Raw genomic sequence first — 144,179 nt, 5'->3', positions numbered from 1 at the left:
CATGACTAACCTGGTGGTTAAGGAAATGAGTCACACACTACATTAAAACACTGCAGGAACATGAACACACACAAACACCAGCCATCATATTTTACTGTCAGCTCTCTACTTTTCCTCTTATGGGTCTTGACCTACAGTACTTTCTTGTCCTTCAACGTATTTTCGTATTATCGGCAATAAAACTGATTCGGATTCTGACACCTGAAAATGCCTGAAGCTGACAGTGCACAGTGCAAACTGAAGTTGAAACTTGCTATTGTATGAATTCACACCCTCAGATTCACACGTTGACTCTTACTAGACTGTACTGTACAATACTGAACTACATTTTACTAAACTGCGCTATACTGCAAAAAGACTGCACAATATTGTATTACACAGTAACAGTGGCAGCTCCTGACAAATTTCTCAGGGGGGGCAACTATTGCAATGATGGCTAAGATGACCCATTCAATGAGCAAAATAATATTAAATAAAAGTCAGATAGCTAACTTTACAGTGTTACATTGTATTGTTTAATTTGGTTTCCTGTTCAACCAAAAGATGACAACACCAGACATGAATAGTACATAGTGTGCAGTATTTTTGTATAGCCATATCAAGTTAAATGTCTCGAATACAATAAATTAGGTTCCACAATAAAACACTTCCACTGTGGCATCAGCAGATACGCTGTCATCTACTAGTTTGCCCATGAAATCACTGTTAGCACAGTCTACAATTTATAGGCACCATGGATGCCATAGCAATAATCAAATTAAATTATACTATCATCAAAACTGTAATTAATCAAATCTATCTTTCCAGAACATATTCAGCAGTATTTGGCTGGCAATATGCAGTCAATACAACTATTTACAATTCAACTCAGCATTTAATAACACACTCACTCATCACTTGCACTGAAATTTTGCTCGCCTCTGTTTCAAGCAGGCAAAGTGATCAATTACCCTCCATCCATTGTCTATACCTGACTATCCCTTTTCGGGGTTGCGGGGGGGCTGGAGCCCATCCCAGCCGTCAATGGGCGAGAGGCGGGGTACACCCTGAACTGGTCGCCAGCCGATTACAGGGCAGTGATCAATTACCCTCTCATTGAAATCAGGCGTGTTCCTGACAAGTTCTCTCTCCATGGAAGCCAGGCAGATGTTACAGCTGCTGGCCATTCTCCCGAGTCCCGACACGTGTGCGCGCTGTGTGCATCGTCCGAGCACGCATCAGTGCGTATGACGAAATCGCGTTGGGGCAAGCCCTCCTGGAGCCCATAGAAATGAATTGTAGGGTCCAAAAATTAAAAAAAAAATCTCAACATGTAAGTCTATGAGAGCACATGGGGCGATTTTGAATCTGACTGAAATCGCCCCAAGGGGGCGGGGCTTCGGGTTGGAAAGTGATATTCAGGCTGCTGAATGGACAATAATATTAAGACTTAGACCGGCAAAATAAACTCTTTTCTCTCTCTTTTTCTTGTGTGGCTTAAGCCCACTATGGGCTAGCTGCCCCTGCACAGTACTATTCTGTACTATACTGTACAATTCTGCACTATGCTTTGGCACCACATCGTATCAGAAACCAGGAATCCGTCAGTTTCTGGAGCAGTTTGCATCATCATCATCATCGTTCACTGAAGTGCACATGAATGAACAAAGCCTCCATTCAGCCAAAACTCTGCGGCTCAGTTTGTCCTTTTGTGCTGTGAAACATCTGTAATATTGTGAGAGTTCACCTCTCAGCTGCCTGCAGATCTGTAAGGCTGAAGAAAAGCTCTTTATGCTTCAGAGGCGTCAGCAGCTGCATGCCGAAGATACCCAAACCCAAAATAAGCCGAATCCGACTGGCCAGCAGGAGCAGCAGCACCAAACAGAAACAGCTGTTTCTTCATGCATACCGTCAGCTGTAACAGCTCCTCTTCATCACAGAACACCTCGTCCTGACACTGCAGACAATACATGCCAATCAATAAACAATAAGCTGTCATCTGACATCACCTCTCACACACCATCAGGAGAAAACACACATGAGTAAATTCAGTCTGAACAATGAACCACTGCTGCACCATTTCCTGTTAATACTACAACATATATGTATTAATCAGTGCTGATCAGTTAATTTTCAATAAACACACAGACACAGACACACAGACACACACGCACACGCACTCAGACACACCGACACAGACATAAACACATAGACAAACACATAGACACACATGCACGCAGGCACGCACACACACACATGTTGTGTTTTTATCACTTGTGGGGACATTACATAGACTTACATTAATTTCCTGGAGCCTTACCCTAACCCTAACCATCCATCCATCCATCGTCTATACCCGACTATCCCTTTTGGGTTAGAACCGGTCGTCAGTCAATTGCAGGGCAACATATATAGACATACAACCAGTCACGCTCACACTCACACCTATGGGCAATTTAGAGTCACCAATCAACCTAATGAGCATGTTTTTGGTCTGTGGGAGGAAGCCGGAGAACCCGGAGAGAACCCACGCATGCATGGGAAGAACATGCGAACTTCACAGAGGAAGGCCCCGCCCGACCTGGGGATTGAACCGGTGACCTTCTTGCTGTCAGGCATGCGTATTACCTGGTGAGCTACCGTGCCGCCCTAACCATAACCACTATCTGCCTGTTCCTAACCCTGTACCTACCCTAACCTTACCTAACCCGTAACCCTGTCCTCAGTCTTCACCCTAAAATTTAATGATTTACATTAAGGGGACCTGCATTTTGTCCCCATAAGGCAGGTGAATCCCCACAATGTGACTGTGTAAACAGATTTTTGTCCCCACAACGTGATAAATACCGGGTAACACACACACACACACACACACACACACACACACACACACACACACACACACACTGACAGGTCGAGTGTGTCAGTGTTTCTCTGTTGAAGAATTTGTTCATTATTCTCTTCTGCTCTGTGATTGGATGGCAGTATCAGACAGTACACCCCCTGACTCTAATCTCACACAGACACAGACGCGCACACATGCGCGCACGCGCGTTCCTTTTCCTGTTCTTCGATTAAAGAGCAGCAGCCGAATCTGTATCTGCTGCACCTCTAATCAACAGCCTCCTCCTCACCTCTTCTTCTTCCTCGCCCTGCCCCCATCCTCCTCCTCCTCCTTTGTCTGTATGTATGTGTATGTATGTTCAGCAGCCTGTTTAACACACTTCTGGCAGTCTGAACCATAGACCAGTACTACAGAAACCAGTTTGACACCACAGCCTGAAAGATTCAGCCAAGACCTGAACTCTTGGAAGTGTGCTGAAAATCCAAACAAGTCCTTGAACTGAACATTATAACCAAATGATTGTCATTTCTTTCCAAAATGACCCATAAGACCATTTTCTGATCTTAAAGGACTCATATCTGTGGTCCAGATTTCATCCTCTGAGAAGCAGGAATGATCGGGACATTTAAAGACATCAATCAGCTGGGCTGAACAAACTCATGACGTTACCATGTTTCCAGTCAAACTCAGAGAGGAAACAAGCAATTTGTTTTCATCCAGCTGAACAGAACCAGGTCTCCACATATAGATATCTAATTTACAAGAGAAACTGAAAAATCTAAATAATGAGGAAATGCTAATGAATGAATCTGATAAGTAAAAAAAAAATGTAGATACTGAATATAGCAGTGAAATGTAAAAGCATATTTCAGAGAAAATTCATAAGTAAAATCATTAAAACCATCTTGGTTTATAAATATTTCACTTATTGAGACTGAACCAACATGTTTTTCTTCTTTAATTAAGAGCAGTTCCCTGCAGTGAGTCCACTTTGCTGCAGTATTAAGGCAGGTTGTCTGAAAAGATTAAGAACAAAGATCTGGATGCAGCTGACCCACATTTTGAAGCAAAATACCTGCCGGGAGGTGGACTCACTTCAGGAAAGTGGACTGTGGACTCACTACAGGAGGGGGACTCACTAAATGAGCTGGACTCACTGCAGGAGGTGCACTCACTACAGGTGGCATGGTTGCACAGTGGCAATACTGTTGCCTCACTGCTAGAAGGTCCCGGGTTCGATTCCCACCTGGGGCGCTGTGGGTGCTGAGGGCGTGTCCTCCACTATGCCTTCGGCGCCTGCTGCCCCTTATCTTGAGGAAAGGGGCCTGTCTGTGTGGAGTTTTCATGTTCTCCCTGTGTTCACCTGGGGGATCATCCGTAAAAAAAAAAAAAAAAAAAACCCTCTAAAAACATGCATGAAGATCATGACCTGACCAATGGTGATGAAAAAGGAACTGGGTCCCCGGGCACCATTTGGCTGGCATCCCACCGCTCCTGGTCTGCCACGGAGGAACAACTACCAGGATGGGTCAAAAGCAGAGAAGAATTTCACTAAGCATGGCGTGTGTGTGCATGTAATGTGGTGTGACACATAAAGGGATGTCTTTCTTCCTTTCTTTACAGGAAGGAGACTCACTACATGAGTTGGACTAACTGCAGGAGGTGGACTCAGTGTAAGAGGTGAACTCACTGCAAGAATTTGCAAGGTGCTGCCAAGTAACATGGCGCACCTGAGGCCACAGGTGCGCCATGCCCTCAACCCTCTGATCAGAATCAGAAACAGAAAAAGCTTTATTCCCAAGTATGATTTCACACATACCAGGAATTTGTTTTGGTGAAGTTGGTGGATGACAAATCTTCTAACAATAAGCTATAAAAAGTAAAGTAAATATATGTACACAGTCACACAGTTTTTTTCCGAATAAAAAGAGCAGCACAGCCGGCAGTAATACAGTAAAATAACAAGGAAATTGTTATTTGTTATTTCTTCAGCTGCTGTAGGAAGTACATCCTCTGCTCTGCTCTGAACTGATGTTCGGCTCCCACTTGAGGTCCTGGGAGATGATAGTTCCCAGGAAGCGGAAAGACTCCACGGTGTCAATAGCGGAGTCACAGAGGGTGATGGGGGCAGGTGAGGCTGAGTACTTCCTGTAGTCTACAACCATCTCCACTGTCTTTAGAGTGTTGAGCTCTAGGTTGTTCTGGTTGCACCAGGTCACCAGATGGTCAACCTCCCACCTGTAGGCAGACTCATCGCCAAACAGGATCCTGGCGTGGGTTCCTGCAGAGTCCAGGTGCTGGAGGATGAAGGGGAGGGCCAAATTGACTGGATCGTCTACAGACCTGTCTGCTCTGTAGGCAAACTGCAGGGGGTCCAAGAGAGGGTTGGTGATGTCCTTGAGGTGTGAGAGCACAAGGCGCTCAAAGGACTTCATGACCACAGAGGTCAGAGTGACAGGTCTGTAGTCATTAAGTCCTGTGGTCCTTGGCTTCTTGGGAACTGGGATGATGGTTGAAGACTTGAAGCAGGCTGGCACGTGACATGTCTCCAATGAGGTGTTGAAAATGTCTTTGATCTGTGTGATCAGCGCAGTGCTTCAAGACGGATAGGGAGACAGAATCTGGTCCAGCTGCTTTCCGGGGGTTCTGTCTCCTGAAGAGTTTGTTGACGTCCCTCTCATGGATGGAAAGAGTCATCACTGAGGTGGGTGGGGAGGGGGGGGGGGGGGGACCTTTAAGGTGGGCATTGGTGGAGGTGACTGGAGCTAGAGCTGTTGGGAGGTGTCGTGGGGGATGGTTGCTGGACTGTTCCTTTGTCTTTCAAAGCGGCAGTAGAACTAGTTCAGGTCGTTGGCTAAGCATCAGTCGTTGGTGGAGTGGGGGGCTTTAGGCTTGTAGTTGGTGATCTTCCTGAGCCCTTTCCAGGCAGACGCAGAGTCGTTAGCTGAGAAGTGGTGTTGGAGCTTCTCAGAATACAGTCGTTTAGCCTCTTTCACCGCCTTGCTAAACTTGTACTTCGCCTCTTTGAATCTGTCTTTGTCCACACTCCTGAAGGCCTCTTCCTTTGCCAACCTTAGCTGTCAGAGTTTGGCTGTGAACCAGGGTTTGTCAGTGTTGTAACTCACCCTGAAGTGTGATGGAACACAGCAGTCCTCACAGAAGCTGATGTAGGACGTCACAGCCTCTGTGTACTCATCCACACTGTTGGTAGCAGTCCTGAACACATCCCAGTCAGTAGAGTCCAAACACGCCTGGAGATCCTCCACACTCACTGGTCCACTTCCTTGATGTCCTCACTACAGGTTTGCAGTGCTTTAGTTTCTGTCTGTACGCAGAAATCAGGCAGTTTGCTTACCAGGAGAAAGTGGGAGTGGAGAACGCCATTGTCTACTTGCTACACCGATCCCTCTCTCACCTGGACAGGGGCAGCGGTCCAGTGAGGATTACATTTTTGGACTTACCCAGCGCCTTCAACACCATCCAGCCTCTGCTCCTCTGAGATAAACTGACAGAGATTGGAGTAGGCTCACACCTGGTTGTCTGGATTACAGACTATCTGACAGCCAGACCTTAGTATGTGAGACTGGGGGACTGCAGGTCTGACACCGTGGTCTGCAGCACAGGAGCACCGCAGGGGACCATGCTGTCTCCAGTCCTGTTCACCCTGTACACATCGGACTTCCAATACAACTGAGAGTCCTGCCACGTGCAAAAGTTCGCAGACGACACTGCTATCGTGGACTGTATCAGGAGTGGACAGGAGTACAGGACACTGATCCAGGACTTTGTCACATGGTGCAACTCCAACCACCTGCACCTCAACACCACCAAGACCAAGGAGATGGTGGTGGACTTCAGGAGGCCCAGGCCTCATTCGGAGCCTGTGACCATCAAAGGGGACTGTGTGGAGTTTGTACGGACCGACAAATACCTGGGAGTGCAGCTGGATGTTAAAATGGACTGTACTGCCAACACAGATGCTCTGTGCAGGAGAGGACAGAGCTGACTGTACTTCCTCAGAAGGCTGGTGTCCCTCTTCTACGCAGCAGTGTGCTGGGACGGCAGCATCAAAAAGAGGGATGCTACACGTCTGGACTAACTGGTGAGGAAGGCGGGCTCTGTTGTGGGCAGAGAGCTGGACAGCCGGACATCTGTGGCAGAGTGACGGGCGCTGAGCAGGCTCCTGTCATGGACAATCATGGACAATCCACTGCATCCGCTGCACACCGTCATCTCCAGGCAGAGGAGCAGCTTCAGTCACAGGCTGCTGTCACTGTCCTATCCACTGACAGACTGAGGAAGTCCATCCTCCCCCATGCCATCCATCCATCCATTGTCTTCCGCTTATCCGGGGCCGTGTTGCGGGGGGAGCAGTCTGAGCAGGGACGCCCAGACTTCCCTCTCCCTGGACACTTCCTCCAGCTCTTCCGGGGGGATCCTGAGGCGTTCCCAGGCCTGCCGAGTGACATAGTCACCCCAGCGTGTCCTGGGTCTTCCCCGGGGCCTCCTCCCGGTGGGACATGCCTGGAACACCTCCCTAGGGAGGCGTCCAGGGGGCAACCGATAGAGATGCCCGAGCCACCTCAGCTGACTCCTCTCGATGTGGAGGAGCAGCGACTCTACTCTGAGCTCCTCCCGGGTGACAGAGCTCCTCACCCTGTCTCTAAGGGAGGCCCCGCCACCATGCGGAGGAAACTCATTTCAGCCGCTTGTATCCGGGACCTCGTTCTTTCGGTCATGACCCAAAGTTCATGACCATAGGTGAGGGCAGGAACATAGATCTATCTATCTATCTATCTATCTATCTATCTATCTATCTATCTATCTATCTATCTATCTATCTATCTATCTATCTAAGTACATTTACTCAAGTACATCAGTGCAATTTTCAGATACTGTCACTTAACTTGAATATTTGCATTTCATGTAACTTTATACTTTATACCACATCTCAGAGGGCAATACTGTAGTTTTTATTTCACTATATTTGTCTGACAGTTACTTCATTAGTCATTAAAATTACACAGAAATGCATCAATAATTATAATCCAATAATATAATAAGTATTTTTACACTGTGGTATTAAACCCTGTCTCCAAAAAAGTTGGGACATTGTGTAAAGCATACATACAAACAGAATGTGAGGTTGAGCAGAAGATCAGAAGGTTGAGTACATGTTAGAGGGTCGGTGGATGAAGCTGAAACTTGACCATGCAAAGAAGAAACCGAATAGAGATCAGATCCACAAATGCCGTCACCTTCTCTGTTCTGAGCTCATTTAAGAGGGACTGAGGTGGAAAACTGTCCTGAGGTCTGATGAGTCAAAGTTTGAAGTTCTTTTTGGAAATCATGGACACGTCATCCTCTGGGCTGAGGGACCATCTGGCTCATTATTACTTCAAAAGCCAGCATCCGTGATGGTGTGGGGGGGGCATTAGTGCACATGGCATGGCTAACCTCCACATCTGTGAAGTCTCCATTAATGCTGAACCATACATTCAGGATTTGGAGCAACATGATGTCAAGAAGATGACGTCTTCTTCAGAGAAGCTTTCAACATTTCTGTTCTGTTGTCTTTGTGGTATTTTCAGTTAAATATGGGCTTTCTCTGTTTTGCAAATCATCACATCTGCTTCTGTTTGAATTTTACCCAACTTTTTTGGAAATGTGGTTGTACTACTTTCACTTGAGTTACATAACTGAGTACTTCACTGATACAGGAGTTCATGCATGCAGTATACAGTATATGTTTGTATGATTTTAACCTTTTAACTTTGAATAATAAGAATTGTCCAGACAAATTAAATTCAGTGAACATGACAGGGAACACATGAACAAAAGCGCAGTTTCTCTTTGAAAAGTGAGGAAAACATCACCTCCCAGTAGTCTTTGCATCCAGCAGACTCATGAGATCAGCCGTCAAAAGACTGAAAACGGCCGACATGATATGAAAAGAGACGAGCTGCGAGAGAAATAGGTGATGATTCATTATATCATTACTCTACCTCCTGTCAGCAACTGCCACATAAGTCCGCCAGCAGCTCCAGTCTGCAGCAGTCCTGCTGAGTTTTCAGGGCGTGTGATGTGTTTGAGGTCTGACCTCCAGCAGGAAGCAGACTGACCGGCCATCAGCTGGAGGAAGTTAATGAGCTGCGACATCAACACAAACACTGCAGTCAGACTCAGCAGGTGAAGGTGACACCTGATAGGGATGGGTTGTATCTCAGACATTTCAAAACCTTCAGTTTCCCCTTTAAACCTACGAGCACAGTATGCACTGTCATATATTCACACATTTAATATTAATGGCCTTACTGTATAGATCTCACCTACAGTGTTTGTCCATACTGTACATTAATGGTATATAGTTTGTAGGGTCGTGGTTAAGATTCTTATATTTTAGGGTTGAACTGGTGAACTTGAAGGTCACAACAGGATGGGACTCCACTAACCTGACAAAGTGGAAATAAGCAGACAGGAGGTGTCAGACAGCCAACACACACTCCTGTGATACAAAAGAACACTGAGCTCAACTGTTTATTGATATTATTATTATTATTATTATTATTATTATTATTATTATTATTATGCTGAAAATGAATTTAGATCCCTGGACAAATAACTCAAGTGTTCTGAGTTACTTTTCCCTTCAGTGTATTCACTGTATTCATATCATACCACCAGTTGTTGATTCTGTAGATAATGTCTTACTATTGGCATTACTTTAGTGTACACCTGTCGGGAATAAACTTCGACTTTTTTTTTATCACACAGATCAGTGAAGTGAAGAGTTGATGTCACAGGATGCCATCACCATGACTATCCAATCAATGAGTTAGCTGTCAGTCTGTGTTTGTTTCTGGTTTCTTTGTTTCTATAAAGTCAGTTTGAAGCAGGCGTGTGTTCGTCCTTCTTCCTGTTTGAGTCTCAGAAGCCTGAAGTTCACTGTGAATGTATATGAATGAATATTTAATTGACATTTAACTCAAAATATTTTCAACAATGCATCAGTTTCAGACTTCATCTTGAAACATACAGCAAAACTATGTTGATATGCAGTCATTACCAGCTGCTCAGTTCACGATCACCTTGTCAGACTAAATCAACGTGAATACACGTTAATGACATCAGCTGCGATGTGAGATCAGCTGCACTGACATTTAAATGATCACTGCCAAAAATACAAGCAACAAAAGGTTGTTTTATGTGTGTATGCCACATTCAAGTTCAAACATTACGTAAAATAGAACTTTCATAAATGAGCGAGGTGAAAACAGACATTCAGAAACATTTTTAGTGGACAGTGAAACTGCGAGTGAGCCTCACGTCTGCCAGATGATGAGCTCGTTGGCTGTGAGTCTTCGAGCTAAATATCTATGGTGTAACTGAACTTCCTTGTGACATTTCCTGGTGCGACCAGACTCTAAGGTGGTGAACACGTGTTCCATCAGCATCCTTCACCTGTTCATGTCGAGCTGCTCACGTGTTCACGTTCCTTCAGTCAGCAGGAGACAGCTGTTAGCTTGCAGCTAGCTGAGTCCAGAGGAGGAGCTCTCACTCTGCTGTTTATCTATGATCCTGACACAGAGAAGAGCAAAGTCTGCTGGGAGAACAGCTGATCTGACTCTCTGCTTTATACAGAAAATTTAAAGAGAAGAAGAAACTGATGTACAGAGGACTTCAATCAGCTGAAAACGACCCAATGAGCTGAGAGCAGAGCTGCTGCTGCTGTGTGCTACAGGAAAAGGTTTGATGATGGCTTTTAACCATCAGTTTCTCTCGACTGCAGGTTTATTTCTTCATCAGTGGAGAAATTTCTGCAGTTTATCTGTTGATAACACTTTAGATAAGAAAGAATGTCTTCATCATTCTTCATCCCGTCACATTAAAAAAGAACACTGCAAATACAAAACACAAACACAAAAACACAAGTACACCAATGACACACCAAGCAAATGAGGCATGCACAACATTAAGAAGCACACTGCACAAAACTATCAGAGTTTCCAGATGAAACTGATGGATATGATGCAGCCAAAAACACTGCAATCACAAATCATAACATTAAAACTTTAAGAAACATCCACGGCAGGTTTGAGGTGGCAGCAGGCTGAGTAAGGTCATCCACACATCTCCACAGCAGCTTCCAGCTCCTCCTGGAGGATCTTGAGATGTTCTCAAGCCAAATGACATGTATCATTTCTCCAGTGTGTCCTAGTCTCCAACCAGCCAAATGTTTCCGGAAAACCTGCTAAAGAAATTCATGATCACACGTTGATCATGAACTGGCTCCTTTCAACATGAAGGAGCTTGTCTTAGATATGAGTCCAGACACCCTGGAGAGGAAAGCATCTCATTCATTCAGTCACTTCTCAGAGACCAGAACAACAGCTGAGGACTGCAACAGAGATCCACTGCAGAATCCAGAGCTTCACCATCAGGATCAGTTCCCTCTGAAGCACAACAGTCTGAAACAGAGTCCACATCACCACCTGCTGATCTCACCTCCAAGTGACTGATCAGAAAACAGATCTGGGCTAAGGCCTCCTCCTCCTGAGCTGTCTGACAGTTTGCTAAAGCTTCCTTGAGGCCTCCTGGACCAACCAAGCCCAAAAGGACTTTAGCTCAGCAGCTTCCTTGCTGAAATTTCTGTAATTGCTGAATGTTTCATTTGCTTATGTTTTACTTTTGTGTCTTGTTTTCTCACAGTTCTCTCATTTGTCCATCAGAGAGAGGAGCAGTCATTTCAAACCAACAGCCACAGCGAATGTTAATGTGGAGAGAGAAACAGAAAACAGACGAAAGTGAAACAGACGTCAGAGAGTGGGAGTGACAGCAGGATAATCCTCCTCTGATCAAAGAGCCTCAAAACAGCAAATAAATGTTTGTGTTTGTGAAGCTTTTCACTTCATCAGAAAACATCCAGCAGCTCAAAGTCACACTGGATTTATTTCACACTGAAATACAGCGACAGCACAACAACAAGACCTGAGCGACAACGCTGGAGCCGAGTCAGAGAGAGGAAACAGAGTGTCGACGCTGCTGCAGGACTTCACTGCAGATGAGCTGAAAACATGAAAACACATGAAGAGCAAACTACAGCTCAGAGAATATAACAACATCACTCTGATAGAATAAACACATTTAAGGTTCGACTGGGACTCGAAGACTGTTGCTGTTCACAAACTGACAAACAGAAGTGTGTTTGACCAACCATCAGTTGATAAAAGGTTTGCTCCTCTCTGACTGGAAGACAGGCTTTATGTGCAGTACACAAGTATTTGTTGCAGCAGAGAGGATTTGCCTTGTTTGTTCTCCTTCGTCACGTGGATCTGTGTATTAGATTCTTTGTGATGCTATCAAACAAAAAAAACTTCAGATGTTTTTGAGGAAGTTTTTCAAGTGTCCTGCTGAGTCCAGCAGGTCAGACAGACTCCTGGAGAGAGTTCATGAGCAAACTGCTGTGACTGCGTACCATGACACAGCGGGTTCATACGGGAGGAAGCGTGATTTGGTTAAAACTCTGACAGACTATGGCCGAGGACGCTGACGGGCAGACGTGATTCGCAAATTGTGAGCCCAGTGTTCCTCTGCAGTTCTCTGGTTTACCACTGAAATGTATGAACTACTACAGGCTGGTTCTCTGCTACCAGACAAACGCTGAGTCCAACGCGGTCCAGTGCACAGCTCCGCCTTCATACCTGCAGTACAAACTGCACTGCAGTACAAACTGCACTGGTGCTTCTGAAGAAAATGTACTACTTCAGATGAACAACGAGACCAACAACACGGTCACCCAAGTGAATAAAAGAATATACTTAAGTGTACTTAAAGTATATCTAAATATTGCAAAATACATTTCCAGTACATTTTATGTAAAGGTATACTTTTAAGATAACTGCTCTCAAAAACTTTGCAGCATATTTTCAGTAAGTCACACTGTCGGTGACTTAAAATGTACTGATACAGATATACAAAAGTATAGTAATCTTATGCTGTCATGACATATTCAAACGCACATTTTCTGGAAATAATGTCTTTGCCAGGCAGAGTCGCAGACTCAGAGAACAGAAGCACATCCTTTCCAGGGCGAGCTCAACGTAAACTTGTTTCACACCTCTGTCACAAGACAACACAACAATTTTGAAAGCTCCGACATCCAGAATGTCAGTGACAGGAGAAACACGCAGGGACCAATAAATCCCAGGGATCAGACAATAAGAGGGCCAAATATTTCCTGGTCGCTGGTTGGTTCAATCCCTGCAGTCTACATGTGGAAGTATCCAACGGCAAGATACTGAACCGCAAAGTGCTCCTGAGAGTGTGTGTTCGGTGTGTGAATGTGTGTGTGATCGGTGTGTGAATGTGTGTGTGTGAATGTGTGTGTGAATGTGTGTGTGAATGTGTGTGTGTTCGGTGTGTGAATGTGTGTGTGTTCGGTGTGTGAATGTGTGTGTGAATGTGTGTGTGAATGTGTGTGTGATCGGTGTGTGAATGTGTGTGTGAATGTGTGTGTGATCGGTGTGTGAATGTGTGTGTGATCGGTGTGTGAATGTGTGTGTGAATGTGTGTGTGTGAATGTGTGTGTGAATGTGTGTGTGATCGGTGTGTGAATGTGTGTGTGAATGTGTGTGTGTTCGGTGTGTGAATGTGTGTGTGATCTGTGTGTGAATGTGTGTGTGAATGTGTGTGTGAATGTGTGTGTGATCGGTGTGTGAATGTGTGTGTGAATGTGTGTGTGATCGGTGTGTGAATGTGTGTGTGATCGGTGTGTGAATGTGTGTGTGAATGTGTGTGTGATCGGTGTGTGATCGGTGTGTGAATGTGTGTGTGAATGTGTGTGTGAATGTGTGTGTGATCGGTGTGTGAATGTGCGTGTGAATGTGTGTGTGATCGGTGTGTGAATGTGTGTGTGAATGTGTGTGTGATCGGTGTGTGATCGGTGTGTGAATGTGTGTGTGAATGTGTGTGTGAATGTGTGTGTGATCGGTGTGTGAATGTGTGTGTGAATGTGTGTGTGATCGGTGTGTGATCGGTGTGTGAATGTGTGTGTGAATGTGTGTGTGATCGGTGTGTGATCGGTGTGTGAATGTGTGTGTGAATGTGTGTGTGATCGGTGTGTGAATGTGTGTGTGAATGTGTGTGTGATCGGTGTGTGATCGGTGTGTGAATGTGTGTGTGAATGTGTGTGTGAATGTGTGTGTGAATGTGTGTGTGAATGTGTGTGTGAATAGGTGAATGCTAAGAAAAGTGCTCTCTAAATACAGTCCATTTACCTTTTACCGCATTGAAAATGCTCAAAAAGTAAATCACACTCCTGTCCCCGTGTAGACGTATTTGTAATTAGTGATACAGTGCTGAGCACTGAACACAGCAGGGGCGAAGCCCCTGCTGTGTTCAGTGCGAAGCACTGAACACTATTGTTCTTCTGCGTGTTTCTTCTTCTTATTATTAGGGCCACGGGGCATTCGCCCGGGCCCTATTGCCCCTACAGCTATGAAATAGCTGTAGGGCAATAGGGCTCGGGGCGAAGCCCCGAGCCCTATTGTTATTCTGCGGGTTTTTTCTTATTATTAGTGATACAGTGCTGAGCACTGAACACTATTGTTCTTCTGCGTGTTTCTTCTTCTTCTTATTATTAAACTTATTTTTCCTCTTCCGTACAAATTTCGATTCGCTACTAGTCCTAGAGTTTTGAGAGCACCCAGGCGAATTATATATCAAAACGTGCGGCTCGATCGGACTCGGTGTGCTATTATTTTTCTCTACAGAATACGCGTTTTTCGCGTCGTAAGACGCGAAAAACGCACGAAAAAATCCCATAAGAAATGAATGGGACGAGCCGAAAAATGCGAAAAAATCTCCCCCTTTTTCAAAGGGCTACTGCTCCGGCATACTTTCACCTAGAGACGCCGTTCCAACTTTAAAACGTAGACACAAGTCTCGTCTATAGGTGTATTAAGTCTCGTTTTGATAGGTCGTATAGTTTTCGAGCAGTCGCAGTTCAATGACCGTGAGCGTTTTGGGAGAAATTGTGAGTTTATAATGGGTGTGTATTGCACGGAATGTTCGCGCTAGAGTGGAGGGGATTAACTGCCAGAGTGGAGAGAAGCACTGAAAATTGTGTGAAACTTTTGTCTTTCCACGCCCCCCCAAAGCACAAATTTCGCTCTACAGGCGTGAAAATTTCCAGAGTTGTAGTGCCGCTTGCGCTGATTCTCACGATGTGCCTGGCTAAGCGACAGGACTTACGGTTTTTGAGTTGTGAGCCTCTGAGCGAGGAGAGCGCCTCTGACCTCGCCCATAAGGTCCAATACAAATGAAAAACGGGAGAGACAGAAACCAGCCGTTTTTTAACTCGCTCTAAAATCCGCATTTTTCAGCCCAGCGAAAAAAGAAAGTGATCAGAGTGTACAGCAAAGCCTTGTGGCTCTCACGGTGAAGAAATTTCAGCAATAGGAGTTTCGGTGTCGGCGTGAGAAGCGTTTGTTCGGAGGGTGCGCAGAGGCAAAATTCAGACGTTTCTCAGAGTCTCGCAGACCCGCAGGTGGCCTGATCTCAAGTTGCCGTGGCAACCTCTGAGCCTAATTGCCTCTCCCACACACACACATATGGAGCTTTAGCTGCAGCTGTGCAGCTCAGTCAAATGATCAGTTCTCCATTAAGCTCTATAGTGACATGCTAACCAGCCACAGCCAAGCTACCTACTGGTGAGTTGTATGTGTTAGTGATGTAATGAGTGATGTTGGCCTGTTAGCGTTAGCCACAATGCTAACATGCTAATGCTAACATGAGGTCCTATGAACTTGTTGGTGCCTGGAGGTATACCTGTTGATGTCGGGTTGGTGTGCTAACATGCTAATGTTAGCATGCTAATGCTAATATGCTAACTTAGGCTAAAATGATTGTTGAAGGCATTCTAATGATGGTTCAGAGGTTTTTAATGTGTTATTTGACATGCTAATTTAGCATGCTAATGCTAACATGCTAACATATGTTAAAATGATTGGTAAAGGCATTCTAAGGGTGTTTCAGACCTTTTCAATGTGTTTTTTGACATGCTAATGTCAGCTTAGCATTGTCGCCGATGCTGAAATGGGGTTTGACTTGTGATATCGGGTTGCTGTGCTAATATGATGGCACTAGGCATGCGCACGGCCCGGCGTTTGGCACACGGCCCGGCGTTTGCGCACTGTATCACTCTCCAAATTTCCCGCCGAGGGGAATTTGTCTAGTTATTCTTCCTCTTCCGTGTCAAATTTTAATTCGCTACTAGTCCTAGAGTTTTGGGAGCACCCGGGCGAATGATATATCAAAACGTGCGGCTCGATCGGGATCGCTGTGCTATTATTTTTCTCGGCAAAATACGCGTTTTTCGCGTCGTAAGACGCGAAAAACGCAAAAGTTCGTCCCCGCGGCAACCGCTGGATTTATAATGGGTGTGTATGGCGCGGAATGTTCGTGCTAGAGTGGAGGGGATTAACTGCCAGAGTGGAGAGAAGCTCTGAAAATTGCGTGAAACTTTCGTCTTTCCACGCTCCTCCAAAGCACAAATTTCACTCTACGCGCGTGAAACTTTCCAAGGTTGTAGTGCCGCTTGCGCTGATTCTCACGATGTCCTTGGCTAAGCGATAGGAATTACGGTTTTTGAGTTCTCAGCCTCTGAGCGAGGAGAGTACCTCTGACCTCGCCCATAAGGTCCAATACAAATGAAAAACAGGAGAAACAGAAACCAGCCATTTTTTAACTCGCTGTAAAATCCGCATTTTTGAGCCCAGCGAAAAAACAAAGTGATCAGCGTGTACAGCAAAGCCTTGTAGCTCTCATGGTGAAGAAATTTCGGCAATAGGAGTTTTGGTCTTCGTGTGAGAAGCGTTTGTTCGAGGGGTGCGCAGGGGCCAAATTCAGACGTTTCTCAGGCTCGTCTCATGCGTTTCCCATAAGAAATGAATGGGACGAGCCGAAAAATGCGAAAAAATCTCCCCCTTTTTCAACGGACTACTGCTCCGGCATATGTTGACCTAGAGACACCATTCGAACTTTCAAACGCAGACACAAGTTTCGTGTATTGGTGTATTAATTCTCGTTTTGATAGGTTGTATAGTTTTTGAGCAGTCGCAGTTAAATGACCGTGAGCGTTTTGGGAGAAATTGTGAGTTTATAATGGGTGTGTATTGCACGGAATGTTGTGCTAGAGTGGAGGGGATTAACTGCCAGAGTGGAGAGAGGCTCTGAAAAGTGTTTGCAATTTTTTCTTTCCACGCTTCTCCAAACCACAAATTTCGCTCTACGTGTGTGAAACTTTCCAGAGTTGTAGTGCCGCTTGCGCTGATTCTCACGATGTGCCTGACTAAATGATAGGACTTGCGGTTTTTGATTTATGAGCCTCTGAGCGAGGAGAGTACCTCTGACCTGGCCCATAAGGTCCAATACAAATCAAAAACAGGAGAGACAGAAGCAAGCCATTTTTTAACTCGCTGTAAAATCGCCATTTTTGACCCCAGTGAAAAAAGAAAGTGATCAGCGTGTTCAGCCAAGCCTTGTAGCTCTGATGGTGAAGAAATTTCGGCAATAGGAGTTTCGGTCTTCGTGTGAGAAGCGTTTGTTCGAGGGGTGCGCAGAGGCCAAATTCAGACGTTTCTCTGTCTGCCCCTCATTGACTCCAATCAAATGCACCTGTGTCTGCACCTGTGTCTGAGTGGGTGACATCATTGATCAGGCCACCTCAAGTTACAATGGCAACCACTGAGCCTCAGTACTTCTCTGAGCACCCCTCTCCCACACACACACATATGTAGCTTTAGCTGCAGCTATGGAGTGGCCTGACAATGAGCCACAGCCTAGCCTACTACTAGTGAGTTGTAAATGTTAGTGAGGTATTGGATGATGTTACCCTGTTAACATTAGCCACAATGCTAACATGCTAAAGCTAAAATGCTAACCTTGGCTAAAATGAATGTTCATTGTGTTCTAATGGTGGTTCAGAGGTTTTTAATGTGTTATTCGACATGCTAATGTTAGCATGCTAATGCTAATATGCTAACATTGGCTAAAATGATTCTTGAGGGCGTTCTAATGATGGTTCAGAGGTTTTTAATGTATTATTTGACATGCTAATGTTAGCCTAGCATGCTAATGCTAATATGCTAACTTAGGCTAAAATGACTCTTGACGGCGTTCTAATGATGGTTCAGATGTTTTTAACATGTTATTAGTGATACAGTGCTGAGCACTGAACACAGCAGGGGCGAAGCCCCTGCTGTGTTCAGTGCGAAGCACTGAACACTATTGTTCTTCTGCGTGTTTCTTCTTCTTCTTCTTATTATTAAACTTATTTTTCCTCTTCCGTACCTTTTTTCGGTTCGCTACTAGTCAAAAACGATAGCGAGCACCCAGGCAAATTATATATCAAAACGTGCGGCTCGATCGGGAATCGATGGCTATTATTTTTCTCTACAGAATACGCGTTTTTCGCGTCGTAAGACGCGAAAAACGCAAAACGTCGTCCCCACGGCAACCGCTGGATTTTCAATGGGTGTGTATTGCGCGGAATGTTCGCGCTAGAGTGGAGGGGATTAACTGCCAGAGTGGAGAGACGCTCTGAAAATTGTCTGAAACTTTCGTCTTTCCACGCTCCTCCAAGGCACAAATTTCGCTCTACGCGCGTGAAAATTTCCAGGGTTGTAGTGCCGCTTGCGCTGATTCTCACAATGTGCCTGGCTAAATGATAGAACTCACGGTTTTTGAGTTCTCAGCCTCTGAGCGAGGAGAGCGCCTCTGACCTCGCCCATAAGGTCCAATACAAATCAAAAACCAGAGAGACAGAAGTCAGACATTTTTTTAACTCGCTGTAAAATCCGCTTTTTTGAGCCCAGCGGAAAAAGAAAGTGATCATCTTGTAGAGCAAAGCCTTGTGGCTCTCACGGTGAAAAAATTTTGGCAATAGGAGTTTCGGTGTAGGCGTGAGAAGCGTTTGTTCGAGGGGTACGCAGAGGCCAAATTCAGATGTTTCTCAGGCTCGTCTCATGCGTTTCCCATAAGAAATGAATGGGACGAGCCGAAAAATGCAAAAAAATCTCCCCCTTTTTCAAAGGGCTACTGCTCCGGCATACTTTCACCTAGAGACGCCATTCCAACTTTAAAACGTAGACACAAATCTCGTCTATTGGTGTCTTAAATCTCGTTTTGATAGGTCATGTAGTTTTTGATCAGTCGCCGTTCAATGACCGTGACCGTTTTTGGGAAAAATTGTGACTTTATAATGAGTGTGTATTGCACGGAATGTTGTGTTAGAGTGGAGGGGTTTAACTGCCAGAGTGGAGAGAAGCTCTGAAAATTGCCTGAAACTTTCGTCTTTCAACGCTCCTCCAAAGCACAAATTTCGATCCACGTGCGTCAAAATTTCCAGAGTTGTAGTGCCGCTTGTGCTGATTCTCACGATGTGCCTGGCTAAGCGATAGGACTTACGGTTTTTGAGTTATGATCCTCTGAGCGAGGAGAGTACCTCTGACCTCGCCCATAAGGTCCAATACAAATCAAAAACAGGAGAAACAGAAACCAACCATGTTTTTAACTCGCTGTAAAATCCGCAATTTTGACCCCAGCGAAAAAACAAAGTGATCAGCGTGTACAGCAAAGCCTTGTGGCTCTGACGGTGAAAAAATTTTGGCAATAGGACTTTCGGTCTTCGTGTGAGAAGTGTTTGTTCGAGGGGTGCGCAGAGGCCAAATTCAGACATTTCTGTGTCTGCTCCTCATTGACTCCAATCAAATGCATGTGTGTCCGCACCTGTGTCTGAGTGGGTGACATCATTGATCAGGCCACCTCAAGTTGCTGTGGCAACCTCAGCACTCCTCTCCCACACACACATATGTAGCTTCAGCTGCAGCTGTGCAGCTCAGTCAAATGATCAGTTCTCCATTAAACTCTGTAGTGACATGCTAACCAGCCACAGCAAAGCTACCTACTGCTGAGTTGTATGTGTTAGTGATGTAATGAGTGATGTTGCCTTGTTAGCATTAGCCACAATGCTAACATGCTAATGCTAACATGAGGTCCTATGAACTTGTTGGTGCCTGGAGGTATACCTGTTGATGTCGGTTTGGTGTGCTAACATGCTAATGTTAGCATGCTAATGCTAATATGCTAACATACGTTAAAATGAATGTTCATTGCCTCCTAATCATGGTTCAGAGGTTTTTAATGTGTTATTTGACATGCTAATGTTAGCATGCTAATGCTAACATGCTAACATGCGTTAAAATGATGGGGAAAGGCATTCTAATGGTGTTTGAGACCTTCTAAATGTGTTTTCTGACATGCTAATGTTAGCTTCGCGATGTGTTTTTAGTACTGGACACTGACCTCTGTCAGCAACACGGCCCGGCGTTTGGCACACGGCCCGGCGTTTGCGCACTGTATCACTCTCCAAATTTCCCGCCGAGGGGAATTTGTCTAGTTTGACATGCTAATGTCAGCTTAGCATTAGCAGCTGTTCGCATGGTCCGGCGGCGGCCCCCGTGGCCCTTTCAAAATTTCCCAGGGGGAAATTGTCTAGTTATTTTTTTTCATCTTCCGTACTTTTTTCGGTTCGCTACTAGTCCTAGAGTTTTGAGAGCACCCAGGCGAATTATATATCAAAACGTGCGGCTCGATCGGGAATGGTGTGCTATTATTTTTCTCTACAGAATACGCGTTTTTCGCGTCGTAAGACGCGAAAAACGCACGAAAAAATCCCATAAGAAATGAATGGGACGAGCCGAAAAATGCGAAAAAATCTCCCCCTTTTTCAAAGGGTTACTGCTCGGGCATACTTTCACCTAGAGACGCCGTTCCAACTTTAAAACGTAGACACAGGTCTCGTGTATAGGTGTAGTAATTCTCGTTTTGATAGGTCGTATAGTTTTCGAGCAGTCGCAGTTCAATGACCGTGAGCGTTTTGGGAGAAATTCTGAGTTTATAATGGGTGTGTATTGCACGGAATGTTCACGCTAGAGTGGAGGGGATTAACTGCCAGAGTGGAGAGAAGCACTGAAAATTGTGTGAAACTTTTGTCTTTCCACGCTCCTCCAAAGCACAAATTTCGCTCTACGTGCGCGAAACTTTTCAAGGTTGTAGTGCCGCTTGCGCTGATTCTCACAATGTGCCTGGCTCAGCGATAGGACTTACGGTTTTTGAGTTGTGAGCCTCTGAGCGAGGAGAGCGCCTCTGACCTCGCCCATAAGGTCCAATACAAATGAAAAATGGGAGAGACAGAAACCAGCTGTTTTTTAACTCGCTCTAAAATCCGCATTTTTCAGCCCAGCGAAAAAAGAAAGTGATCAGAGTGTACAGCAAAGCCTTGTGGCTCTCACGGTGAAGAAATTTCGGCAATAGGAGTTTCGGTGTCGGCGTGAGAAGCGTTTGTTCGGAGGGTGCGCAGAGGCCAAATTCAGACGTTTCTCAGACTCTCGCAGACCCGCAGGTGGCCTGATCTCAAGTTGCCGTGGCAACCTCTGAGCCTAATTGCCTCTCCCACACACACACATATGTAGCTTGAGCTGCAGCTGTGCAGCTCAGTCAAATGATCAGTTCTCCATTAAGCTCTATAGTGACATGCTAACCAGCCACAGCCAAGCTACCTACTGGTGAGTTGTATGTGTTAGTGATGTAATGACTGATGTTGGCCTGTTAGCGTTAGCCACAATGCTAACATGCTAATGCTAACATGAGGTCCTATGAATTTGTTGGTGCCTGGAGGTATACCTGTTGATGTCGGGTTGTTGTGCTAACATGCTAATGTTAGCATGCTAATGCTAATATGCTAACATACGTTAAAATGAATGTTCATTGTGTCCTAATGGGGGTTCAGAGGTTTTTAATGTGATATTTGACATGCTAATGTTAGCATGCTAATGCTAACATGCTAACATATGTTAAAATGATTGGTAAAGGCATTCTAAGGGTGTTTCAGACCTTTTCAATGTGTTTTTTGACATGCTAATGTCAGCTTAGCATTGTCGCCGATGCTGAAATGGGGTCCTATGAACGGGTTTGACTTGTGATATCGGGTTGCTGTGCTAATATTATGGCACTAGGCATGCGCACGGCCCGGCGTTTGGCACACGGCCCGGCGTTTGCGCACTGTATCACTCTCCAAATTTCCCGCCGAGGGGAATTTGTCTAGTCTATTAATGTTGTTTATGTACACTAAAAGTACAACAGTACAACACAAAGTTTTATAGTTCTACTTTAAATGGAAGAAAAGCAAGAGGAAATATAAAACAACTAGTATATTTGGAGTATATCAGGTACACTTCAGTTCAATTCAGTTTTATTTGTATAGCACCAAATCACAACAGAAGCTGTCTCAGGACACTTTCCATGCAGAGCTGCTACAGGCCGAGAGACCCAACCATTCCCCCACAGTACACTTAGTATTCTATATTTTTTTGGATTTCAGTTTACTTTCTTTTCATTCAGGCAACAACAACTTAAGTTAACCAACGAGATGAGTCAGGCGGTTCAGGGCAGCGTCCAGGTGTGAAGTGAAGCAAAGTAAAACAGGCGTCCATCCGTCTTTGTCTGTTTGTTTGCTTCATTTGGATCATCGGCGAACAGTGAGTGAGGCGGTTTGATGAACTTTGACAATCGAATGTGGAAGCTTCACCTGTAAAACACATCTTCACGGTGGTTTCTTAGATTTCTACTGAAAATTTCTCAGAAAATCAAAGTATCATATTTTCTCAGCAGAGAAAGAGAAAAAGTTCAGGTGAAATCGGGAGGAAACAGGTGAGTCTGCTGTTATTCAGTCAGTGTGTGATTCACACAATAAAGCAGTGAGTCTAATCTGTCAGCTGCTCGAGATTTGACACATTTCTGATTTTTCTGATCTGCTGGAGACGTTTCCCACCGACGTCTGAGAGCCTGAAGGCAGCTCAGGGCTCAGTGTGTGTGTGTGTGTGTGTGCGTGTGTGTGTGTGTGTGTGTGTGTGTGTGTGAATGAGTGAGTCAGGGTGTGTGTGTGTGTGTGAATGAGTGAGTCAGGGTGTGTGTGTGTGTGTGTGTGTGTGTGTGTGCGTGTGTGTGTGTGTGTGTGTGTGTGAATGAGTGAGTCAGGGTGTGTGTGTGTGTGTGTGTGTGTGTGTGTGTGTGTGAATGAGTGAGTCAGGGTGTGTGTGTGTGTGTGTGTGTGTGTGTGTGTGTGTGTGTGTGTGTGTGTGTGTGTGTGTGAATGAGTGAGTCAGGGTGTGTGTGTGTGTGTGTGTGTGTGTGTGTGTGTGTGTGTGTGTGTGTGAATGAGTGAGTCAGGGTGTGTGTGTGTGTGTGTGTGTGTGTGTGTGTGTGTGTGTGTGTGTGTGAATGAGTGAGTCAGGGTGTGTGTGTGTGTGTGTGTTTGTGTACGTGTGTGTGTGTGTGTGTGTGTGTGTGTGTGTGTGTGTGTGTGTGTGTGTGTGTGAATGAGTGAGTCAGGGTGTGTGTGTGTGTGTGTGTGTGTGTGTGTGTGTGAATGAGTGAGTCAGGGTGTGTGTGTGTGTGTGTGTGTGTGTGTGTGTGTGCGTGTGTGTGTGTGTGCGTGTGTGTGTGTGTGTGTGTGTGTGTGTGTGTGTGTGTGTGTGTGAATGAGTGAGTCAGGGTGTGTGTGTGTGTGTGTGTGTGTGTGTGTGTGTGTGTGTGTGAGGGGATGTGAGGGGGTGTGAGGGGGTGTGTGAGTGAGTCAGGGTGTGTGTGTGTGTGTGTGTGTGTGAATGAGTGAGTCAGGGTGTGTGTGTGTGTGTGTGTGTGTGTGTGTGTGTGTGTGTGTGTGTGTGTGTGAATGAGTGAGTCAGGGTGTGTGTGTGTGAGAGTGTCTAATAAGGGGTCTCCAGCTGGTCTGGGATCAGCCTGATATGTTATCAGCAGTCTGTTCATCAGCCTACAGAGGCTGAAGCGTCAGCAGCTAATTATCAGCTCGTTAGTCTGGTAAACAGGGACTTTTAACAGGATTCTGGAATCAGTTTGACAGCTCATTTAGAAATTCATTAAAATGCGACTGTGTTACATCATCACAGGTTTCTCTTCTATGGATAAAAGGCCAAAGGTCAACTGCCAGAGTGCCTCCCTGGAGGAAATTCATACTTGTCACTGAGCAGATATCTTCCTAACTTTTTCTTGATAGTTTCCTCTGGTTTTCATTTCAACTTCAATTTTTAAGAAATGACCAATGAATGATAATTTATTGTATTTAAATGGAGCTGTAGCTGTTACAAGAATGAAAAAAAAAATAAAAATACAAATAGTTCTTTTCAGCAAAAGTTTTTTCAAAATTGGAGGCCACTGAGAATTCTGGATTCTGAGTGTTTGGAAGATGTGGATTCTCCAAACATTTTGATTGCTCATGGTAAGAGTCCTCCAACCTTCAATGTACACAACTGCTATATTTGAGTTTGTATCACATTGTTGGAAAGCACAGATTCTTGTCACTCAACTCTCTGGAGCACAAGCTGGGGGTTAAAACCCGACACCATTGGGCTCAGAACATGGTGTCCACAAGGACAGAAGGCCGGGACAAGGAGCAGGCCCAGGGAAGACCGATGGTTTGAAAGAGGAGAGAAAAGAACTACTCATGTCAAACTGGAAAGACCATCACTGAACAGAGGAGGTGGTCTAAGACACCACTTATCAGTCACCTACAAGGCAGTCCTGAGGCACCAGGACTCAGGACAATATTGAGTCCCATGCTGGGCAGGTGGGTCAATCAACCACCCAGTCTCACCCCTCAACACCTATTGAGCCATCAACACCAGGACTCACATGACCCTCTTGAGTCACATGATGCTGGGTGGGGCTATGATCCTGCAAGAACCGAAGAAGCCTTTCGAATGAGAGACGACATGTCTTCTAGAACCACAAGCAAGTCCAGTTGCGTTTGGAAGCACTCTGAAGTACCATGACCTGGATGAATGAGAATCTCTTGACATCTGATCACATTAACAAAGGGCCAGACGACCCAGTCTAGTAGAATACTTAGTCCAAACACGATAATAATCCAGATTATATTATTTTATCATTTCAAATGAGCTATCAGACATGCTACTATTCTGCGCTTACTCCTTATACCTCTGGTCAGCATGTATGCGCAGGAAACATGCTGGTCTCAAAATGGCCACTGCACCCTGGCCTTTTGATTGACACCCCCTTGACCAATCAGGATCTTCCATGTCATGCCCAGTCAATAGTAGCCAATAAGAGTCCATGTTGAAAAGCAGCGTCAGCATGTCGTCCCCTCTCTTCCCTCGATCCACTCACATTCTCTGAATGTCTTGGGCCCTTGGCTTTTTCCAGGTGGGGAGTTAACAATATTTATAATATCCTGGCCCTCGGCCTTGCAGTGGTTTGGGGTTTATTTTGGGGGTTTTGGCCAGCCTTAATGCTTGTGATGTGATTAGTTTCCCTGGCCTCAAGATAGTTAGCATTATCACACCTTCAGTTGTGCAGAGTAATTTGGTCATGCCTGTTTTGCAGCGGGTGCTGGCGCCCCCTCATTTAATTTCTTGCTGGATTTGGCTTTGCGGTGGACAAAGTCAGACCATGTCCTGGCTGGAGTGGAGGCTCTCAGTCTAACGCGGGTGCTGTCCCAGTAAGAAGTGTCATCAGGGACGGCTGGACGTTGTCATATTCTCTCTGTCCTGATCACAGGTTTCCAGTCAAAGACAAAGAGGTGTGTGCTGTTTGAAGATCACACTCACACAGCACTGACAAATAAGAACAATTATAAAAATACAATGGTAGCATTCAGTGCCTGTCATTGATAAGTATCCAGGATCCACCTTCCAAAACCTAGAACCTGTTGGCCGAGGTAATGTAGCAGTTTATTGTCCTATGAACCAGTGAGTCATTGAGTCCTTCAGTCGTCGATATTGACCCGCTCTGCAGTGATGAAGGTTTAGGAGCATTCTCTGAAGGCATAAGAAGAGGAGCTCTAATTTAATTGCCACTGGACTTCAGCTTCACGGCCTCAAACGGCTGCAGAGACCACCAAATGACAGTGTTCTACGCTGACAGCAGCTGTAACTTCCCAACATATCAGCAAGATGCTGCGTTCAAACAGTGCTGCTTTTGCCTCAAGTGGATGTACAGTCTGTACCGTGTACTACACCCTCCATCCTCACAGAGCTACCCCATCAACATATTGATGTATGGGAAGACATACAGTTGAAATCAGACACACAGTTTGATACAGTTACCGTTGCAGACTGATTCACCACAGCTGTGACTGACTGGTGTTACTGGTTTTACTGGTCACTGCAAGCATTCTGTGTCTGTTATACCAACACATTCTTATCCCGGGTCATCAAATACTGACGCCGCTGTGTCACGCTCCTCAGTGTCTCATACAGATGCATAAGATTGACCCTTTAGCATCTGTCGAGCCTTTCTAACGTGGTAAACACCGTGAAAAAACTTCTTGGTTAGGTTTGGGAAGAGATTGTTGGCTTCAGTCTCACACTGACCCCCACATCTCTCAGGATGTCATCAGTCTTTCTACTACATCGGATGGAGCAGTTGCTCTGAACATGTAGTATGGTCATGGCTGGGGGGTTGAAAGCCCAGTGCGTCTCATGTCAACACTAACAATGTACCCGACATTGTTGTCTGTTTTAAAAAAAATGTTGTTTTAAAAGCTCATTAGTGGACCAAGTGTGTTATTGGTCATTTGTTCTGACTTCACCTGAGATCAGTCAGGTGATGCTAAATGAGGCACCAGTCCTCCATTTATCTCCACTGGACCACGACTGTTCCTCTGATCCGATCTGCTCGGTCTGATTTCCACATGGATGCTTTGCAGCTCTGCTTCAGTGGATGTTGTTGTTTTTAGAGCCCCTTCATGGAAAATATGCTTTAGTGTCGCTCTCAGATTGCTTCTGTTAAAATATTTCAGTGGCCAAATGTCTTTGCAGCTGTGATACAAAATGTTATAATTCACACTTCTTTGGCTTGTCACTGGCTCCCACCAGCTCATTGGTCCCTGCAGGGCTCTGAGCTGAAGTATTTTTGGTTTTCACGTCTCAGTCAGGTGTTTGTGTTTAAATCTCAGAGGTGAAATAAAACCAGTCAGACCTGCTGAGGTCAAACAAAAAGAGACGAATGAGGCATGATGGGAAACTAATCTGCTACTGCTCGTCTTCAGAGGGATTAAAAGATTCAGTTATTTCACCGTCAGGCTGAATTTAAGTCTGACAACAGCAGCTAGAAACCTCTGATTCACAAATAATCATCATAAACATGATTATTCTCTACTGCTGCTGTAGATCGTCAGAATGATTATGGATCTGATTATCGGATGCCTTCGCTGTGATGTCACCAGCTGTCAAACTGGATCAACACACTCAGACTGTGTTTCATGTAACATTCAGCCCAAACAGTCACTGCACCCACTGTCCTTCACCGAGAGGAGAGAAGAGTACGAGCACATCACTCTTACTGCTGCTGATGATTTCAGACTGTAAGTAAATTTGATATTTTGGCTCTTTGTGTTATTGAGGTTGTTTGTTCTGACATCTCAGAGGTTTCAACAGCAGCTTCATCTCTGATCAATAAAACAGATTTGTGTTCAACTCGTCAGCGTGTCGTCGGGGTGATGGCTGAGCATGTTCCGATTTTAAATGAAGTTTGGCCACACTTTATAATACACACACTCACCATTAACTAGTTGCTCATTAGCATCCATATTATAGCCCACTCTCTCAGTATAGGAGTCAAAATGCTAATAATATGCAGGCTAATTAGCAAATACCTAATGATGAACATGTTTGCTTAAAGTAAGACCAAGTTCTGAGTTTCACATGCTTGAAAGGCTTCCAGTAATCCAGGTAATTGATCACTGATCTGATGCTTCTGTGGATCAAACAGGCTGCTGATCAGATCTTATTTCATCAGAGATGTGAATGTAGATGATTGAGGAGTGGCCGATTTGAACCATAACAACGATTTAGTTCACAAGAAACTGATTTTTCTCAAGAAATCCACTCAGTACCTGACAGATTCACACAAAACTTCATAAAGAATTCTTTATGTTTCAATCTCACTGCTGCTTGATTTAGAACTGAGGGGCAGAAAATCAGACGAGCAAACTTCATTGATATTCTCAAAGGTTTGATCAGCTGTTTTCTCAGTGAGTGACAGGCTGGATGTCTTCAGAATGACAACATAAACTCAGGTGTGGTAAAAACTTAACCGGCAGCCACAGCCAGTCACACCATCATATCCTGTCAGTGAGTTGATTTATTTTCTTATTTATAATCTTGTTAATTAATCATCTGGAGACCCCTTTAGATTTATCTGTGACTCTTTGGTGGGTCCTGACCCTCAGGTTGGGAACCATATAACATGAGGTTTGCAATGAAACACAGAAAACAGCAACCAGCCACACAACCTAGCAACCAAACCTCATATGTTCAAAGGGTTTGTGAGGCTGCTTCTGACACTGCAGTCAGTGTTGTAATGATTTAGTAGATGATGGTTCGCAGTTAAACACAGAAAACAGGAAGCACACAGCAACCAAACTCAAACTCAAATGAAAGGAGCTTAGATGTTTTGGCTGCTGCTGGAGGAGCAGAAAGAGAAACCGAGCTGGAATAAAAACCCGTTGTTGACCGACTCTGACCTGATGAGAGGAATCTGCTGTGTAAACATCAAACAGCGGCGAGTTTCCCGCTCTGAGTCTCCGAGTCTCTGAGCAGATGTTGGAGCTCCTTCAGAGAATCTCTGAAATCAACAACAACAAACAGCAGGAGGACGAGTGGAGTCGCTTCGAATACAGAAAGGCAGCAGAATCAGCCGCTCTGCCGCTTCAGCGCACAACAAAACAAACGCTTCGCTGCTCAAGTCTGTAGAGCTCTGAATGTGACGTCACAGTGAAAGCTCAGCTGGTCCGAAGGTGGCGTCTAATGGACAAACAGACGATGATGCACGGTGACCGAACAGCCAATCAGAACAGACAATTTCACTCACTGCCAAAGAAACGCAACATGTGTACCACTGCTGCTGCATCCTCCCTCCCTCCACCTGCTGCTGCATCCTCCCTCCCTCCACCTGCTGCTGCATCCTCCCTCCCTCCACCTGCTGCTCCATCCTCCCTCCCTCCACCTGCTGCTGCATCTCTCCACCTGCTGCTGCATCCTCCCTCCCTCCACCTGCTGCTCCATCCTCCCTCCCTCCACCTGCTGCTGCATCCTCCCTCCCTCCACCTGCTGCTGCATCCTCCCTCCCTCCACCTGCTGCTCCATCCTCCCTCCCTCCACCTGCTGCTGCATCCTCCCTCCCTCCACCTGCTGCTCCATCCTCCCTCCCTCCACCTGCTGCTGCATCCTCCCTCCCTCCACCTGCTGCTCCATCCTCCCTCCCTCCACCTGCTGCTGCATCCTCCCTCCCTCCACCTGCTGCTCCATCCTCCCTCCCTCCACCTGCTGCTGCAGCCACCATCCATACACCTGCTGCTCCATCCTCCCTCCCTCCACCTGCTGCTGCAGCCACCATCCATCCACCTGCTGCTGCATCCTCCCTCCCTCCACCTGCTGCGGCATCTCTCCACCTGCTGCTGCATCCTCCCTCCCTCCACCTGCTGCTCCATCCTCCCTCCCTCCACCTGCTGCTGCATCCTCCCTCCCTCCACCTGCTGCTGCATCCTCCCTCCCTCCACCTGCTGCTCCATCCTCCCTCCCTCCACCTGCTGCTGCATCCTCCCTCCCTCCACCTGCTGCTGCATCCTCCCTCCCTCCACCTGCTGCTGCATCCTCCCTCCCTCCACCTGCTGCTCCATCCTCCCTCCCTCCACCTGCTGCTGCATCTCTCCACCTGCTGCTGCATCCTCCCTCCCTCCACCTGCTGCTCCATCCTCCCTCCCTCCACCTGCTGCTGCATCCTCCCTCCCTCCACCTGCTGCTGCATCCTCCCTCCCTCCACCTGCTGCTCCATCCTCCCTCCCTCCACCTGCTGCTGCATCCTCCCTCCCTCCACCTGCTGCTCCATCCTCCCTCCCTCCACCTGCTGCTGCAGCCACCATCCATCCACCTGCTGCTGCAGCCACCATCCATCCACCTGCTGCTGCATCTCTCCACCTGCTGCTGCATCCTCCCTCCCTCCACCTGCTGCTCCATCCTCCCTCCCTCCACCTGCTGCGGCATCTCTCCACCTGCTGCTGCATCCTCCCTCCCTCCACCTGCTGCTGCATCCTCCATCCCTCCACCTGCTGCTGCATCCTCCCTCCCTCCACCTGCTGCTCCATCCTCCCTCCCTCCACCTGCTGCTGCATCCTCCCTCCCTCCACCTGCTGCTCCATCCTCCCTCCCTCCACCTGCTGCTGCAGCCACCATCCATCCACCTGCTGCTGCAGCCACCATCCATCCACCTGCTGCTGCATCTCTCCACCTGCTGCTGCATCCTCCCTCCCTCCACCTGCTGCTCCATCCTCCCTCCCTCCACCTGCTGCGGCATCTCTCCACCTGCTGCTGCATCCTCCCTCCCTCCACCTGCTGCTCCATCCTCCCTCCCTCCACCTGCTGCTGCAGCCACCATCCGTCCACCTGCTGCTGCATCTCTCCACCTGCTGCTGCATCCTCCCTCCCTCCACCTGCTGCGGCATCTCTCCACCTGCTGCTGCATCCTCCCTCCCTCCACCTGCTGCTGCAGCCACCATCCGTCCACCTGCTGCTGCATCTCTCCACCTGCTGCTGCATCCTACCTCCCTCCACCTGCTGCTGCATCCTCCCTCCCTCCACCTGCTGCTGCATCCTCCCTCCCTCCACCTGCTGCTCCATCCTCCCTCCCTCCACCTGCTGCTGCAGCCACCATCCATCCACCTGCTGCTGCGTCCTCCCTCCCTCCACCTGCTGATGCGTCCTCCCTCCCTCCACCTGCTGCTGCAGCCACCATCCCTCCACCTGCTGCTGCATCCTCCATCCCTCCACCTGCTGCTGCATCCTCCATCCCTCCACCTGCTGCTGCATCCTCCCTCCCTCTACCTGCTGCTGCATCTCTCCACCTGCTGATGCATCCTCCCTCCCTCCACCTGCTGCTGCATCCTCCCTCCCTCCACCTGCTGCTCCATCCTCCCTCCCTCCACCTGCTGCTGCAGCCACCATCCATCCACCTGCTGCTGCATCTCTCCACCTGCTGCTGCATCCTCCCTCCCTCCACCTGCTGCGGCATCTCTCCACCTGCTGCTGCATCCTCCCTCCCTCCACCTGCTGCTCCATCCTCCCTCCCTCCACCTGCTGCTGCAGCCACCATCCGTCCACCTGCTGCTGCATCTCTCCACCTGCTGCTGCATCCTCCCTCCCTCCACCTGCTGCGGCATCTCTCCACCTGCTGCTGCATCCTCCCTCCCTCCACCTGCTGCTGCATCTCTCCACCTGCTGATGCATCCTCCCTCCCTCCACCTGCTGCTGCATCCTCCCTCCCTCCACCTGCTGCTGCATCCTCCCTCCCTCCACCTGCTGCTGCAGCCACCATCCCTCCACCTACTGCTGCATCCTCCCTCCCTCCACCTGCTGCTCCACCCTTCTCCCTCCAACTGCTGATGCATCCTCCCTCCCTCCACCTGCTGCTGCATCCTCCCTCCCTCCACCTGCTGCTGCAGCCACCATCCCTCCACCTGCTGCTCCACCCTTCTCCCTCCACCTGCTGATGCATCCTCCCTCCCTCCACCTGCTGCTGCATCTCTCCACCTGCTGCTGCATCCCTCCACCTGCTGCTCCATCTCTCCACCTGCTGCTCCATCTCTCCACCTGCTGCGGCATCTCTCCACCTGCTGCTGCATCTCTCCACCTGCTGCTCCATCTCTCCACCTGTCACTCTAGCGCTCCAGTCGTCCATCATGTCACAAACACAGCACACGTATGTAAATTATAACATAGCTAACACGTTAAATGTGACGGTTAAAGTGACAAAACATTCACTTTATCAGATTTTCAAATAATGTGAATTTGTCTTTACAGGTTGTTTTTTAAGAGTAAGTATGAAATAAATATTAAATATAAATATACATTTAGTGTAAAAACACTGATATCAGCCCATAAATTCTCACACTTGTGCATACGGGGAAACCAGGAACTCTTGAGCACGAACCCAAACACAGACTAGAAAAAGCAGAGCTGGTGCAGCTCAAAAGACTTACAGGATGGACAGACCAGCATGGGTGAAACTAGGGGAGGCAAACAAATCCAACAGGAAGCAGAACACAAAAGGTCAAAGCAAGGCAGCGAAGGGACAGAGTGAGGGAAAACACAGAATTAAAAATGGAAGGCTAACAAGGGACAGATGAAACACATCAACAATAACAAAGCCAGGAAACACAGGAAGTAAAGCAAACGATGACACTCCTTCAGCATCAAACAGGAAACAGCCAAAAGCGTGACAGAAAACTGTTGCATATTGATTAACTGAATGATTTAAATAACAATTCAAAGAGCCAAAAACCCTGTTTCAGCTTGAACACTCAGCTGTTTGAAATGTTAGCTTAGCATTTGCTTAACGTTAGCTCAGTGTCATTGTAGCGCAGCTTCAGCAGAGATGAAGAGTGACAGAACAGAGGAGGTGAATGTAAACTAATTCATTCCTTAAATTACAAAAAGTACAAGTAGCAGAGGTAGTATTTCTATAATTTCTGTTCTAATAAATACTATAAAACACGCTGATGATGGCCATTGTAGTAAAGTGTCTACATGTAATTTACTCAAAGTGGATCTTGGTCAGAAGTTAATGTTCAAAAATCATCTCAATCAATTATCTGAAGAAAACATCATCATCGATTTGACAACAGATCTGTTTTTCTGTGATGAAGAAAGTCTTGGTGGTGTCTACAGTCCTGACCACATCCACCAGAGCTGAAGCTGAAGCCGAATGTGAGTTTCACCCACAGACATTTGATCTAGAAAGAACAGTTCTTCTGACAATATTCAAGGCAAGAAAATCAACTGCGCAGATCACGAATGTTGGCTGTTTTCGGAAACTTGATGACAAATCAAAGAGTTGAGAAGGTCCATTCACACTTCCGAGGGCGGCTAGCTAACCGGCCGGCCAGGGACCCTCACTGACCTGCTGACCCCCGTCATACAGACCACAGCCAACAAAAGCCAGACCCAGCACTGAAACCTTTATACCACTGTTATTAACGTACTGTCAGTCTGTTACATTTATTCAATGCATTGTATTGAAACTATGCGGCTGTTGTAACATTACGCTTCCAAAGCAACAGAAACTCCAAGAGGACGAACTCCAACACATGTTGGCCAGTAAAACAAGTTTCACTGTGGAAACTTTGATGTCAGACGATAACGGCCCATTCCCGCCAGAAAAACAGCCATATGTGGCCTGTGCAGGTAGATTATGAGCCATATTTACGTACAATGTGTACAACTTTTGATTAACATGAAAAGATATGCAAAAGAAATGTAAAAGGAAAACACACAAAAAAGTAAGCTTGGGAAAATATACAGAAATAAATAAATACATTTATAGTAAATAAATATGTGAATAAATACAAAGATAAATTCAGAAGCAAATCAAAATGTAAAAATGAATCGATGTCACGTTTTAGGAATTGATGCCTGCTCTTACTGAGTCTTTTCTGTTTTCCCTCATTTCTTATGGAGGCAGTTTCAGTCCTCCATAGTGAAGAACAACAAGAGGCTTCATAATAAATAAATAAACTTTCATGTGAAACCGATTGGTAAATGCGCGCTGTCACACTGAAACCTCTTAACCAACAAAACGCTTTAATCTTCATCAGACCTCATTTCTCCAAAGCGTCTTCACGAGCTTTAACCTCCATGTTTTCAACATGAACATCATGTTTCTGAGGTGACAAAATGCTCTCACTTGTTGGGAATCAGTAGAACTGGAGATACAAGGTTTCCAGCTCACAGTGACCTAATTGTTGAGTCTTAAATCTCTGACGGTTTTCCCTCTTTTTTCCTGCTGTGTCTGATGGTTTGTGGGAAATAATCTCACGTGTACCGAAGCGGACTCCAGACACCAGAAACATGACAGCAGAAACATAAAGAGTGAATCATGAAAGCTCTGAGGAGCCGCACGCGCTGCGGGTTTTAAGTCAAAACCACGAGCCGGAACCTCCAGACATCAAACAGGTCAAGGTCAAACACAAAACCACATGTCAGCCCCGGGAGCGCACGTGCCGCCCCCAGTCCAGGTGTGGTGCTGGGAGAGGTGCATGTCCTACCTGCGTGCGGAGCGGCTCCCCGTGTTCAAAGATGCTGAGGAACGGGATCTCCAGAAACGAAGCCATGAAATCCACCTGTAGCAGCTCGTCGCGGTTCTGCGGGAAGGCGAGCACGGCGGACACTCCCTGCACCACCACGCCCTGACACACGCACCGGAACAGGGACTCCGGGTCCGCGGCGGCCGGCTGCTGAGACACCAGCTCCAGGCTCAGATTGTAGGGCAGAAAGTTGTCCCGCTCCCGCTCTCGCTCCGGGTCCGGGTCCGGATCCGGGTCCCGGCTCATCTCAGCTGCAGCGCGGCTCAGCGCCGCCTGGACCTGCACGCGAGCCGCTTTCTGCGCCGGCAGAAGCGCACCGACGCGCACCGTGTGTCCGATCTGAGCCAGGAGGTGGCACGGCTGCGGGTGGAGGAGGCACGGCGGCACGAGGAAGAGCTGCAGAAGGAGGAAGACTTGGAGAGTCTGGAACCAGGAGGAGGAGGAGGTGAAAGCCATCCTGCCGCGCTCTCAGCATTGCTCTGCCGCTCCTCCAGTTTCCCCCCCTGCTCCGCCAAAACACCGAGAGGCTGCTGCTGCTGCTGCTGGAGACAGAAGACGGCTGCTCTTCCCGCTGTTTGGGGTAGACTGAGAGGGGGGAGGAGGAAACAGGAGGTGCACAGGAGATCCTGACAGAGGAGGAGGAGGTGGAAAGAGGAGAGGAGAAAATGGGTTTGGGGAGGGAGACTCTGTGTGTGTGTGGGGGGGGGGGGGGGGGGGGGGGGTGCTAGAGGATGGGGATGAAGAGGTGAAGAAGGAGACACAAAAATAAGGCGGTGGAAGAGGAGATGAAAAACAAATGAAGGTGAAGATGGAAAGAGACAAGGACAAAGGGATGGGGGGGGGGGATTAACATGACCAGGACCCCAGTAAACTCAAGTCCATGTGGGACCAGGACCTGGTCAAGAACAGGACTTTGAGCTGGAGACGGGTGTCCTGTGTGGAACTTACTGATGTGCTGTTGACAGCTTCTGTCTCATTTCGGTTCTATTTCGGAAACTAACTCGTTAAGTTTATGAAAAGATCACGTTTGGTTAACTCAACGTTAACGTTTTACAAATATCATTATGACACTGACGCCGCAATCTCTCCTCCTATGAGGACGACACTGAGTCAAAGTGTAAGGAGTTGTCATCCCAAACGGAGGAGATGAGAGGAAGCAGTGTCCAGGGTAACAGGGGAAGAGAAAGTGGTAGATAGGAGGACATGAAAGAGATGAGGAGGTGAGGGGGCATTAAAACAAGGAGGTGTAGAGAGGAAGAGGCAAGGGAGAAATAAGAAAACATGAAGGTCAAACTGGAGAGGAGGTGTGTTAGTGGAGGAGAAGAGGAGGTACAGTGCACCCCCACTGGGAGGAGGACAAAGTGAAAAAGAAGGGCAGAGCAAGAGGAGAGGAGGTGCGATGATGGACCAGAAGAAGAGCAAGAGGTCCAGAAAGGAGGAGATGAGGAAGGAGTATAATAAGTGAAGGTCAAGAGGAGATGAAAGAAGAAAGGAGTACAAATGAGGGAGGAGAAACTGAGGAGCAGAGGAGATGGAGAAGGAGTTATTTTCTTGAAAGGAGGGTGCAGAGGAGAGGAGATCAGGACAGGAGGAGGTGAGGGAAAGGGGATGAAAGAGGATAAGATGCAGAGGACAAAGGGTGGGGGTACATAAATGTAAGGAGGAGTAGACGAGGTGAGGAGAAGAAATAAGAAGGTGGACAGGAGTTGCTAGAGGAGTTAAAAGAGGAGGGGAGAGGGGGAGGGATATGAGAAGAATAATTCCCAGAGAGGAGGAGGTGAAACTAGTGGAAGAGGTAAGAGTGAAGAGGAGGTGTAGAACAGCAGAGGAGGAGCGTGGAGAGGATATGGAGGTCAAAGTGGAGAGGAGGTGTTAGAGGAGATGCAGAGAGGAGAAGGAGGAGAGGAGGCAATGGAAACAAGAAAAAAGGACAGCAGATCAGGAGAGGAGGAGGAGAGGTGGAAGTTTACAGGAGATGAAGAGGTGTGGCAGGAGATCCAACAAAGGTGAGGGAGGAGATAAAAAAAATGGAGGTGAGGGAGGAGATAAAAAAAATGGAGGTGAGGGAGGAGATAAAAAAAATGGAGGTGAGGGAGGAGATAAAAAAATGGAGGTGAGGGAGGAGATAAAAAAATGGAGGTGAGGGAGGAGATATAAAAAATGGAGGTGAGGGAGGAGATTCATGTGACGATCAATGAAACAACCTTTAAATGTTAGTAGTGAGTGTGTGTGGCCATGTGTCCCTCACACTGTGGGGACTCGCTGTCCTCATGGGGACAAAATGCAGGTTCCCAAGATGTCAATCATGCAATTTTTTAAGACTGGAGTTCAGGTTACGGATAAGGTTCAAGGTAGCTCTCCAGGAAATGAATTTAAGTTTATGTAATGTCCCCAAAAGTGATGGAAACATGACGTGTGTGTGTGTGTGTGTGTGTGTGTGTGTGTGTGTGTGTGTGTGTGTGTGTGTGTGTGTGTGTGTGTGTGTGTGTGTGTGTGTGTTGACGTGTTGTAAAGTGCTCTGATTGGTTGGCAGACCAGTAAAAATGAATGCAGATGATTGACTGTGTAATTAGTGTCAGTGATGTAATGAAGCGTGTAATTATCATCAGAGCTGAATGTGAATCAGTTGTACTCTGATCACAGTACAAATACTACAACTACCACAGTTTCAGTTCAGAGTACTTCTGATGTTCTGTACAACTCACTGCACTAAAACACAGAATTTTTATTTTTCATGTCAAAGACGTCAAAGACAATCGGTTCATCACAAAAACACAGAAATATCTCTGGAGTATCACTGTAGTATAAGTACCCCAAGTACACGATAGGAACATGATATTTGACTGCTGCAGAGGATTTTTGGGGAGAATCCAGCTCGTTTTTACTCGGTGAGCTTTTGATTCGTCATCCTGAGAACATCACAGCTGAGAGCTGGGCCACAGTTACATAACACACACACACATATAGACGTATGCACGCACACGCACGCACACACACACACACACACACACACACACACACACGCACACACACACATATAGACGTATGCACGCACACGCACGCACGCACACACACACACACACACACACACACACACACACACACGCACACACACACGCACACACACGCACGCACACACACACATATAGATGTATGCACGCACACACGCACACACACACACACACACACACATATAGATGTATGCACGCACACACGCACACACACACACATATAGATGTATGCACGCACACACGCACACACACACACACACACACACATATAGATGTATGCACGCACACACGCACACACACACACATATAGATGTATGCACGCACACACACACACACACACACACACACACACACACACACGCACACACACACGCACACACACGCACGCACACACACACATATAGATGTATGCACGCACACACGCACACACACACACACACACACACATATAGATGTATGCACGCACACACACACACACACACACATATAGATGTATGCACGCACACACGCACACACACACACATATAGATGTATGCACGCACACACGCACACACACACACACACACACACATATAGATGTATGCACGCACGCTCGCACACACACACACGCACGCACGCACACACGCACGCACGCACGCACACACACACACAGTAAATATTCCCATAAACACCAAATCTTCTCGAGCAGAAGTGGAACGCCACAAATCAACATTAATTAGAAAATAAAATCAGCTGTTTGATCCTCTGATGTGACGAGAGAAGAACAAGCACCTCAAATCAGCTGTCTCTCGCTCTCTCTCTCACGCGCGCACGCACACGCGCACGCACACGCGCACGCACGCACACACACACACACACACACACACACACACACACACACACACACACACACACACACACACACACACACACACACACACAGTCTATGAGATGCTGGTTATTGCATCCTCCTTATGTTTCATGTCAGACGGAGGACAGAGAGCCTTGAACGTGGTCGGGATCGTCGCTGCTGTCTGGAACAGCAGGAGCGTTCACAGTCTGGAGTGAAGCAGATCAGACTGATTACTGACTGGGATCTGGTCTACAGAAACCTCTGAGTCATTCCTGATTCCCAGCCTGAAATGAAAGGTGACACTTCACTGTGAGTCGATTTATCACTAATGACTGTAATCATGAGTTAACTGGTTCATTCACTGTGTATAACCAGTATGTAAACATGTGACCCTAACCTCATGCCCCTCCCTTAAACACACCGGTGGTCTTAAACAGCTGTTGGCACAGTCAAACACACGGCAGCAGAGACCGAACACCTGGTTTCTGTAATCTGTCAGTGTTGAGCCACAGTCAGTCTCGTCTCCTGTCATACAATCGTACAGCTCAAACGAGCTCTTTTTAATGCCCGATCAAACAAATCCTCCTCAATGATCCGATAACTGAAAAGAATTTGCACTTTACCTTTTTAGTTAAGAGTTGAACACCAACAATGCTTCAGTCTCAGAATGAGCTATTTGTGACCATCACTGTGCGTTTCTGATACCAAACTAATCGTAACAGACACTAAAAGAGAATTTCAGCTTCAAAGACGATTCCTTGATGACACGGCCGAAGCAAAGCTGTGACATCATGAGATCATTTGAGTCTCACAGCTGACGGCTCTGTAAACAACATGGTCCAACCTTTCAACAACACCACGTCCCACCACTTTAAACACTGTTGTTCCACCAAAGGTTAAAGAGGATGACTCTCAGAACGCCCTCACGGTTAAACAACAGTGTTAATGAGACGAAGACAATGTGTGGAGCAGCTGGAAGAAAATGGAGGAAAACTGGACTCGCAGTTCACTGTCATGTTAAGAAGCCACGACTGTCTGTAACAAAGCAACACGTCTGAATTGATCTCTTCAGCCATCTTCCCAATGCATTTAAAAGAGCTGCTGTAAAACCTTAACTGAAGAAACCAACCAGACAGTGATGAACTCACTGACTTCAGGCCGATATCCAACCTTCATTCATCAGAGAGATTCTGGAAACGATGGTTTCACTGCAAATGGTCTCTTTTCTTAGAGAAAATGACATTCTGGAGGAATTTCAGTCAGACTTTAGAACAAACAGCTCTGACTAAACTCTGATGAGAATAAGCTCTCAGTTCTCGTCCTGTTGGACTTCAGTTTGATACAGCTGATGGTCATATCTGAATCAATGATCTTGATCAGTTGTTGGTCTTTGACTGAGTGTTAAACTGCTTTCAAACAAACATCAAAGTTGGACGTCAGTCTTGGAGATCATGTGTCTGACAAACAAACAGACTCCATCACTGACTGTCTGTTCATCAATAAATCAATGGATGAGAAAGAATTTCTTCAAGTTCAATGAGACAAACGGAAATCCTTCTAGCCTGCCTGAAACAAAGAGAGAAATGCTGTTTGATGGATTAAATCTGAGCTTTCAGTCTTCAAATCTCACATCAACAAGGTGACCAAGCGTCATTTTCCCCTCAGGAACAGCTGAAGGATGACCGTTTCTAAACCAGCAGGTGCTGAAAAGCTGATTGTGTTGGTGATGTGTTGTCCGTGTCGACAGCGGCTGCAGCAGCTGAACTCACAGGAAAACTCCTGCGGTTAAACTCGATGTCGGCGGTGAACGCGCTCTGCTGCAGACTGTACAGACTGAAAACTGACGGGGTGCTGAAGCTGGCTAACATCCTCACGGACACGTTCAGGGCTGATGGTACTACGAGTTCATGTTCACAAACAACAATGTGAACACAGTGAACGAGGTTCAGGCTGTGTGTTTCTCAGTCCACAGAGACATGCAGAGCGGCGGCGTGTCGGTGACCCCGACTTCTGACTTGAAGGCGACTGAAGCCCAGAAGCATTTAATTTGTTGTCAGACACGAGTTTCACAGTCCAGCTGCTGATTCATTGAAGAGACAACGGAGAGCGAGACACCAGCACACACACGACAACACACACACAAGACAACACAACACACACACAAGACAACACAACACACACAGAGCAACATAAAGCATAAACACAGATAACAACAGACAGAAACACACACTACACAGGAACACAACACACACACAGGAACACACAAACACACACAAAGCAACACAAAATGCACACACACACACACACACACACACACACACACACACACACACACACACACACACACACACACACACACACACACACACACAGGCTTGTAGCGTGACGCTCAGCCGGGTGGAAACGAGCTCCTGAAGTAAATCCCTGACGAGCAGCTGGAATTAAAAAGATAATTAACATTCAGCACAGAGAACCAAAACACAGAAACAAGTGACGAGAAGACAAAGCAGAAGACAAAAAGGACAAGGCAGAGTCAGTCAACAGAGTCGGACTGTGTGATATCAGCAGGGACGTCATTCCAGAGAAAGTGGGCAAGACCCTGTGAGGGCAGAGTGCGCGACAATCAGACCAATATGAAGGGATGGGACCCTTTACCCTCCTGTCAGTCATCAGAAGTCCCTAAAAGTTTGATCTGACATGGATAGGAAGCCAATGAAGTGAAGCTAAAATTATGTAATAGGATCAAATTCAAATCTCCTCAACCATCATGAAAAGCTTCGAGCCTCAGTTTGCACACGGATCAATGGATAATGCCGCCACCCTCGCCCATCACCAGCCGCCTCCCACCTGGACCACAGGAACACGAGTGAGAGTGCAGTCCATGGACTCAGTGCGGCGCTCAGGACCAACCGCGCCCCCCCAGCTCGTCATCAAGGCCCTTTGTGACCGAATCCTGAACTTCCTGACGGGCAGACCCCAGGCAGCATCGCACCCTCCACCCTGACTCTGCTAGACATCCTGGTCACTCGTGACCGCCACCCGCAGCTCCAACACCATCATCAGAGACATCACGAGACAGCACAGAGGCGGGATCAGAGCCCAGACATCTCGTTTCCAGGACAACAACCAAACAAAGCTGATTGCGGACTACAGGAAGTGACAGGGAGACGTCCCAGCAGCATCAACGGAACTACAGTAGAGAGTCAGCAGCTTCAGGTTCCTTTGGTCCACATCAGCCAGAAACTGAGCCGGTCCCACCACACCGACACCATCACAAAGATAAGACAACAGCATAGTCTACACTTGATGTAAGTGATTCTCCTGCTGGTTAAGTAGGGGTATTGCAGTTTGGGATATGTGTCCAAGTCTATGTTGAAGTTTGCATTAGCTTTATCAACAATGTGATCAGAATGGTCAATTAATAAGACCAAGATGGCGCTGCGGACGGCCTCCACCTTACATCCACTGTCACTGTTACTGTGACTGCATGTCTGTCTGTCTGTCTGTCTGTCTGTCTGTCTGTCTGTCTGTCTGTCTGTCTGTCTGTCTGTCTGTCTCTCCCTCTCTTGCTCTTCCTCTCTCACCCAACCGGTGGAGGCAGATGTCCGTCCACCCTGATCCTGGTTCAGTCTGAGGTTTCTGCCTGTTAAAAGGAAGTTTTTCCTCGCCGCTGTCACCAAGTGCTGCTCATGGGGGAATTGTTGGGTCTCTGTAGATAAAAGAGCTCGGTCTGTATCAGCTCTGTATGGAAAGTGTCCTGAGACAACTTCTATTGAATTGAATATTCTGGATCACTGTTACACCACAGTCAGGGATGCTTATCACGCTGTCCCCTGTGCTGCACTTGGCCACTCTGATCACGTCATGGTCCACCTCATTCCTGCGTACAGGCAGAAACTAAAGCTCTGCAAATCTGTAGTGAGGACATCAAAGAAGTGGACCAGTGAGTGTGGAGGATCTCCAGGCGTGTTTGGACTCTACTGACTGGGATGTGTTCAGGACTGCCACCAACAGTCTGGATGAGTACACGGAGGCTGTGACGTCCTACATCAGCTTCTGTGAGGACTGCTGTGTCCCATCACACTTCAGGGTGAGTTACAACACTGACAAACCCTGGTTCACAGCCAAACTCTGACAGCTAAGGTTGGCAAAGAAGAGGCCTTCAGGAGTGTGGACAAAGACAGATTCAAAGAGGTGAAGTACAAGTTTAGCAAGGCGGTGAAAGAGGCTAAACGACTGTACTCTGAGAAGCTCCAACGCCACTTCTCAGCTAATGACTCTGCGTCTGTCTGGAAAGGGCTCAGGAAGATCACAAACTACAAGCCTAAAGCCCCCCAGTCCATCAACGATCGACGCCTAGCCAACGACGTGAATGAGTTCTACTGCTGCTTTGAAAGACAAAGGGACATTCCAGCAACCATCCCCCACGACACCTCCCAACAGCTCCAGCTCCAGTCACCTCCACCAATTCCCACCTTAAAGGACCCCCCCCCCCCCCACCCACCTCAGTGACGACTCTGACCATTCATGAGAGGGACGTCAACAAACAGAACCCCCGGAAAGCAGCTGGACCAGATTCTGTCTCCCCATCCGTCTTGAAGCACTGTGCTGATCAGCTGTCTCCAGTGTTCACAGACATTTTTAACACCTCATTGGAGACATGTCACGTGCCAGCCTGCTTCAAGTCTTCTACCATCATCCAAGTTCCCAAGAAGCCAAGGACCACAGGACATAATGACCAAACCCGTCGCCCTGACCTCTGTGGTCATGAAGTCCTTTGAGCGCCTTGTGCTCTCACACCTCAAAGACATCACTGAAGGATGTGCCTGAAGCTGGGGAAACACATCTCCGACTCAAAGACCATCAGCACCGGATCCCCTCAGGGCTGCGTTCTTTCTCCTCTGCTCTTCTCCTTGTACACCAACAGCTGCACCTCCAGTCATCAGTCTGTCAAGCTCCTGAAGTTTGCGGACGACACCACCCTCATCGGACTCATCTCTGATGGCGACGAGTCCACCTACAGGTGGGAGGTTGACCATCTGGCGACCTGGTGCAACCAGAACAACCTAGAGCTCAACGCTCTAAAGACAGTGGAGATGGTTGTGGACAACAGGAAGAACTCAGCATCACCTGCCTCCATCACCCTCTGTGACTCCACTGTTGACACTGTGGAGTCTTTCTGCTTCCTGGGAACTATCATCTCCCAGGACCTCAAGTGGGAGCCGAACATCAGCTCCCTCATCAAGAAAGCACAGCAGAGGATGTACTTCCTACGGCAGCTGAAGAAATTCAGTCTGCCAAAGACAATGATGGTGCACTTCTACACAGCCATCACTGAGTCCATCCTCACCTCCTCCATCACCATCTGGTATGCTGCTGCCACCACCAAGGACAAGGGCAGACTGCAGCGTGTCATTCGGTCTGCAGAGAAGGTGATCGGCTGCAATCTCCCATCTCTTGTACTCTTGTAAACCTCTGTACACCTCCAGGACGCTGAGGCGTGCAGGAAAGATTGTGGCTGACCCCTCCCACCCCGAACATAAACTCTTTGAGACACTCCCCTCTGGCAGGAGTCTCACCTGTCACATTGACATTGCCATAACTCTATGCATTACATTAACACTCTACTTGGACTTTCTGGAAAAACAAATTGTGTTAAGAAAAAAAAAAGACTTGTGTATATATATTTATATTGCTATATGTTTTACTACTTTAACAGCTTATTTTTTACTAGATGTGTCATGCACCAATTTCACCAAAGAAAATTCCTTGTATGTGTAAAACTGTACTTGGCAATAAAGCTTTTTCTGATTGTGATTCTGATTAATGGTGTGAGCACTCAGCAGGCCTACAGTCATTACTTTCAGAGTGTCATATTTAAGGCTGGTTATCACATAACTACATCTTGTAGTTTAAGGTCAGACTATTTTTTTTACTATCAGCCGCAATTCAGTCTGTCTACTCAACCTTGTTTACTGAAGTGGCAACATGCTTCTTATTTATGCATTCATTTATTATTCCACCAAGTAATACTTATTGCATGGCTTCGATCTTTGCCTTCATTTCGTCTTCCAGAAATCTTTCTTTTCTTTTGGTCAGTGGCTGTTCCTTAATAAACTCTCATTTGTGCTGGCATGGTATAAGAGGAAATTGCAAGGTGGGTGCTGTCAATTGAAGTTGATTTGAGATTTATAGCTCACAGGTGTAGAAGTTACAAATGTGAATTGAGCGAAAGCACAGCATTGGAAAAGATAATATGAACATTTTCATAGAAGAGGCTGTGGGTCGTTCAGACTGAACTACTTAGATGTGACTCTGAATGTAAGAAGACCTGTGACTGATGCCGTTTCATAAAAGCAGACCTGAAGTCACACTAATTTTTCACTGCTGATCTGAGAACACCTTTAACTCAACTAAAACACAAATAAATTCACTGAAACATTTTCTGTCTAATCTGTTGATTAAAGCTCCTCTGACGGCATTCTGGCATTTCAAGACCTTTCTGTATTTGATCTTCCTCTTCTTGTGGAGTCATCCTCACCTGACTGCAGGCAGATCTGCACTGACCCAACATGCCTCCTCCTCCTCCTCCTCCTCTTCATCTCTGGTTTCATGCTCCCGTGCAGTGGAGGCTTTGGGCAGAATTATAAAAACAGTCCAGTGACATTTCAGGAAAGGCATTGAATCTCTCATCTGTTCAGGATGCAGCACACTTTGAACTCACACTCACAAACTAAAACTACAAATACGATAATAAGAAATATTATTATAATGAGAAGAAGAAGGTCTTCAAACAATGAAAACAGACAGTTCAGTTCAGCCTAGTGTGGTTCAGGCTAAACTAAACTAACTCAGAGATGTTCAAGTCTGAGATCTACTTTAATATGACAGTGAAGAGTAAACACATGACATGGGACAACAATATTTCTATGGACTTCAAATAATGTTGTCATTCGAAGTCCTTCCAGAGTTACAGGTGAGATCCTGAGCAGTTCTGGCAGGTTTGTGTGTGATGAAGTGTGACAGAGCGAGACCTGACCTCATTATCTGTGACCTGCTGTACCAAACATGTTAGCTGCAGCACGGACAGTCTGAACAGTCATGAATGAACAGGTTCCATCTAGTTATCTGTCAACTGATATTATCTTTAAATTTCAGGCATCCGGTGAGGACCAATGTGTGACTATGCCTCAGATGAGTCATTTTATTAAACAGCATCAACACTGTTGGCAGAAATGCAGCGAAAGCAAATAAAAACATCAGATCCTTTTGGTCAGAGACAGCTGTTCTGTAATCTGTCCAAACATTTATCACCTCTGACATTAATATGATGCAAGATTAATATAACAACTGTGGACAGTTTGAAGCAGGTCGGAAGGGACTAGACTGGGCCAGGAAGAGGCTGAAAATCTCTATGAAGACCAGTTCCAGCTGCCCAGCGCTGGCTCCGAGAACATGTCGAGATGTTCCATCCAATCCTGCTGCCTTCCTGGTGTTCACCCTCCTGAAATTCCTCCTCACGTCATGCTCCGAGACAGGCTGCAGTCCTCTCCCTGGTGGAGGGTCCCACACCGGAGGCCATGTCTTGACGGCTGATGGTAGCGTTAGGCTCAAAGGCTGTATACATAGCGCTGAGCTGTTTGGCCAAAGAGACATCCACCGTCACACTAGAGGTGTCGTTTAGTTCGGCAGACCTCCTCCTGACGGGACTGATGTCATACTAATAACAGTAATACTAGACAGACCGAGAGATGTACTTTCCTAAGTCTTCCTCCGTTGAGGTCTACAGGTCAGAGGTTAAATGATCCTTTAAAAAAAAACAAAAAAACTTAATATTTAAGAATTGGATTTCTCAGAGGTGACTTTTGTCTTTAATGTGATTTATTTGGTCTTGGACTGAGCAGATTTTCTTTGAACCTTCACCCTCAAACTTGTCTTAAAAACTTTCAGATAACAAATTCTGACATTTGTTCCAGTTTAATCTGAGACATGAACATTCGAGCCCCGTAACTTTCGCTCATTCAGATTTTATCACTGAACAACATGAACAGACAAATCCTCGGCAGCTCACTATCTTTCCACTCTCTCATCAATAGCTTTACCCGGTCTGCCTGTTTCCATCTACGTAACATTAATCGTCTCCGCCCCTCCCTCACCCCTCACACCACTGCCATCCTGGTTCACAGCCTTGTCACCTCCCGCCTTGACTACTGTAATTCATTCCTTTTCGGTGTCCCTCACAAGTCCCTCCATAGACTTCAACTGGTTCAAAACTCTGCAGCCCACATTATTACCAGAACCCCCTCCTCGCATCACATTACCCCCATCCTGCAGCAGCTTCACTGGCTCCCGGTCAAATTTCGAATCACTTTCAAAATCCTGCTGTATACATTTAAGGCCATCCACAACCTCGCCCCCCCATATCTATCTGACCTCATCTCCATTGCCACCCCCTCTCGCTCCCTCAGATCTTCCTCCTCTCTCCAGCTCTCTGTCTCAGCACCACGGGGAGCAGAGCTTTCAGTCCCTCTTCACTGCCACCTGACATCAGAAACACCGATTCTCTCCCCATCTTCAAATCCAGACTCAAAACTCATCTGTTCCAGACTGCCTTTTAGCCTGTTTTTAACTTGATGCTCTTATTTGTTCTGTGTGTTTCGCTTGTGTTTTTACCCACTCTGTAAAGTGTCCTTGAGTGTTTTGAAAGGCGCTTCTAAATAAAATGTATTATTATTATTATTATTATTAAAAAGTCTGAGTCTGACCTTTGACCTCATCCTGGTTGGGTATAATGGAGGTCGAAGACTGAAAGCTGAGAAATCTTCTATTGACCAGATTCCTTCAGAATAAAAGCTGAGCCACGAACACTTCAGACGATACTTGACAGTGTTTGACCTCTCTGCCGACTGGTTTGGTCATCAGAGTAATCTGATAACCCAAACACAGGAGTCAGGTTCATGTCAGGTGTTCAGTAGGGGGCGCCAGAAGGTTAATATAAATAAATAACGGAAGCTGTGGTTATTTAGGGATAACCTGGCTCTTAGTTGAGGGCAGTTGGTGGCTTGTTGATGCAGGCTTGTGGGCAGATGGGGCAGTTCTGCTCAGTTACAGGTGAGTTACAGTTACTGATGGCAGCAAAGCGTCTGAGCCAGGCAGCATCATCAAACATAGCAGACGGCAAGTTCTACAAAAACAAAAGACTTTTATTTCCAACAACAATGATCAGTGTGTGACAGGCTAATGTTTGTGTATGTTTGTGTGGCTTTGTGTAACTGTGTGTGTGTTTCTCAGTGTGTAGCTGTGTGCATGTATGCTTATGTAGGTTTGGTGAGCAGCTGGCTGGAGAACTCGTACAGATCTTTGTTCACTTTCTTCAGAGTCTGAACTTCTTCTTCGAGCTCAGCAACTCGAACCTTTGTGTTCTCACCGTCACCAAATACCGACTGAAACATAAACACACAAACACAAAACAGATTATTGTACATATATGACAGAAATGACCACTCTATCAGACTGGTTAAACTGGTCCCAGTCGTTCTGCTGGTCCTCCTGTTTCTTCTCACCCTGAGCCCTTCAGCCTGTCATGTATTTTTAATGGCAGCACAGTAATGGACGGAGGATTTTCCTGCTGAGGTCAGTTATTATTCCTCATATTTCAGCTCTAGAACAGCATCAGTCACATATTACTCTTCATATTATATCAGTCATATTTCATTTTCTGGAGATACATTTGCAGTGTAAATCTAGCATTTTTTTTATTATTATTTCTATTATTCATTTATTACTCTTAAAATTCCGAAGTGACTCCCAATTAAAACAAATTTCAAGGACTGCCTTTTTGTAAAAATCAGACACATTCGGTCTCACAGCGATGCAGAAAAACATGTGCAGGCTGGATTACTGCAACGCTGCATTATCAGGGTGCCCAATAAGTTTCTGAGGACTAATCTAATCTAACACTGCGACACGTGTTTGGACAAAAACTAGGAAAATTTATCATATTTGTCCCACATTAGCAGCTCTGCACTGACTCCCTGAAAAATCCAGAACAGAATTTAAAATTTCACCTGTGAAGCCCTATATGGTATAAGATGGCTGTCAAAAGATGTGTCCATAATTTAATTAGTCGTATTTGTAAAGTTAATAATTTGTATGTCATAAAAGTTATTGGAGTCAGTCAGTTGGAGGAATCGCAGATCGATTACTTTCCCCTGCGACTTGACTGTGACCTCAGTGACGTCATTTCAGCACTTCTCGACTCGTACCCGTAAACTTGAATTCGTATGCACAGTGAAGACTTTGTGGTCGTAGAAACATCAGTTATATTCTCAAGACTTTGCACTCACAGCTTTTAGACTCATACTCATATAAAAACGATCCTAATCCGAACCCAATTTCACAGACTCGCGTATATGACAGCAGAATTTTGTGTAAAACAACTTTTATGACATACAAATTTTTAACTTTACAAATACGAATAATGAAATTATGGTCACATCTTTTGACAGCTATCTTATACCCACCCCTAAAGCAGGGGTGGCCACGTCTCCATGAAGCTTAAACTGGAGATGAAGAAGTCTCAGGTGAGTGCACCTTTGAGCAGAATGTCCAACAGGACAACACGAGAAAAGTGGGGAATAAATCTGCTGGAGTTTTTCCTCCTGATGTTCACGAGGCTCCAGGTAAACACACTGAGGCAGCATTTTGAAAGATCGTATGACTACGGACGTGATGGACACCATCCGTCAGCACCAGGATGCATTTCAAAGCTCAAAAGCGTCTCCTGATGGATCACTTCACTTTACAGATCAAACCGCAGTCAAAGGTGCAAAAAGAGAAGAAGGAAACAAAGGTGCAAAGATCCGATCAATAAATAAATGAATAGAAGCAGAATCGGATGATTCACAGCAGCAACACAGAGGGTAACGAACACCAAACGATGTGGAAGAACAACGTCTGCCTTCCAGCCTGAACTGAACACTGAAAGCTGCCATGTTGATACATGCAGGTGATTGTTCCCATTGGTCAGCAGGAACTTCATTACAGGTGGCACGATGTCTACAACATGGATGTATATGTCCTGCACTTAAAGTGCAAACAGCAGTTAAACCTCCACAGCGTCTGTACTGACTGATTGTAACGATCAGGTTTAGTCTTCCATGAGAAATAACGCCTCATTACAAATGACTGTGACGAGCGTCTGTTCATTCAGCAGAAGTCACAGCAGGATGGTGGACGCTACATGAAGCTGAGGGTCGTCAGCGGGTTTGACCACTTTCCAATCATTTGGAGAGTTTCGTCGACAGCTCGGCTAAAACTCCCAACGAGTGCCGAGCTCTCACTCCTGAGCCCGTCTTTGTCCCGGAAGATTTCCAAGTCTCGTGCAGTCACACGTCCAGCGTAAATCAGACATAATCACTACCCATCATGCAATGCACTCAGCGAGATGGTGATCAATCCTGCACTGCTGTCCGACCAGCTCAGACAAGCTTACGGGGTAACACCTGGTGGACTTCTGAAGCCCCGCCCTCCTCACCTTGTCAGTCACGGCATTCATCAAAGAGCTCAGCCTCTCAGCTTTCTGTAGGTATGTCTCCTCTTCCTCCTAAAAACACAGGGGGATCATTTCAAAATAAAAGTAATGGAAGGTCTTCAGTTCCTGATTCCAAAATAAACGAAAATTTTTGCTAATATGACTCAAAAATGAAAGAAAAAAAATTGTCTAATTATAACATAAAAGAATAATTTCCAATTTCAAAACACAAGAATGTTTTATTTTGGAGGGAGTATATTTTCCAAATAAAACAAAGTTAGTTAGTTGTTAGTTCTCCAACAGGGTTGGTTTGTCCTGTTTGTCCTGTCACAAACTTTGCATCTTTTATGTTAACATACGCTAACATCCACTACATCTGTGCAACAGCACGTATTTTTACTGTGCTCCAACGCTTCACCTGCGGACTCACCTGTGCATAGAGTCCGAGCCGAACACACACCTCTCCCGACTCTCCACTGTCGCCCTCGGAGGTGTGCAGGTGCCGGCTGAAGCGTGGCAGCGGGACGGCGGGCCGACTATCAGGCAGGAACATATTAGCCGGGGCTGCCATGATGAGGGCATTCGTCACTGGACCTGAACACACAGACAGGAAGTCAGAGGTTGAACACAACAGCAGATTTATTCAAGACCTTCACTTAACACCTTCCCTGTCGATGACAGCCTGGCACTGAAAAATGGCGGCACCCATGAGGAGGTACACGACTGGGCAAGTGGTTGGAATCGGATCGTGATGAGGCAGCAAACAGTTCTGGTGGGAAGAATCAGGGTGGTCACGCTGACATAGTCATAACTAACAAATGATATATAACTATAGATTAAACAGTGTAAAGTCAATCAATCATTCAATTAATCAATCAACTTTATTTATATAGCACATTTTAAAAAACCACAGGGGTAGCCAAAGTGCTGTACATTGGGACATAACAATAATTAGTTAAAAAGTTACAAGCACACGGCAAGTGCTTTTTTAGAGGATGCCAAACAGAGTGGAAATGAGTTCAAATGTATTAAAAGCCAAGGAATAAAAGTGTGTTTTTAAAAGAGATTCAAAAACAGGAAGCGATGAGGCCTGTCTAATGTTAAAAGGCAACTCGTTCCAGAGCTTGGGAGCAACAGCAGCAAACACTCTGTTTCCTCTGAGCTTCAGCCTTGTTTTGGGGACTGCCTGATCTTAGGGATCGGGGTGGACAGTAAGGCTGAAGTAGGTAAGAGAGATATGGTGGAGCAAGGTTGTTTAGACATTTAAAAGCAAATAACAAAAGCTTAAAATGAATTGTGTAGCGCACAGGGAGCCAGTGTAGGGACTCCAGGATGGGTGTGATGTGCGCATGCTTTAATGTCATCAAGAGTCTATGAATGGCTGGACTGAGTGGGCATTGTTTTGTGCCGGTGGAAAATAGATCTGGCAATCATCAGCATAAAAGTGAAATGAAATGCTGTGTTTCCTAAAAGCAGAACCAAAGGGGAGCAAATAAAGAGCAAATAAAAGAGGGTTGAGGATTGAGCCCTGAGGGACCCCATGGGAAAGATGAGCTTTTGAAGACAAAAAGTTGTCAATTTTTACACAGAAACTTCTGTCAGTTATGTAAGATCGAAACCAGTCGAGGGTGATACCCTTAATGTCCACACAGTGCTCGAGGTGAGAAATTAACATCTTGTGGTCAACAGAGTCAAATGCAGCAGACAAATCTAAAAGCACCAGGACGACAAATTTCCCAGTATCTGTTGATAAAAGTACATCATTTGACACTTCCAAGAGTGCTGATTCTGTGCTATGGAGAGCTTTGAACCCGTACTGGAACAGCTCAGTAATACCATTATCTTGTAGGTATAGCAGCAACTGGTTGTGGACAACCTTCTCTAAGATTTTGGAAATAAATGGAAGATTTGAGATAGGCCTGAAGTTTGAACAGACGGTGGGATCAAGGCCATTTTTTTAAGTAGAGGTCGTACTACTGCATGTTTAAAATTCCCTGGTACTGTACCAGAGGAGGGACTACTGTTTACAATCTCAAGAACACTTGGTCCAATGGCGTCCAGTACCTCTTTAAACAGACGAGGGGGAATGGCATCTGCAGGGGAACCAGAGGGCTTCATATGATTAACTGTGTCCTCTAAAATGGAGAGGGATACTTGCTCAAACTGAGCAAATACAGATGTGCATAGCAAGGGAATCGAGGGGTCATAAGAAGGCTGAGAAATGCAGGCTCTAGTTGACACAATTTTATCAGTGAAAAAGTGGAGAAATCGCTCACAAGTTTCAGTGGAAGCATCAAAACCAATAGACTTGGGAACCTCAAGGACAGTATTTATGGTTTTGAACAGAGCACTAGGGTTGTTACAATTTGAAGCAATTCTTTCTGAGAAGTATTTATTCTTCTCAGCTTTTACGGTCTTCTGGTAGCTCAGCAGGCTCTCCTTAAGAATACAGTAAGAAACATGTAACCAGTCCTTTTTCCACCTGCGCTCCGCTCTCCGATGCCAACTATCAAACAAATAGAAGCTTTAGAATTACCCTCTGAAAAACCAGAGGAGAACAGAGCTGGTGAGGATGAGTTAAACACAATTTAAACGGACACTGAGTGGGGATGTCAAATAAGACTGGCTTGTGGTCAGAAAAAACAGCCTGTCCAGATTAGAAACATGCAGACCGTTCGAGAGCACCGAGTCAAGTGTGTGCCCGAGTTCGCGGGTAGGACCAGACACAGAGTGCGCAAAATGAAAAGAGTCCAGTTCAAATAAACAAAGTTCAAAGCTTCTGAAGGACGATTGCAGGCAGATCTGCCGGCATTTAAAGCCACTTTTAAAAATAACTGCTATTCCTCCTCCTTTTCGACCCGATGACCACGGGGAATTGAGATAGCAGCAATCTGGTGGTAGGAGTTCATTAAGGGGGGGCGGACTCACCAGCGCTCAGCCAGTGATCTTGCGTTGACGAGGCCGAACCTGGCAGGGACCGGCACGTCCGAGGCATCAGCTGTTCAAGGAGCTCGACACAGGGTCCACAGATGACGAGGGTTCACCCCACGCCAGCGGAGACAGGGAGAGGAGGGGCCGTGGGGGCGGGATTTGTCATCCGAGCCGACGACAGGTACCAGCCAGGTGTCGGCTGGGTCCAGCAAACGCGGGTGGAAAAAGAGGCCAGGTACGGCTCCGTGTCCCCCCCGGGAAGCCACAGCAAATCATGCCAAAAGAGCCTTAAGCCTTAAACTTTACCAGCTCACTGCCGTGCTTACCCCGGCGGCGTCAGCGTTTACGACGAAGAAGTGGAGGGAGGGTGTGCCAAAGGTGAGTAGGTATCCCAGAGAAGGGAAGCGACTGAAACGTTGTATGACCGTCATGATCATGGTCGATTTTCGCCAAATCCTTGGCAGAGGGGCCAGCAGTGTTAGCAGTCATACACAAGCTGTGAGCTGACATTAGAGATAACAATCGACACAAATAGCATAAACATGAACAACATTGACAGCGAGAGACGGCAGGCCACACACACCGCCGCCATCTTGGTCTTTGATCATGACCAAGACCAAGGAGTCATTAAAATGAGCTCAAGTTTTAGCAGCTGCAACATTAAAGTGATGGACACATGAATGCTTAATAATTAGAATCCAATAATCCATCAATAAAACCAGAACCAATCATTCCCAATCAATTTGTGTTCACTGACAGCAGTTTCCTGAAGTGTCTCTGAGTTCATGTGTTCATCTCCTTCATCCTTCATGTGTTCACAAAGTGGTGAACTCGCTCCATCCTCTATGAACGACTGAGCCTTTCATACCCAATCATGATCCTCTCACCTGTTCCCAATGAGCCTGTTTACCTGTGGAACGCTCCAGACAGGTGTTTCTGGAGCGTTCCACATCTGTCCCAGTCTTTAGTTGTTCAGCTGTGGAGAATCACAGCTGCTCCCTCAACATTCAGTCTGATCACCAGAACTGCAATTCATGACCATTTTCATTTTTGATGTGCTCATTATTATAATATTATTATATCATTATAAGAGGTCCATCTCAACGTCTCAGAATCCAACATGTCTTAAAATGTCCAAAACCCAATAAGATTCAGTTTACTGTGATATAAAATGCTGAAAACAGAATATGACAGAAGAGGATGTGAGGGAGGTTTGATTGATAAATGATTAAAACAATCAATTATTTAGAGTGATCAGCTTTCTGTTGATGGAATGAGTCATTGCCCTGTTTCAGCTGTACAGTGACCTGAAGGTCTGACCCCATTAACACACATCAGGTGCAGATTGAAGAAATCTCTTCTGATGTTTCTGCTGAACAGTAAATCTCCTGTTTAACTTCCTGCAGCTGGACATAAACAGCCAGTAAACTGTCAGCTGACCTGTGACATCAGCTGAATGAGGATGAGGACAGAGCCTGAAGGCAGCGAAGAGCAGATCAAAGCGAGGAAGAATTTCTTCATTTGTAACCTAAAATAACCTCAAAGCTGCAGCAGAGAGTGAGAAGCGCTACGCTCAGTTCTGAGGGATTCGTCGCTCACAGGCCTCATTATTGGACATGAAATATTCACTTGATTCAAACGTTACAGTGAAAATATATTCTCTTTGTTTTCAGAGAAATTAATTCATGTTAATCAAACCACTTCATGACAGTCAGGTAAGAACATTCTGTCCTCTCATTGGTCAGATGTGCCTGAAAAGGAAGCACAGGAGGAAGCACCAAACATCCACAAGTGAGTGCAGTACTTCATATATTTTCTGATTTTACACTCTCACTATGCCAATTCATGAGTTCAGGAGGCGTTTTAGTGATTGAAGCCCTGAAGTAAAGATCCATGTGAGCCCCCTCTCCATTTTACTTCAGCCATCATAGCTAGTGAGCTAAAGAAACTACTGGCGGTGGCTCTTTTCAATTTTAAAGGCCAAAGAACTAACAAAGAGATCCAAATGAGAACTCGGCGATGAAGAGTCGGTCAGCTCGAGAAGCAGATCAATGATTATTCATCCACAGCCGATGTTTTAACTGACTGTTATTCCACAGCTGAGGGCCTTCGATCACACTGTACCATCGTTATGGACCCGGACACGCTCAGTGTTTCTGGTTTTATACGATCCTACTGTTAAACACAAGAACGCCTTCAGGCTGAAACTGCATGAAAAGTCAATTCCACAAGTGCAGCTTGGTGGTGTGAACATCATCACACCACCAAGCCCTGACGTCCAGACCAACAGACAGATGCTGCAGTCTCTGCTTCAGCAGATTACCAATTAGAAACTCTTCCGTAGCCTCACCAGAACCAATCAGAAAAGGGACAAAACTCAACTTAAAAACACAAAAGACTCAGCCCTTCTGTCCCATAGATAGATAGATAGATAGATAGATAGATAGATAGATAGATAGATAGATAGATAGATAGATAGATAGATAGATAGATAGATAGATAGATAGATAGATAGATAGATTTTAGATTAGCTAGTCCAGCCTCTTCACCTGAGATCACAAGTTGAATTATTATTATTATTATTATTATTATTATTATCTGTTTGCTGGAAAAAAATCTGCAGTTTTGGCAAACTTTCTCAACATTTTCCTTTTTCCTCTTCTCTCAAATCTATTTTGAAAAAACTTCACTTTGGTGCTAACCTGAATTTCTCCATCATTTGATCTGACACACATGCAGTAAGCGAAGGTCAAGGGTCAAGGTGGAATAGTTCGGTTTGGTTTCGACCTGCTTGGTAAAAGCAGCAATCAGAATCAGAATCAGAATTACTTTATTGATCCCCGAGGGGAAATTGTTTTTAGCAGTGCTTCATGCAAAACAGAATTATAGATTAGAATAAAAATTAGAAAGAAGGACGAGAAGGAATATGTATATAAAGGCAATATAAAAGAAACAGAATATTAATACTAAGGATATATGTAAATATATACAAATATACAGAAATATCCACTCAGTGAATGTACAACAATATAAAATGTACCGCAATACAATTGGATGTGCAAAATTGAGATGTAAAATATAAATTAGAATTACTATGTACTGAATGTTGAATGTGCAAAAACTGAAATGTGAGATCTACAACAGAGCAGACAGTGACAGTGAAGTCCCAGGGCCGTTCAGAGGGAGGAGGCGTACAGGTTGATGTCCACAGGCAGGAATGACTTCCTGTAGCGTTCAGTCCTGAGTTTTGGTGGTATGAGTCTCCCACTGAACGTCCTCCTGTGACTGACCAGCACATCATGAAGGGGGTGTGAGACGTTGTCCATGATAGTCCTTAGCTTCTTCAGCGTCCTCCTCTCTGACACCACCGTCAGAGAGTCACACTCCAAAAATTCACTCCTTCGAGCCGGGAGCAATGCTCGTTTCTACTCACTGAAGCTGTTTCTTTGTTTTGAAAGTTCACTTCTTGATATCATCAGTTTATATCAGAACAAGTCAAAGTCTCTTTGTGTCTTCATTTGTTCGAGTTTGGCAACTGTGAAGAAAATCTTGATTTGATAATCTGCTCTGAAGTCCATCTTGGGTCATACTTCAGTCTTCATGACCTCTCTTCCTGTCCTCCTCCTTTACTGTGTTCATGTTTCATGCTAAACTTCATGTTTTCAGCCTCAGCTTCTTGAGTCTGACAGGCAGACAGCCACCTGGATCACACACCACTTCCTCTGATTGACCACCACCAGGTGTTTCCTTTAAAACGGACACTTTACGTTTGTTGCTGTCGAGCTGCTCAGAGAAACATTTCTTCATGTTTTCCACTCTGGAGTTTGACAGCTTGAGTCATTTGTTCAAACAACTAAAATAACTAAATTGTCTGTCATGAAAGATCTGGAAGTTTCTTCACTGGAAAAATCCTGAATATAATCCAGGCAGTGATTACAAGCCGCTCAATACTGGTTTCCTTGAATCATTACCACCATCTTTCTGTACCATACCCAAAGCAAAATTTATCTTAGAGGTGTGAGATGACAAAGTTTTGTATTTCTTTACAGAAAATACCATCAATGAAACTGCATCTTCAAATATTGACACTCGTCCATCAGATGCTGCAGTCGTTAGCTTCCTGTGACTTCCATGTCATGAAATATGAATGATCCTGTGGGTTTTCAACGCTCAATTTCTGCATCCTAGACACTGACAGAAAGATCCATCTGTAAACTGATGATTCTTCATCTTCAGTCAGTGCTGTGGTTGGTATTCAGCTTGGAGGAGGAAGAGACGAGCTGAAGGCCGAGTGAAAAACTGACCATCAAACTTTCATCACACGTGTGACAGGAGACCAAACTGACACCAAAAAGGAAAGCCACAAAAAATTTAGAAATAGATTTTATTCAGTTTAATCTCCTCAGCCGCTACTGTAGTACTTCTACTCTTAAAGATTATCACTAGAGCTGAAAATAATTATTTTCACTAAACAAACTGTTGGTCTTCATCAGACCTGTCAGTGTGCCCTATCACCACACAGACATCCTGATCAGTGCAGTTTCACAAATCAAACCCACGATGAAGACCTAAAGTTTAACAGCACAGTTCTCTGTAGAAGCAGAATGACTGCTCAAACATCACGAACTGGACATGTCCTTCATTAAATTCTTCAAGTTCTGTTTAAGGTACAGTAAAATATTAATGCTGCTCTACTTCTGATTTGTCAGTTAAAATATTGAGGCAACCCAGAGTCTCTGCTTGACTTCATGTTCTCTAAAGAAAAATTCTGCAAGTTTGAGGACCAGTTTTCTTGTCAACCAGTTTGGGTCAGGAGGTCATCACTGATATCACTGTGACTACGGTGGCTGAGAGGGAGCTGATCCTGGAGGCGAAGCTCTGGATTCACCTGCAGATTTTTGTTCCAGTCCTCCTCTGTGGTCCTGGTCACTGGGTAGTGACCGACAGACTGAGATGATGGCAAAAATAGAAGGTTCAAAGGACAATAATGTTGTATTCTTTAGTATGCAGGTGATGCTGACAGTGGTGAGGCATTCTGGGAGAATTCCATACCATCATTCTACTGAGTATGCTTAAATAGCATTTGAGTTTGATGCCCAAATACGTAGTATGATCTAAATAGTGTGTGCAATACATATTATTTGCAGTGAATATTACAGTATGCTAACACTAGACAATACTCTGGCCTAAATATCCCACAATGCAATGTGGCACTGACAACAATAATGGTCAAACACATGATCACAATAAACTAAACTTAACCATCAAATTTCCCAAAAGCTGAAGGTTACATATAAAAAACCATTAAAGTAATGTTAGTTGTTTACATTTTCCAGCAATTTAAGGATTATTTGGTAACGAAGACGGCAGCGAGATCCAACAGTTGATCTGTGGCTCGGATTTCCTCTTATATATCTTCTTAATGGACATCAAGATGTATGACATGATTGTCATTATTATAATGATGAGGTAAGGGATTAGGGAAAGCTGGGTGAGGTGAGGTTAGTTGGCACGGGTTACTACGGTGATGCGTCAGCCCCACCTGTTATCAGGTGTACGGTGATGTCATTCATTCTTTTGCCACTCATGTAACAGTGATCAAACCTCCCGACTGAAAGATTTGTCGAAAGATTTCAACTTCAAAAAATCTCTTAAATTGTCAACAGAGAAATAATTGAGGTGTTTCACTGAGACAAACTGTTTTTTTTGTTTACTTAACTTCTTTATTGACTTTTTTTTTATAAATGCACAGTCAGCATTTTAAGAAAAATAGAACAAACCTGACAGTAACAAGCAAAATACACCGAATGAAAAATAAGAGAAAAAACTAAAACTAAAATAAATAAAAAAATAATAATACTACAATTAATATTAAATAACAATCATACAGTAATAATTAAGATGCACATTCTTGACAGTTATCTTCGTCACAGAACAAAGTCACATGACGTGTCCACTCCAACAGACAAGCTGCTTTTACTGCCGCGCGCCTGTGACAGACATGAACACATGGAACTGATCTCTGATCAGTGTGATCTGAGCGCCGTTGATGTTGTCCAACGTAAACGTATTCTTCCCTCTCCTTGTTGTTGTTTCTAAAATTTCAACATTTCTAACTTGAATTGTATCTAATACTGTCCCGATGAATCAACCTAATCGATTACGTCGATTACGTAAATACGTCGACGCGTACAACATACCGTCGATTACGCAATTTATGCAAACACGCTTTACGTTCAAATACCAAACGGCGGAGTCTCGACGTTATGACGTCTCGGATGGAGAAAAAAGCAGAAGTGATACCACTAAACAGCAAAAAAAAAAAAAAAAGAAAAGTCAAAAGTATGGACGTATTTAAAAGAGGGGACAAATTCCTCTCTTTTAAATACGTCCATTTCCACTTTTGACTTTTCTTTCTTTTTTCAGACCTGGTCGTCTGTAGCATTTGCAAAGCTGAGATGTCACCACAGCTATGAATGAGCACCTGAAGCGGCGACATCCAGGTGTGCTGGTGGAGAACGACAGAAAGCAAAAGGCTGGAGAATCCTAAGTCCAACTAACTAACCAACTAACCAACTAACCAACTCACTCACTCACTCACTCACTCACTCACTCACTCACTCACTCACTCACTCACTCACTCACTCACTCACTCACTCACTCACTCACTCACTCACTCACTCACTCACGTGAATTTACGCTGACGCGGTAGCATGAATGCGTTGGTTTTGAACGTTGACGGTAATGTGCGCTAACTTATGTTACCAGACGGTTGTTTCAGTTTAACCTAACAGTATTTCAGCCTGTGCGTTATGTGGCGGAGCTGACGCGTTTCACATTGTTGAGGTCCTTTTACTGCTCCCGCTGCTTTAGGTATCCAGAGGTAAACACGTCTTATCTCTTGCTGTTAGGACAGCCCTAATTGTTTCCACGAGAACATAATCAACCTGTTTCAATGCGTCTTTCGCTCACAGGCTTTAAGTCTTCACAAACACGAAAACAACATGACGTGTTGTGACGTTCAGGAGATTAGATGTGAATAAAAGTGGAGCAACCATTAAAAGCAGAAACCTGTTTAAACCAAACAAAGGAAGCTGCAGCAGCAGAAGCTTTGGTCTTCCTCCATTTCAATCTCTGTAGAAAAACATTTCCGTTCTTTCACCCGAAACAACTCCTGATTTCCAGCTTATCAGAAGGAAGCCACAAAGACAGAATGGGTCTCTGCTCTGCCTTCAATCAGCAAATCAACAGCCAAGCTGACGAGGTGACGCTCTGCCAGACCCATTTCACGCCAACAAGAGCTCCAAGGAGTCGATTTACTGATGCTCAGAGAGCAACAACCTTCAACCCTCACAGAAAACACTCAAATCTCTCCACAAAACAACCTGATTCTCACGTATTTTCTACTGGAGGAGGTTTTCCTGCCTGCAGCTTCGAGTCTTGGCGTGCTGTCACTCCAACTTCCTGTCTGGGGACCTTTCAAATTAATTTCCCTCAGATTAACTTGAGGATCAATTTAAGACGACAAGCCACTCGAGGACAGGAAGATGTTTGCAGTAATAACTAAAGGACCTGCGTCACGCTTGTTGATGAACGCACTTACAAAAGTGCGATAATTAAAACAGGAGGCTGCTCATTTGCATACTGAAGGAAACAGGTCCGATTAGTATGAAGCAGGTGGACAGAGCAGAATCAAACACATCACTCGAGGACACACCTTAATAGGTGTGTCCTTTCAGACACACATTGTCTCTTGACCTGTCCTTTCAAAGTGCTTTTTGGTCTTTGAGCTCCAACAGTGAGTAGTTAAACTCCTCGTGTCCTGCCAGAGATCTGCTGTGTACAGTCAGTGTGTTAATGTGATCTGATCAAAGATTGCTCTGACACTTGGTTCCATTTTGGACTGAGTTCACTGTTAGCAAAATTCCTGGCATCACCAAACTCTGAAGTAAACAAACAAACAAACAAAATCTCACATTAAACTGTTGTTTTATCTTTGTGAATGTTTTCAGGTCGCAGCAACAGACTGTGTCCGCTGCAGATAATAAACATTAATTCTTAGTGTTTTAGCTCCAACACTGAACAACCTCCGTGCTCCCCCAGAATCAGATCAGCTGAGTCAGTGTCATAATTTAAAAACCTTTTAAAGGCTCTCCGGTATCAACTAGCATCTTTATAACCTTCTTAGAATTCTTATCTCGTCTCATCCTCATTGCCCTGGTGGATGGTGTCACGGAAACACTCAAACACATCAACATATCAAATAATGCACAAACACACTGATGGTTGTAAGTTAACAATGTTGTTACTATTATAGCTACAATAAGGATGTGCACCTTCACAAAAACTAGGGTCAGGAAAGGTCAATCACAGGCAGCAGTCTCACAGTGTTTATAGTCTTATTCTAGACAAAGAAGTTTTTTCTGATTTGCTGACTTTCCAAAGTTACCCAACATTTGACCAACATGTAAGGAGCCATAAGCTATGCACTGACTGACCATAACTTCATTGGCTTATTAATTACTCCACCTCAAAATCTGGCTAATTACCACAACGTCATGTTCTGAACATGCAACGATTAAACTGTCTCATGTTCCTCAACACACGAACACGCACACAAAGGACACACAGGCTGACAAACCTGGTTCATTCTGCACAGAACAGTTTTTCATGTGGCCTCTTGTCCAGGTCACTGTCACACAGAAGATCGAGAATAAGACCTAAGTAGAGCGCTAACTAATGATCTGAATTTCACAATGGCAGCTGATTCTTCTCCACAGTCTCATGGTACATGGCTTCATGCATCTTACCTCCAATAATTTGTATGCTTCCAGTACCATGAGGAGAGAAATAACACCATAGCAAGATGGTCCCACCTCTGAACTCACCATAGCATTTCATGAATATATGCAGGACCATTTCTCCTCCAAACATGGGGTGTCACAAAGGTTTGATTTTTGTCTCGTCTGGTCAGACTACAGTCTCGCAATATTCTACAGGCTTCTCCAAATGTAGCCCTCTTTCAAAGAGTGTAAAAACAAGCCTGCCAACATGCGCTAATCCAGGTGATTCTAATCAGCAAAGATTGGAGAACTAATCAATCAATCAATCAATCAATCAATCAATCAATCAATCAATCAATCAATCAATCAGCTGGTGTAGTGCTTTTTCTTACTGTGTTCAATATCTTTTTCCTGTGTCATTCCACTCTATTGCACATACCTTTTTTATGGACTGGATATCATGACTTAGACTTAGACTTAGATGGTTTCTTTATTGATCCCAATTTGGGAAATTATTTTGTTGCAGTAGCAATTAAACATACAGCAAACACAGGATGTACACAACAATTATTTAGAAAAAGTAAGAAAAAATATAAACAGGAATAAAAATAAACATATAACTAAGTAAAACTAAACATAGTTATATAAGTATTATATATATAATACATATTATATAATACCATATAATAAAAATACAATATAACTAAGTATTTGAACAGTATATACAGCCAAAAAAACAAAAACAGCAAAAAAAAATTGTGCAAGTAGAAGATATATATGTAAAAGTAATATGTAAAAACTCAAGAGCCTGTGAGGTTGGCGGATGAACTGTGAGCTGCTGTTGTACAGTGTGATGCTCGTGGCAGGAATGATTTCCTCAGGCAGTCTGTTGGAGAAGGAGCTCCGCTGTCTGTCCTCGAGGAGGTGAAGAGGATGTTCAGGGTCTGTCCAGTGTCCTCCTGTCCACCACCTCCTCAAACGTGTCCAGTTTGCTTCCAATAACGGAGCCGGCCTTCCTGATCCCTTTGTTCAGTGTGTCGTGTCGCCGGCTCCGATGCTGCTGTCCAGCACACTGCAGCAAAGAAGAGTGAGCTGATCACAGACTGCCAGAAGATCTCCAGCATCTCGCCTCACGTCGATCTGAGCCTCCTCAGGAAACAGTCTGCTCATCCCCTTCTTGCAAACAGCGTTGGTGTCGGTTTTCCAGTTCAGTCTGTGGTGGAGGTGCACTCCAAGGTCTTTGTAATCCTCCACCGCTGCGACATCCTCTCCCAGAATGCACTGTGGTTGTGTGGTCGTCCTGTTCCTTCTGAAATCAATCAGCATCTCCTTGGTCTTGGCCACGTTAAGCAGCAGGTGATTTCTACCAGACCAATCCACGACATGGTCCACCACTGCTCGCCATGATTTCTTTATCTGTGCGGTTTTAGTGAGTTAATACCAATGTCTGATATCAATGTCATTTGAACAACTTGAGTGCAGATATGTTCAATTAAAAAGATATCGATGTGTTTCAGATATTTTTTTACCTCACTGTACATGTCTTAAGTGGACTTGAAGAAGGCTGAAGAGCGTGCCCCTACAGGAATCCTGCAGGGGTACCGTGGGAGTATGAGGTCCCAGGATCTTTGCAATGAGCCATCCAGTCCTTGTATTATCAGAGCTAGAGCTGCATCTTCAGTGTATGTTGGACTCCACCAAGGTTTCCCCTCGTGTTGTGATATTCATGGACAGGATCTAAAGGCACAGTGTTTGGGAGTGTTTGATTTGGGCCTCAGAACCTCTGAATTGTGTCTCTGCTTCATCAGACCACAACCCTCAGAAAGCACTGGTGTGTGTGAAGTGTGCAGCAGCTCCATGTCTGAGACGATGGTTCCCTGCAGGACAACGGTGGACTGCTCCCTTTGGGTTGGGGGTGAGACTGCCATGCCTGAACAGATGGTCCAGGATTTTGGGGTTTTGAGTTTTTACCTACCAAATCAAAGGTCTAAGGACAGAGGGTGTCATATGATATACGCACAGGTTTATTCTCAAACATTATATGCTTCTTTTTTTTTTCTTTCAATAAGTGTAACGTCTTCAAGCATCTCTCTAACATCTGACCTCTTACAGAGTCTCTCAGTCTGACCTCCAAACAGGTCTGGACTGCAGCTCTAATAAACTTCAATTAAGAAGTTAAGAGAGATTAAAAAACACTAGTACTGAAAGTACAACCAGAAATGTGTCACATCAATTAGGACTGATTTTCTGCTCTGAGTCATGTGATAAAAGCAGAGCCAGGACATTTCAGGACAAACTGACTGACAGTTGTTGTATAAACTTCTCTGTGTTTAGTGAAATGGCATCATCCACACATTAAAGACTGAGTTTCCAGAAGCTGCAAGGTCAAACTCTGCAGCTGTTCTGCTAAAGTGTCCTTGAGAAGGACTCTGACCCTCCACCTGCTGCCTTCTTAACAGTCTCAGAGGATGAAGGTGACAGACTCAAATGGAAATGTGACGAGACACAAACAGGGATGAAGGCTGAGGACATGCCTCCTCTGTTAACATCAGAACAGGTCAATGAAACGATGCTCTGGTTGCCATGATGACATTCCATGAATAATTCAGACCGACAGAGACGAGGTGATAAATGAGGATAGTCAGATATTGTCCCTGTGTGATGTCACAAAAAGCCTCAAGATACTTCCTGTTACTGTAACATATGACTCACTTAACATATAAGTTACTCCAGTTCAACTTCTATACTGGTTCAATGTATGAATGTTTATATGAATATAAACATTTTATTGGTGATTTTAACACATGACCATGTGGAAATCAAACCTAGTCAAAGAAAACATCCGTTTGGATTCTGTCATCAAACACATCAAGGTGTTTAATTTGAAAACCTGTTGTCTTCTCAGCCTGTGTGTGAAAAGAGCTTCAATTTGTGACACTCTGAAGAAAGTTTTAAAGATATATGTTTGCCTTACTCTTTATGGGTTGTCCAGGTTGGTTCTTAACGTGTCGTTTTCTCACTTCAAAATGTCCTCGCTGTTGTAAATCATAAATAAGACGTTTCAGTTGTGTAACTTCCACTCTGGATAAAACCACCGTCTTTTATGGAGGACAGAGGTTTGAACGGAAAAGTGAAAGTATATTTCTTGCTTGTTGTGGTAATAGAAACCAGCTAATTATCTCCTACTCAATTACAAATATTGATCAGCCGTTTGGCTCTGACTGCTGAAATTACACTAATGGCCTAAATCTGGTCCAACATGGACACATAAATCAGACAGAGAGTGTTAGAGGCTGAAGAGCTGCCAACACACTGCAGATACTCACAGGAAAAACACCCCGCAACCGCACACTGACTCAGGATTTACACTGAACATCTGGACTCCCCAGAAGAATACACCTGAGCAGGTCTAGAAGACAGCTGCAGAGGTCTGGGGACGTGTTTGAAAGACCTGGAGCATAGTTGCAGAAGTCCAGGGACGAGCTGCAGAAGCCTGGAGACTAGCTGCTGAGTTCTGGGGACAAACTGCAGAAGTCTGTGGCCTACATGCAGAGGTCTGGGGACTTGTAGAGGTCTGGGGACTTGTAGAGGTCTGGGGACTGATTTCAAAATCTGGGGACAAGTTGCAGAGATCTGGGGGCCTTGATGCTGTCCTGTATAATGCAGCATGTTGTGTTCAGGTGTCTTTTTATCCAAAATGCTGACCTATTAAATGCAGTTTAATGTTTTGTTCAGGTCCCCTTGGAGCTGTCAGCCTCTCACAGTCACTCAGGGTATGATGAATTGTTTTAATATCATTTTCTTACTACATTGGTCTCGGGAACTGACTCAAAGTGTACATCTGTCTTATATTGGTGAGGGTAACAACCCAGACGACGTGTTTTAGACCAGCTGGGTCATGGTTAACCTAGTTTAGCAGTGTTTCCTCGATGTACACTTTGAGTCAGTTCCCGAGACCAATGTAGTAAGAAAATGATATTAAAACTATTTGAAATTACGTACTTGACTTTGCTCCAAATCCCTCGCCGCCATCTTTCACGCATGCGCAGTTTGTAGAATCGATGTTATCTTCCACTCGATACGTAATGCCTGTGACCTCGTGACGTAGTTTTGACAGTTACGTCACGCTTGTCAGATTCGTATTCATTCTGAAGGAAGCGTACGTCCGTAAACTGCAATCCGTATTTGTCATTTTGGAAAGTTGTAACTTTACGAGTTGCATTCTCACACATAATTTATACACTGCATAATCTATGCATGATTTGACTTAAACAAGAGTTTACAAATTTTTTATTTATGCACAACTATAGACTAACACGCACACATTTTTAATACGTGCACGATTTTTATTTGTGCACGTACAAAACTTTTGACAGTAACCTTACCCCATATAAGTCCTCGTACTTATTTATCCATTTATATACACAACTGAAGAATTACAGAGGTGACAACTCTGGATGTAATCAGAAATTTGTCCAAACTATTTTTGATTCTGTGATTAATAACATCAAGACAATAATGTGTCCAAATGTCCATCTTTAAATTGATGAATATGAAACTGGAACCAGTTTAATTTTCTCGAAACAGATAAAAAAATCTGCAACATCCAATCCATAAAAAGCAATAAAGTGGAATGACAGGAGGAAACACTGAACATGGTAAGAAAAAGCACTAAACCAGCTGATTCTTTCAATTCTTCAACTGTGCTAATTAGAATCAGCTGGATTAGTGCCTGTTGCTAAGTTATTACTTCCACTCTCTGAAAAAGGGTTACCCACTTCTGAATGCACGTAAACAAATCATTTGTTACCAAGCTGTTACACCAAAACATCCCAAGAAATTCCCAAGACCTTTGCACCAACATTGTTCAACAACATAGCACCAACACTGGTTACTGATGGATTTCTGAACTCCTGAATGATCCTATGAGCATTACTGGGGTCAATATCCACAAGTCGATGGAACATCACATCAAGTGACCACAAAGAGGAGCTCCTCACAAGACTTCCAACTGGGCAGTCAGAAAGTTAGTCAGGATAGTAGCCCAAGAGCCAAGGACCAATGTAAAGGAGCTCCAGAAAGACCTGGAAGCAGAAGGTACAATCCTCCCAGAGAAAACAACAGTGCACTACACAACCAGTCTGGATGCACGATCACCTCAGAAAACTCAGAAAACCTGTTTGAAGTTTGCTACACAACATTTGGAGATTACTGGAAGAACGCAGTGTGACCGGATGAGACAAAGTTTGACGGCCATATGTGGAAGAGAAATAGCTCTTCATATGACTCTAAAAATGCCATAACTATGGTGAAGCTCAGAAATGGAACCTTCAAGGTATGACACTGCTGGTCTTACCATATATTTATATTATTGGATTATCTGCCCCGAGATCCAGATCCACTCCAAAATGTAATGGGCTCTTCCCATTAAATTCTATTGTAAACTTCTCCACGAAGTTCCATGAAAAGTGGGTCAATAATTTTTCTTTAACCCTGCTGACAAACAAACAAACAAACCAACAAACCAGACTGGCAGAGGTATTAATATAGTAAGCAAAAAAAAAGTAGAAACAAAGAAAAACATTTCCTATTTCAGATTCTTCTCAGTTTGCCTCCTTTAGCTTCGACCAGCTTTGCTCTCTGTGCTCGTTCTCTCAGCTGCTTTATGACATCGTCTCCTGGAACGATTCTCCATCAGTCTCGAAGGAGTTCGCATGTAAGCTGAACTCTGATTGGCTGCTTTTCCTTCACTCTGAGCTCCAGCTCATTTCAAACCTCAGCTGGGTTCAGGTCAGGTGACTGTGGAGAACAGGTCTCCACCGCTGTCCGTCTGGGACAAACGGTCCTCACAGAGTCTGGAGGCATGTTCTGGGTCACTGTCCTGTTGAAAAACACACTGTGGTCCAACAGAGCAGCTGGACTGACCTGTGGCTGCAGGATGCTGTGGTAACCAAGCTGGTTGAGTGTGCTCGGACCCCCCACGCCTTCACGTCTCCTCATCCTGCTGCTGCTTCACATCTGCAGATACCATCCATTTACCTTCTCTGTGCGACATTTAAAGTGTTTATTATTGAATATTATTTCATGAACTTCTTCCTTCATAATTGTTTTTGAGGTTTTTTTCATCTTCTTTCAATGGTCTGAATTTTAAAAGTTTATCGCTGAGATTCAAAGATTAATCTTGACCTTGGAAATAATTTCACCACAAGGGTCACTTACAATATAATCTGGAGCTTTAAGTCACTTTATATGAACTTCATCATCAGGTGAATATTTGGGACTTCTCTTACACAATGGTTTGAAAGTCGAGGTCCAAAAGTTTAACCTGATGAAAATGATGTGATGTGATCAAGAGCTCCAGAATAGTTACTTAATGGACCTTGTGGTCAGAACAGCAGTTATTGCTGTTTTTTTAATGATAAAGAATCACCTCGAATTAACAATACTCAATCATATTAATATTGTAGGTGGATAATTAAGTCTGTGCTGAGATGTTTAATCTTGTCATAATCAGGTTGTGATTTTAAAATAAGAGACATAAATATATTCTCTGGTTCTTCTGGTATTTTGCCAACATGCGGGCAGATGTGGAGCAGCTGAATCTGTTCTGCTGAGACAAATCGGTTTGAAGCACTGTCGTCACGGAGGATGAAGCTTTTTCTTTTAACAGTCTGGTTCTTTGTGAGCAGCGTCGGCGGCTGCAGGAAGAAAATCTGAAAACGTGACGGAGGCGGGGGACGACCGCGAGTCCCTCTGTCCAGCCAGAACAGGGATTATCGGCTCCTGACAGTCCGTTTGAAGTGATGAGCCCTTCAGCACAGAGAGGATTCGGTTAATTACAAAGTGCCAGTCTTGATCACGCTGGGGTGTTTCTTCTTCATGTTCCCGTCAGCTGCAGCACGATCACTTATTATGAATGAGATGGGAAAGTAAAAGCTCCTCTGGAGAAACGGAGGCCGGCGGGTCAGACACTTCATTAATAAACCAGCAGCGGCAGAGACGAGGAATTATTTCAACCACAGAGGTTAAATTCACCTTCACCTCCAGAGACTCTCTAAAACATGAAGACTGATCCCATTCAGTCTCATATGATTTATATTAGTTCAGCACTCCTTTAGTTGAGAGCTCCAGACAATAATGAACATGGTGTCATACAATACAGATGCGGCAATAAAGGGAAAAAACTCTCAGTACAAATACTTTAATGACCAGAGTCAGAATGAAACTTGTCAGACAGAGTCAGCAGGATAGTTACAGAACAAGTTCATTACATTGATTATTTCATTGGTTGGACTGATGAATTATTTGATTGAGGTTTGTAATTGACAACTTTTTAAACTTCTCAGTTTGAACATGTAACACAACAGCAGAACTTTAGCAACCACTCAGAAAAGAGACTCAACTGTTTTTTTTATTAGTCTAATTAGCAAGTTTAGTTTTTGCTTTTACTGTAAAGGGACTGAAGAGCTTTTATTATGAAGCAGGTGGGCGGCTTTTATTGTGGAAGAGTTTGGGTCTTTTATTGTAACGGGGCACAAAGGCTTTTGCTGTGATGAAGCCTCAGTGTTTTTATTATGAAAGTATTTAAAGTATTATGAGTGTGAGAGCTTATATCGTGAAGCAGCTGGGGGGCTTTCATTGTGTAGAAGTGTGAGGGCCGTTATTTTGAAGGAACATGTGGGCTTTATGCTGACATAGCAGGAGGGCTTTTATTGTGAAGGAGCTAGATGGCCTTCATTACAAAAGAGTATGAGGGCTTTTAATGTGTGCTAGCCAGAAAGCTTTAATTGTGAAAGAGCTGCATACTTTTGTGACTAGAGCTAAGATTTCTTGAGGTCACCTGGACAGGCTGAACAGTTCAGTCTGAGCCAAGACAGTTGAGTCCAGGACAGTCTAAACCCACACAACTTGGGTGATTTGGGTTTTGTCACTGATGATGCCATAACGAGGGGGTGGGGCTTACCTTTGTGGGCGAGGCAGCGAATGCTCTGTTTGCTTTGGATGTCCCAGAGTCGAACTGTCTCATCATGTGACCCAGAGAGGAGGAGAGTCCCGTCCATTGACACGGAGAGACACGTCACCAGGTTCCTGAGAGAGACATCAAACTGACTTCAGGTAAGTGTTTCCCTTGAGCTGGAGACAATGATAACAAAACTAGATGTTGGCTGGAAGGATGAGCAGCATATGCTGTGACAGCAGAGCTTCAATTCAACTGGATGGTGACACACAGCGAATGAGATACTCTAGCTTCCTCCATTCTGGACTCTGACTCCGGTCCACTCAGGTCAGACAGTTGAATTCAACATGAAAACTTCATGTGGTTTAATTTAGCGAAGCATCTGATGGACGTGATATGAACCGACATCCAGGCTATTTAGGTTCTGTGTATGTTGCATTTGAATACTTTTGAAAGGATTCTGACTGTATTTGTTCAGACTTGTTTACTTAATATCTGCCCTACAAAATATGAATCCAGTCTTTTAATTTTGATTTTGAATTTTGGTTTGACCAAGGTGTTGCTGCGTTTGTTTTTTTGTGTGTGTGTTAACTCTGTTTTTTGCGACGGTACCTGGAGCTCTTTCACCAGAGAAGAGCTCATGAACATCAGCGGAGCAACACCAGAGGATTTATTTCTTAATTTTCCGCTCCCAACAGTGGAAATTTTGGACATTCTGGGCAAAGGTGTGCTCACCTTTGCTCACGCAGTGAAACGCCAGAGGAGAGGAAAACGGGCCGGCGCGCTCGGGCGTCTCCGCCAGCGTGGACTACGCACAGCATCACCAGAAATATTTCTCTCTAACGTGCGTTCACTGCCCAACAAACTGGAGGAATTGGAACTGCTGTTGGGTAAAAACAGGGACTTTTCCTCATCTGCGGTTTTGTGCTTCATTGAGACGTGGACCTGTGGATTAATCCTGGACTCTGCGCTGCAGCTGGCTGGCTTCCAACTCCTTCGAGCAGACAGAGACGCGGAACTTTCCGACAAAACTAAAGGTGGAAGAATCTGTTTCTACATCAACAGTGGTTGGTGCAATGACGTGACAGTGATCCAGCAGCACTGTTCTCCTGACCTGGCATCTTTTACCACTGACTGTGATCCCTTTTATTCACCCCGTGAGTTCACTTCATTCATTCTGGTTGGCGTTTACATCCCGCCGCAGGCCAACGTGCAGGACGCACAGCGCACGCTCGCAGACCAATCCGGACTCTTTAGTTATTGTCCTTGGCGACTTTAACAAAGGTAACATCACCCACGAACTCCCAAAATACAGACAGCTTATTAAATGTCCAACCAGAGAGGAGCTCTGTAAACCCGTAGTGAGGACATCAAAGAAGTGGACCAGTGAGGCTGTGGAGGATCTCCAGGCGTGTTTGGACTCCACTGACTGGGATGTGTTCAGGACTGCTACCAACAGTGTGGATGAGTACACGGAGGCTGTGAAGTCCTACATCAGCTTCTGTGAGGACTGCTGTGTCCCATCACGCACCAGGGTGAGTTACAACACTGACAAACCCTGGTTCACAGCCAAACTCAGACAGCTAAGGTTGGCAAAGAAGAGGCCTTCAGGAGTGTGGACAAAGACAGATTCAAAGAGACGAACTACAAGTTTAGCAAGGCGGTGAAAGAGGCTAAACGACTGTACTCTGAGAAGCTCCAACACCACTTCTCAGCTAATGACTCTGCGTCTGTCTGGAAAGGGCTCAGACAGATCACCAACTACAAGCCGAAAGCCCCCCAGTCCATCAACGATCGACGCCTAGCCAACGACGTGAATGAGTTCTACTGCCGCTTTGATAGACAAAGGGACAGTCCAGCAACCATCCCCCACGACACCTCCCAACAGCTCCAGCTCCAGTCACCTCCACCAATACCCACCTTAAAGGCTGGGCTGACCTCTGTGGTCATGAAGTCCTTTGAGCGCCTTGTGCTCTCACACCTCAAGGCATTACCGACCCTCTCTTGGACCCCCTGCAGTTTGCCTACAGAGCCGACAGGTCTGTAGACAATGCAGTCAACCTGGTCAACCTTTCATCCTCCAGCACCTGGACTCTGCAGGAACCTACGCCAGGATCTTGTTCGTGGATTTCAGCTCTGCTTTCAACACCATCATCCCAACCCTGCTTCAGGAGAAGCTCTCCCAGCTGAGCGTGCCTGACTCCACCTGCAGGTGGATTACAGACTTCCTGTCTGACAGGAAACAGTGCCTGAAGCTGGGGAAACACATATCCGACTCAAAGACCATCAGCACCGGATCCCCTCAGGGCTGCGTTCTTTCTCCTCTGCTCTTCTTCCTGTACACCAACAGCTGCACCTCCAGTCATCAGTCCGTCAAGCTCCTGAAGTTTGCGGACGACACCACCCTCATCAGACTCATCTCTGATGGCGACGAGTCCGCCTACAGGTGGGAGGTTGACCATCTGGCGACCTCGTGTAACCAGAACAACCTAGAGCTCAACACTCTTAAGACAGTGGAGATGGTTGTGGACTACAGGAAGAACTCAGCATCACCTGCCCCCATCACCCTCTGTGACTCCACTATTGACACTGTGGAGTCTTTCTGCTTCCTGGGAACTATCATCTCCCAGGACCTCAAGTGGGAGCCGAACATCAGCTCCCTCATCAAGAAAGCACAGCAGAGGATGTACTTCCTACGGCAGCTGAAGAAATTCAGTCTGCCAAAGACAATGATGGTGCACTTCTACACAGCCATCATTGAGTCCATCCTCAATCTGAGGATCAGATCAATCTGACTGCAATCTCCCGTCTCTTCAGGACCTGTACACCTCCAGGACGCTGAGCCGTGCAGGAAAGACTGTGGCTGACCCCTCCCACCCTGGACATAAACTCTTTGAGACACTCCCCTCTGGCAGGAGGCTGCGGTCCATCAGGACCAAAACCTCACGCCACAACAACAGTTTTTTCCCGTCTGCTGTCAGCCTTATTAACAAGGCCCAGAACCCCCCTGACGCTCTTCACACTCCACCTCTGCCTCATCTTGTCACACTGACATTGCCATAACTCTATGCATTACATTAACACTCTGCTGGGACTTCCTTCTGGAAAAACTGACTGTGTTCCTTAAAAAACAGACTGTGCTTCTGGAAAAAAAAAAACTGACTTGTGTATATATATTTATATTGATATATTTTTACTTTATTAATAGCTTCTTTTTAATAGATATGTCAAGCACCAACCTCACCAAAGCAAATTCCTCGTATGTGTAAAATCGTACTTGGCAATAAAGCTTTTTCTGATTCTGATTCTGAAAACTCGGCCATCCTTGTGACCTGATCATGTCAAAGTGATTTTCTATTACATACCAAGCTGTTAAAATAGAAACTGTTTAAAAGTGACAAGTTTAAAAAAAATTATTTCAATGGAATAAACACAGACAAATTCTGAGTTACCCTCCTTAAATAAACACCTGTTGTTGTCTCACCTGTGTCCTTTGAAGATCTGGTTCCCATCGTTGTCGGACTGGAAGGATTTGTCCCGACTGAGACTCTGCAGATGAGACACAAACAGTACAAACAGTTCATCTCCATCAACTCAAACAGAAGCTCAGACTCATTCACTTCCAGGTCTTCAACTTCCAAAGAGTTTCTTCTGGTCAAACGTTTCACTACCCACATGTCTCACTGCCCACATGTCTCACTGGTCAAACGTTTCACTACCCACATGTCTCAATGCCCACATGTCTCACTGGTCAAATGTTTCACTGCCCACATGTCTCAATGCCCACATGTCTCACTGGTCAAACGTTTCACTACCCACATGTCTCAATGCCCACATGTCTCACTGGTCAAATGCTTCACTACCCACGTCTTACTGCTCACATGTCTCAATGCCCACGTCTCAGTGTCTATTGATGAGCACATACTCTTTGTACGTTTAGAAATATTTCTAGTCTTACCCCACGTGTCTTTGTACAGTTACCATGCATTTCTACCGACCTCAAGTATTTCTACTGTCCCCATGTCTTCCTACTCTCATGATGAGACCACCTTCGCCTGTGCTAATTTCCTTCTGGTTGTGAGACGGTGTCTTTTATTCATATTTTAATGCCTTTGATAGCATTGTAACTTGGTGGAAAAAGCCCAAGAAGTGTGTGCAATCTTGACCAGTGATCAACATTTGGATTATGAGGTTATAAAAGCCAAGGTTTTGCAAGCTTAGAAATTAGTCTCTGAGCATACAGTAAAATGTTAGACATTTCACATGTGACAATTCTGCGAACCAAACACTTGCACAGTTTGCAGAAGAGAAAACTGTTTTATAAATTGTGCACAGCCAGCCAGGTAACAAACTTTGGTCAGCTCCACTAGCTGGTTTTGTTGGAGGAGTTTAAGACATGTGCACAAACGTGAATTTGATTTGAATGACCATGTTGTTTTTCCCTTTATGTGTTATGAATACACTCCAGGTACTTGTGTCGCAAAGAGTCCAAAAGTTTGGCCCAAAAACTCAGCAACCCAACACAGCCTCACCTGGTAGCTGTGAGTGTTTGTCAGATTGGTGACTCGTGACCTTCAAACTGATTATAAAGACAGTCATTCTCTTTATTCTTGTTCTTTCACCAACAGACTCTTATCTATGTGTGTGAACCTCTTGCAGGGCCATAATAAAACTCTTGTGAGCAAGCTTACTTCAACAAACTTCTTTCAAGATTTCACCACAACAGTATGAAGGAATACTGCAGATCCTGAATCTGGCCATGCAACAGGTCATAGTTCATATAATCACGTTGCAGTGTTTAGTGCTGAAACAATCAGGCCGTCAAAAGAAATTGACAGCTATTTTAACGAATCGATAGTTGTTTCAGTAATTGTTAAGCAACAATGTAGATGCCCTGTGCATAGTGTCAGAGTTCGGTTTTTCTCCATGTTCTATCACGGTAACCTGAAAAGCTTTGGCTTTTGGACAACTGGTCGGAAAAAACAAGATATTTGAAGAAGTGACTTTGGACACTGAGATGCAATCTGAAAATGTTTTTGCTATTATTTTTGGGCCTTTTGCCTCCGTTAGACAATAACTGATTTGACATTTATCATACATTTTGCAGGCAAACTACAGCAGCTTCAGAGCAGGTTTAATCAGAGGACAGACGACAGAATCATCACCACTATTTCCGTTGAAGTGATATCTGTGCACTGAGCTCCAGTCATTTCAGTTCAGGGTACATAGATCATAGTAGTATCATCAGCTCTGGGGGAGATGAGGGGGATGGGGGTTGTTTATGGAGGACAAGCTCTCTGGTTTGTTTGGAGGATTAACTCAGTGAAGTTTTCAAAATGTAAATCCGGTACGAAAAAGAAACAACAGTGTTGAGTCAGTGAGGAGAAAAAGGCCGACAGGTGATGGAGATGAATGAATATAAAGATGAATTATTAAAAACATTTATCTTTATTCCACATAATTACATCTCTTTTTACATTATCTCAAACATTATCTGTTGAAGGTTTTACTGAATGTCAGGATCGTCTGATTAATGAGATCCATAAACTGTTTAAATACTGACATCTATGACACCTTCACTGTTTTCCTGTTTGCATTAAGATGAACTGTGGCAAGCAGCACTGGCCTCAGTCAAACATACAGCCTCTCTTTTATGATCCTTTCTTTCTGACATATCATAAAGCTCAGGATAGACAGACACAGCCAGAACAAGCTTCTCCTCGATTTTCACCCCATCTAATGTAATTGTTTTCTTGAAGTGGTTGGAGCGGCTGCACAAAACACTAAAAAGATGTTGGGTGCAAGATGCTAGCCTTAAGAAAACAAACGCTGTGGACAGAAGCCCTTAGAATTCAGAATGAATGACTCAGGCTAATACAAGGTAGTTTGCAGGAAACAGTATGCAGTTCTGCAGAACATAGGATGTAGTTTGTTGGACACATGATATAGTTTGTAGTATGTAGTTTGATGGCAAAGAATGTAGTCTGTTGGATGCAGGATGTCATTTTAAGGATGTAGGCTGTAGTTGTCAGGACAACCTTTGAGGGATACGGGGTGGAGAATGTTGTTTGTTGGCTGCAGTTTGTTGGACATGGCACATAGTTTGAAGGATGTAGTCTGCAGGATGCAGGACTGTAGCGACATGAGACATAATTTGTAGGATGTAAACGCAGGGAAAAGGATGTTTGCTGGAACTAGCTTGTACGACGGAGGGCATACAATGTAATTTGCAGGATGTAGTTTGTCGGACATAGGATATAGCTTGTAAGGAAAGGCTGTAGTTTGTAGGATGCAGGGTGTAGAATATGGCGTGTGGGTGTAGCTCGCAGGACATGTGATATAGTCTTGCTGACATAAAATGAATTTTGTAGGATGTAAAATGTGGTTTGTAGGATATAGGACAGAGGATGTAGCATGTAGGGTGTAGGACAGGAGCAGCTTTAGATAAAGGACGTAAAGGAAGAGTGAGACGTACCTGGCTGCATAGAGACACCTGGAAAATGTTTCCATCACTGCCTCCACAGAACAGGAAGTACTCGCAGGGGTCAAAAGTCACAGACATGATCTCCACATCAAACAGGATGGACAGGAGCAGATCACCTGAGGACAACTCCCACACCTGGAGAGAGGGAGACAGACGGACCGACAGACAGGTCTCTTAAAAAACCATCTCGGTTATCATATTCAGGAAACACAAATTGGCAGCAGGTTCAGATTTACGGCGAGTTGAGTTGGAAATGCAGCTACTCGCAATGAGCCGGTCTGTACAAAAACCTTCCCGTTTACACCAATGCTCCTGGATGAGATGGTGTAACATTCCCATACCATGACCCTCTGTAACTCCGTTCAAACTGGCAGCTTTTCATGCTTTTCTGTTTGTGGCTGCATATAATTTGTAGCATCTTAAGGTATGAATAAACACAGAGATAGCGAGTTATTGCTACAGTTGCTTTTCTAGTATTGATGACACGGCAAAAACAGTTGTTGAGTGTGTGGCTGAAGGAGAAGAGGTTAGCAGTGAAGCTGCCAGCTTATCAATAATGTAAATCTTAAATCTTGTGTCACACAGACTCAGATGTTCCTCAAATTAATGACGTGAACCTTTCTTTACTCTGTCCATTTCAACACAATGACTGTTTGCAACAGATATTTATGTATATGTATACAGGTTTAGAATTATTCTTTATTTATTTATAAATTAAGAATAATTCTGAACCTGTACTAGACAGAAACTGAACCTGTGACAACCTTGTGAGTATTTAAGGTTGCTCTTGTTTTGTGAAGAACAACACTTCACATATACATCATTACAGCGGTTCCAGCAGGACTCCTCCGCCATGTTTACAGACTGTTTGTTTCACTATCGGTCAACTGAAAAGTTTTATTGGACACAAAAAGAGAAGCATAGAGAGGTGCAGTGATGATGGCAGAATGTTATTCATCTCTGCCAGATGACCTTTGACCTCTCCCTCCCTGACTGACACCCCCTTTGGCGTAATAGAGTTGCTGGCTCTGCAGAATAGACTGTGTTCCAGAGCCGCTTAAATTACTGATCATTTAAATTGTGAGCAGCAGCGTCGCCTCGGCTCGTGTTCAACACCTCCTGATCATCTGTTATGATGTCACAGCAAGCTGACGTGTCATTACTGAGACTCCGCCTCCTGTGATTTATGCCAGAGGGGATTTTACCAAAATTAAAACCTGATCCGAGGACGACAAGAGAAGACACTCTGTGTTTAAAGGTATTAATCATTTGGACTGGAGGAGATCCATGATGTCACAGGCACACCATCTGATTGGTTTAAAACAGGTTTCACTGCTGCTTCAATAAATATTCATTGAATACTAAAAAATAATGCATATACTCTGTAGAACAGTACATATACTAATTCAAATTGATTTCATTTTTTCCATAAATCTGAACACACATCCTAAAAGGTGTTGAGGCTGATGTCAGAAAGAATTTGTCAGAAAGAAAATGCCAATGCATTTCTATGAGGAACGGGTCGAGTTCAGACTGAAATAACCATTAATTAACAAATGAATGGGTTTATTACTTTATCAGACCAAAGCAGATCAAAACACTGCACAGTTAAAATACTCACAGACAGGATTTTACAATCCTGGAAAGTTTCCACAACGGCAACTATTTTCTTTTGTAACAACGATCTTGAGGTAAACAGCAGAGATGGCCTGACCATGTGTCTGATCTCTCAGCACAGCTTCATGATGAATGATGTGAAGTGGTCTGAAGAGGACCTAAAGCATGAGGCTCTGGTTTGTCCAGGCAAACAGAGAAAGGGGACGAGACTGACCTCATGTGGCCACAACCTTCTCTCGTTTGATTCACTTCCTGTTTCATGCTGAACTTCAGGGTGCTGTTACTGCTTATGATAAAGACATGCAAAAAATCTGGTCCTGATTGGTTCACATACGAGGAGGTTATGTGACCTGATACTGCAGGTATCAGATTAATCCAAAGTTTGCACCTCGCAGATGCAAACTGGACTGTGTGACATAGTGTAGTTGAAAAAGCAGTTTGTATTTTAAATAAAAACTGTTGACTTTCCAAAGTTCACCAATAACACACCTGGCCTGTTTGGTGGCTCCTGAGGTGACTAAACTACCTCGTGGTCAGTTTTCTAGACTGTTGGTCAAGAACGAACTTCAAACATTAAAAAGTTCTTTACAATTTACTTCTTATTTTAGTAGACAGTGAAAGAGTGGGCCAGAAGCCCTAACCCTAATCCAAACGTGAAATTAATCAACTTCAAATCTGTTCTCAGATCAGCTTCTTCCTTTGAGTGTCTGAGCTATAGGACATTATCTTCATCGTCACCTTCTTCATCACTAAAACTGGTGTAAAACTCTGCAGCAGGTCTCTGAAACCTTGACTCTCTGACTCAATGCAACGTTTGTGGAGTTGTTGGTGTCACTTTCCTTCATTAAAGCATCAATCACCATCAGTCTGACTTTATCTGTGAGAGGACACGACCTCCTCAACTGTCCGACCTGTCTGATCGTCATGACAACGGTCAGTCTATCTCCATTTCCACCCTGGAGCTTCGTAATGAGCTCATCCATCAACTGAAGGAGCACCAGGTCAGCCATGATGGTTTGAGCAGAGTTTATTCTGCTGTCGGAATACCTTCAAGTGCATCATCAGTCTGAAAACCACGTGACTTTATTTTACATGCACTTGTCAATTGGTGACATCTCTAATTAATAATTTCCTTAATCACATTTTTCAATAACCAAATCACATTTTAAATTATGCTAAAATGTGCAGCACATTGAGCCAAGCAAGCAAGGGTTTGGTTCAGGAAGCTTTCGCTGTCCCGAACAAATCGATTGAATCATTGACCCTATTTCCCATGTTTTGTTATCAAGTGAATAAAGAAGACAATGGCCAGAGCACTGCGGGCCGCCAGCCCAGCCGCTATGTCATCATTCTGGGTGTTAACACGCCGTTGATGTTTGCCCACTAAAACTGTCAGTTTTTCCACTGACAGCTCAGATTCTTATTCTAGGTGTCTGACAACATGATGGACAGGATACCTACAGAGACCTTTTTCTGTCTAACCAGAAACAGCCAATCCAGCCATTATATATGGCTCTAAGCAAAGCCACCAGACTCCATTCACAGAAACAGTCATTTTAATCATTGTAAAACACATTTTATTCAAATGCAACCAAAACAAAATAAAACTCACCAAAACCTTTTTGGTTCATCTTTCATTATACCAACAACAAGCACCAACTCTGGCTTGGTGGAAATAAACTCTTCAGTTAGCATATCCATAGAAAAGCCAGAAGCAGCAAAAACAGTGAAGAGACAAATATTTTCATGTCTAACTCTGCAGTTACTTTAACTGGACATTGCGGACAGAGACATTTAAATATGTCAGACTTGAAATTTTTTTTCCCCAGTAAAAAAAACCCAGCAGTACCACAAAGTAGAGAGTACCAGGTAAAGGAAACATTGTCCTGTCATTTAAATGGGTACTTCATTGAATGCAAATAAGCTTAAGAAAGTAGCATATCTGGTGCCGACTGGTGGGGGTAGCTACGTTCAATCCTCTGGGCGCCTAAATGCACCCATCCCGACGTACATCAATTAAACTGGGACGATGATATGAATCAGGATCAAACTGGATCCTGATGAACAACAAAGACCTGAATCCAAACTGAACAAACTCTATTAACAGACACCAAGTTTAAGGAAAGTTTTTCTGAAGAAGGATGGGAGCATCTGTCCCTGCAGGACGACCGTCCAATCACACAGCAGATAGAGGAGACGACAAGCATCGGCCAGATCAGAGCCTCTGGGGAGATTTATCAGCACTCTGATTGATTCACTTCCTGTTCATTAATGCTGTGAAACCATGAAGACGTGTTTCATCTCTACGATCTGTCCTGTTTTATTTCATCTCTATTTCTATTCTGAAGCACACCTTTAGAGAACATGACAGAGAGACGTGGTCGTTTTTCAGCAGGCAGGAAATTGAGTTTATGATCAGCTGAAAGAGAGAAACAACAAACCAAACCTCATTAAGAGGACACACATACTGAAACAAGCTGCTTGTTAGTGTCTCTGAGGACATTTTAAGTTTTTCTGATCTGAAAGCTCAGCTACAACCTGCTCCCCAAAAAGCATCATGCTTCAGGTGAGCTGTCACTCTACAAGAAGTCAATGTCACGGTTTCTAAAATTCAGAAATAATTCAAAAATGGACTAACAACAAACACAAAGTGTGTATATAGACCACAAGTGGCAATTCCAGGTTCAAGCCCTGTTGCACTCAACAGAAGGAAACAGCTCAACTGGCCAAGATTAAAGCGCCTCCTATGATCAGATTTGACTGAAACTCAAATGTGTGTGTGTGTGTGTGTGTGTGTGTGTGTGTGTGTGTGTGGGTGTGTGTGTGTGTGTGGGTGTGTGTGCTTGATTAGGCCTGCTGAAAGGCAGACTCAAACAAGGCCTGATGATATGTACCAAGGTTTACGATGATTGGACCATTCGTTGAGTAGTTATGGCCATTTTCCTGCTACGCTGAAGCCCTTGTGCAGTGTACTGGTTGATGGTGGTGCAGTGTACTGGTTGATGGTGGTGCAGTGTACTGGTTGATGGTGGTGCAGTGTACTGGTTGACCAGTCATGCTCATTTCTAATGGAAATGTCTGTCAGTGGCCTGATGCTGAGTACCCACTTTGGTGCTGATAAGACTCAAAATCCAACAAGTTCTATTCATATTGGTGTTTTAGAGTTTAGAGCACACTGAGCTGGTTTTGTGTATCAAATTGAAAAAAATCAAATCTATCAATCAAACTTCCTATGTAGGGGATGGCCTTTCCAAAATTTAAGAAGAAGAAGAAGAAATAATCAGAGGGACAATCCCCTTTTTATTTGTCTCACACTGCTACATGCTCTCACACGCCATGCATTGGTGAAATTCTTCTCCGTCTTTAACCCGTCCTGCTCGTCCTTCCTCCGCAGCAGACCAGGAGCGGTGGGCTGCCATCTGACCGGCGCCCGGGGACCAGTTTCCTTTGTCCCCATTGGTCAGGTGGTCCTCTTGCATGTTTTCAGTGGTTTATTTTATGGAGGATACCTCAGGTGAACACAGGGACAACATGCAAACTCCACACAGAAAGGTCCCTTTCCTCGAGCAGCAGGCACTGAGGGCACGCACAGCGCCCCAGGCAGGAATCGAACCCAGGACCTTCTAGCTGTGAGGCAACAGTGTTACCACTGTACCACCAGTGCCACCCTGAGCTCTGAGCTTGGACTCAAACAGTTATCGAACAAATACAAAAAAGTAGTGATTTCTGCAGTCAGTCAGCAGGAAACTGATTCTGCTAAACGAATTTGAGAAGATGAGGACAATGAAAGTAAGAAAGTTCAAGACATGAGTGAAGCTTAAGCTTGAGCCTTTATGCGATGTTTTCAATCCATCACTGGAGGTCACAGAGTCTCTCTGTTATTGCTCTAACTGTGTTTTATGTCTCGTATTTAGTTTATTTACAGTTCGTATTTAGTACTTTGATTCTGAAAGCCTGGTTCAGTGTTTGTGGGTCATCTGGTGTATTTGACTGTTTTGAGCAGCTGTTCAAAAAAAAAAAAAAAAAACAGGCTGAAAGTTTCAAGATGAGTATTTTTTGATCAGATAAATGTCTCTCTCCTCAGATTATATATTGAACAGTTTTATCTGAGCAGGACACATTTGTTTGTCTGTTTGCACTTCACAGCAAACACTAATATCACCTGTGATGAAACAGAAGAGTCACAGTGGACGAAGAGAACAAAGGCCGCAGGAAAGCACATTTTGACGAATTGTTTTTACTCGTCACTGCTCTCATGCGGTTGCTAAAGGGTATCTTGTGTCGAATGAAGCACCAGCCCATAATGCTCTTAATTCACCAGAGAATAAATAGGGTGAGTCTCCTGAATGTGTTCACAGGGGTATTACACAAGACGCACACCTATAAACATCATTCTAAATTGAATATTAATGGACGGCGTATACAGATTAATTCAATTTAATTTAATTTAATTTAATTTAATTTACATAGTGATAAAGGTTGAGTTTGCCATGTTTTGTCTCACTGTGTGCACCAAGCTAGAAAAGTAATGAGACAGATCTCACAGCAAGTTAGAATATTCTGAGCTGCCAGCGAATATTCTAATTTTGAATATATATTCAAATTGTAAAAAAATTCCAGACATTTGATTGCAAAAATTTATATTCGACTGCAGAAAAAAGCAGCAGCCAGTGTAATGAGTGCAGTGACTGACAGACAGCAGTCTTAAGTTTCTGTTGTCCACTAATTAGTTTTTTGTAACCTGGAAAATCTGTTGAAGTCCAACATATTTCAGTGTCTCCAGTCATAATCCAGTGAAAATAATTCAAGAGTTAGATGTGAAAATATGCCGACTCTACAAGCCCCCCCTCTCTAACACTCCTCTTCTGATTCAATGAATTAAGAGTGTATTTCCACCAATCCAGAGCTGGTAATGATTGTTGAACAGTAAAAGATGAACCAAGAGGGTTTTGGTGAGTTCTCCAAACTTGGAAGTCAGACATCAACAGCAAGCTGCACTGCCTCGCTGTGCCAGCAGGGATGTTTTCAAAGCTCCTCAGAGTCATTGAAAACTCTGACCTGCTTGCAAAGGCCGAGCTGCTGGTCTGCAGGGCAGTGATCCTGCCCACACTTTTTATATGGTGTAGAGGCCTGGACGACCTCCAGCAGGCATTCTGGAGATCCACCAAAGATGCCAGTGAAAAAAATCCTGCATTAGAGCTGGAAAGAGAAGTGCGCTGATATCTGTGTTCTTGAGGAAGCAAACATCAACAGCACTGCCATCACCAAGGACTAGGCTTAAAATGGGCAGGCAATGTAACAGGTACACGGTGGCACGGTGGTAACGCTGTGGTCGCCCACCATGCCTTCAGTGCCTGCTGCTCGAGGAAAGGGGCCTTTCTGTGTGGAGTTAGCATGTTCTCCCCGTGTTCACCTTAAAATACCCCCACTAAAAACATCACCAGTGGTGACGAAAGAGATTGGGTCCTCGGGCGCCGTTTGGATGGCAGCCCACCGCTCCTGGTCTGCCGGGGAGGAAGGTGACCAGGATGGGATAAAGGCGGAGGACAAATTGGCATGTGTGTGATGTAGCTGCTGTGTGACTAATAAAGAGGATTGTCCCTCCGATTCTTCTTCCTCTTCTTCTAATACCAATGCCTGACAGACGCCCCCAAAACAGGTCCTTTGAGGTAAATGCTGGTCAAGGTCAAAGGTCAGACATTTCAAGTACCTCAGGATCCACCTCAAAAAATTCCACATAAAAAGCTCTAACTGGGAAGACGATCTTCCCAGTTAGAAGACGAACAGGTCAAGCAACAGCAGAGAAAAGACCGTGCCCACCAAAAAGGCTCTCCTACATTCCTCCTCCACAGCTCCCATCAATGGCAACGCTACAACAACCTTTGGCCTCTTCAGCCAGGTGACGACTCACAACGAGAACCCCCCCCAGAGGACGATCATATTTGACTTTGAGTTACTGCTGATGATGGTGTGTTTTGAGCCTGTATGAGTCTCTTCATAAATCATGGTTTGTTTACTGGTTCTCGCTCAGTGATTTATTTCAGTTTTCTGTAAAATAATAACAGTGTTGTACCTGCGGAGCTGTACGTCAGCTCAGTCTCACCTTGACAGTTTGGTCTAAGGAGGCAGTGGCGACTCTGGCCTGAGCTCCCATCAGGCCACAGTGCAGGTCTGTGATTGCTAGAGAGTGACGAGACAGGACGTGACGCGGCTCAGGGGTGTGGCTTAAATCCAGCTGGAGCACACTGAAAACACACACACACACACACACACACACACACACACACACACACACACACACACACACACACACACACACACACACACATTATGAGTCAGTCAAGAACCAAAAAACACCCTCACACTGATTTCCACATTCAGAACTTCCATCAGAAAACTACAGATTTTGGCTGATGGAATTTAGGATGAGGCTGACATGAACAGGATACAGATTCCCACTTCCTGTTAAAGACTCTATCTGTCTATCTGCTCCATCATTTCTACTGTAATGATGTTTGTCTCAAAGAAACTCCTCAGAGTCTCAGGAAGGACTTGAAAAAAAAACCAGAGGAAAAGCATAGAGGAAAATATGTTCTTAAGATTATTTATGCAAGTGAGCACCGATCATTATCGATCATAAATGATACTGATCACAATTTAATCAGTGCAGATATTGAAGATGCTCTCGGACAGAAATCAACACAAAGACTTTAAAAAGCTATAATTTTACTCCAAACTGACTCCAGATCAGATCCTGCAGAGAGTTGAGAGGAAGACATCAGATTGATGAAGATGGAACTGATTAAACAGCTGAAACATGTTTTATTCCTGACAGATGTTTATCTGACATGTTTTACATTCAGGTCAGGTTTCCCATCATCCTCTGGTGCTGGCTGACATCACAGCATCAAACACAGCTCAGAGGCTGAGGATGTACAGTGTGTCTGCAGCTGCAGGTTTATACGCTGAGTGAGCACATTTCATCTTTACAATAACAGATATATTGATTATTGGCTGCAGGTGATCAGTGACATGCTGTCAGTAGGGCTCTCAAGAAATATTGTGGATTCAAAATAACATTCAAATTAGGGCTGTCAAAATGGGCCAAAAATCACATTTGAACATTTCCTCTAAAAAAAGAGGAGCTAGGAATTTTACAGCATTTAGTGTTTTCATAATCTGTACAGATGTACTTACATTTTGTTCTGTTGTTTTGTTCTATTGTGTATCCTGCACACTCTTTTCCCTTGACTCTGTCATCCCACTGACATTTGTAGGAAAATGGAAACGAGTGGAGAGCAGAGCGGGAGGAAGAGTCCACACATACAATGTTCTCACATGTTTATGTCAGCACTAGCTTGTGTCAGGTCTGCTGCACGGATCAGATGCTTTCTCCACGATAACGACTGACGTGGTGCTCCTGCAAAAGGCTAATCGCATCTACAACACACACACTGTACAGAGTTTTCACACTGTTTCAGCTTGAAATGACCCGAACTTCGACACTTTCTGCCATTCGCTCTGTCCTGCCTCCTCTCCTCTCTCCTCTCTTCTTCTGTCCTCTTCTCTCCTCTTCTCTCTTCTCTTCTCTTCTCTCCTCTTCTCTCCTCTCTTCTCTCCTCTTCTCTCTTCTCTTCTCTTCTCTTCTCTTCTCTTCTCTTCTCTTCTCTTCTCTTCTCTCTTCTCCTCTCTTCTCTTCTCTTCTCTTCTCTTCTCTTCTCTTCTCTTCTCTTCTCTTCTCTTCTCTTCTCTCCTCTCCTCCTCTCCTCTCCTCTCCTCTCCTCTCCTCTCCTCTCCTTCCGTTTCCAGTGTGAGTGTGAGTGGTTGCAGTTACAGGTTACTTGTTAGGGAGTGTTTTTTTCGGAGGGATGGCGTCCGCCGAGACGCCACCTCCATCCCTCCGGCAGGGAGTGAGGATAGTCCCGCCTGACAACAGTGTGTCGGTGGAGGAGGTCCTGCTGGCTGTGGGAGAGCAGGTGGGTCACGAACAGCTAAGCTATGCTTCCCGCATGAATAAGGCTGTGGTGGTGTTTTTGAAAGGTGAGCCGCAGGTGAATCAGCTGATTGAGAGCGGCGTGTTTATCCGCGATTTGTTTGTGCAGGTGTCCCCGCTGTCGGTGCCCTCCACGCGAATCACCATATCTGGTGTTCCGCCGTTCATACCAAATGAGCTGTTGGAGCAAGAGCTCCGCAGGTTCGGCAAATTTGCCAGCGGGATTAAAACGGTGAGTTTAGGATGCAAAGATCCTAAACTGAGGCATGTTCAGTCGCTGCGAAGGCAGCTATTTATGTTCTTGGACTCTCCGACTCAAACGCTGGAGGTGTCCTTCAGAGTCAAACACGGGGAGGGCTCATACATGGTGTACGCGAGCTCAGGTCAGATGAAGTGTTTTGAGTGCGGGGATGTCGGGCATAAACATTTGACCTGTCCGCACAGACAGCAGGGGGCGGCGGGCGGCCTCGCTCGCGCGGACGCGTTAGGTGCGGAAAAGTAAACGTTAAAATATGATCATGCACAGCACGGTGCTTCCTCTTTTTGACTGCTTGTTGTTTGTGTCTCTTTGTCTGTCTCTCTTCTCTGCCCTCTTCATGCAGAGCCTCATTACAGGGACCTTAAACATTAATGGTGGGAGGGACAGGCATAAAAGAGCTATAATTTCTGAGTTAGCTACTCAAAAAAAGTTGGATGTGTTGCTTCTACAGGAAACACATACAGTCTCAGGGGATGAAGTAGACTGGGGCCTATGGTGGGATGGACCATGCGTCCTCAGCCATGGCACAAATTTTAGTGCGGGGATAGCAATTTTGTTTACACCATCTGCAAACGCAACTGTTCTGTTCTCTGTTGAGGTGGTGAAGGGTCGCGCACTCATTGTTAAGGCAGAAATACAAAGTGCTGCTTTTGTTTTTGTAAATGTGTACGCACCAAACCACGGCGCTGACAGAGCTCGCTTCTTCAGCACACTGGCAAATGAGCTGCAAAAATACCAAAATGAGCAGATCATTATGGGTGGGGATTTTAACTGTACTTTAGATTTCACTTTAGACAGGACACATGAAGAACCACATCCACAATCATCACTTCACTTGAAAAATGTCACCACACATCTAGATCTGTTGGACACATGGAGGGTTAAACATCCCCACACGAGACAGTACTCATGGGTGAGGGTCAGCAATAACAGGGTGAGTGCCGCCAGGCTGGACAGGCTTTACATTTCTGGAAGCCTCAGCTCCAGGCTTGCCTCCAGTAGCATCTGCCCAGTTGGCTTTACAGATCACCATCTTGTGGCCATGGAAACGGTAACCTCGCCGGGTAAAAGGGTTAGCTCGTACTGGTGTTTTAATAACAAGCTCTTACAGGACATTACCTTTTGTAAGGCTTTTGAGGGGTTCTGGCAGCAGTGGAAACTGAGGAAACCCCTCTTCAGTTCCCTGAAGCTTTGGTGGGAGGTAGGCAAGGCCCAAGTCCGAGTCTTCTGCCAACAGTACACATCCTATTCCACTTCTAGGATAAAGGCGGCAGTGCATGACCTTGAGGCCAGCATTAAAAACATTGAGTTGGGGCTGCACGGAGACCCAGACCCCAATATGGGTTCTCTGCTACAAGAGAAAAGAAAGGAACTAAGCTCCTTACTACAGGAGAGGGTGAAGGGGGCTTTGGTAAGGTCTCGCTTCCTCCATCTGAAGGACATGGATGCCCCAAGCGCCTTCTTTTTTGGCTTGGAAAGGTCAACAGCACAGAGGAAGATGATGACCTGCCTGAAGCTCCCAGATGGTAGGGTCACCACCAGCCCAGAGGAGATGAGGCGACACACGGTGGATTTTTACACCAATCTCTTTGCTGCAGAGGATTGTAGGACCGAGTGTCAGGAAGAGCTGCTGCAGGAGCTCCCCCAGCTTAGCCCAGGGGAGAAGGATATTCTGGACTCCGAGCTCACTCTAGAGGAGCTGACCACCGCCGTCCATCAGATGGCATCTGGGAAGGCTCCTGGGATTGACGGTCTCTCCAGTGACTTTTTCAAACAGTTCTGGAACATTATGGGATCTGACCTTCACGCAGTTCTGGTCGAGTGCTGCCGGACAGATTCTCTTCCTGTCTCATGCTAGCGGGCAGTCCTCTCACTCCTGCCAAAGAAAGGAGACTTGGCTCTTCTTAAGAACTGGAGGCCAGTGGCGCTCCTTTGTACTGATTACAAGGTTCTCTCTAGAGCCTTGTCCAACAGACTAAACAGTGTACTTGGTGGCATTGTCCACACAGACCAAAGTTATTGCATACCTGACAGAAATATAATGGACAATATTTTTCTTGTTCGTGATGTGATAGAAATGTGTAACTTTTGTGATGTAAACACAGGGATTTTATCACTAGACCAGGAGAAGGCATTTGATAGGGTAGATCACTCTTATTTGTTTTCCACACTTAGGCCTTTTGGTTTTGGTGATGGGTTTATGTCGTGGGTTAGTCTGTTATACAGGGGTGCGCAGTGTTTGGTGAAAATGGGGGCAGGGCTGAGTCAGCCAATCCCTGTGCAGTGGGGGATCAGACAGGGTTGCCCTATATCAGGCCAGCTATACAGCTTAGCCATTGAGCCCTTGCTGTGCAGGTTGAGGGGTCGACTCACTGGCTTATCGCTGCCGGGTCCTGCTCTCAGTTAGCGTCCTCCATTGGTTTCTGCTTATGCGGATGATGTAAATATCTTTGTCACAAGCCAGGGAGATGTTCACAGTCTGTGGGATGCCCTGTCCCTGTACGAGAGGGCTTCATCTGCACGGGTCAACTGGGCAAAGAGTGGAGCGTTGCTAGTCGGGCAGTGGAGGGGTCAGCCAGTGCCCAGTTTGCCGGGAGGGCTCAAATGGGGTAAAGAGGGCCTGAAAGTGTTGGGGGTCTTTCTGGGCACTGAGGCTTTTCAGTTCAAGAATTGGGAGGGGGTGATGGAGAAAGTGTGTGCTCAGTTGTCTAAATGGAAATGGTTGCTACCCCAGCTGTCGTATAGGGGGAGAGTTCTGGTCGTAAACAACTTGGTCGCCTCGACTCTATGGCACAGACTTGTCCCTCTTACACCACCACCAGGCCTGATTGAAGATCTCCAGAGGGCCATCGTAGACTTCTTCTGGTCCAGCCGGCACTGGGTTCGTGCAGCAGTTCTCTACCTTCCTGTGGATGAAGGTGGGCAAGGCCTCATTAACATTCAGGCAAAGATTGCCTCTTTCAGACTTCGAACAGCTCAGGAAATATTATATGGATGTGGTCCCAGCTGGCTGGACACCGCTCACCTGCTGCTGAGGAGAGCCGGGAGGTTGGGATACGAGAAACAGCTGTTCCTGATACAACTGGAGGAGGTAGACCTGACAGGGCTGACTCCGTTTTACAGCTCTGTGGTGCAAGCATGGAGGATTTTTAACTCATCTCGTACCACAGAAGGGACTCCTGGCATGTGGCTATTCGAGGAACCTCTGTTCTTCAATGGATTCCTTAGAGCACAGACACTGCAATCAGCCAGCCTGAGGGCTAACCTCAGAACAGCTGGCTGCACCAAACTGGGCCACCTGATGAGGGCAAGGTTGAGTATGGATGCCCTGAGGGACAGGAGTGGCATTACTTCTGTGAGGCTACTCAACAGAGTGGTGGAGGAGGTTTGTGCTGCCCTGCCAGCATCATTCAGAGCATTCATTAATAACCATGCTCAATGTGAACAGTGGACAGAGGGGATGGAGTATGGTTTCCCTTCTGTGGTGGTCACACCTTCTGTGGGGGAGTGGCAGGAAGGAGGGGGACAGCTGCTCTCACTTGCAACCCCAAAGCTGGACAAGTTTCAGGACGCTGGTAAGAAGGCTATCTACCAGTGTTGCGTTAAGGTTTTGCACCTGCGCTCTCTGGCAGAGCTGAAGGAGTCGAGGTGGACAGAGTTTTTCGGCCCAGACACCTCTCCCAAAGGCAGCTGGCGGTCCTTGTACAAGCTGCCCCTGGATAAGCGGGCAGCAGACCTCCAATGGAGGGTTGTACATGGGGCAATAGCTACGAACAGATACAGAGCACACCTTGATCCGGAGCTGGGGGAGGAGTGTGGGTTTTGTTCAGACTCTGAAACAATTTTCCATCTGTTTGTCCAGTGTCCGCGGCTGGCTGCGCTGTTTGAACTTTTAAAGTCCTGGTTTCAGGCCCTCGGGGAAGATTTTTCTTTTAGTTTGTTTATATATGGCCCGAGATATAGTGCAAAAAAGAAAATGTTGCACACTTTAATCAACTTTCTTTCAGGGTCCGCTAAGTTAGCCATCTGGCTGACGAGGAAAAATCGGGATAAAGGTGTCGGCAGTGTGCAGCCATTGTTGGTGCTGCAGGGTCTGCTGAAGGCCCGACTAAAGATTGAACACACATATTATAAGATGGTGGACAATCTGCAGACTTTCAGTCACATGTGGGGCATTGGGGGGGTTCTCTGCTCTCTAGGGGGCAATGGAGAGCTCATCACTAATTTTTGAATGTTAATGCCGGAATAGGACAGACTTTTTCTTTTTCTGCGGTGTTTTTGTTTTTCTATCTGTGATTCGGGAATATTTTAGCTCATTGAAAGAAGGGATGAGGATTTGATTTTGTGCTAAAGTTGGCAAATAAATGGCTTTTTAAAACCAAACCTCTCTTCTCCTCTTCTCCTCTCTTCTCTTCTCCTCTACTCTCTTCTCTTCTCCTCTCTTCTCTCCTCCTCTCCTCTCTTCTCTCCTCTTCTCCTCTCCTCTCTTCTCCTCTTCTCCTCTCTTCTCTCCTCTTCTCTTCTCTCTTCTCTTCTCTTCTCCTCTCCTCTTCTCCTCTCCTCTCTTCTCCTCTCCTCTCTTCTCTCCTCTTCTCTCTTCTCTCCTCTTCTCCTCTCTTCTCTTCTCTTCTCTTCTCCTCTCTTCTCCTCTCTTCTCTCCTCTTCTCCTCTCTTCTCTTCTCTTCTCCTCTCCTCTCTTCTCCTCTCTTCTCTCCTCTTCTCTCCTCTTCTCTCCTCTTCTCCTCTCTTCTCTTCTCTCTTCTCTTCTCCTCTCCTCTCTTCTCCTCTCCTCTCCTCTCCTCTCTTCTCTCTTCTTCTCTTCTCTCTTCTCCTCTCCTCTCCTCTTCTCCTCTCTTCTCTTCTCTTCTCCTCTCCTCTCTTCTCCTCTCCCCTCCTCTCTTCTCTCACTATGCCATCAAATCACATCTTTTTCACGTCACTTGTCTACAGTGTAAGCACACAGCGTGACACTAATCATCAGCATGGCGCTGTATTAGTTAAATGGATTAAGATGTGATGCAAAGAACATCAATTGATGATTTTCAATAATCAATTGCTCGAGTTTCTCTAGGAATCACTTCAGAGGAAGATGTCTGACTGAGTCTTGAGCTTCTTCATCTGCACACTTTAAACTGTTTTTTGTTCATGGTTTAAATGCACAAAAGGGAACTAAGGAATCCTCAACAACTAACTGAAGATCACATTTCACTCTGAAGACTTGAACAACAAACTAATACAAACGGCTCCAATCAGCATTTCCTGGAATGTTCTGTGGGATGTTCCTGAACTCATCATTTCAACTTCAGACTGGAAGTTAGTTAGTTAGTCCGTCAGTTATTTAAAAGTGACGTACACAGTGACTCAGTTATGAAAAGTGAATGCAATTAGTTCCACACCAGTGCACATGGGCGGGTTGGTTGGTTGCCAGTGACCACAGTTATACACACGGTCAGTTATATACAGTGTTGGGACAGCTACTTGGAAAGTGCTGTGAGCTATGCTACGCTACCCCTACCCCTACCTACCCCTCCCTACCCCTCCCCCTACCCCTTCACTCTACATTAAACACAGCTACCCTCAGAGAAATGCAGCAAGGTGAACAACAGCAACGTGGTTTTACATCGAACCAAATTCGTTCCAAGTCAGTGACGTCAGTGATCAAAGAAACAGATTAATTAACTGATTAATCAATAAGTTGTACTATCTGCTGTCACTGCTCTCACAGAAACAAACACAAAGCAGGTGTCGACATCGTGTATGCTGTCTGCTCTCACCCTCTGTCATATTTCCATCCAGTAAACTTGAGCTGGTGAGTCTGTTTCCTGCAGCACAGACGCTGCAGACACCAGCCAGCACTGGATGTGGAAGTGCTTCTGTTGGCCAGGTGTACACGTCCGTCATGGAGGTGGCATCACTTCCTGATCTTGAGCAGTTTGATTTGAGACTGCAGGAAAGAGCTCTGCTACATTTGAGCTTCAGCTTGTGTGGACACCGCTGCACTACTCGATCGATAAAAGAGCCAAACTACTGAAAAGGTACTTGATTCAGAAAAAAGCAACGCTAACGTTACCACCACGCTAATGAGAAATGTAGTTAAAGGTAGTAACGCTGCTACTGTCCAATACTGCTTACATGTGAGGGGACACAGTTAGTCAGATGCGTGTGGACACCGTTACAATGATGCTCCTATCACCTATACCAAGATGCTGAAGAAGCTAAGGACTATCATGGACAACATCTCACACCCCCTTCATGATGTGCTGGTCAGTCACAGGAGGACGTTCAGTGGGAGACTCATACCACCTAAAACTCAGGACTGAACGCTACAGGAAGTCATTCCTGCCTGTGGACATCAACCTGTACGCCTCCTCCCTCTGAACGGCCCTGGGACTTCACTGTCACTGTCTGCTCTGTTGTAGATCTCACATTTCAGTTTTTGCACATTCAACATTCAGTACATAGTAATTCTAATTTATATTTTACATCTCAATTTTGCACATCCAATTGTATTGCGGTACATTTTATATTGTTGTACATTCATTGAGTGGATATTGCTGTATATTTGTATATATTTACATATATCCTTAGTATTAATATTCTGTTTCTTTTATATTGCCTTTATATACATATTCCTTCTCGTCCTTCTTTCTAATTTTTATTCTAATCTATAATTCTGTTTTGCATGAAGCACTGCTAAAAACAATTTCCCCTCGGGGATCAATAAAGTAATTCTGATTCTGATTCTGATTCTGATCAGACAGCAGCTTTTTCTGAATGAAGTAACTCAGCGGGGACGTGAATGTGTTCAAGTTGAAACTGTCACTGGATGGATGTGAGCACATAAGATAATAAGAATAACACAGACACTGAGAGGACGATGTCCAAATACTGACTGCCAACTGGCTGAAGTGACCAATCTGTTCAACCTGACTTTTAATTTCTCAGGCTTTCTTCAAACTAGGTGTGTTCAGGTGAGTTCAGATGTGTTACCTGGACAGACTCCACACCAGAGCCAGGTTGTCTTTTCCTCCTGAGACAAAATGACTGCTGTCGTCTGTGAACTTCAGACAAGTTACATCCTGATAGTGACGGCTGAGGACAGCAAGCAGCTTACCTGTGGACACCTGAATCAATCAAAGAACAGACATTATACACCTGAACCAATGACAGAGGAGATACACGTAACATTTGTTTTTCTTGAACACGAAACAGAAACATCATGATTCCAGTTTGTTGATCTGAACTGACATACACTGCTCAAAAAAATGAAGGGAAAACTTCATTGTTATTTATCATAACAACAGTCAATGGAAACCACAATCATCAACCCCCTGAGGGCAGGATTCAACATCACACCGGCGTGAGACGTCGTCAGTGTTGGTTTCTGCCACTGACCGCTCGGGTTGTTGTGATAAGAGTCTGGAAAGGATCCTGCAGAAATAGACCTTCATGTTAAAGATTAATATCTGGTTGTTTGTTTTTTTTACCAGAGTCAGCTGTTACATCACTCTTGCCAAATCCACCAGACTCCATTCACAAAAACTGTAATTTTATCATTAGAAAACACACTTCATTCAAACACAACTAAAACCAAGTAAAACTCATCAAAACCTTCTTGGTTCATCTTTCACTGCTCCAACAATCATCACTGAATCTGGTGTGGTGTAAATAAACTCACTGAATTCACTGAATCAGGCAACATGGGAGAATGAGAGAAAACATCTGACCCTGGAGTTACTGTCTCTGGACGTTAGGAGGAGACTTTTAAATGGACTTCAACTGATTTTCCCAGTAAAAAACAAAAAACCCAGCAATGACTTATTTTTTTGTCCGGGAGGCAGACACTGTCTCTACATTTATATTCTGTAGAGTATACTGAGTCTACAGAAGAGAAGAGAGTCGGCTACAGAAGTGTATCAAATAAAGTGGTCATTGACACTAGTGACTGTTATCAATCCTCGTCATTAATTTAATCAATATTAGTTTTATATATCCTCCTCAAGTAGTGCCAATATGTTCATGAAGCACAGAAGAAGAAGGAGCTGACTCACCTCCCACAGGTAAATGGCCTCAGCGACGGCGGCCGTGAGGAAGAGCCCATTAGGTGAGGCAGTCAGACAGGTGACGACACCTGGACACACGATCTTCTGCTGCAGCTGATCCTGGGCGACAAACAGGAAGTCACATGTCTGAGGTTTAATATTTACAGTATCTCGTTGTCATTATGGATTTCACGTGTTTTTAACAGTCTGTTCACACTCATATCAGAAAAAGAAGAATTTTTTAAGAAAATGAAAACATTAAACAATAAAAGGCTAATTAGACCTAAATAAATGTCTTTTTTTTTTTTAAGCCTGGCCCCCAGACACACTGTGGCCCTCGAACAGATACCGTTGAGGACCTGCTGCCACCTTGTGTTTGAACAGGCAACAACACATTATGAAGTGGAACGTTTCCCATAGATGAGCAATGATTATGTTTGGTGAACATTCAGTGCAGCTGGAGATCGTTCACAGTGACCTGTCTCCAGGTGAAGGTGGGTTTAACACGGCTGGTTTCTCTCTGGTCGACATCGTTGTCATGGTGACATTAACTGATGCAGGTAACTCTGTGTAAATGCGATTGTAAGAAAATGAGTCAGAAATAAATATGGACGAAGTGTATGAGCCTCGCTTTCATGCTGGTCCAATCAATTGAGTTCAATTCAGTTTTATTTGTGTAGCACCAAAGCCCAACAGAAGCTGTCTCAGGACACTTTCCATGCAGAGCTGCTACAGGCCGAGCTCTTCATCTACAGAGACCCAACAGTTCCCTCATGAGCAAGCAAAAACTTCCTTTTAACAGGCAGAAACCTCAGGCAGAGCCAGGCTCTGGGTGGGCGGCCATCTGCCTCCACAATCACAAGAGACCTGCTGCTAATTAACTGATGAAATGTGACAAGAAGATAGAACAGATCACCAAACATTCTGCACCTGTGACCATGGATGAACATCAATGTGAACCATTAAGTCTGAGAAACTGATCTATCGATATCGCCTTTGATTATAAAAGACCACCAAGCAGCACTTTGTTAAAATTACATCTTCACTTCTTTTCCACGTGTTGTTGCTTCGATCTCCTTCGACCAACACGTGCAATGGAGGGCGAAAGCGCTAAATTCTTGACCACAGATCAGTTTTAAAAGAAGTGAAATGACGTTTGGTGGAGGTTTTCCAGGCCGAACTGACCAGCAGACCCGAGCGGTCCGTCACGAGCCTTAGACTTTGTTTTGGGTTCGAACCTGTGTTTGCAGACACGCGCCGTGTTTAATATCACAGATATCTTCAGGGGCTTTGGTGACGTTTCTTTGTGTTCAGCAGTGACTCGAGGCTCTCTCCGCCTCCGGTGTGTTAGCCAGGTGACATGCAGAAGGTGTGTTCCGCCGTGTTTGCGTGTGTCCCGGTGTCTCCCGCTGAGCTCGTACCTTCCTCTGGATCTCCCACACGTTGATGAAGTTCTTGCCCAGCTGGGCGGACAGCAGGAACTGTCCGCCGAGGACGGTCAGTGCCCGGGCGGAGCTGTTCCCCCCCCGGTAGGACAGCAGGCTGGAGCCGCTGTGCAGATCGAAGACGGTGCTGTTCCACAGCTGAGAGCCGGAGTCGCTGCTCATTATCACCTCCAAAGGTGCCGCCATGTTGTCTCCACCACAACACATTACGCACGCGGGAAACCGCCGGAGTGACGTAATTTCCTTGTGTAAGTGCATTGTGGGAGGTGTAGGATCAGGGTCCCCGACATTGGGTGGGCTCCCTTTTCTTTCTTTCTTTCTTTCTTTCTTTCTTAAAATAAACTTTATTAAACATACTGCTTCACATTAGTTCCAGTAGTGCAAAGTAAGAACAGGGGACACAGAGTTAGGACAAAAAATGAAATGATAGAGAAGAGAAGAAAAACAAACATGCTACATTTTACATGTACAAGTTACAATTCACACATGCATTCAGTCAATGCAGCCTTCTTATTTTTGTAGGCACTGATTGATTGTAGGTATAATTTTGTTTTTGATTCATAAACTTACATTTCTGAATGGAAAAAGTAGCTAAAATAAAATAAAAATTAGATTTATAACATGGATTTTTTTTCATTGTCATCTTTTTTTCTTTTCTTTTTTTTTCAAAAAGACCAAAAATAACACGCTCAGAAAACAATACAAAATTTGCATAAAGTTTGTCACAGATAAACCTCGTTACATCACACCTGGTGATGACCAGGTGAGCCTGCAAGAGGAGCTGAGAAGGAGCAGCTACCTGTCTTTGAGTCAGAGGGTCCAATTGAACCGCAGGATCCTCCAACACCTGCTGACCAACCAGAGGGCACACCTGGATGGTGGCCAATCAGAGAGCAGAGAGCACAATGACACAGGTAGGCCGCAGGTATTCAGGACAGGGGGTGGGGCTTAGAACAGAGAAACAGGTGGACCACAGGTGTTCAGGACAGGGGGCAGGCCTTAACTAAGCCTATGTGTACACATAGCAGGTTATTGTGGAAAACGGATATTCCCCCTCTCTTTTCAAAAATAACATCATGCAATTTTTTCAATTCAATTTTATTTGTATAGCGCCAAATCACAACAGAAGTTGTCTCAGGACACTTTCCATATAGAGCTGCTACAGACTGAGCTCTTTATCTACAGAGAACCAACAATTCCCTCATGAGCAGCACTTGGAGACAGTGGCGAGGAAAAACTTCCTTTTAACAGGCAGAAACCTCAGACTGAACCAGACTCTGGGTGGGCGGCCATCTGCCTCCACCGGCTGGGTGAGAGAGGAAGAGCAAGAGAGGGAGAGTGAGACAGACAGACAGACAGACAGACAGACAGACAGACAGACAGACAGACAGACAGACATGCATGCAGTCACAGTAACAGTGACAGTGGATGTAATAACAGCAGTAGCAGTTGCAGTGGATGTCAGGCAGGGCCAAGGCAGGAGACGCAGCTGAAATCCACAATCCAGATTCAGCCACTGTCCATGGGAACCTGCAAGACGACAAAGCACAGAGACTCCGGGGAAGGAGCTAAGTTAGTAAGACGCCGTGGTAGGACATGAGAGCGTGCAGATGGAGAGGGACAGAAGGACAGAGGAGCTCGGTGTATCTTTGGATGTCCCCCGACAGTCTAATCCTATAGCAGCATAACTAGGGGCTGGTCCAGGACCAGCCTGAGCCAGCCCTAACTATAAGCTTTATCAAAAAGGACAGTTTTAAGCCTACTCTTAAATGTAGAGACAGTATCTGCCTCCCGGACAAAGACTGGAACATCGCACACAACATCGTTTTCAAAAATGTTGTCGCTTACATGAACCCGGATAAATCCGCCGTTGAGCGCCACCATAACTGTGCCAATCCTATGGGCGCGAGTGTAAACATGGTCGCTCACATGACATTAAGTATTTTCAGTCACATGTTGTGATGTTTCGGAACCTAAAATGCTGTTTAACTCTGTTTACACGGCAACATATAACTGGCATTTTCAGAAATCTCCACTTTGGCCGGAGTTTTTAAGAATGATCGTTTTCCAAGAAAAAACTCTGTTTGCGTGTAAACAAGAGGCCAAACCGCATGAAAACATGCATTTTCCCTAAGTGTAAACGTAGGCTCAGACCTTCTGTCTCATGCCTGATCTGTGAATCTGTAAGCGTCTGAGTTTCTTCATAGTTGACACTTCATTCTTGATCACATCACATATGAAGATTGACAAATGACGGGACGCATTTTTGTTTCATCACACTAATGGATTAATAGTTATTGATTATTATTTATATTTATGTTGACAGTACATTGGTTCTATTTGTTGTGTGCATGCACCTCTACATACGTAGTGAAGTTATTTAGGTTATGTCTCTGCCAAGATCAAAGTGAACCATGGTTCACTGAATTACAGTGAAAACATTGTTCTCTATTGTTCAGCCTTTTGAACCAATTACAAGAAGTTCTGGCAGGCTATCAGCAGAACCAAAACAAGGAAAAACAACACAACAAAACAAAATGAGCCATGGTTGCACCTGAGGAGAGGAGACCAAAAGTCCGTTAGGAAAACTCACCAAAAACCATCTGACACTTTTCAATTATTTTCCAAGAGAATGAGAGAAAGCCAAATTGAACTAAAGTGAAAGCACACCAACATCAGATGTATGCCTCCCAACAGACCAATCAATGTTGAGTATAGAGAGACAGAGTTCTGTCATGTGTCGTTCTTTAGTGCTCTTCCAGAATTGCAATGTGAAACCAAAACTAACTGGATCAAACGTGAACAATGTGGTAAAAATGCGCGTTGGTTTGGACCTTTGTTCAGACCGTCATGTAAGGTTGACTCTATTTATTTCTGTTTAGTTCCATTTGGTTCACTTCAATCCACACACACAATTCAATGATACACACAATACACATAGTGCACAGAATACACACATAGTACACAGAATACACACATAATCTGGCCACACACTGCACTGATACACACATTACACAGAATACACACAAAACACACATAAAACACAGACTACATGTACAATAAACAGAATCAGAATCAGCCATATTGAGGTGTGTGCACGTACATGGAATTTGGTTTGCTTTAAACATTTCACTCACTGTACTTGAAAAATAGATGAAAAAAAAAACAAAAGACTGAACAGTAAATAAAATTGTGAAAAAAATCCAAAATAAACAATAAACAATTCATGCAATGAAATTTACCCTGTGCAGGTAATTGTGTAGACAGCAACAACGGATTCAAAATGTCCAGTCGATGGATGAATAATACGCACACAACACACACAATACACACAAAACACATACAATACACACTCACACTCAGGGTAACACACACAGTGAGTGCTGATGTAAACAGTCTGTGGTCTCGTCAAGTTAATTAGTCTTGACGAGCTGCTCAATTTAATCCTCCTTCCTCTGTCACAGAGACCAATCAGGGCTGCTGATGTCACCCTTTCCCCTCCCCCATCCCGTCTGTGTGTGTGTGTGTGTGTGTGTGTGTGTGTGTGTGTGTGTGTGTGTGTGTGTTCAGCTTCTTTGTGTCAGCTCGGTTGCCGCGGCAGCCACAGTTTGAGGACAGAGCTTGTATGAAGCGTCGCTGCGTTCCTCTGAGAGCTGACCATAACCTGTTGACCCCCGACACACACGCCGTGTGAGTACACACACACACAGTTGGTGTTTCTGTTTCTGTCTCATGTCTCCTATAAATTATTTTCTACTAATTTCCATCTTCTGAGTCATTTTTAAAGAACATATTATCAATGATGTTTGATAACAACACAAGGAAACATTTTAAATGTATCAGCAAAATATTCGCTGAACATTAAATCTGATCACTTTTTCCTGGTGTCTTTAGATCCTCGGTGTCTAAGTTCAGGTTCTTTGATTCGTTGTCACTTGTCTGGCAGACAGACAGGACAAGTTAAATTTTTCAATATTGAACCAAAACCACTATTTTTCCTAAAGCAGAGAGCGTCCGTTCCTCTGTGAACATCTGGTCCGTTGTTGATCTGCAGCAGCTGCAGTCTTACTCTGTGAACTGCTCTGAGTTTGTTGTACATGTTTTTTTCTGTCTTGTGCTGTAACGTGGTCGATGATGAGAGTGACCAATTGCAGCTGAGCTGGAACGTTGTGGTGGTATTACAGGACAGTTTGTCCTCCTGTGATTGTGATTGTGTTGTGCTCTGTATACCTACAGCTCCCCAGCTGTGCAAACACCACCAGGCCTTATTCAATGTAATACATTTTCAAGTAAACAATCAGCTTCAGCTCAATGCAGTGAGAAGTAAAACTGATAAAAAAAATGAAACTACTTTTGTACCAGATTTAAAATGTGGATGTAAAATGACACAACTTACATCAATCGCTTCTAGTATGATGATAGGCTGAATGTTTCAGTGAATCCATCACAGCAAATTGATCCAAGTCCTGTTGTTTGGACTCTCGTGCCCTCTAACCATGGTCTGTTCACAGGTCGGGGGTCAGGCCGCATCCTGTTGTCCAGGTGAGGTCAGAGGTTGCGGCCTCTTTACCAGGACACCTGAGTGACTTGTCTAGCAGCGAATCAGCTGTCAGGTTGATGAGACAACACCCCCCTGCGACGTCTCCAATTCGTTTTCTGCGATTTGAGGATGAGACAGAGACAGAGGCGGAGACTCGTTACCTGGAGCGACAGAGGAGATGGGTGGGGCAAAGAGGAACAGGTGTCCTGGTCTCTAAACCAGACCTGAACCTGTATGTCAATGGCAGAGCGGGGCCGCAGGGGTGGGGGAATGTTGTTGACAGACAGCATAGAGAACAGACACTGGTGGAGAACCTGAGCCTCCATCTAAAGCCACCTGTACCTGAAGACCGGGGTCGAAGTCTGTATAGGCCCCACCTCAACCTGCGGACTGAGCCAATCAGAGAGACTTACATCGGTTCTGTCACACCTGGTGAGACTAACAGGAGAGGCAGCGGAGAACGCCATGTTGCCAACAACCAGGTGAGGAGGACAAATCCAATGGAACTCAGTGGAAATCAGGTGACTTTCCCTCAGGCCATGCCCACCACGGACCTGCCAATCAACCCCTATGCCCCCAGCCAGCTGACCACCCCCGCTCAGCCTTCAGATTTAACCCCACCCATCTCCAAATGCTCCTCCTCGTCTCCGCCATCACTGATGATATCACAGAGTATTAGGCTAAATGGCACAAATGTGGGGAAGAATCAGAAGCAGAACCAAGAGGATCTTGGGACACCTGCAGCAGCAAAGCCCCACAGAGAGCTCCAAACTGGCAAGGAGCTGAGGGAGATGAGCCCCTGTGTGGAGGAGCAAGGTCTACATCCTAGGATGAAGAACTCCTCCTTGACCTCAGAGATAACAGGTGAGAACATTTTCATGGCACTACATTTACTGACATACTGACTGTTTACAGACAGAGATACATATATATGACAAAAACACCGTTAACAGAGTACAATATACTGTCAGTCACATCACAGAGTGCTAATGCATCATATGGAGAAGTAGTAGTCAGTGTACAGTCTTCATGTCTGACATGTAACAGCCACTGTGAGTCTAGTAAGCAGACTGAACTGTGATCAGAGTCCTGCTGCAGGCCTCACTCAGCTTCATTATATTTCATTACGAATTTAAGTTTCATTCAAAGTTTAAAATGCTGCTATACATCCAGTTATTTCACCTGAGGATCCATCTTCTTTTTCAAAAAGCAATTTTACCACATAGCTCCAGAGGAGGATTTTCTTGTCAGCCCTGGTTGTTTCGCGAACTGCTGTACTTCTCTGTCAGAGATGTGATAATATCTTATATCAACTTCATCAAGGTAAATTGCCATGACAACTAGTGCTGTAAAATGATTGGATCTGATTTTAAGATAAAGTTGAGTCAGTGACAAATGTTCATCAGCTGATCTCACTCACACCGCTAGTGTGACACTTGTGTTCTCCTGATATGATTGCGCCTAAATTATTTGATAAACAGGCTTTATGACATCACACATACCTGTAAACACTAATGACTCATCTTATGATTGGTTTACAGCTGACAGCCAATCTTCACCATCCTCAAACAGCAGCAGTGATGGACAGGTCAGACAGCCAGTGAGAAAAGAGCTTCACAATGATGACACTTCGCTTCCTGAACAGTGAGTTTAAACCCAAACTGAGCCAGTGAAGTGCCCCCAGCTGGAATCCCTGATCCAACACTAACGCCTTTACCCAAACCTAACACATGTAGACTGGTGTGTCTGACCAAGACTACATCTTTACTGAACAAACAATCCAGCTTGTCAGCTACATTGCATTACGCTAATTTTATCACTAATAAGTTACATCAAGCAATTTACAACAAGTGCATCCAAACCACATTGGAGCAATAGCTCCATATCATCCAAAACTAGCTGTGTATCTTTTTAAACAAACAACTACAAAATCTAACTACAAAAGTTGAATCAAGGGCAACTGGACTTGGTTGTAGATATTTGAAAATGTTTCAACTCTCATCCAAGGGTCTTCTTCATTTCTAACTGGAGTCCCAGGTATTTCACCTCTGTGTGGTTGTTATGAAAGTCATCGATACCAGTTGTGGATCATTGACCCAAGTGGTGGGTAACAATGACGACAGTCATTGGAGTCGTCACATGTGGCCAATTGTGAATAATTGTTGAATCTCTTGGGAAGGGATGAAAGGACACTATAATACCTCCTCTTCTGTTGATGGATGGTTTCTCTGTTTATACACAAACAGCCTCTTTCACTCCTCTTTCAAAACATGTGGCCTCCCTCTCCAAATTATGTACATTGTTGTCCTTTAATGAGTATTCCTTATCTTTCAGGTAGAGGTTAGATGATGAGTCTTTACCAAAGAAGATGGCTCTCCTGTGTTGAGTCATATGTTTGTTTAGTGACTTTTATTTTCCTGATATACAGGTCTGTGAATTCCTCACTGCATGCACTAGATTGAGTGTTATTTGTGTTGGGTTGTTTGGTCTTTCAGATGGAGTAGTTTCTGTCTTGGTGTGTGCTGGCTTAAAAAACACAGGGATGTGGTGTTTTTTGAGTTTCTCAGACACTCCAGGCATGTCTTTAATGAAAAATATTGCTGTGTTTCTTCTTCTTTTCTTCACCACCTGCAGTGTTGGTGTTTTTCCTTGTGGCCGTTTTCACAAATGTCCAATTAGGATCCACAAGCTTTAGGTGGATCCCTCAGATGTTTGAGCTCATTCCGTTGGGCCTGGGGCACTTGTTGGTACACTAGCAACTCAGTGCTGCAGATTTTTGATGACTAATGCTCTGGTGGGTGGTGAGAGTCAAAGAGTATTGTTTTGTGTTTGGTTTTCCTGTAGACTCCATTGTGGAGACACATGTCCTCTTCAGCATGTTCAGAACAGTCCTGATGTCCTCTCATGTAACATGATGTCACTGTCCACCGATTTAATGTATTCTGTGAGGGCTTGTACATCATGTGGTTTGATTTTGACCCATGTGCTGTCCACATATCTAAACCAGAGGCTCAGTGCTCTTCCTCTGCAAGACTTTAGAACTTTGCCTTCTGCTTATTCCTTGCAAAGGTTGGCCACAATGGAAAACACTGGTAAGCCATTGGCATGGACATGCTTTTTTTCTGTAAAACCTCCCATTGCATTGGAAGTTGGTTGTGTTCAGACAGTTGAAGACAACTGAAGTTGGTTCTATTGTTGAGGTGTTGTCTTGTAGTAGTTTTGTCCTTGGTTTCCACCGCTTCCATAGTTGGGACGCATCTGAACAGTGAGGTCATATCCTAGGACACCATGGTTTCATCTATGCCCAGTTTCAGTCATCATTCCTTGTTCACAAAGTCCATGTAATTTTGAATATGATTAGGCATGCTGCCAACCAATGGGGCTAAGGTGGTAGATATATGTTTGGCAATATTCTTAGTAACTGAGGTGATGCTGCTTATAATTGGCCTGAGGGGGTTCCTTCTTTGTGAATCTTGGGGAGCCCATACATTTATGGGATGGTTTCTACATGATATAGGTAATCATGTTGTTCATGATTGATGAGCTTCTTTTTCTGTAGCAGCTCTAACCATTCTATGGCCCTTTTTCTGGTGTCCACTGGTGTGATCTCGCCCCAGTGTTTCATATGTATTTGTGTCACTGAGTAGTGTCCCTGGGATAGCAGTTGACTGTGTTTACAACCACCATGCACCTTCCTTTATTACCCAGCAGGAAGGTGATGGTTTTGCTTTTCTGAATGGTCAGGTTGGTAGGAGGTGCCTTTCTGTTCGAGAGGCACTGATGCCTTCAATCTGATCTGTTCTGCATATGTTTCTGTTGTTTTTTCTGATGGCTGATTCTGTTGTTGTGATGAGGTCAACAATTGGTAAATGCTGTTGTGTGATGATGATGAAGTTTAATTGTTTAGCCAGTTTCACTGTTGACTCATGTCCTCACAACAGGTTTACAGGCTTTAATTTCTGCCTGTATGCGGTACTCAGAGAGACTGTGATGTGGTCAGAAAGACCCAGTGTAGCATGGGGATTGGAGTGATAGACTTTGTTGATAGTCTAATAGTGATCCAGAATATTCTGTCACAAGTGTTGGCTCAACTGGTCTGTGGAGTCACTGGGAGAGCAGCTGCATCAGGCTAAACTGATTTACTGATTTATTTTCATAAATGAGCCTGCATCTTGTTTCAAACTGGATGAACTGATGTATTCATCTTACCAGGTTGTTTGATCGATATTATTGATTAATAATAGGAGCTGTACAGCAGTTTTCGACTGTTTCACTTGATCTGCCTCAGCAGATGGAAATTGTCCAGTTGTCATAGAATTGTACATGTTTAAATTTACATTATATTTTAACGCTTTAAGGACTATTCTGTCTTGGTTGAAAACCTGACATTTAAAGTTCATTCTCGACTTTGGAAACAGCAGTTCAGATGCAGATGTACTTTTCCAGCTTTTTCTCTGGAGTCTGTCTGACTCCTGAACTCAGATTATATGTTCATACACAGAACTGATCTGATATCAGTTATCTGGTTTTTCACAGAAAAATAATATGGATGTAAAGTAACATTGGGTCAGCAGCTGAGATTGAATGAATATAACACACTGAGTTTTATAACTGATACACACAAATAGCCTGTATTTAATGTGGATCTGTCTGATACTGATACATGAACTTAACTAGGTCAGTAATACCACCAATACTGATTCAGAATAGTGTTGGTGCATCTGAACCATCAGCTTCAATTCTCTGAGTGTTTCAGAATCTGATCTAGATAGATAGATGAAGATCAAGATGGCGCCACGGATGGCTGCCTTGGTGTGTTGGTGTGTGTTGTTTTGTTTTGTGTGTTATATCGGGTTTTTGTGTTCCATTACGCACCAGGGTGAGTTACAACAATGCCAAACCCTGGTTCACAGCCAAACTCAGACAGCTAAGGTTGGCAAAGGAAGAGGCCTTCAGGAGTGGGGACAAAGACAGATTCAAAGAGGCGAAGTACAAGTTTAGCAAGGCGGTGAAAGAGGCTAAACAACTGTACTCTGAGAAGCTCCAACACCACTTCTCAGCTAATGACTCTACATGTGTCTGGAGAGGGCACAGGCAGATCACTAGTCCACTCGTCACCTCCACCAATGCCCACCTTAAAGGACCCCCCCCCCCCCCCTCCCCGCCCACCTCAGTGACGACTCTTTCCATTCATGAGAGGCATGTCAACAAACTCGTTAGGAGACAGAACCCCCCGGAAAGCAGCTGGACAGGATTCTGTCTGAAGCACTGTGCTGATCAGCTGTCTCCAGTGTTCACAGACATTTTTAACACCTCACTGGAGACATGTCACGTGCCAGGCTGCTTCAAGTCTTCAACCATCATCCCAGTTCCCAAGAAGCCAAGGACCACAGGACATAATGAAGAAACCTGTCGCCCTGACCTCTGTGGTCATGAAGTCCTTTGAGCGCCTTGTGCTCTCACACCTCAAAGACATCACCGACCCTTTCCTGGACCCCCTGCAGTTTGCCTACAGAGCCATTAGATCTATAAACGATGCAGTCAACTTGACCCTCCACTTCATCCTCCAGCACCTGGACTCCACAGGAACATTCAATATTCCTTTATTCGTCCCTCGAGGGGAAATTCCGAACCCACGCTAGGATCCTGTTTGTGGATTTCAACTCTGCTTTCAACACCATCATCCCAACTCTGCTTCAGGAGAAGCTCTCCCAGCTGAACGTGCCCGACACCACCTGCAGGTTGATTACAGACTTCCTGTCTGACAGGAAACAGTGCGTGAAGCTGGGGAAACACGGCTCTGATGCAAAGACCATCAGCACCGGATCCCCTCAGGGCTGCGTTCTTTCTCCTCTGCTCTTCTCCCTGTACATCAACAGCTGCACCTCCAGTCACCAGTCTGTCAAGCTCCTGAAGTTTGCGGACGACACCACCCTCATCGGACTCATCTCTGATGGCGACGAGTCCGCCTACAGGTGGGAGGTTGACCATCTGGTGACCTGGTGCAACCAGAACAACCTAGAGCTCAACACTCTAAAGACAGTGGAGATGGTTGTGGACTACAGGAAGAACTCAGCATCACCTGCCCCCATCACCCTCTGCATCACCCTCTGTGACTCCACTATTGACACTGTGGAGTCTTTCCTCTTCCTGGGAACTATCATCTCCCAGGACGTCAAGTGGGAGCCGAACATCAGCTCCCTCATCAAGAAAGCACAGCAGAGGATGTACTTCCTACGGCAGCTGAAGAAATTCAGTCTGCCAAAGACAATGATGGTGCACTTCTACACAGCCATCATTGAGTCCATCCTCAGCTCCTCCATCACCATCTGGTATGCTGCTGCCACCGCCAAGGACAAGGGCAGACTGCAGCGTGTCCTTCGGTCTGCAGAGAAGGTGATCGGCTGCAATCTCCCATCTCTCCAGGACCTGTACACCTCCAGAACCCTGAGGCGTGCAGGAAAGATTGTGGCTGACCCCTCCCACCCCAGACATAAACTCTTTGAGACACTCCTCTCTGGCAGGAGGCTGCAGTCCATCAGGACCAAAACCTCATGCCACAAGAACAGTTTTTCCCTGTCTGCTGTCAGCCTTATCAACAAGGCCCCCGACACTCTTCACATTCCACCATCAATAAAGTGAATAGAATATTAAAAGACAACAAGTGCAAATGCAAGTTAACACAGCAAGTATATATTCAATTCAATTCAATTCAATTTTATTTGTATAGCGCCAAATCACAACAAAAGTCTCAGGACACTTTCCAAATAGAGCTTGTACAGACCAAGCTCTTTTATCTACAAAGAAACCAAAAATTCCCCCATGAGCAAGCACTTGGCGACAGTGGCGAGGAAAAACTTCCTTTTAACAGGCAGAAACCTCGGGCAGAACCAGACTCTGGGTGGGCGGCCATCTGCCTCCACCGGTTGGGTGAGAGAGGAAGAGCAAGAGAGGGAGAGTGAGACAGACAGACAGACAGAGAGAGACAGACAGACAGAAATGCAGTCAGAGAGAGAGAGAGACAGAGAGACAGACATGCAATCACAGTAACAGTGACAGTGGATGTAATAATAGCAGGAGCAGTTGCAGTGGATGTCAGGCAGGGCCAAGGCAGGAGATGCAGCTGAAATCCACAATCCAGATTCAGCCACTGTCCATGGGAACCTGTGAGACGACAAAGCACAGAGACTCCGGGGAAGGAGCTAAGTTAGTAAGACGCCGTGGTAGGACATGAGAGCGTGCAGATGGAGAGGGACAGAAGGACAGAGGAGCTCGGTGTGTCTTTGGAGGTCCCCCGACAGTCTAATCCTATAGCAGCATAACTAGGGGCTGGTCCAAGACAAGCCTGAGCCAGCCCTAACTATAAGCTTTATCAAAGAGGACAGTTTTAAGACGACTCTTAAATGTAGAGACAGTGTCTGCCTCCCGGACAAAGACTGGAAGATGGTTCCACAGGAGAGGAGCTTGATAGCTAAATGCTCTGACTCCTGTTCTGCTTTTTGAGACTTTAGGAACCATAAGTAGACCTGCATTCTGGGAACGCAGTGTTGGAGTAGGGCAATAAGGTACTATGAGCTCTTTAAGATAAGAAGGTGCCTGGCCATTTATGGCTTTGTAAGTAAGGAGGAGAATTTTAAACTCTATTCTAAACTTTACAGGGAGCCAGTGCAAAGTGGCGAGTATTGGAGAAATATGATCTCGCTTCCTGGTTTTTGTCAGAACACGTGCTGCAGCGTTCTGGAGCAACTGGAGAATATTCAGCAACCAATTTGGGCAGCCTGATAGTAAAGAATTGCAATAATTCAGCCTGGAAGTTACGAATGCATCGACTAGTTTTTCTGCATCATTTTGAGACAAAATATGTCTGATTTTTGCGATATTACGTAGGTGAAAAAAGGCAGTCCTTGAAATTTGTTTTACATGGGAGTGAAAGGACATGTCTTGGTCAAAGATGACTCCCAGATTCTTTACAGTGGTGCTGGAGGCCAGCGCAATGCCATCCATAACTGCTATGTCATCAGAAAGTGACTTTCTAAGATGTTTAGGGCCTACTACTATAACTTCAGTTTTGTCCGAGTTTAGCATCAGAAAATTGCAGGTCATCCAGGTCTTTATGTCATGAAGACATGCTTGTAGTCTAGTTAACTGACTGGTTTCTTCTGGCTTCATTGATAAATATAGCTGGGTATCATCTGCATAGCAATGAAAATTTATTGAGTGCTTCCTGATAATCTTACCTAAAGGAAGCATATATAAGGTGAATAGAATTGGTCCAAGCACAGAACCCTGCGGAACTCCATAGCTGACTTTAGTGAGCACAGAGGAGTCGTCATTAACGCGTACAAACTGAGAGCGATCTGACAAGTAGGATTTAAACCAGCTTAGCGCAGGGTAATGCCAATGAAATGTTCCAGTGTCTGCAATAGGATGCCATGGTCAATGGTGTCAAATGCAGCACTAAGATCCAGTAAGACTAGTACAGAGACAAATCCTTTATCAGATGCAATTAGAAGGTCATTTGTAACTTTAACCAGTGCTGTCTCTGTGCTATGATGCACTCTAAATCCTGACTGGAAATCCTCGAATAAACTATTATTGTTTAGAAAGTCGCACAGCTGATTGGCAACTGCTTTCTCAAGAGTTTTTGAGAGAAAGGGAAGGTTGGATATCGGTCTATAGTTGGCTAAAACCCCTGGATCAAGAGTAGGCTTTTTCAGTAGTGGTTTTATCACAGCTACTTTAAAGGACTGTGGTACGTAGCCTGTTGATAAAGAGAGATTGATCATGTCTAATACTGAAGAGTCAGTTAGAGGTAATACTTCTTTAAACAGCTTAGTCGGGATAGGATCTAAAATACAGGTTGATGATTTTGATGATGAAATTATTGAAATTAGTTGGTGAAGGTCAACAGGAGTAAAACAGTCTAAAACTGCGACAGACTGAGTAACAGTTTCTACGGTTTCTGTGTTTGAAGACAAAACAGTACCTGTTAACGGCAGGAGTCGATGAATTCTGTCTCTAATAGTTAGAATTTTATCATTAAAGAAGCTCATGAAGTCATTACTGTTCAGAGCTAAAGGAATACATGGTTCAACAGAATTATGGCTCTCTGTCAGCCTGGCTACAGTGCTGAAGAGGGCATGACAGAAAGAAAACCATGATAGAAAGAAAACAACATCATTTTAAGAAAAATGTACTGAAATATTGCACAGATTATTGCCCAGGTTATTGCACAGATTGTAATACAGATTATTGTACCATCTACTTGGAGCAGTTTTATTAGCTTCTTTTAATAGGTGTGTCATGCACCAACTTTACCAAAACAAATTCCTCGTATGTGTAAAATCATACTTGGCAATAAAGCTTTTTCTGATTTCTGATCTGATCATAAATCATTTCTGTTTCTTTCAGCTTCATGAGAGATGAATCCTCCCGTCTTTCTCTGCGTCGCCTCTTCTCCACTGTCTCACTGAGCAGGACTCGAACTGGCAGCCTTGACCGCCTCAGCTCACGGCTCTACCCCACAGTGCATGATCCCACCCCCTGTCCCAGGAAGTCCTCGAGCCTGCTGAAGAAAACCCTGTCTGTTCAGTCGCTCAGTGGGGTGAGAAGATAATTGATTACTAGTTTTTAACTTCTGCTGTATGTTAAAGTGTCCTGCAGAGGACATTGTTTGTTGTTCTTCTTCTCCTCCTCCTTCCTCTTTTTCTTTGACCCTGTATATTTTGTGTTTGTCTAAAAGGGGTCACCATTTTTGCAGTTGAGGAAGTCATCGTCAGTTCAGAACTTTGGTTCAGACCAGAAGAGGAAGAAGGATCGTTCAGCTGACTACAGACCAGCTGCTGAACAGTAACACACAAATTTCTGATTTTAATATTCTGACCTCCAGAACAACTCAGATCATCTGGAGATAAAAATGAAACCAATGGCAGCTTCTGTCCTCACTGGCTGTATTACTGTCTGTCTCTCTCCGTCTCTGTCTTCCCATCTGTGTCCCAGGTTCTTGCAACGATGTCTCAGTCTTGAGGACGTCGGTTGTCCATGTTCAGTCCGTTCTGTTGGTCGAGTTCTTCAGGTTTATTCTGATGGAACATTTCTGTTGGAAGTCAGTCGACCAAAGAACCGAATATATGGATTCATAATCAGCAGAGGGAGAGGACGACCTGACTCTGGTACTGTAACTACCACAAAAATTACTGCAAATATTTTTAATGACACTACTAAAACATAAGCCTTTTTAGCACCATTAACCAGCCTTTAAACCCCCTTCCTCCTGTCGCCTGCAAAAAAAAAAAAATTTAAAAAAAAAAAAAAAAAAAAAATATATATATATATATATATATATATATATATATAAAGGCAAAAGTGGTCCCAGTAGTAGTAGTGATCTATCTATCTATCTATCTATCTATCTATCTATCTATCTATCTATCTATCTATCTATCTATCTATCTATCTATCTATCACTACTACTACTGGGACCACTTTTGCCTTTATGCCCCACATCTTCTCCAACTCCTCCTTGAGTCCCTGGTATTTCTCCAGCTTTTTGTGTTCTTTCTTCCTGATGTTACTGTCACTTGGGATCGCTACATCCACCATTGTGACTGTCTTCTGTGCTTTGTCTACCACCACTATGTCTGGTTGGTTCACCATCACCAGTTTGTCTGTCTGGAACTGGAAGACCCACAGGATCTTGCCTTGGTCATTCTGGATCACCTTTGAAGGTGTCTTCCACCTTGATCCTGGGACCTCCAGCCCTTACTTGGTACAGATGTTCCTGTGTACGATGCTAGCCACCTGGTTATGATGCTCCATGTATGCCTTCCCTGTCAGCATCTTACACCCCACTGTTATGGGCTGGATTGTCTCAGGGGCATCTTTGCACAGCCTGCACTTGGGGTCTCGTCTGCTATGGTAGATCCTGGCCTCTATTGACCTTGTGTTCAAGGCTTGCTCTTGTGTGGCCATGATCAGTGCCTCTGTGCTGTCTTTTAGTCCAGTCTTTTCCAGCCACAGGTATGTTTTCGCTATGTCAGCCACTTCTTCAAGCTGTCGATGGCACATGCCATGCAGGGGCATGTCTGTCCATGCCAACCCTTCTGGCTCCTCCTTACTGGGCTTCTGCTGCCTGAGGCATTCACTCAGCAGGTCATCATTGGGGGCCATCTTCCTGATGTACTCCCAGAGGCTTGCTGTTTCCTCCTGGATTGTGGCTCTGATACTCACTAGTCTGTGGCCTCCTGTCTTCTGCTTAGTGTATAGACTCAGGATGCTGGACTTAGGGACCTAGGACTTAGGAAACCCTCCATGCATCGTAAGGAGCTTCCTTGTCTTGATATCAGTGGCTTCCATTTCTTCCAGTGGCCAGGATATTATACCAGCGGGGTATCTGATTACTGGCAGGGCGTAGGTGTTTATTGCCTGGATCTTGTTCTTACCATTCAGCTGACTCTTCAGGACCTGCCTCACCCTCTGAAGGTATTTGGCTGTGGCTAATCTCCATGTTGCCTCCTCACAATTTCCATTTGCCTGTGGGATCCCAAGGTATTTGTAGCTGTCCTGAACATCTGCTATGTTGTCACTCATCCAGTGAGAATGACATCTTGCTGTATATCCTGGGGAGGTGAGTGATGGAGTCAATGTCACGCTCACTCTTGGCATACAGCTTGATGTCATCCATGTAGAGGAGGTGGCTGATTGTTGTCCCACTTCGGAATTGGTATCCAAAGTCACTCTTGGTGATGATCTGGCTGAGGGGGTTTAGGCCTATGCAGAACAGCTGGGGGGACAGTGCATCTCTTTGGTATATACCACATTTGATGCTCACTTCTGCAATTGGCTGTGAGTTGGCTTCCAGAGTTGTCTTCCACAACCCCATCAAGTTCTTGATGAAGGCTCTAAGTGTCTTATACAGGTCTAGGCACTCCAGTATCCATGTGTGTGGCATTGAGTCATAGGCCTTCTTGTAGTCAATCCAGGCAGTGCACAGGTTGATACTTCTGGTCTTACAGTCCTGGGTGACTGCCCTGTCAACCAGTAGTTGGTACTTGGCTCCTCTGGTGTTGTTGCCAATTCCTTTCTGTGCTCTACTCATGTACTGATCCATGTGCGTACTCATCTTAGCCACTATGATGCCTGACAGGAGCTTCCATGTTGTACTCAGGCAGGTTATAGGCCGGTAATTGGATAGTACTGGGCCCTTCTGTGGGTCCTTCATGATGAGGACTGTATGGCCTTGGGTCAGCCACTCTGGGTGGGTTCCTGATCTTAGCAGCTGATTCATCTGTGCTGCTAGTCATTCCTGCAGTGCGGTTAGCTTTTTGAGCCAGTAGGCATGGATCATGTCAGGCCCAGGTGCTGTCCAGCTCTTCATCTTAGACACTCTTTCTTGGATGTCTGCAGTGGTAATTTCTACTGGTTCCTGTTCTGGGAGGCTACTGTGGTCTGCTTTCAATTCGAGCAACCACTGTGTTATGCGATGCCTCCTTCTCCCAGATACTCTTCCAGTAGAGCTCAGTTTCAGACTTTGGTGGGTCTATCTGGGTCTTCTTACTACCCTGCCATTGAGAGTAGACCTTAGCTGGGTTGTTGGAGAAGAGTCTATTTATTCTCCTGGTCTCGGCTTCTCTGCTGTCTTCTCTTAAGGCGGGTAGCCAGAGCTGTGAGCCTCTGCTTGGCAATCTCCACAACTTCATCTTCACCTTCACTCCTGCTGCCCCATCAGCCTAGCATGCGCAAGATGACTGTTGCCGCTGCATACATCATCTGATTGGTCTCAGTGATGGTTTCGGTGGATATAGTCATCAGTGCCATGTTTCGTCTTCCAGTAGAGATTTATCTGGTACTTTGTCTCTTAGCCTTGGCAGGTAGGTAGTTGTGTTCCCCCCGGATTCTGTTATCTGTCCTTTCAGGTCAACTGCCCTTGGGTTCAGGGTGTCTGTGCTTCTTGGGGCTTGGTACCCAATCTCATTATGCGGGGATGCAGATGTCATCCCTGCACTGACCTGTCATCCTGGCTCCCCCTTGCCGTGGTATCTTTGTACCATGGATGAGGCACATTGCAACTCATCAATCTCTAATTGCGACAGTAGGTTGTTCTTATGGATATTAGAGCACTGGGTCACAAGTTGCTTTGCAGTCTTCATGGATGTGGGGTTTTGAAGCATACATAGGTCCCACATCCCCTTCATATACCCTCTCTCACTGGGGTTGCTGGTGTAGTAGCATTCCAGCAGTGTTTTGTTCTCTGTCCTGCTCCATGTATGTCATGTTCCAGTAGCCAACTTCTCGTTAGGGTGTCCTGGTCCCCCAACACCTAACGCGGACCTTGTTGGACTGGGCGACGTCCGAGCCGGTATGGCTTTATCTGTTATTGTTGCTCTCATCCGAGGTGTAGGCATGTAACTGCAAAGGGTCTTGCCTAAGGACTCACCTGGATATGTTATGCCCTCCCGCGTGGCAGCCAGTAGCCTAAACCACTGAGCTATCCAGTCAGTCAAGTGTCCTGTTTAGCACCATTAACCAGCTTGTAAATCCCCCTCCTCCTGTCATTTCTGTCTTCCATGGAGACCCACCTCCTTGATGTTGTCCGGAGGGCAGTCCAGGTCAGAGTCAACTCTCCTGAGCAGTATGTTCAGTCTTTTTCTGTCCCTCTCAGGCCCTGCAGACCACTACATAGAAGGTTACAGATGCCATCACAGTATCATAAAATGTTTTTAATACTGTCCTGCATTCTCCGAAGGACCTTAGTCTTCTGAGCAGATGGAGATGACTTTGGCCGTCGTGTACAGGTCATGTGTGTTGTTTGTCCAGTCTAAACGATACAGCTGTGGCTGAATGGTTTTCCTGGTGTTGTTTTAAATAGTCGAGAAAGTAAAAAGCAAATCATCAGTGTCACCAATTGGACATGAGGTGTGAAGAGGGCTCACACAGGAGTATGGGGGGGGGTGGCTGATAGTGGTCGTCAAGGACAGACAGCAGAGGAGTCGGAGCGAAGACTGCACTCAGGTGTTAAGTTTTCAGACGAGCTACGGTGGAGTGAATGACAACCCTGACATTGGGTTGGCGGGGGGGGGGGGGGGGGGGTGTAAACAGCAGCAATAATGGCATGTGAAAACTCCCTGGGCAAATAATATGGCCTGAGCCCAACAGCCAATAGTTCAAATTCTGGGCAACAGATAAGTTACTTGATGGTAATGTGACCAGGATTACACCATCGGTTGTTCCGGTCGGCCCGAACAGTCTGAAAGCCACTGATGGAGACGTTGTCGTCGGGTATGTCCTGATGCAACCAAGTTTTTGAAAAACGCATCAGACTGCACTCCTGGAACTCCCTCTGACTCCTAGCGAGTGCTGTTAGCTCCTCCACCTTATTTGCCAGTGACCGCATGTTGGCCATGATGAGAGAGGGGAGACACGGCTTATGTCTCCTCTTCTCCATAAACCTCTGTTGTCTCGACCCAGCTCTTTTCCTCCGCTGTTTCTGTCCTCCCCTGCATGTGTGTTTTCCAAAACACACAGCAGTTGGTGACAGTAGCGAGGAAAAACTTCCTTTTAACAGGCAGAAAGAGAGAGAGTGAGACAGAAATGCAATCACAGTAACAGTGACCGCTCTAATAATAAGACTCTTAACTATATGTAGTATATATAGCGTAGTATATACATGTAAGTGCTATCGTGTAATATAGTACTAATACTACAATTTTTTTTACTTATGGAAATGTGGCTATAGGACTGGTTTCAGTGAAACATTTTTTGTTGACACTGAACTATTTACTCAACATGTTGTTGATTTCTTATGGTTTTTGCAGACTGTAGTTCAGTGATGATGCTAATACAGAATTGACAGTGTATAACCACTGTATTAATAGTGTTCTAACAGAATAATAATATGTGTACTATAGGTGTATATGTGGAGGACATGGTGGATAGCAGCACTGAGAAGTTGTACGCTGGCCTACTGACAGTTGGAGATGAGCTCCTGGAGGTGAACGGGGAGAAGGTGGCCTCTCTCAGTCTGGACCAGGTGACCCACCTTCTGATCCAGAACCCCTCTGCCACCATCCGGGTGCTCCGACACAGAAGGACATCTCCACAGTGACCACAACCCTGACTGTTTGCAACTACAACCACCATTAAAACAAGCACATCCTCAGAGTAGCTACCTGACCCTCACTTCATAATCAAACCACACCTTTTGGCACCTGGTCCAATCAGAAGTGAAAGTCCAGAACTGAAAAATGTACTTTACTGAAACTTGTTTGTATTCTGAAACTCCTGAGCTATTTCCTGCTCTGAGCTTAGCACAAAATGACTGGCACTACAACCCATAAACAACTGGTCCAACCAGGACACATCTATTGTTCCAACCCACTTAAGATGAAACCAAGGCAACCAAACGTCTGTATGACAAAAGCCTCAAGAGCTGATTTCCCAGTTTGTGTCTTTATATCTGACCAACATTAAAACAAGAAATCAAATTCTCCAGTGTTGTCACAGGGTACAGGTGTACAGGTAAACCAGTCCTGGTGACAGGGGTTCACTGCAGAAAAATTCACACCTTGTATTGATGAAGCAAATTCAATCCTTAGGTCTAGTTCAGACTACACGATTTTAGCCCGATTTTGACATGATTTAGTCATGGCCAACCAATTACCAGCATCATGGCCGATCATGGACAGCAATCAGATGTCTGTACTCATGTAGTGTGACATGCTAAACTACCTGTTTTGCTGCATCTGGGATGCCCCACGACACCCCAACACAAAGACTAGCGTGTCAGATTTTTTTTGTCTTCACTCGATTAGTGCGGCATCTCCCACATTATGTTCCTGCACAATGACCAATCTGGTGGTCTCTCCAGAGCGCAGTCAGGTCACCATGGGAAGGAGGAGGAGGAGGGATGCAGAGGTTGCTGCTGTCAGGTGAGACAATGAAAGGGAAGAAAAGTTGGTTGAGCTGTGGCAACAGTACCTCTGCCTTTTTCCACGAGGCTCGAGTCATAATAGACAAATGTTAGCGAGAAACACTTGAAGCTCTTCATCAACCGGAGAGTAGCTGCTGTGCTGTCACCACATCATCCTTGGTCCAAACTGCAGGAATATGCTCATCATCAGTAAGTCCAGATCAAAGGTTAAAGTGGCCTGTTTGATGAGACGAACACAGCCGAGCCTGCTGCTTGTACAATAAATAACTGTGGAAATAAAATTACTATATGTAAACTTGTTGTATCTGTCGTAATTGTTAATGGATGCTGCCCAGTAGATGTGTAGATAATGACTGAATGGGCCAAAGTTTACTCTGCCTCTTTTTGCATTTTATGTTATGTCGTCCACAGCTGTTTTCTCTTTTCTTTTTTCGGTAAAGAAGACCTCCAGCATTATACAAGCTTCTGTCAGTTTGATTGACAGCTGCTTCACCTGCCTCCCTGATGACATCTGAACTCGTGCATGAACGTGAGATAAGACATGCTGTGATTGATCGGGGTCATATGTGTAGTCTGTTACGCATACATTGGTGAACAGTTATCGTTATAGTTAACCAGTGAAATCACTGGTGATATTTATTCGAGCTGCAGAGGTGCTACATATTTGTTATTCAGTCATGTAAGTCTCTGATTAGGCAAAAAAAGTAGTTTGCCGTAAAATGTGGGGTGAGCTTAGTGCTGCCTCTAGTGGTAGAAAAGCATCAGTTATGTAACTGCAGTGTCAGCAGAAGCTTTACTTATCTGAATAACAGTATGAATATCAGCAGGTTTATCTGATAATGAAAAACATTTTCTCTTTTGTTCATTCTTCACCTTCTGAGCTGCTGGAAGAATTAACACTAGAAAATGATATAAAGTTAACTGACATTATGTAACGCACTAACAGTTGTTAGTGCTGCTAGTGTTGTTGTACTGGATCATTTGGTATCCCACATAAACATTTAAAGAATTAAGGAAACCTCTACAGTGTTTCTGTCATGTATTTTTATGTTTGTTTATACTTTCTGACAAATTAAAGAACTTCTTCTAATCTGTAGCTTCATATCTCCTGTTATATTGTTCTGAGGTGGGGAGGATGTAACAAAATATAAATATTCAGTTTTAATAAATAATTGTTTCCCTGTTCATTTTAAAGGATTTTTTTAATTTTCATTTATTGTGTATGTTTGTATTTCTTTCATTTGCAGTTGTAAACTGACACTTAATGTGGACCCTAACAAACAAAAAAATCTAAACATTATGTGCAATATTTTAACTATAGAATACAAACTGAAATTACCAGAAAAAAACATGGGAACAAAAAACAAACTCTAATAAAATATTTAGAATGAAAATAGTCAAAGATTCAAATACCAAATTATAGTATGTTATAAACCAGCCATTAATTATTTATATACTTGTGATAAACGTCAAATATGGTGGTCAGTGTCTGGCTGTTCTGGCTGCTGTTGTAAACATGAATTTTTTTTTTTAAAGACATCAGTCTGTTTTTCTTTTTTAAGATCAGTTTATTCAAACAAAATTCATCCGCAGATGCAAAAATTCTCAGCTGTTGACAAAAAAAAGAAAATAATAAAGACATTGTTTTCATTCACTCATCAACAACACAGTTTGCCTAATTAAACTGATCAATAACAGTTTATGGCCTTTATTCAGTTGTAATTCAGTCACTGATCTGTTTTGGTGGTCTGATTCATGACTTGTCAACAAGATACAGAGTTATTATTAATTATTTTTGTTTGTTTTCAGAAATAAAGCTAGGAATATATCTTCTCAATATATGTAATTAAAATTACATAATTAGAAACACTTAAAAACAAAATGCAGTCTGACAGTAAAGACCAATTAAGACTAATTAAAGATGAAATGTGATATTTTCCCTGAAAGAAAAATGCAAAGAAAAAGTCACTTATTTTGTGAAATGTGTTGGAAAATGACTGCGTTTTAGAAGAGTTGGTGCTGAAAGACTGACAGACTGAACAGAACAATGTAGTTACTAATCGTCGAAGTTAGTGAATTTAATTTCCATCAGTCAGAGGTCTGAACACTGCGGTTTTATTTTTTCATGATAGTAACAGGAAATAGTTTTACTTCTAACATTTCATCACCTTCAGTTGTGCAATTTTCACTGCCATGCGTACCATAAGCCTGTTGGTGCGGGATGATGTAATTAGCTATTTCATGCAACTGTTACCTGATTACAACCAATGTATAGCATACAAGCAGTGACCTCACTTGCCAATCTTCAGGACTCACTTCCTGCTGCTGCTTCATAATAAAAGCCTTCCAGATATTGACTAGAGAGAGGCTTCTATTGCAGAGGAGCAGCAGGAAGTGTGTCGTTTGAATTAATGATAGTTTAACACTACAACAGTCCACTGATCAATAAACTGATCGATATGGTACAGAAAACAAAATAGAACATAGATGAAATAAACCATTTGAGGAAACTAAATAAAAAATAAAACATTAAAACATCAGTTGCTTAAATTCAGTGAAACAAAAACAAACACAAACTGTAAACAGAAAAATCACAAAAACAGTTTTAGTGTTCTTACACTATTATTCAAAAAGATTATTTTCTTTTCAGAAAACCTTCAACGAGCTCCAACCTCAGAATAAACAGCAGGATTAAAGCTGAAGGTAAACCAGGATCAAACTGATGTTAACATAGACTAAAACTGTTAAAAGTTAAACTGGGTTTAAATGAAGAAAACCTGAAGTCAGAATTGCACTTAACTTGAAATTAAGATGGAATTTAACTGGAGTTAAAAGAAAAAAATACAAAAGAGGGCTAACATGGAGTTAACATAAACACAGACAGAAGATAAACTGGAGATAAATTTCAATTACTATAAACTCACAGTTAAACTGGGATTAAACTGGAGTTAAAGCACAGATAAAGTGGAGTTAAAGGTGTAATGGGTAAGAATTAACCTCCAAAGAAACAGGGGCAGCATGTCAGCAAAGCAACTGCCAACGGCTGCTCACTGCATTTTGCTGTAGCTTCTAGATGCCATCAGCAAGATAGATCAGTTAGCTGCGCAGCTAGTGGCCTGTGAGCTGACTGGAGTCTGCCCTGATTCAATGCTCAGGGCACCAGGAGATTGTTGAGGTTTACATCACGTGCAACAGAAGACTCAACAGCCTCCCAGTGAACACAGCTGGATCAGAACTGAACCCAGAGGGAGGAGGCCAGAAGACAGAGAAAACACAGAGGTGATTTAAAGCGGCTCTGACCAGGACCCTGACTCCGGGGACAATGAAGACGCAGCAGGCTGGGACAGGAGAGCCGTGAAAGGAAGATCAGTCATCAATGGTGTGGGAAATCATCATCTAGAGCCGCAATATTTTCTAATAAGATAATTTTGGTGAGTCTGAATACAGTGTGATTTAGGATGAGTTAACTTGGCAATTAAGCTAGCCTTAGTTCAGTAAAAGAGAGAAACTTGAATTCAGAAAATGTAGTGTTGTATTTTTATGTTTAACAAGGAAAACAGGAGTAAAAATATTTCCTGTCTTGATATTTTGTAGATTATTTTGTTTATTGATTAGGCTAAAAAAGCTAAGAGAGCTTGAGGAATGTAGCAAACTTGCGTACATCTCCCAGCTGAAACTATGGGTCCTATACTATCGGACAGGACGGGCTGCAGCTAGCTGGTTAGCATGCTAATTTCAGTAGATATCTCTGCAACACAATACATACGTCTTTGACACAACATCAGAACTATTACTTCTTTATGTTGGGATGATAATTAACATGTAGTAAGTTTTAAACTTAAATTCTTACGCACTGCATCTTTAAAGTAGAATTAGACTGAAGCTAAAGTGGAGTTAAATTTATGTTACTAAACTCATACTTATACTGGGATTGATTTGAGAGTTTAACTGGAGTTTTTCAAGGTAAAGTGGAGCAGATTTAGACTAAGTTAAATTGGGATGTAACTGGAATTGAAATGGTTACTTTCAGCCCTTTAAATAAAACATCCAAACAAACACAATCATAATTTTGTAAAACATGAAACATTAAAACACATTGAACATGTTTCCACCTGCTTTGACTTTTGACCTCTGCCACAATTGTAACAGTCAAACACTTAAAGAACCAAAGTGCCTTTTCAGTCCCACTCAGAGGAAAAGGAAAGACCAGCAGAGTCCAGCAGAGTCCAGTAGAGTCCAGTAGATTCCTGTACAATCTTTTACACAGAGTGTGGTCCAACAAAGTCTGTCTGTGGTATCTGAGATCAGTAGAGTCCAGTCTAAACAGTAACTGGTTCAAACTGACCGACAAGCTTTTGGTTTCCAGATTTTAAACAAAGTTCTCGTTTAAATACTAAGAGAAAAGGGCGGTTTTGTTTGATAAAGATAGACGTTCAGTTTCACTAAAACGTGACAGAGCATAATGTGCTGTTAAACTGGAGTTTAATTGGAGCGAAACTGGAGCTAAACTGGAGTGTGCCTGTTTTACGATCTTTGTTATGCCGATCTTAAACAACATTAAATCCTGTTTGTGTGTAACAGTGAGTTTAAAGGTGGACTGGTGGTGTCTGTTCTTTAAGATTTCAGTCTGCTTCTGCTGTTCCAGGAGCCTGATTGGATGATTGTTCTCTGCCAACTACTTAGGTGTATTACTTGTCCTTAGGTGCAGATCTATGAAACAGGAGTCCAGCTGGCCCAGGGAGAGGACTTAAATGGACTGACAGGTGTCTGATTTTTGACTTTTCGTTTCAAAACGAACCACCAGAGTCCAGGAGAGTTCAGTAGAGTCCAGGGGAGCTCAGTAGAGTCCAAGAGATTTGAGTAGAATCCGGAGAGTTCAGCAGAGTCCAGGAGAGTTCAGCAGAGTCCAGGAGAGTTCAGCAGAGTCCAGGAGACACAATATTAGGACGGGTTCTGTGCTGACAAGATCAATCAAAGGATGAAGAAGAGGAGGATGACGACCAAGAGGATCGCGAGCAACACACCAATAGCACACCACTGACGACGATCTGCAAAAACACAGTGTTAATGACTTTACAACAAATATAACTATCACTATCAATAATCCCAACTATCACTAACTTTAGCTAGTAATAATAAACCATGAATAGAAATAACTATAACTGACTGTATAACTAACCTAACGATTATTAGCCACATCTTAGATATAGATATAGTTAAGTGTAACAGTTACTGGTCTTTTTCTCATCTTTCCGTTGTCACCTTAAAATTTCAGTCTGATGAGCTTCATCCAATCAGAACATGGACTGATGCTCTAATACAGGTGAGGTATTGATTACAGACACCTGATTAATGTTACTCTGTGATGCCGTTTCTGATCTCTGATCAATACTGAGGGCTGGTCACATTAGACAGAGTATTTACAGTAAATCTGGTCTAACAGAAGCCTGAATCCATAGAGGACAAACTGAAGTAAACACCTTTAGAGCTGAAAAAGATTTAGTTTTCTGTTCTGTTGTTTTATTTCTATCACTAATCCCGTAGAAACACTGAGGACAGATTACCACTGGTCATGTGGGACACTTTAGCCAGTTTCTTCATGACGTTGTCCAATCTGGACTGAGTGTTGTCCATCTCATGACTGAAGTCGTCCAACATCCTGCAGCAAAAACACAAAATAATTTCACAAGGCCACAAAACAACCTGAGGCAATGTGTTCCCTGAAAACAAGGACCTGTTCTCACCCCAAACAACTGTTGTCCCTCACTTCCCATTTTTACCCCATACACCTCCTGCTGTGGACCCCACCTCTTTTGTTGAAGCTTGTTGAAAGTACAGTTCATAATTTTGGACGGACAATTTTCTTACTGCAATGTACTGGGGCAGTGGCATCAGAGCTGGAGAGCAAAACAAACTGAACTTTCTCTCAGCAGCATCACAAGGTCGTCACCTGGAATGATTTTCCATCAGTGTTGAAGAATTCCCATAGGCTTGCAAAAGTTTGGGTAAAAAATTACCTGATTTCCACACTGCATTGAGTTAAAGACAACACATTTCTTTAATATTCCAAATGAGATTACTTTGTTTATTTCCATCTTTTACAGTTTTAAAATAAAAAGGAAAAGGGTCAGAAGCAAGTTTGTGCACTCTGCATGGTCAGTACTTAGTAACACCAACTTTGGCAAATATTACAGGTTGTAAATGCTTATTGTAGACAACTAGGATCAGATCTTTGGGGGATTTTCACCCATTTCTCCTTTCAACAGGCTTCTAGTTCTGTGAGATTCTTGGTCTGTCTAGCATGCACTGCTCTTCTGAGGTCTATCCACAGATGTCAATGATGTTTAGGTTGGGGGACTGTCAGGGCCACTGCAAAATCTTGGTCCTGTTGAGGTAGTCCATTGTGGATTCTGAGGTGTGTTATGATCATTATCCTGTTGTAGAAGTCATCTTCTTTTCATCTTAAGCTTTTTTGCAGACATTTACTTCCAGAGTTAATTGGTATTTCACTGAATCCATTCTTCCCTCTACCAGTGAAATGTTCTCCGTCCAGCAGCTGAACACAAACCCAAAGCATGATTGATCCATCGCCATGCTGGACAGTTGGAGAGGTTTTGTTTTCATGAAAATCTGCACTCCAAACACAACTTTGCTCTTTGTGGCCAAAAAGTTTTATTTTAACTTAATCAGTCCACAGGACTTGTTTCCTAAGTGTGTCAGGTTTGGGTTAGATGTTCCTCAGCAAACTTCTGAGGATGGTAAGGATGCAGGAAAATTTTCTTCTGATGACTCTTCCATGACAGCTGATACATGTGCAGGTGCACAGTAGAACAAAGCACCACCACTCCAGAGTCTGCAGAATCTGGGGCGGCTGTGGCTCAGGAGGTAGAGAGGTCATCTGCCAATCAGGAGGTCGGTGGTTCGATCCCTGGCCTCGGCAGTCCACATGCTGAAGCATCCTTGGGCAAGATACTGAACCGCAAAAACTGCCCCCAATGCTGCGCCATCAGTGTGTGAATTCATATGTACATCGCTTTGGATAAAAGCGTCTGCAAATGACTGTAATTGTAATCTTCATGAAGGTCTTTTGCAGTTATGTCTAATGTAGAAATGGCTACCTGTAATACAGCCCTTACATATCCTGGAGGTGTATTCTGGGTCATCGTCCTGTTGAAAAACAAATGATGGCCCCATGAAGCACAAACCAGATGGGATGGCATGTTGCTGCAATATGCTGTGGTAGCCATGCTGGTTCAGTGCGCTTTGAGCCCCACACCATCAACCCTCCTCCTCCACGTTTCATGGTGGGAACCACACCTGCAGATACCATCTGTTCACGTTCTCCGCGCCTCATGAAGACACGATGGCCGGAACCAAACATTTCAGATTTGGACTCATCAGACCTAAGTCCAGGTCTCCTCTGGTCTCATGTGCAGTTGTTCTGGTTCTTGGCCTGAGCAGTTCTCTTCTTCCTGCTGGTCTCTCTCATTTGGTCCATGAAGGCCTGATTCATTAAGTCTCCTCCATCAATGGATGTTGAAATGTGTCTGCTGCTTGAACTCTGAGCAGCTTTAATCTGAGCTGCTGTTAACTGCTGATTTCTGAAGCTGCTGGCTGTGATGAACTTCTCCTCTGCAGCAGAGGGACCTCCTGGTCTCCTGTCCTGGATCAGTCCTCACGAGAGCCAGTTTCATCTGAGACTTTGATGGTTTTTTGTGACAACACTTGAAGACACATTCAAAGTTCTTGAACCTTTCTGGACTGACTGACCTTCATGTCTTCAGGAAGTGATGGATGTTGTTTCTCTTTAGTTGAGTGTTTCTTGTCATAGCATGGATTCCTACAGTAGTTAAATAGAGCTGTTTACTGTAAACCTACTACCTATGCACAACATCTGATGCTCTCCAACTCATTAAGAAGGACAGAAATTCAACTAATAAACTTCTGACACATCACACCTCTTGACTGAAAACCATTTCAGGTGACGACCTCATGAAGTCGCTGAGAGAATGACGACAGTGAGCAAAGATGCCATTAAGGCAAACAGTGGCTATTCAGAAGAATCCAAAGAATAAAACACATTTTGGTTTAACACTTTTTTGTTTACTACATACTTCCACGTGTTCTTTCATAGTTTTGAGGTCTTCAATATCTATCTACAATGTAGCAAATAATAAAAATAAAGACAAACCATTGGATGAAAAGGTGTATCCAAACTGCTGACTGGTGCAGCAGTATGCTTGGCTGATGTTGCTGCTTCTAATCTCACCATTATGTCACTTTGCTTGAGACAGTATTGCACTAGTTCAAGTACAAGACGTCACATAAATAGATTGTTGGAAATAAATTTACAACGTAGAGGATTTTCAGTGATGACGTATCTTCATAATTAATGTAGTGACTCTTTAAGTTCTTACACAGCCTGTTCGTCCAGCTCCATGCCAATCCTCTCCGACATGTTCTTCAGAACTCCAATTGTTCCTGAAACGAGCTCCAGCTGTTCATCCTGCTGCTCTGCTATCAGCTGATAGAAACAAACACATATGCTTTATTTAATAATTTTATTCTTTTTTTTCTTTCATTCTAAACTTTCTCATATCCCCATTCATATTTTTTAATGCAAATACTTGTTTATATCCTTAGTTAATACATATTATATAACTATATCTTTAGTTAAATTCAGTGCTGTTATTCCTGTCTATTTTTTTGTCACTTTTCTGTTACTTTGTAAAAATAAAAATCTTGTATACGTTCTGTCGTCGTCAATATGTTTAATTGCTACTGCAACAAAATAATTTCCCAAATTGGGATCAATAAAGAAGCAGTCTAAAGTCTACTGTTGTCTCAGAGGTCCACTATTGCCTGTTTTATTGGTCAGGTGTTACTGTACCTGCTGCTGGACCTGCTGCTCCTCTATGAACTGAGAGTTGGCGCTCTGCAGTTGCCGGTCCAGTCGACTGTATTTATCAGGACTGGGCTGCCAGATCGGACCCTGAGCACCGCGCTCACCAAGCAGAGCCTGGATGTCACAACAACACAAACACATATTGTTAGTTTTGCTGCAGCATCTCAATATCAATATCCTAGGTACCCAGGGCAGGTACTTCACCGACTCCTTGGCCTTGATGCCCTTCTGATAATTTTATATCCATCGCTCACTGTAGCCTTTGTGACCCAGTTTCTGCGTTTTTTGTTTTGCTCTTTCCGACAGTTTCCCATGACTATCTAATTCAAAGGCAGCCAGATGAAAGATGAAAAGATGAAATGCACTTCTTGTGGGGATTTTTAGAGACGTAACAGAAAGTTTTATACTCATGCTACAATTTGTGCTACAAAACTTTCAACACCAGCACCAGTACAATGGTATGTGCGAAAATGAAATGTGCAGCGTTGATATCGTTACCACTTTCCTCTAATCAGACAACATGAGCAGACCCCACTCTTTAAAGTCTTTAAAACAGAATAACAAACCTGTTCTGGTAGGTTACCAGGTGAGTGTGTGCAGTTACCTGTTTGTTCTTTCTGTCCACTGAGGAAGCAGCTGGACTTGACATATGCTCTTTCATTTCCTTCAAGAGAAAAGTTTCGGAATGAAATGGAACAAACCTGCAGAGTCTGCTCACCTGAGCACATCAGGTGAGTTTTAATTGATTTTATAAATAAAACATACCTTGACAGTCTGTCTGGTGCTGGTGATGAAGGCTTTCCTCTTTGACAGCTCAGCTGCGTCCAGGTTGAACTTCTTTGGGTTGGACTCAACGATACGTTCACGAACAGTTAAGAAACTCACGTGTCTTTAGGTTTTCACACTTCAAATTGCTGAACTCACAGAGACACTAAAAACACACACTCTTTAAAGGATATTGATGGTCTCGTCGAGGTCCTCCAGGTCCCACTCAATGGAGCGCAGACTGTTCCTCAGCTCATTGGTCGTCCAGTCCATTTCCTCCTTGGAGGCTCCGCCCCCCTCCTGCAGCAGCTCGCTCCATCTGTGATGGAGGCTCTGAGCTGCGTTCACCGCCTTCTGAACTTCACTGTTAACAATCAAACGACATGAAATAATGGCTACTGTTAGGGCAGAGTCGATGGAGAAAATTTTAAACTGGTTTGATATTAAGGAAAATAACTGACCAGTAATACCAAATTTCAGCAGTAGGTGTCACACATGACTCAGCTAATGAGAGCCCATGAAGGACAGTGAGGTAGTGTCGTAATCAGGACACCTGGGTGACACATCGTGTTTTTATTTCTCACAACAACCCTTCAGCTGAACTTTTCTACTTCTAAATTTAAATGTCAAAATAAGAAATAAGACTAGCCTCAGCAACTTGAGAAAACATCAAAATGTGTTATTGTAATTTTACGTTATAGGCTTTTTCTTAGTGTTTGTAATGTGTCTGGCTCAGAACATGGTGAGTTTGTTGGTAAAGATCATTTTTGTGTTGGAGTTTTAAAGTTGACATTTCTTGGCTCCTGCTGTATTTTGCCACTGTGTTTTGAGTTCTTGCCCTGTGTTGAATGTCATTAAAGGATTGACATCGCTGAGAGCTGCCCTTTTAATTTGCCAGAACACCTCATGATGACAAATGCTGGTTCAGTCAGTTCATATAAAGTCAAAACTTTTTAGGCTTGTATATTGGACCAGACCAGCAGAAGAAGACATTGACCCAACCGCAGCCATTGTGACTGTGAATCAAGCTAACTTTACACTCTCCACCTTCATTATAGAGATTTGGGGAAATGACAACTTGCTCAAAACAAAGAATATCAGGGTGAGCTTGCTAACCCTCCTGATTTTGGAAAAAAACTTGTGACCACCACACCTACAAGCTTTCATTTTGCACATCAAACATTTTTTTTAAAAAGGGTTTATGAGTTTTCTTTACTTCCCCAAAGAGTGAAGGATTGTAAAAGAAGAAATCTGTGGCTTCAAGACACTGACTAACCATCACAGGTTAGTCAGTGATGTTACTGAGTGTGTGTCCATTGTGCCTGTAGATGAAGGTGAATCAGAAAACAATCTTAGTACCATAAAACAGTCTAGGGCTGGGCGATATGGCTGAAAACTGTATCACGATATAAGTGTTTTATATCGGACGATATCGATAATTATTGATATTTTTTATGACCTATTTGAAATAAGGACCAGGAGAAAAATACATTCAATTTAAACATTTTTATTTTAAATTTAACCTTCCTCTGATTATAATCCCCTCAGCTATCGAGGCAGAAAGGAAAGGAAATGTCAACACAACCATGGAAAACACTCAAATAATAAATGTAAAAAAAGTGTAAAAATGTAAACAGAGAGAAATCTGAGAACTTTTTTTTCTGCAGGTTTAGTGCAGGAAGTTCACAAGTTGATTCACCTTCTGCTGAATAAAATGTTTTCAAATATGTGCAGTCTTTTGTAAGATGCCTGTGAATATTCTCATTCATCCAGGTCATTGTAAGCTTCAGGGCATTCAATCGATCGCAACTGGACTTTGTCAGTTTGTCTTGGAAGACGTTTCGCCTCTCATCCGAGCAGGCTTCATCAGTTCATGCACACCAGACGAGATAGGACAGCTCTCGTCCAATGAAATGGTGTTAGGTTCAAGTATTTATCCTCTGAGTGAGGCCAACCCCCAAAACCAAGGATGCTATCACTCTATTGTGAGGCAGATGATCCCCCATTAAGGCGGGTAGGGTGCGACCCTTGAGTGTCAACGACAGTCGTCTGCCTTGTTAGAGTCCCATTCTTGTCATTGGGGGGCTCTTTGAGCCATGTGTGAATGGCTTTGTTGTTTATTTTCAGAGGCTGAGTTTTTGAATCTCTTTGGAAGAGATGAAAGGACGGCATTGTATGTGGGAGATAGGTGGTGTCTCAGACCCCCCCTCTGTTCAGAGATGGTTTTTCAACCTTGACATGGATGGCTTCTCCCACTCCTCTTTCAAACCATCTGTCTTCTCTGTCCAGAATATGCACATTTTTATCCTCAGAGGAGTGTGCTTCCTCCTCGAGCTGCAGGTAAACAGCTGAGTCTGGACCTGAAGAGTTAGCTCTTCTGTGTTGTGCCATGCGTCTGCTCAGCGGCTGTTTCTTTCCCATATATATAAGTCTGTGCATTCCTCTCTGCACTGGACTGCAGACGCCAGATTGTTCTTCTGAGTATGAGGGGTCTGGTCTTTGGGGTGCACCAGCCTTTGTCTGAGAGTGTTCCCAGGTTTGAAATGTACCGGGATGTTGTGTTTGTTAAAGATTCGCCTGAGTTTCTCTGATACACCAGACACATATGGAATGACAATGTTATGCCGTCTGTCTCTCTTTTCTTCCTCTGTCACCCTGTTCTTTCTGGAAGCGGCTGAACTTTTCACAAAGACCAGCTGGGATAACCACAGGTTTTGAGGGCATCCCTCAGGTGTTTGTGTTCCTTGTCTCTGGCCTGTTGGCTGGTTGGAACATTATCAGCTCTGTGTTGGAGAGTTCTGATAACACCCAGTTTGTGTTCCAGTGGGTGATGTGAGTCAAAAAGGAGGTACTGGTCTGTGTGAGTAGGTTTTCTGTAAACCCCAATATGGAGGCTCCTGTTCTCTCCAATGTAGACATCACAGTCCAAAAAAGGCAAACTCATGTCCTTGACATCCTCTCGAGTGAATTTGATGTTCTTGTCCACTGAGTTAATGTGCTCGGTGAAGGCTTGCACTTCTTGGCTTTGGATTTTTACCCATGTGTCATCCACATATCTGAACCAATGACTTGGTGTTGTTCCTTTGAAAGAGTTCAGAGCCGTTCTTTCCATGTTCTCCATGTACTGATTAGCCACAATGTGGGATACTGGTGAACCCATCGCACACCCATGTTTTTGCCTGTAAAACCTCCCCCTAAATTGAAAATAGGTGGTTTTTAAGCAGAGTTCCAGTAAATGGCATATTTGCTCCGGGTTAAGGGTAGTTCTGTTCTGCAAAGTGTTGTCTTGTAACAACTGCCGCCTCACTGTTTCCACTGCATCCTGAGTTGGAATGCATGTGAACAACGATGTGACATCGAAGGAAACCATTGTTTCTGATGGGTCTAGTTTTAAGTCCTGGACCTTATTTACAAAGTCCATAGAGTTCTGGATGTGGTGTGGCGTATTGCCAACCAGTGGTGCTAAGATGTTGGCCACAAACTTAGCAATGTTGTATGTCACAGAGTTGATGCTGCTGACAATAGGTCTGAGAGGCGCTCCTTCTTTGTGTATTTTCAGGAGTCCATAGATGCCCGGGATGGACTCTTGTGGGTATAACCGGTGATATTGCAAACGGTAAATGGCTCCATCTTTCTGTAAACTTTGCAGATATTCGATGATTGTTCTCTTGTAACTGCTGGTTGGATCTCGTTTCAGGCATCCATATGTGTTACTGTTATTGAGTAGTGAAAGAATCTTGTCTTGGTAATCATTTGTGTTAAGAATTACCGTGCATCTCCCTTTGTCTGCTGGCAAGATTGTGATGTTTTCATCCTTGCTCAGTGATGTCACGGCTTTTCTTTCCTCATGGGTGAGGTTAGAAGGGGGAGGTTTAGCATTGGAGAGAGCTGCTGACACTTTCAACCTGAGCTGTTCACCTTGTGTTTCTGTTAGGTTCTTTTTCTTTATAGCTGATTCTGTTGCCGTGATCAGATCAACTATTGGGACTTGTTGTGGTGTCATGGCAAAATTCAATCCTTTAGCTAAAACCTCCTTCTCCGGCTGGGTAAGTACTCTGTCAGACAAATTCTTAACCCATCTATTCTGTAACTCATTTTGTGTTGAGTCTTCACTTTTTTGCCTCCAGGTGAGCAACTGCATATCGGAAGTGTTATGTCTTGACTGCAAGTTCTGAAATGTCTTTGTTTGTCTGTCTTTAGTTTTGTTGTGCTGGGCAAGTTGGGCTTTCAACTTGCAAGTTTTGTAAACATAGCAGAAACTGAGGTGGACTTGACATCTGTAAACAAACATGACATGACATGACAGTACAATAATATTGATTGAACTATAAAACCAGCCTAGACATATGAACAACTTTAGTCACTCTTCTTACTCTAAACATACATGAACTATTCAATTATATTATTATTGCAAGTGTGTTATCAAAAACAACAACAACAACAACAAAAAAAAAGCATGTGTCAGAGCTGTTTGTAAGCTGGCTTCTCCTCAGTGCTCAGTGAAGCGTGTCTTTAGCTGTATGAGATGCCGCTGCCTCCGTTACGTCTTCGTGTCTTTTAGATGATTTGTCATCAGGCACTGAAGCAGATACCTCTGCATGGCGGTCAGCTGCTTGTGCGGTGGTGCTGCGGTTGGCGGACGTTGGCGAATACGGCTGCGCTCCAAAGAGTGAGCGCGGCTAAGCTGGTTCAATAAGTTTGTGGTGTTACTGGTCTTGGTGGGGACGACAGTCTTGCATAATTTACAGACCACATTGGTCTGACTACGGTCCGACTTATAAAATCCAAAAAACTCCATACTGAGCTGACTTTCCCTGTTTTATCGAGGATTTCTTCGCTCGCTGGAGGACTCGCTTTCTATTTCTCATCTCACTCCTCGCAGAGCATCAAACACGAGACAACGAGACGGCGCAACCGAACTTGATACTGTTACGTGATTGGCGTGTTAGCGTGTCTCTCTCACTGATCATCGATTACTCCCTACGTTGCTCAGTTACCTGAAAGCGAGTGCCTTTGTTCATGCAACCAACCTCGCTTCACAACCGTTTCTTCCAACGAAGAAAAAAATTATTGAATGTTTTATCGAACACATTTTTTATTGATCTTGATTACGTGTCTATCGCGAGACATATAGCTATCGTTTTATCGCCCAGCCCTAAAACATTCTATCATAAAACACCTACTTTTAGAATGGAGTTTGGTTTAAATGTCTATCCACGAAAAGAAGACCGCAGGGCACAGAGGGTGTTTTAACATCAACAACTCACATGAATTGAGCTGGCCTATATTCTAATAAGCATGAAGTAACACAGGAAGCAGAGCTAAAACGGAACTTTTTTCTACTTCTCTCGACTTGAAGTAAAAGGTGGTAACAAACTTAAAACAGCAGTTCACCCCAACACTACAATTACTTTACAGTAATACCATACAGGACAGACAACCAAAACAGTAACCTTGAAATGGTGTGCTATTTTGGCCAGGTCTTCCTTGAAAAAGACATGAAAAAGACATTTTAATCTCAAGGGATATTATATGATTTTGTCGTGGCCGACCAATTACCAGCGTCGTGGCCGATTGTGAACAATAATTGGGCGTCTGTACTGTGTAGTGTGACGTAATAAACGACCTGTTGTGCAGCGTGTGGGACGCCCCACGACACCGCAACGCAAAGACCAGACTTACACTGAGACAAATTTTATTGCCATTGAGTAAACGGCAAGTGTACACCGAACGAAACGAGCGAGAGAGAGAGAGAGAGAGAGAGAGAGTATGTTGTGATCTGTTAATAAACAGCTGCAGATTACAATTTATACAGTATGTAAAATAAACAGTATATAAAATAAACATGGAAACAGGAATGTAAGCTGAGGTTATATTAAAGTGCATTACAGAAGAAAGTCCTGAGGTGTAACAGTGGTGCAAAAAATGCTCATTTAGAGCCATTTCAACCCATTTCAAGAACCAAATAATTAAGGCAAATGAGTAAAAGAAAGGACTTCAGTACAGGCAGGCGCCTTTTTCCCTAAAGATTGAAATTTAACACGTATATATAATTTTCTATGGAAAGCCTATTAAAAGGTGAATTTAAAAGTCACGTTAAAATGGAGAAAATGAAGTTTGACGGGATTTAAACATCTCACTAAAACGGAGTTATTCAACGAAGAAAATCACAATAAACCTTTGACACATCATGTCTGACATCACTGTTACATTATTATCATCCATAGAAAGAAAACGCCGCGGTTTGATTTACAGTAAGTAGAAATGTGAGACTTTATTCTATTGTAGACTTGATCTGATACCTGGCGAGCTCTGCGCTAACATCACAGCATTGTGTTAACATGCTAACTCACTCACAAACCGCTGATGGCTAACGTTAGCATAGCGGTTAGCTAGCTGCATATTTGTCTGATGTTAAACCACGAATGAAACGGGTGTCCATGCCTTCGGCTACACTGATTATCGATAAGCTATCAGCTCTTCGCAGGCTAACACTAGCAATAAGCCCCTGTGAGCATTAGCATGGTTAGCACGATGTAAACAGTTCTGACCCCTTGACGACGAAGAACGGGTCTTCCATGGACATGTTGCTGGTTCCGGTTCAGTCGCAGTGGGGCTCCATCACACAGATTCTCAGCTCCGGATCCGTTTCAACAAACTGAACTCTATTCACTTAATCTCTGATTAAAATGATTTTTTTCTCCATTAGACCTGCTGCTGCTAACTCCGCTTTGTTTACATGCAGCAACGTCTTCTGCAGCGGAAATGACCCCGTGACGTCACATACACATAGGTAGGGTCATCACCAAAAAAAAAAACAAACGCTGATGAAAAATAATTCAACGACTAAATAAAACAAAAAGCACAGACAATAAGAACAGTATCCATGTACCGTGACTGAAGCTAATAATAATTTGGTTCAGACCGGTGTGTGCTGAGTTGATGATGGATCAGCTGATCTGGGGTCTGTTTGCTGCTCAGATTACCGTTTGTATGTAAGGATCCATACTAGCGCTCCTGCAGGCCCCCAAACAGCCGAACCGGGAGACTTGCTGCTGTTAATGCTGATCCAGAGTACCATACCATCCCAGGGTACTCATGCACGTGACCCCTGTCTACCCAGTAATGTAAAGATGTAGGGATTTAAATATGTGGCCACCAATAATAAATATGTTGTTGTTGTTGTTGTTTTTTAAACTCTGTAGTGCAGCAGTTTGAATCAGTGGTGTGACAGCAACCATCAGAGAGAGAAAACCGATGTTACAGGTGAATCACACCTGTTGTTACTTAAAACTTTTGTTGATTCTAAAGTCAATTACTGGTGCCTGACTTTCATTTGGGCAACCACGGTGCTTTAGTGCTCCTCATTCTTCGTGTATTTGTCTTTTTTAAATTCATCTTTCTTTTTTCATTTAGCACTGCAGCTATATACTCTCCTAAACTGAGTCCATTGGAGGGTTAGGTTTAGGGTCAGACTGTCACACACAAAGGTCCCAGCCATCTGCATGTCAAGTGTGTTCTCTCTGCAATAAAATGGATGAAGTCAGTCTACTTTTACAGATCAATACCTGACTAATGTAGAGCAGAGTAATGCACTGTTAATATGCAGTATAAATAATATACATATACACCACAGTAGATACAGAACATTAATTACCATCAGATCCTGGCCATCATTTTCTCAATTTCCAGACAGACTTATTGTTTAAGATGCTGTGCGATCCTGCAGTGTTGATTAATTAAGAAGAATCTGACACACAGCCAACTGTGAACAGCAAAGACAGCACATTTCACACCTACCTGAATCACATTAATAGCAGTATTTTGATGGGCATTTCAGTAGATTATATTGTAGATGGGCTGCACGGTGGCGCAGCAGGTAGTGCGCATGCCTCACAGCAAGAAGGTTGCCGGTTCGATCCCCGGGTCAGGCGGGGCCTTTCTGTGTGAAGTTTGCATGTTCTTCCCGTGCATGCGTGGGTTCTCTCCGGGCACTCCGGCTTCCTCCCACAGACCAAAAACATGCTCATTAGGTTAATTGATGACTCTAAATTGTCCGTAGGTGTGAGTGTGAGTGTGAATGTTTGTTTGTCCTTTCATGTGGCCCTGCAATCGGCTGGCGACCGGTTCAGGGTGTACCCCGCCTCTCGCCCATTGTAGCTGGGATAGGCTCCAGCCCCCCGCAACCCCGAAAGGGATAGGCGGTATAGATAATGGATGGATGGATGGATGGATATTGTAGATGTAGATGTACACATGAATGTTGGTTTATGTGTTGGAGCTGAGTAATACCATGCAATGAGGCTTGTGTGGTCTGTGTAATTTTCATTGTGGACCCATCTCTGTGCTGAAAGGTGGAGGAAAGCACTGGATCTTATAATAGCTACATCCATGGCCTGAACTATGCAAGGGGTTAGGGTTCAATTCAATTCAATTCAATTCAATTCAATTCAATTCAATTCAATTCAATTCAATTCAATTCAATTCAATTCAATTCATGTAGCACCAGAGAGAGAAAGGCAAAATGCCCTGGCTCTCATTCTGCTTTTGGAGACTTTAGGAACCATTAGCAAACCTGCATTCTGGGAACACAGTGTTGGGGTAACACGGTACTATGAGCTCTTTAAGATAAGATGGTGACCATTTATGGCTTTATAAGTAGAAGAAGAAGAAGAAGAAAGCCTTTATTAGTCACATTTTGACACACAACATGCGAAGTTAGGGAGGGGAAACTGTACGTGCCATGCATATGTGAAATTAATTCTCCGCCTTTAACCCATCCTTGGTCCGTCCTTCCTCCGCAGCGGACCAGGAGCGGTGGGCTGCCATATGACCGGTGCCCGGGGACCCAATTTCTTTTGTCAGCATTGGTCAGGTGGTGGTCTTCTTGCATGTTTTTAGTGGGGGTATTTTATGAAGGATACACCAGGTGAGCACAGGGAGAACATGCAAACTCCACACAGAAAGGCCTCCTTTTTTCCTCGAGCAGCAGGCACTGAAGGCATGGCGGAGGACACGCCACCAGCACCCACAGCGGGATTCAAACAGGACCTTCTAGCTGTGAGGCGACCACTTGTCCCACCGTGCCACCTAATTACTGATAGTAATTAATTAGACATTAATAATTATATAATACTACTGTGTGGGATCAATAAGTCCTATCTTATAATAATAATAAATAAATAAATAAATAAATAAATAAATAAATAAATAAAATATATATATATATATATATATATATATATAGAGAGAGAGAGAGAGAGAGAGAGAGAGAGAGAAAGAGAGAGAGGAAGACGAAGAAGAAGAAGAACCATAGACATATACGAGAACAAGAACAAGAAGTGACTGTTCCAAGCACTCAAGCACTCCAGAGGAATCAACTAACACTGAGTATGACTGAGCTATTAAGGAGGAATTCAGGAGATGTTGGGTACAGGGCTATATTTAGGTTTTTACAGAGCACGGGGGTTATTATTAGGCTCTCATGTAGAATTACAAGCTATCCCACTCCACACTCCAGTCCAGAAGGTGGCGATAATGCGCCAAACAGTTGTTTGCCAACCGCCATAATACAACATGGTAAGAGGAAGTAGAGGAAGAAGAAACTGTAGCTGTGGTATCGCGATACTTTCCTGCACTCCATTTGAGTTTTCTTCCTTTGTGTGGAGCGCAGTTGAGCTAAACGCTAACCTGTTGTGTTTAAAGCCTATTTGTTGGCCAAGCACCAGCACAACGTCCGTCCGCGGGTCAATATAACTAGAGTGTCCAGACAGTCAGTCACCTGTCCACCACGGTAACAGGTAAGAAAAGGGCGTCTGTTAGCAACGTTAGCTCCTGCCGTTAGCCGCTTAGCGTCTTTGTGTGGCCACGGTGCTAACATGTGGCCGACATTAACGTGGTTAGCTGGTCGCTTGTTGGTTTTTAGCTCCGTATCGTAACATTTTTCCTAATTACAGACGCAGTAACACAAACTACTACTCATCGGTACATGTGCGCCAGCAGGCCTGTTAACGGAATGTCCGCAGGAACCGGCTTTGTTCCGGGTCAGTCCCGGTTTCAGTGTCGGCGGGAAACGTTTCAGAATGTTTAAGCAGAAACGTTTGGTGCAGTCAGATTTAACTGATGTAGAATCGTAAAGGTCTGCCGATGATTCAGATGGTAACAGACACAACACAGTGTATTGATCAGTCTACGGCTCAGCCTGCTAAAAGTGAATTATTCCCAGCGCCTGCTGAGACCTGATCTGAGACCAGTGCTAACACCTCCAGACGTGTCTGATTGAACTGATAACATTCTGATCACAGCGTGTTCTGCTGCATTAACACATTTTATTGATCCAGATCACATATTAATGCCAGGTGGACGTGGGTTAGTCCCGACTGATCACTGCTGAGTAATGAACAGTTCGTAACATGAAGCTGGTTTGTTTCAAGCGCAGTGAACCACCAGAATTGTCTCCATGGCACTAAGACGAGGACACATCAGGTACCTGAAGGTGAGTTGATTAATAACTTCCAGATTAGATCAATAACTCATGAGATACAGACGTAGTAATGACTGTAGGTCAGGTGACAGGTGAAACACCCCAACAGTGGTACTACATTACCTGTACATACCTTTGCATTGATGTGTGTTTTGTGTGTAACATGAGTGTGTGTGTGTGTGTCTCAGGTGTGCGAGGTTCAGACTTCTCAGAATGACATACGAGACGGTCAACATGCCACCAAAGGAGCTGCTGGAAAGGTGACTTCTGCCCTCTCATTTGCTCAATTAGTTATCATACAAATGATATTGGTGTTTGAGTCCAACTGTTGAATTGTGGGAGCTACAGGTGAGTCTGTGCTGTAACTAAAGGTAGGTTTGTGTCTCTGTGTGTGAACTCAGGAGCTCTATGATAACGGATACAGCGAGCAGATGATGGAGGACGATGACTCCAGAACCAACCTGATCGTCAACTATCTGCCGCAGAGCATGAGCCAGGATGAACTGCGGAGTCTGTTCAGCAGCGTGGGCGACGTCGAGTCCGCCAAACTCATCAGGGACAAAGTGGCAGGTAACTCCCGCCGCAATACTGCAGTAGTGCTGTTGACACTGCAGAGTACTTGTACTACAACACCAAACCTCCACCGTGGCAGAACATGAGCACTCCGAGCTACAACTCCTTCAAATGTATGTTCAAAAGTACTACTGCAGTACTACAGAGCAGACACAATAGTATCGTATTATTATGTCGTCTGCTTTGTGCTAAAGCCTTTAAGGCTAGTTGAGAGAAACGGCACAGTGCTGCGGAGATAGAGTAAGTGTGACTAGAACTACTGTAAAGCTTGGGGTCTGATTCACTGTACTACAGTACTAATACCGCAAGAGAAAATTACTTAGTAAATAAGTGTACTTCATGGTACTACATTGTTGTAGTCCTAGCTGCAGTAGTTGTAGTAGTTGTACTAGTAACAGCAGTTTTATTATCGTAGTACTATCTGCAGTATTTCTTGTGTACTCTCCAGCAGCTGTTAATATTTCAGACTTTTTAAAAATGTTTTCAGGTGTTTTTTTCCTCCCTGCGAATCAGCAGATTTTTGTTCATTTAGATTTTGTTTTTAATTCACTGTTTTTTAAGGGCAATTCTGTGAGTTTTTTTGTCTCAACTGAATATTTTTCTTTTCTGTACTGTTGTAATATTTTTTTATTTTTCACACCAGGTTTACTGACAGTCTGAGTGTTTAAAAGGTATTTGATGGTAATTGATTAAAAAAGGGTTTGGCAATATGGATCAATATGGTCAGACTACATTTTATTTCATATTTGTGGCATTGTTGTGCATCGTCTTACAGTAAACAGAATGTTAATCGTTTTTGTTGTAAAAATGCTTTAAATCAAACAGATAAATTAGTTGAATATCATACAAATGTGTCCTGCTCATTGATTATCACACCTACTGATGGTGGTGTGATAAACTAGTAAATATTTAGATGTTACATCATATTGTTACAGAAGAAGTTAAATGCAGAGACACTTCAATGAAGACAAAATAAATATCGCCCAACCCGACAAACTGTTTGTTTTGAGTATTTCAACTGATTTTAACAAGAATGTACACCTGTTTTAAAAGCTCTTTTCACCTGTTTTATTTTATTTTTCAGGCCTTGAAAATGTCTGTAAAGTTTTAATAACGAGTGTTTGAACATCCTGAACTTCTTGATCTGAACAAGTCAAGAAAACTGTCGACTGACTGATATTCCACATTCAGTTTCTGCACTCAAATTTTCCTCAGAGTGACTGCTTCAGTCCCTTTTCCCAACGAGAGGGCGCCACCAAGTGGCCGAAATGTATACATGTATTTCATTCCTATATATGTATCTACACAGAGACACAAACGAGTCTCTTTTATGTATGTAGGTGGATATAATATGTCCGCATGCATTCAGAGAGCATCGTTCACCTGAGTTCACCTGGGAAGAGATCCAGAGTTGACTCCAGTGAAACAGTGATGCCTCGGCTCCGATTCGTCACTGTGATCATTGTAATATGTCGTTTTGAATGTGAAAATGTCGGTGATTGATGAGCAGCTTTTGATGGGAGGTCTCACTCTGACGAAATAACCAGTGTTTAAAGAAACTGAACGAGTCATTGTGAGTTTTCTGGATCTGTTCAGAAGAATTTAATGGACACACTGTATGAAAGGTTTTCTGCTGTTGATTTACTGCCTGTACTCAGTTTGTGAATATCCAGAATGTGTGGAGGCTGTAACACAGACGGTTTTGTTATTTTATTTTGTTGTTTTCCTTTGTGTTTCTCTAGGCCACAGTTTAGGTTACGGCTTTGTTAACTTTGTTAACCCTAGTGATGCAGAGAGGGCTATCAGTACCCTCAATGGCCTGAGGCTACAGTCTAAAACTATCAAGGTAATGTGCAAAAGGTGCTCTTTGATTTTCCTGTCTCAACTGATAGATGTGTTATGTTCCCTGGACAGTAGAGGGCGCTATCTCCTGCAAACTGTCTGATGGATGAAGGTATTTTTAAAACTCTGCTGTCATGTTGTTTCTGTTTTTCTGAATCGGTAAATTATTTTCAGCCCGTTTTTAAAATCGACACATGATGACACCGAATCTGTGATTTTTCTTCAGTTCAGTGTGACGCTGTGTCGAACTTTTATTTTCATAAATTTATTCTTTCATTTTGACAACATGCCTAATGATCTGAGCCTGTTTGGATGTTTTTATTTTGTCTTTATGTTTATATTTTATTTGGGAAAATTCTGGATAACGAGTTCTTTGTTGTATTTCTTCACATCGAATATTTAAACATTTAATATATTCCTGGATTTTCTTTAAAGACTGGATGTAACTGTATATTTTATTTTGTTCAGTGTTGATTATTGTTCTTTATTTGAATTCTTTCTGGTTTTGATGGCGACCGCCTGAGACGCTTCCTGTTTCCTCCCCGTAGGTTTCGTTCGCTCGGCCGAGTTCGGACATGATCAAAGATGCAAATCTGTACATCAGCGGTTTACCGAGGACACTTGTTCAGCAGGACCTGGAGGACATGTTCGCTCGCTACGGACACATCATCAACTCCAGAGTGCTGGTGGACCAGGCCTCTGGTAACGCAGTCATTCAGTAATCATACAGTCATGTAGACAATCACAGCCCTTCAGTCCTGACACGCCTCACCATTAATCTCATTGGCTCTTCAGGTTTGTCACGGGGCGTGGCCTTCATCCGGTTTGATAAGAGAGCTGAGGCCGAGGATGCCGTCAAACACCTGAATGGGCACACGCCCCCGGGTAGCTCTGAGCCAATCACAGTCAAGTTCGCCGCCAATCCGAATCAGGCCAGGAACTCCCAGATGATGTCGCAGATGTACCATGGCCAATCACGGCGTTTCGGAGGACCTGTCCATCATCAGGCCCAGAGGTTCAGGTACAGTTACCTGTCAGTGTTTGTCCAATGGCAGGACAACAGCTAACATCATGTAACAGACTGTTTCCTGTCACCATGACTTAAGTGTTTAACATGGTCATAGTAATCGGATTACTGTAAACTGACTGGTGAGTTTTCAGATTACTGAGATGAAGTGATGGGAATTCTGGCTCTTTTGGCTCCCAAGTGGCTCCTCAGATTTTTTTTGTCGCTTAAACTAATTTATTACCAAAAACAATGTAAAATTTTGTTTAAAAATGAATTACTAATATACAGAACATACATTATAGCAAATGTTTATTATTTATCAGGCTTATTCTACTCAACAGGGAACAGAGTGGTACAAGAAATACATTTGAAAGTACTAAAACAAATACTCATCTCAAAAAGATCCAATCTCTGATTGTATGTATAAGATTTATAAACTTTTAAATATTTACAGCGAAAAAACATAGAGAAGTTTAGAGAATCACACTCTGCCTTTGTATTGTCCATGTCGTTGAAAAGCATCCAAATTTTACTGTTTCCTGCTGTCACTCACCTTTTACTTTGCTCACCTGTCCAGCGTTCTCTTTCTCTCTCTCGCTATCTCTCTGCCGGCTCTAAGAGCAATTTCGTTTGCGACTGACAAATCACTACTGAGATGCTGCTGACTGATTGGCAGCTTTCGTTGTACTTCCCATTTTGTTCTAGGTTTTCTCCAATGAGCGTTGACCACATGGGCGGCGGTGGCGGCGGAGTCTCTGGGAACTCGTCCACCGGTTGGTGCATCTTCATATATAATCTTGGTCAGGATGCAGATGAGGCCATCCTGTGGCAGATGTTCGGGCCGTTTGGTGCCGTCGTCAACGTAAAAGTGATCCGAGATTTCAACACCAACAAGTGCAAAGGCTTCGGCTTCGTCACCATGACGAACTACGAGGAGGCTGCCATGGCGATCCACAGCCTGAATGGGTACCGACTGGGAGACAAAGTCCTGCAGGTGTCCTTCAAGACCAGCAAAGGACACAAGTAGGGAGTGAGTGATGGATGAAGAGGGGGAGTCTTGACTGTGTTAAGAAGAAATAAACAAGTCAGATAAGTTTTTTTGTTTTTCTGCAGCTGTCAGTTGAGCCGTTTTTGGGTTAGGGTTTGTCACTGTGGGTTTATTTTATTCTTCCCAGCATGCCTGTTTTTTTTCATGACATCATTTGTTGCAGTAAAATGTTTTTGGTTCGTTGATTGTCTTGATCTGTGTGAGCAGCAGAATTTGGTTTCACATGTTTGAATTTCCTGTGCTTTAAAAAGCAGGCGTGAGTCTGTAATATGACTCCAAAGTGCTGCAGATGTTTCAGAGGAAAATACTAAGTGATACTGAACACACGGAGTCGGACTGTAACATAGTTTACAAGGGGAAGTTAGTCTGCTGTTTGACTTCGTCAGTCAAGGTTGTTTTTTCAACAGAGTGAAGCAGTTGGTCAGTTTCTTTTTTCTGTGTAGAAATAGTTTCTCCTGCATACATGAGTTGGTAGCCATTAAAATGTATTACAGGTATTATTAAATGGTTATCTCACAGATTCAAATGATGTGAAATGTAAGTGGTTCAGGTAGAAGTGTGTCTGAACTGTTAAGATGCTGAGATCAGGTGATTGACAAGTCCCTAAGCCACTAAGCACACAAGAGGCAGGGCTCCGTGGCACATGCAGTTTGTTAAGTTTCTGCATGAACAAAATTGTATTTCATATTTTTAGAAATGGCTTCCAAGTAAAAACCACCTGACGTACAGAAACTGCAACCTTTTTTGTATACTGATCCATTTTTCTCTTATTTTCATTTGTAATTTGTTTTTGAATTGCAGCTAATTGTGATGTTTGACTGTTTATTGAGTAATAAAATTGTTTATGGAACCTATTTCTTTCGCATTTTTACTTTCTCATGTCTTTCACAGTTTAGTGCAACACATTTTACAGATCTGGAAGAAAGAAAAATGTGTTTACTTTAGTATTGGAGACGTTTTATTTGTGTTTACGTAGTATCATCTTGTTTGACTCCAGGGGCCCGTTGCACAAAAGTAGGATTAAGACATCCAGGAAGTGACTGAGCTGAGTTCAACCAATCCAAAACATGAGCGTCCAGGCTTAATCGGTTGCACAAAGACCAAAACAGGATGAGCAGACACAGATTCAACAAGCCAGCTGAAACCTATCCTGGATCAGTATGTGCACGCGGCTTGCTCAAATAGACCCCGCCATCGATCACAGATTCACCGATTCACCATGGCAACCAGAGCGGCTTACTTTTCCCCGTCAGAGGCAGAAGTCCTCATGGAGGCGTACGAGGAGGCGAAGGACCAAATTAAAAAGAAAGGCAACACCACCACAGTTAGAGAACAACGAGAGAAAGCGTGGCGAAGTATCGCAGACTGCCTGAATGCACAAATACCCACTGAGTGCTCCGCTGAAACATCACAATTACAATCCAAATAGTTGATTAACCTCTGAGAAAACATAGTTGTACTCTGATTATGAATCAGTTGAAATTGTAAGTGAAATTGTGTAAATGTAACTCCATCAGACTGTATAACTCCTTGTTATACCATGGTCTGGGTGAATACCCGATTCTGATTGGCTGCAGGGTGTCTGTTAAAAAGTGTAGGACACCTATAAAAAAGTTCTGGTCAAACAGTCTGATTGTTCTAAATTATTGCGTTGGCTCAAACGCTGGTTGGTAACAGAAACTGTCTTGCTTACCTTACTTACTTGCTTGATACACATTTAATGATCAGAGTCAATGGTGGATAATATTTCTTGCAATAAAAACGATTTAGGAAACTATGTGTGGACTTTGATTCTTTAAACAAAATTTCGCATCATCCTCTGGACACACATGCGGTAAGAGGTGCACTTGCCCTCTGAAATAATACTTTGTATCACGTAACATAACGTTAAGCAATCATCTCACTTCCCTCCACTGATTAGGCCTAATGTAACAGCTGCGGCCGACCGAGCTGCAGGTTCTGTGGTCAGAGCCGGTTACCTTGGCAACACGTCACAACGAGAGATATTGAATAGTCCACTTCTTGTGGAAAAACTTACGATTTTAACGGTAAAAAAAACAGCATTAACGTATTAATCACTGATTTAATACTTGTACTTGTAAGTGACCATGGTATAAGTGGAGCTTCGCGTTGGATGGTTCACGTCTCTGCGTCGTCCATTCATTTCTGATAATGGACATCTCGTCAGGCATTATCCCTTACATAATTTCCCTTTGGGATAAATAAAGTTGATCTTATCAAGTTGGATTGATTTGGCCTCTTATGTTTGTGCCGTATACAAGCTTGCAGGCTACTGCATCCATTCATCTGTCTGTTCATTTGTTATTTGTGCTGCATTTATTTCAGTGTGCAGACATGTGGGGTGTATTATATACAGACCTTTGAATGTGTATTCATTCTTGTGTTGTATAATATGCTTTGATTTGATAATATGCAGTGCGTCAGAAAGGAGACGCTTACTACGACGGGGCGTGCTGACGTGCTGAGGTAAGCGTATCGTCTCACTTCCTGTTTCTGGTTGCTGCCTTACGAGTAGTGTGCGTTTGTCGCTCTTGTTCCTCTGAGTGTAATTTGCTCTGTGTTTTGTTACAGCGGCCTTTTATCCGCGCTACAGAGTAACATTAGTTCTGCTCAAGCACCCATAAGTCTGTTTATTTAGCGACCATTCATTTTATTTGTCTATGCGCTTGTCTGCTCTGCTAGCTATACCAACTTAGCCTAGCAGCTAGCGATGGCTTCCCTCTGTCCCTCTCCAGCTCTCTCCTGCTTGGTTTGTCACATGTTTAGCTACTCCTCTGCCTCCTTTAGTGATACTGGCACGTGTAATAAATGTAGTTTATTTGGTGAGTTGGAGGCGAGGCTTAGTGAATTGGAAGCTCGGCTCCGCACCATGGAAACCAGACCATTAGCTGTAGTTAGCCAGGCCCCCGTAGCCGGTGCGGACCGACCAAGTGCAGCTCCGGCTAGCCGTCCCTCGACAGCTCCCGAGCAGCCGGGAAACCAGGGAGGCTGGGTGACTGTTCGAAGGAAGCATAGTCCTAAGCTGAAGCCCACGGGTCACCACCAACCGCTTCATGTTTCTAACAGGTTCTCCCCACTCGGCGACACGCCCGCTGAGAAACCAACTCTGATTATTGGCAGCTCCATTTTGAGAAATGTGAAGTTAGCGACACCAGCGACCATAGTCAAATGCCTGCCGGGGGCCAGAGCGGGCGATGTCGAATCAAATTTGAAACTGCTGGCTAAGGATAAGCGTAAATACCGTAAGATTGTTATTCACGTCGGCGGTAATGACACCCGGTCACGCCAATCGGAGGTCACTAAAATTAATGTGGAATCGGTGTGTACATATGCTAAAACGATGTCGGACTCCGTAGTTTTCTCTGGACCCCTGCCAAATCTGACCAGTGATGATATGTTTAGCCGCATGTCATCGTTCAATCGCTGGCTGTCGAGGTGGTGTCCAGCAAACGGTGTGGGCTTCATTGATAATTGGCAGACTTTCTGGGGAAGACCTGGTCTGATTAGGAGAGACGACATCCATCCCACTTTGGAGGGAGCAGCTCTCATCTCTGGAAATCTGACCGATTTTATTTATGAACCTAACCCCTGACAACTCAGAGTTGAGACCAGGAGGCAGAGCTGCAGTCCTACACGCTTCTCTGCGCCTCCATTAGAGCAGTTACCCACCCAACACTCCATAGAGACTGTGTCTGCCCCCCGACCACATAAACTAAGTAAACCAAAAGTACAGAGAAGAGGAGTTAAACATAAGAATCTAATTAAAATTAAAACAACCTCTGCAATAGTACAACAAGATAGGAGAATTAGGAGTTAATATCAGACCAAAATATTGATTTATTTTGTCTGACTGAAACCTGGCTGTGTCCTGAAGAGTATGTGAGCCTAAATGAAGCTACTCCTCCGAGCCATATTAATACTCACATTCCTCGAGGCAGCGGCAGAGGAGGTGGAGTTGCAGCCATAAACAGGCCCTAAACATCTTAGAAAGTCACTTTCTGATGACATAGCAGTTATGGATGGCATTGCGCTGGCCTCCAGCACCACTGTAAAGAATCTGGGAGTCATCTTTGACCAAGACATGTCCTTTCTGTCGGTGCAGTGTCCTCCCCAAGCA

The 144,179-nt window shown here is 44.3% G+C and overlaps 6 protein-coding genes across 11 annotated transcripts in view; 3 read left to right on the top strand and 3 right to left on the bottom strand.

Moving 5' to 3' along the window:
- Positions 1–34,635, bottom strand: part of grin3bb (glutamate receptor, ionotropic, N-methyl-D-aspartate 3Bb) — an 86,286-nt gene extending 51,651 nt beyond the window's left edge. The window contains exon 1 of the mRNA XM_070960522.1: positions 34,023–34,635. Coding sequence (XP_070816623.1) covers positions 34,023–34,517 — 495 coding nt within the window. The 5' untranslated portion in view covers positions 34,518–34,635. The remainder of the gene's footprint in view (positions 1–34,022) is intronic.
- Positions 34,636–45,083: 10,448 nt separating this feature from the next.
- On the bottom strand, positions 45,084–95,169 carry wdr18 (WD repeat domain 18). The gene is made up of 10 exons (XM_070961865.1): positions 94,925–95,169; positions 93,513–93,623; positions 92,452–92,585; positions 83,313–83,454; positions 75,584–75,727; positions 72,593–72,657; positions 69,115–69,239; positions 49,868–50,031; positions 49,441–49,509; positions 45,084–47,347 (listed from the first exon to the last, which is right to left on the bottom strand). The coding sequence occupies exons 1-10, from the start codon at positions 95,153–95,155 to the stop codon at positions 47,219–47,221; spliced, it is 1,314 nt and encodes a 437-aa protein (XP_070817966.1). The 5' UTR covers positions 95,156–95,169; the 3' UTR covers positions 45,084–47,218.
- Positions 95,170–98,535: 3,366 nt separating this feature from the next.
- Positions 98,536–101,173, top strand: LOC139330429 (uncharacterized). Its single transcript, XM_070961332.1, has 3 exons — positions 98,536–98,638; positions 99,460–100,352; positions 101,030–101,173. Exons 1-3 carry the CDS (start codon positions 98,574–98,576, stop codon positions 101,134–101,136), a joined length of 1,065 nt encoding a protein of 354 aa, XP_070817433.1. The 5' UTR covers positions 98,536–98,573; the 3' UTR covers positions 101,137–101,173.
- Positions 101,174–104,887: 3,714 nt separating this feature from the next.
- On the top strand, positions 104,888–114,931 carry LOC139330043 (uncharacterized). The gene is made up of 6 exons (XM_070960772.1): positions 104,888–104,991; positions 105,131–105,355; positions 108,900–109,092; positions 109,249–109,337; positions 109,488–109,660; positions 114,395–114,931. Exons 1-6 carry the CDS (start codon positions 104,888–104,890, stop codon positions 114,589–114,591), a joined length of 981 nt encoding a protein of 326 aa, XP_070816873.1. The 3' UTR covers positions 114,592–114,931.
- A 2,550-nt stretch (positions 114,932–117,481) lies between these two features.
- On the bottom strand, positions 117,482–131,861 carry stx6 (syntaxin 6). Its single transcript, XM_070960845.1, has 8 exons — positions 131,638–131,861; positions 125,281–125,450; positions 125,087–125,181; positions 124,926–124,985; positions 124,307–124,435; positions 123,834–123,940; positions 120,981–121,075; positions 117,482–120,464 (listed from the first exon to the last, which is right to left on the bottom strand). The coding sequence occupies exons 1-8, from the start codon at positions 131,670–131,672 to the stop codon at positions 120,388–120,390; spliced, it is 768 nt and encodes a 255-aa protein (XP_070816946.1). The 5' UTR covers positions 131,673–131,861; the 3' UTR covers positions 117,482–120,387.
- A 2,834-nt stretch (positions 131,862–134,695) lies between these two features.
- Positions 134,696–140,893, top strand: LOC139329980 (ELAV-like protein 1). Of its 6 annotated transcripts, none has more exons than XM_070960669.1 (8): positions 134,696–134,886; positions 135,525–135,581; positions 135,758–135,829; positions 135,971–136,139; positions 137,885–137,988; positions 138,533–138,686; positions 138,780–139,005; positions 139,699–140,893. In XM_070960669.1, exons 2-8 carry the CDS (start codon positions 135,546–135,548, stop codon positions 140,018–140,020), a joined length of 1,083 nt encoding a protein of 360 aa, XP_070816770.1. In that variant the 5' UTR covers positions 134,696–134,886; positions 135,525–135,545; the 3' UTR covers positions 140,021–140,893. The 6 variants fall into 6 exon arrangements, with proteins under 6 accessions (XP_070816770.1, XP_070816774.1, XP_070816771.1 ...); XM_070960670.1 differs by having other exon boundaries at positions 134,708–134,886; positions 135,427–135,581; XM_070960668.1 differs by having other exon boundaries at positions 134,721–134,886; positions 135,520–135,581.
- Positions 140,894–144,179: the final 3,286 nt, after the last annotated feature.

The sequence above is a fragment of the Chaetodon trifascialis genome, chromosome 4 (assembly GCF_039877785.1).
Source record: "Chaetodon trifascialis isolate fChaTrf1 chromosome 4, fChaTrf1.hap1, whole genome shotgun sequence".
NCBI classification, from domain to species: Eukaryota; Metazoa; Chordata; class Actinopteri; order Chaetodontiformes; family Chaetodontidae; genus Chaetodon; species Chaetodon trifascialis.
The sequence above is the reverse complement of the archived record's forward strand: the minus strand, read 5'-3'. Positions and strand labels throughout refer to the sequence as shown.

Bases quoted from the DNA above. Each gene is read 5' to 3' on its own strand.
- wdr18 (XM_070961865.1), bottom strand. From the start codon at position 95,155: ATGTGTTGTGGTGGAGACAACATGGCGGCACCTTTGGAGGTGATAATG. The intron at 75,728-83,312 runs GTGAGACTGAGC...CCCTCTCTCCAG, and splicing joins CCTTAGACCAAACTGTCAAG to GTGTGGGAGTTGTCCTCAGG. The intron at 49,510-49,867 runs GTGAGTCCGCAG...CTGTGTTTTTAG, and splicing joins GGCTCGGACTCTATGCACAG to GAGGAAGAGGAGACATACCT.
- LOC139330429 (XM_070961332.1), top strand. From the start codon at position 98,574: ATGAAGCGTCGCTGCGTTCCTCTGAGAGCTGACCATAACCTGTTGACC. The intron at 98,639-99,459 runs GTGAGTACACAC...GTCTGTTCACAG, and splicing joins ACCCCCGACACACACGCCGT to GTCGGGGGTCAGGCCGCATC. The intron at 100,353-101,029 runs GTGAGAACATTT...ATTGGTTTACAG, and splicing joins CTTGACCTCAGAGATAACAG to CTGACAGCCAATCTTCACCA.
- LOC139330043 (XM_070960772.1), top strand. From the start codon at position 104,888: ATGAAGAAACCTGTCGCCCTGACCTCTGTGGTCATGAAGTCCTTTGAG. The intron at 104,992-105,130 runs GTTTGCCTACAG...AACCCACGCTAG, and splicing joins CCTTTCCTGGACCCCCTGCA to GATCCTGTTTGTGGATTTCA. The intron at 109,338-109,487 runs GTAACACACAAA...TCTGTGTCCCAG, and splicing joins TACAGACCAGCTGCTGAACA to GTTCTTGCAACGATGTCTCA.
- stx6 (XM_070960845.1), bottom strand. From the start codon at position 131,672: ATGTCCATGGAAGACCCGTTCTTCGTCGTCAAGGG. The intron at 125,451-131,637 runs GTCAGAACTGTT...GATTGTTAACAG, and splicing joins CCGTTCTTCGTCGTCAAGGG to TGAAGTTCAGAAGGCGGTGA. The intron at 124,436-124,925 runs GTAACTGCACAC...TGTGACATCCAG, and splicing joins TGGACAGAAAGAACAAACAG to GCTCTGCTTGGTGAGCGCGG.
- LOC139329980 (XM_070960669.1), top strand. From the start codon at position 135,546: ATGGCACTAAGACGAGGACACATCAGGTACCTGAAG. The intron at 137,989-138,532 runs GTAATGTGCAAA...TCCTCCCCGTAG, and splicing joins TACAGTCTAAAACTATCAAG to GTTTCGTTCGCTCGGCCGAG. The intron at 138,687-138,779 runs GTAACGCAGTCA...TTGGCTCTTCAG, and splicing joins GCTGGTGGACCAGGCCTCTG to GTTTGTCACGGGGCGTGGCC.